General features: G+C 43.9%; 3 protein-coding genes, 1 non-coding gene and 1 pseudogene across 7 annotated transcripts; 3 read left to right on the top strand and 2 right to left on the bottom strand.

Moving 5' to 3' along the window:
• Positions 1–399: 399 nt before the first annotated feature.
• Positions 400–67817, bottom strand: CEP89 (centrosomal protein 89). Of its 3 annotated transcripts, XM_010989106.3 has the most exons (19): positions 67636–67817; positions 64234–64340; positions 58956–59114; positions 55772–55958; positions 47066–47168; positions 44359–44387; positions 41042–41084; positions 38573–38791; positions 37263–37405; positions 30676–30726; positions 30427–30510; positions 27586–27689; positions 26950–27065; positions 24727–24907; positions 17887–18054; positions 17166–17307; positions 14092–14181; positions 7783–7952; positions 400–3179 (listed from the first exon to the last, which is right to left on the bottom strand). In XM_010989106.3, exons 1-19 carry the CDS (start codon positions 67672–67674, stop codon positions 2939–2941), a joined length of 2376 nt encoding a protein of 791 aa, XP_010987408.1. In that variant the 5' UTR covers positions 67675–67817; the 3' UTR covers positions 400–2938. The 3 variants fall into 3 exon arrangements, with proteins under 3 accessions (XP_010987408.1, XP_010987409.1, XP_031314425.1); XM_010989107.3 differs by lacking the exon at positions 58956–59114; XM_031458565.2 differs by lacking the exons at positions 64234–64340; positions 67636–67817 and adding an exon at positions 59205–59393.
• Positions 61122–61500, top strand: LOC105096708 (large ribosomal subunit protein eL31-like; annotated as a pseudogene).
• On the top strand, positions 63421–63492 carry TRNAD-AUC (transfer RNA aspartic acid (anticodon AUC)). Its single transcript has one exon. It is a non-coding gene; the product is annotated as a tRNA-Asp (tRNA).
• A 174-nt stretch (positions 67818–67991) lies between the features above and the next one.
• Positions 67992–72699, top strand: FAAP24 (FA core complex associated protein 24). Of its 2 annotated transcripts, XM_031458568.2 has the most exons (6): positions 67992–68069; positions 68379–68496; positions 68618–68757; positions 68920–69072; positions 70395–70639; positions 72486–72699. In XM_031458568.2, the coding sequence occupies exons 2-6, from the start codon at positions 68391–68393 to the stop codon at positions 72538–72540; spliced, it is 699 nt and encodes a 232-aa protein (XP_031314428.2). In that variant the 5' UTR covers positions 67992–68069; positions 68379–68390; the 3' UTR covers positions 72541–72699. The 2 variants fall into 2 exon arrangements, with proteins under 2 accessions (XP_031314428.2, XP_031314427.2); XM_031458567.2 differs by lacking the exon at positions 72486–72699 and having other exon boundaries at positions 68042–68496; positions 70395–71508.
• RHPN2 (rhophilin Rho GTPase binding protein 2) lies at positions 71516–121618 on the bottom strand. The gene is made up of 15 exons (XM_031458566.2): positions 121521–121618; positions 109462–109577; positions 98058–98186; positions 95514–95589; positions 88412–88489; positions 87913–88037; positions 85867–86033; positions 83579–83766; positions 83015–83171; positions 81364–81483; positions 79713–79907; positions 78657–78733; positions 78170–78316; positions 77707–77862; positions 71516–72801 (listed from the first exon to the last, which is right to left on the bottom strand). Exons 1-15 carry the CDS (start codon positions 121584–121586, stop codon positions 72541–72543), a joined length of 2058 nt encoding a protein of 685 aa, XP_031314426.1. The 5' UTR covers positions 121587–121618; the 3' UTR covers positions 71516–72540.
• Between the last annotated feature and the right edge of the window lie 7477 nt (positions 121619–129095).

Raw genomic sequence — 129095 nt, forward strand, 5'->3', positions numbered from 1 at the left:
TAGACTTCTGGTCTGGAGTATCTGGGAGTGTCTAAAGTCCTTTCAAATGGAGGTAAAGGCCACACACTGAGCCCAGCTGATTAAGTCAAGGAGGTGACAGTCACCCAATCGGAAGGAGACGAGTGGACAGTTCACAAGCCCTGGCTGGCGGGAGCAGGGCTGGGGGCCTGCAAGGCCTGGGGAGCTGGCTGAGGCTCGCCTTGCTCTTCCCTTCTCTCTCCCCCTCTCCCTTCTCCCTCCCTCGTAAAGTCATGAAGTATCTTCTAGAAGCTTAGTTTTGCTTTTCACATTTAGGTCTAGGCAGCACTGTCCAAGAGAAATATAATGGGAGCCACATGTGGGATTTAAAGTTTTCCAGTGCCCACATTTTTAAAAAAGTAATACAAACCCCCGGTGAAATCAATTTTAACAACACTTTATTTAACCCAATGTATAAAAGTGGTATCAATATAAAACCAATATAAAAAGCATTAGTGAGACATTGCATACATCTATTTCTTCATAGTAAGACTTCAAAATCTGGCATACATTTATGGTTATAGCACATCTGAATGTGGGTGCTAGATTTTCATCAGAAGTATCTGACCTATATCTACATTTCATAAAATTTATAGCTGGAAAGGCAGGTTCGCATACCCACGTGCTCCAGCACACACGTCAGCTTTCCCGTGACTGCACTGAGATCTGCCCGTTCTGGAAGCTCGTGGCTCTGAAGTTACATTTGTTTTCGTCACTGCCATTGTTCTCAACAAACAGCACATACATAAGCATTCACAGCATAGCTGCTGAATAAATATATTTACATCATAACTAACAAAATCCAGAATTTCCTCCCTCTCCTTAGCGTTAGATGACCACTGGTCTACGAAGATTTCAACTGTTGGAAAAGGGTGGGGTCTCTCCCATTCTTCTCAGAGGTTGAGGGGCAAAGGGGTCTCTTCTGATCCCACCACCCCTCTGCAAGGGACGACTGGAAGACAGGACAGCCTCTCGCCAGCGGTCAATGCCAAATCCACAGCCACGCCCACACTCGGGCCCCCTCTCTCCACGCAGTCCTGACATCCCCACGGCTGCTTTTAAATAGTGCCAAGGGCAGCAGGGCTCTCTTGACTTCCTGGGTCACGTTATCTAACTGTCTGCCTTGGGTTACTTTCAACCTGACCAGGACCATTCTAGCACCATGTAAAGACTCACCAGGACCAAGAGAGAATGACACCAGTTCCCACTCAGACTGGAAACCTACAGGACGCAGAGGAACAGGGGCCCCCTCCCAGCAGTCAGGCGTCATCGCCCACCCCAACCTCCGGCCCCAGAGCCCCTCCTGCTGTTCACACAGCCCCCTCTGCCTCCTCCATCTCCTGAGACCCTGTCCACACTGCAAGGCCGGGGTGGTCCAGCTCGAGGCTGGGCTCGGTGCCTCGCACTGCATCATTTTTTGCCATCTCGCCTGCTTTGCCCTCCTCTGCATCCTGGACTCTGAGCTTGTCTGCCCATTTCCTGCAGCGCCCAGCGGGAGGCCGGCAGAGCCCAAGCACTGCACAATCCCACCCCTGCTGGGCCATGATGAGGTCCTGAGGTCACTGAACTTGCAAAGTGTATCTGTAACATGTGACGAAGCAGAAATGTACAAACATTCATTTCTCAAGGGAAAGAAATGTTCTCCCTGAAGGCAGGAGAAGGGACAACAGAAGTGGTTCTCTAGGTGATGTGACAACAGCAGTGTCCCACGGGGAAGCCAGCTCCTGAGCATCGGTCTGGAAGCAAGAGACTCACGGGGCTGCTGCCACCTTTCAGCCTGTCTACGGATTATTAGACAGCTGGCACAAATTCCCCTGAAATAGCATCAAAGTTATTCTCTAGGTCATCTCCTAGGAGATGATACATAATATTAAATCCTGGTGAGTCTTTCTGCTTCTGGTAAAACAAAAATAAATTACAATTCTTTAACTGTTGAACAATTTTAATGAAATCTAAAAGAACAATGATTTCCCATCTCGACTTCATACCTAGCAACCAAAGAGCAACTTTTATACATGACCAGGGGCCAACACTGGACCTAAGTGCACACCTAAACTGACACAGGCCTCAGCTATGAGGGGTTCTGTGAAGGATGCGACGGGATCTACCCTCCGTACCACTGTTGAGGGTCCTTCGTAGCAGACGTCCCTGCGTTCTCCCAGCGTGCCGGGGACAAGCAGCCCTAGACGGCTGGCATCACTGCCGGGATGTCCCCGCGACTGGTCCCGAGAGGCAGGGATGGTCTACCTGAGGAGGTGGCGCGGCCCCTGGCATCCTTCTCGGTGGTGGCAGTAGGGCAGGGACCCCACCTGGATGATCAAAGTCAGGGCTCTCAAAGAGGGAGAAAGCTTACGTGGTCGCAGAAAAATGACCTTCCCCAGGAGGACAGAGAAGGGCTTGGGGGGAAGGGAAGACAGGACAGGTTCTGCACAACTTACTGGGGCATGAGGATCAGCACCTGTTTTTTTTTTTTTTTTTTTTTAACCAAACAATGAAATAGCACCCAGAGTTAATGCACAGATATCACTGTGACTGCTTCCACCCGAGACTCATCCAATTCAACTTACTCATCGGACACACAGGCCGAGCGCGCGCTCCCGCCGGCCGTGCCCTCCGGCGCTTTCCCAGCTGCAGACCTAGGAGCCCGGAGACAGGCCAGCCCTCAGGTCAGCTGTCAGCCTGAGCACCGGGTCTCACAGAGCCCGGCTCCCTGGCAACGGGGTCAGAGGACGTGCCCTGGCTGAGTACAGTTCAGCAGCACTTTTTAAAAATAAAGCGAAATGTAAAAAGTGCGTTGAATTTCTGAGACAGTTCATTCCTTCCTTGCCCTGAGGAGAAGAGACACCGCAGCGGTGGGGGGTTCTGCCCCCGCCACCCGCCCCGGGCCTGGGCCAGGCGGGCCCCTCCGGCCGAGGGGGCCCTAGCCCAGGGGCTCCCGCAGACCCTGGCGGGTGGTGGGAGGTGGCTTCACGTCACAGTAGCTGAAGCTGCAGCCATCCAGCACGTCCCCCTGAGAGATGCCATCCAGGCAGGGGTCCTTGAAAGCTCTGGCAGTGTCCCCTGGGCCCGTCCTCTCCAGGGTGGCCTGGAGCAGCTCTCGGATCCTTTGGTTTTCCTTGGAGGTGGACTCCCACACAATGTCAAGCTCGCCTTCTATTTCTCTGAGAGAAAGAAACAAAACAAGGGAAAATTTTTAAATAACACAATTAAAAAAAATATTTATAAAGCCTTTATGAATCCTAAAGTAGCGAGAACCCAACTGGAAGAATGTGTAAGGTCAGAGAACAGAGTCCACTGTGTTTGGGTTCTGAGGCAAAGACTCGCAGTGTGAGCGAAGCACGGGGGTCCCTGGAAATAGAAAAAACACAAAGGCACAGGCTGGAAGCTACTTCTTAGCTTTCCTCTCTGTGTTTTGCCTTTTCCTCTGTTTTGGCACCAGTGCACACACACCCTTGTTCTCTGTAGCATTAACGTGTTCAAAAATAAAATATAATCCCTGTGGTAGCTGACTGACAGCACAGTGGCCTGGCTGTGGGCGCCCACACGGCAGGGCCCTGTGTCCCCTTTGCCTGTCCCCACTGTGACCTGCCAACACTCAGCGACCTTTCACAGCCCCCACCCACAGAGCCACTGATGGGCCCAGACACAGAGTGAGGTAGTGGGGTGAGGAGCAGACCGTGGGGAGTGGGGGTCATAACCCAGGACAGACTGGCCCAGACCACGCGGGGACCAAGAGGAACCAAGCTTGTGAGAAAAGGCAAGTCCCGCGCAAGGACTCTGTGACGGGCCCCACGCTGGGGGTTTGAGGAAACAGGGCAGACAAGGTACACGTGTCCTCACAGGGCTGTGGTCCACTGGGGGAGCAGAGTGGCATACCAGCCACCACCTCCCGGGACAGTGGGCCCCAAGGAGGGTGGAAAAGCTGGCCTGAGCCTGGGAGGAGGAGCAGGCCTTGCGCAGGATGGCAGGGCTGGGGCGGCCAGCTCCTTCACAGACACTGCCAGACGGTCATGGAAAATGTCAGAAACTGGATTACCAGGGGAACTTAGGGCTGCTGTTTAACACAGAGAACACGGAGATTCAGGGAGGCTGGGGACATGGCCACTTGTCCAGTGTCACTTTTCTTGTGAACTGCTGTTTTCTTCCAAGGCCCGTGAGGCCCGCTGTGTGCTGGACACTGTTTAATTACACTGTCTAGAAAGTCCCCAGGCTTCTGTTTTCTGACACAGAATACCCAGATGTTTGATACATATTAATGTATAGCTGAGCTCAAAACAAAGAGAATAGGAAATCTATAAGGGCAGAAAAAAAAAATGAAGACTAAATCGAAACCATGGAGGTAGGCAAATAAAACGTTGGTATTGCTTTGAGGACAAAAGCCCATGCTGGAAACCCAAATTTTTGTAGAATGGAGACTAGTCTTGGGCCCACGCAAACTGGGGTGCCAGAAAACCCCAGGGCTCACTCATATCCATGCTTTTCTTCTTCCTGGAAACACTCTGAACTATGTCTCCCAGAATTAGGCAGGTAAGTGGAGACATGTGAAGACCCCTCAAAGAAAGGATGGTTGGGTGGGTGGAAAATCTGCCAATCATCAAAAGAAATCTCCAAGAGGTTCCTTGGGGACTGTGGACACTGGCCTGTTCTCAAATGAATCTGGGGTTTGAATCTACACTGTTCCCCACTGTGGAGCATCCTCAGGCCTTAACTGGAGTGAACCAAAAGTTAAAAGACATTTTCGAGACAATCAGGGAAAAAAACTCAATGGATGGGTTAGAAGTACACAGACAAAAAGAGAATTAGTAGAGTGAAATATTGTGCAGAGGAAGCCACCCAGAGGGCAGTTCAGAAAAATATATATTAAGAAACTATACATTCATATAAATGTAATAATGGCATTGTGGATATTTGCAAAGTCCTTTTATATTAAAAAAAGAAGAAGAACATTACTGTAGACTATTTTTTAAATTAGTAATAAAATTAAAGTGACTCCAGGTTGGAAATACTTTCTGGCATCAAAGAGAGGCAAACGCAAATCCTCTCTGGAGAAAAACACCCTCAATCCAGGCCCCCAGGACTCCACAGACTAAATTCAACCCACACATGGGTTCAGAGTAAAAAATTACTGTTCATAGAACAAAATAAGCCACATAGGGCAAGAGTCAACAAAACCAGATTTCAGACCCCCAAATTCCAGGTAATGAAACTGCCACACACAGAATACAAAAGAACTATGAATGAAATGTTAAAAGAAATAAAAGATGTATTAAAAATAAGGAAAGACCAAGAATTTATTTTAAAAACGACTAGACAGATTTTCCAAAAGAACCAGACAGTATTTCTGAAATTGAAATACACAGTTGTTGAAATTAAAAACGCAATGGCTGGGTAAAACAGTGCATTGTAGAGCGCATGCCTAGCGTGCAGAAGGTCCTGGGTTCAATCCCCAGTACCTCCTCTAAGAATAAACCTAACTGCCTCCCACTGCAAAAAAACAAAAACAAAAACCCAGTACCTTGAAAACAAACAGAGAATTAGTAAAAACAGAAATATTGAGAATTACCCAAAATGTAGACCAGAAAAACAAGGTGATAGAAAACATGGAAGATTCAATAAGAAGGTCTGACATACGTTTAATCTGAGTTCCAAAAGGAAACAGGAGAAAAGATTTACTTTAAGAGATAGCAAGTGAGAATTTTCTAGAAGTAAGGAAAGATAAAATTATAAATATAAGAGAATAACTTATACCAAGTAGACAAGTAAAAAGAAATCCATAGTTAAACACAGTGAAACTGCAGACTACAAGAGACAGATGAGACCTTAAAAGAGGCAAGAGAAATGATGGAACATCTAGTTTTAAAAATGATAAAAAATTTCTCAACAGCAGTAATGAAACAGAGAAGACAGTGGAATATGCTGAGACCGTCGAGGTAGAATTCTGTACCCAGTAAAAATCAGCTCACACGCATGAGGGCAAAAATCAGCTCACACGCATGAGGGCAAAATGCACACATTTTCAGAAAAACAAAACCTGAGAAAGCTTACTCTCACTAAAGAAGCTTCTAAAGTGTGTAGTTTAGGAAGAAGTAAGGTCTGAGATGCAAAAAAGAATAGTAAGCAAAGAAACTGGCACACTTTATGTAAGTCAAAATAAAAACACTATATGAAAACTAGTAGTATGTGATTTCTGGGGCTAAAAATAATGATATAAAATAGATTTTGCGTTTCACTTTCACAGATCTGTATCGACATGTAATGACACTAGACAACAACATATAAACCGAGTGAGAAATAATTAGATTAGAGCATTAGATCTTGCATTTGGGGGTAGAAATGTAGAGATGCTGATTAATTTTAGATTTTTTTAATGCTAAGTATGATATAATATAGTATAGTATAATGTTAAGTATAGCATAATTTAATGTTAAGTATAGTATAGTATAATTAAGTATAATGATAATTATAGTGAAATTTCAAGGGTAACCATTAGAAGAACAGAAATAGAATGTTTAACTTTCAAATCATTAAAGGGCAAAAGAACCCAACATGGAATAAGAGAGAAAGTAAAAATCAAAGTTCCATTTTATTAATGCAATTCTAAACCTCCTATCTGACAAGAAACTTGGTATCGGCCCAACTTTCACAAAATCACCATTTGTGGTGGTAAGAACTTCTGTGATTACAGAAAACCTGTTGGATAAGACTTCATTTTGCTTGGCAGTAGGAAGCATCTGGCTGAGAGAAAACATAAACCGCTATCTGCATTCTGCTTGGTATCAAATACATGGATCCTACTATAACCTGAAGAAAACCACAGCCCAGTGTCATTATGATTGTTCTGCAAGCATCAGTTTATGTTCCAGTCTGTCAAAGACAACACAGCCACTCTGAAAAGTCCAGCTTAAATGTGAAACACAGACAACGTGACGGGAACACCAGGTATACCTTCAGCAAATGTGCGATGTTCCCGAGTGTCTTCAATACACTAGCAAGGCCTCCTCTAGCACATGTTTAAATGACAAAGTGTAACTGACAGACCCTTACAGCCACAGAGCACACAATATACCCATGATCTAATGACTGTGATCTTCCAGAAAGGGACGAATCCAAAATTTTAAAGTTCTCAAATGAAAAAGAATTATAGCAGAAATAAAACATTCAATCAAAGCCAATAAACTTTCCCAAGAGAATGAAATAAAACAAAAATATCAAAGAGATGGAAAAGAGGAGGAAAAAAGGGAAGGACAATGAGAAGACTGGATTGATTTAGGAAGTCCCATATTCAAATAACAGGAACCTTTAAAGGAGGGATTAAAGAGAAGGAAGACCTGGAATCCAATGTACAGTATGGGGGCTGTAGTGAACAGTATTGTACTGTATACTTGGAAGCTGCTAAGAGAGCAGGTCTCAAATATTCTCACTATAGCAGCAGCAGCAACAAAACAGTAATTATATGAGGTGAAGGATAACGTTAACTAACCTACTGTAATCATTTCATAATACGTAAGTATATCAAATTACCACACTGTACACCTTAAACTTACACAATGTTATATGTCAATTGCTGGGGGGAAATCTTTTAAAAAAATTTAAAAAAATGAGGAACAAATAAAAATCGAGACCAATAGTAAAATCAGATAAAACTAAAATGTAAAAACAAAAACAGGCAATCAAATAAACAAAACAGGTCCAGAGGGTTTCACTGGAAAATGCCACCAAACATTTAAAAAACAAACACATTCCACGGGGCTGGGGCAGCCAGACCTTTTCTGCTGCAGCGCCTTGTCCAGGACATCCTGCTTGTCCTGCAGCATCCGATGGAGGTGCCTCATCTCCTGCCGGTACTGAGCTGTCTTGCTGGCAAAGTCTTCCTCCTGCTCTGTCAGACGGTGACTCATGTCATCCAGTTTCAGTGCCGCCTGCTTCTTGTACCCCTGGGGGAGGAGGACAGACTCTGAGTGAGGGGATGCTGCCCGTGGCCCAAGTGGATGGCTTCCTGAATACATTCCCTGCCCACTCCTTGGGCTGTCACAGCCCACCGAACTGAGGAAGCCCTGCCTAGGTCTGATCTGGGAGGGCAAGTCTGGATCACAAAAGTTATATGGAAAGTAAGAAAAGAATTTCAAGTATGATAAAAGCAAATTGCTAACTTGTTTCATGCCTAGTTTTTTACATGCTACAAATAAATGTAAAACCAAAGGACCTGGCAAGGTCTGTCACACTCTACTGGTAAACAGATGACTGAGATAAAAGCCCGATTTATTTACTTTCCTTCTCACATTTTCACTGGATAGTATTTAAGGCTAGTGAACTTCCCACTAAGCAGTCCCAAAACTGCTGTCACGTGGATTCTGACTTACAGTTCACACAGATTCAGCTCTCTTTAGAAATTATGACATTCAATTTATGTATCCCCTCTGACCCAGGAATTAGTTTACTGTGCATTTTACATTTTCAGGTGAAAGAACATTTTTTGCTTTCTGATTTTGTTTATTAACTTCTGGTATTCATCTTTTTGATCAACAAATGTCTGCCTTATTTCTGCTTTAGGAGTTTATTGAGACTTTTTTTCGTAGCCAGTCTATGATCAATTTTTGAATATTCTATACATATACACACAGAGAATATATATTTCTATATATATAGAAGAGAGATCCCATTATCACTGTTTCCATTTCCCTTTGAATCTCCTGTAGTTATAAAATTTGCTTTGCATCATTTAGTGCATATTCATAACAACCATATATTATTAATTGTAATCTTTGGCATTATTAAGGCCTCTGTCTTTTTTTCCCTCTTTTTTTAGTCTCATTTAGTGCTTTTGGCCTGAATTCTCTCTCACCAAATGTAAAGACTGAAACTTTGCTTTCTTTTCGTTCGCATAAATCTGTATTATCTTCATTCATCCTTTTATTTTTAATCTTTCTGAAATACTGTTTCTGATTATCTCTTGGTTCTGACATGGAATAGTGTTTTGTTTTGTAATCTAAAACTGTCTTCTAATGGGTGAATTAAGCTCATTTACATTTACTTATATGGCAGATTTGTTGCTTTATGTCTTATTATCTACAGACATTTTTAAAGACTGTAATGTAATCCATTTTCTTTGTTTTTATGCTTTTGTTGCTGTTGTAATTTTGCTACTTAGGAATGGATCTCTTTTGCTTCTTGTGGTTACTTTCATTTTTATGCCTTTATATTACATGGCCTTAGTCCCTTCACTTATCAAAAGTAACACAGTGTTAGCTCATGATAACCTTTTCTTCATTCTTCCCCCACTTAAATCTGCTTGAGCTCCTACTTGACTTTCCATCTTTAAACGATATCCTTGGACCTCTTAGTTATTAACAGATGAAGCAATCAGCAAGTTTATGCCACTCTCCACCTCCCTTCCCAACCCTTCACTTATCATTTTTCCCTTAGTTGTAGTATTTCTACATTATCAGAAAACACATTTTATTCCATCAGCCTTATCCCTGCTTTTTTAAAAAAAGTTCTAGTTCACAGTTAAATATATTCTTTGCTCATGAGCGGTACTTTTCTGAAATTTGCTCAGTCATCTCTTAGCTGAACTCAAGTTGACTGATCCTCAGGTTTATGGAAAAAATGTTCCCAGAATTCCTACATAGTCAAAACAGTCAGAAGGGCAGCCTGGCTGGATGGAAACATCCTTGGCTCATACTCTTTCCTTGAATATTTGTAGAGGGGGTTCCACTGTTGGCATTCAGTGCTGCCGCTGAGGAGTGTGATGCCAACATGATTTGCTTTTTCTTATGTCTTCATCTTTGGCCTGTGTGTCCAAGACTTTATCTTAAAGTCAAAGGTCTTGGAGTCAATTTTCTAGGTCCATGCTGGGTCAGTTTTTCATAATGTGCCCTTTCACCATGTAGATTCAACCCTTCACTTATTTCAGAAAAGTTCATCAATACGAAGTTTTAAGAATGCTTGTTTGGAGCAGGATGTTTTGATTTCTTCTTTAGGTATGTTGGATCTCTATCACTTTCTACTAATTCTTTTTATTGATTTCTGCCTCCTTGTCCTTGCCTTCCTCATGTCTACCTTTTATGTCCCTCACCGTGCTTTTTTATATCTTTCTCATTGTGCTCCTTGTAATTTAGTCTATTTCTGAAATGGTTTCCCTTTTCCTTCTATTTCTTCCCTGAGTTGTGTTGGTTCCACTCACATCCTCTTTTGTCTGGCCATCTGTGTTTCTGCTTTTTTTGTATTTCTTCCTAGCTTTTACTGCATTATTGTTTTATTAGCTACTTGGCTACTGGTCTACCTCCTTACTTGTCTGTCTACCTACTAGCCTATCAATTCCCTTTGGAGTATAGGTTTCAATTTTGATCTCCTTGTGGCAACATTATCTCTGATGCATTTTCATCACGTGTAGCAAAACTACACTTCTATTTTTCTCCCCTTTTCTTATATAATTTTTATACGGAGGCCACTCAATTCCTTCGGGATGAGATGAGGTTCTGAGAGGGCGGGAGCAATGACTGGCTGGTCAACTTCCAAGCTTTATACACTACCTCTCTTGCAGTCCCTTCTCTAGCTCTCTGGATCCAGCCTGGTTCTGAAACACTTCTGCCTGCAGCTCTGATCCTCCCAGATTGCATCACAGCCCTGACTTCCAAGTTGACGTGCTCACTTTTTGGAGTCATGTTTTTATGGGGTTTCCTGAGATGTCACTTCAAACCTTTCCCAGGTCCCTCTTCTCCACTCCCCCAGAGGTTCTGCCCTGCCTGACCTGGATCTGGCTCACGGATTTCTTCTCTGGGTGGCTGGGAGGGCCTTTTTAAAAAAACTATTCTTATTCAGATGAACAATAATAAGATAAAGTCCCATGACCCAAGGCCAACCACTCTGAAGATCAGGCCTTCTCTTTTGGAAGTAAAAGCCAACAGGAAAACCAGGAAAGAAAAACAAACAAACCATAACTGTTCATTATTACTCATATATAATACGTCTAGGCAGACTCTCATCGTAACAGTGCAGTGTAATCCTTCTAGCCTTTCCGATGCAGAGCTGAGATATCATTTTATATACTTCTTCTGATACTGTTAAATTTTAAAAACTGTACAATATATTACTGAATTCCTCCAATAGTTATTGAATTAACTGAATACTATGTGTCAGGTGCTATTCTCAGTGCTTGGGATACACCAGTGAACAAAAACAGAAAAAAGTCCCTGCCCTTGTCAATCTGGTCGGAAGAGACAATAACCAATCAACATAATAAATAAATTACATAGTCTGTTAGAAGGTGACATTTTCTATGGAAGAAATAACAAAGCAAGGAAATGAGAATCAGGAATATGGAAAAATGAATGAACAGCAATTTTGAACAGTCAAAGTAAGCCTCACTGATAAAACGATGTGGATATTTGGGGGAGAGCATAGAAAACAAGTATGAGTAATTTAATTAATAATAAAGCAAATGCCATGTAATTATCATCTAAGTCAATAGATAGAACAAAATCAATATCCTGGAAACACCGAAGTCCCAACCCCTTAAGACATAATCATTAATCTCATTTTTGCTATATGTTTTTCCTTACTTTTTTTTTTCTTAGTTTTAAAATCTGTGTGTGCCCCAATTTTGCCTGTTTTAAACTTTATATAAATACAGCCATATTACAGGTACTCATTTATGTTGTGCTCCTTTCACTCAATATTATGTTTGTGAGATGCGCTCGCTAAATATTGTAAATATAGTTTGTTCATTTTCATTGCTATTAGGTATTCCTTTATGACTGTATCACAATTTATTTATCTGTTCCACTGCTGACGGATATGGGGTCATTTCATTTGGGACAATTATGAACAGTGCTGATGGGGTCATTTCTTTACACGATTTCTGGTTGCTCCTGTGTGAGGGCTTCTTTCTCTGGAAAGGCTGAGGGAGGAATGGCTGGGTTGTGAGCTGTGTGAATGTTTTCCTTTACTAAGGGTTAGAACCAATTTCCAGCCCCAGTAGCCACATAGAAAACTTCCCACTGCTTCATGTCATTGCCAAACACCCTGTATCGTCAAACTTCTGAATTTTTGACCTTTTGGTACAAAAGGAGTAAAAAACCCATTTTCACCCTTTGGCCACTTTTAAGATTTCCTCTTTGCCTTTCGTGTTATGCAATTCCACAACAACACGTGTAGATATAGATTTCTTTTTCTTTATCCTTTTGGTGTTCAGATTATGACAGCTAAGGGGGGGGGGTATAGCTCAGTGGTAGAGGGCATGCTTAGCATGCATGAGGTCCTGGGTTCAATCCCTAGTACTACCATAAAAAAAAAACAAAGATTATAATGACAACTAAGTGTACTTTAAGATTAAAGATTAAATTTCCTATAACCTCATTTATTCTAAAACTGTGTCAGTTGGTGAACATTCTGTGATACAGCATTTGTATCACACAAATAAAATTCCTGGAAAACTAAGATATCGGCTAAGAATTTATGATGACATTTTAGAAGTCAATACAACTCCAAGTTGAATTACCCGGTTAAATTAAGTCATCCCTACCACCGGAAGCCACAGGATAGATTCCTCTGAGTTCTGAATGTGGGACTAATACAGACATTTTGAACTTTCCCTCTTAGCAAAAGATTCCTTTCTTCAAGTAGCATCATGCCTAAGAGCCCACAGTTGGGAAGGGTGGAGCTGCTCTGGTCCAAAGAGGGAAGGAGTTCTCTGCACTGGTGGTGAGGGCGTACCTGAGCACACAGGGCCATTATAAATGGGAACAGTGATGCTCTGGTGGGTGTGCTAGTCATCCCTGAACTTAGTTCGAGGGAGGTGACCTTCCCTGGGCAAAGCGCAGAATCCAGGTCAGAGAAGCTTAAGGATGCCGTGTGGTACAGACCCTACTGGAAACCAGAAAGACCTTCAGCTGGCATCTCTGTACTACTTGAAAATCCGAACGTACAAGGCAATGTGGCTCCCCAAAACTTAATATTTGTGTCACTTAAGCAATATTTATGAAACATAGGAAAGATAAAATCTGTTCTTCACATTAGGACATATATTTGAGTCTGAGCAATCTTAAATTTTGCTTCATTTTTTTCTTTTTTAAATTGAATCTTTTTCCTGTAAAAAACTTTGGTCGGGGGGAGGAAATTAGTTTTGTTTGTTTTTAATGGAGGTACTAGGGATTGAACCCAGGACCTCATACATGCTAGGCATGTGCTCTGCCATTGGGCTATAGCCTCCCCTCCTTGCTTAACTTTTTAAAAATAAATAATTTAGGACTAAAATGTACATTCTTTAAAACAAAACAGACAAACTTACAGCCTATGTTTACATACATATATATGCATACTGTTCACCCAATACCACAAGTATTTACATACAGCCAGCCAATGTTTCATTTTTCCTAGTTTGCTAATTTTCCAATATATGAAATGTCACCAATCTATTTCTCTACTTAACAGGCCCTTATAATCACTGTCCTAGACACACACGCACTTGAGCGCAGAGGTCCTAGATCTTACTCCCCATGGTCAGAGCCACGTGCCCTCACAGACGCTCCCCTCACAGGGCCTCTCCCGGCCCCGCCCCTGCCCCTGCCCCAGGGAAACCAGCTTGGCTGGTGAGTCTTTAGATGCATGCCCAGAGGCCGGCAGTCGGAACACAGGTGACAGGGAGGAGAGCGGAGGTCAGGTGAGGGAGGTGGCCAAGGGTAGGAGGGTCGGTACAATGAGAGCGGCCTTCTCAGGCAGAGAAACTGAGGGCGCAGTCAGGATTCGCGGCAGAGGAGCCGGTTTCTAACCGAACCAACAAACGCTGGGCTGGATCACAAAGCCCAACATCAACTTAACAATACAGCCTGGAGATTTTTCCATGTCTTTTCTTTAAAAAGCAGCTGTGCATCACCTTACTGTGCGGGTGAACCAAAGATAATTTAATGAGTGGACAGGTGCTATTTCTGCCCGAGAAACCCACACTGCTCTACTCGGAGGATGAGCAGGGTTACACCCAAGCAAAATGAAGTATTTCCTTAAACATGGAAATCTGACCCCAGGAAGCCTCCATTCCCATTTGACAGTGGAATCTCTGAGGCTTCGACCGCTTACCTTGACTCTTTCCTGCAACCTTCCCAAGCGAATATTGTCTTTGAAGATTTTGTTGAGAACGCCATGCTTCTCACTTTCTAAACATTTAGCCTATGGGGTACAGCGAAAAGAAAAACAACAGGCTCTCAGTTTAACAGAAAAATTAAAATAATAAAAAATTCTTCTGCAAAGAGTATTACCATTCACAAGTAATCTCCATTCTGCCACTTGTCCTGGCCCGATGCCCCTCGCACCCCCCACGTCTGGATTCCCACCCACAGTGTGAGGGCTGCGGGCAGAACTTGGGCAAACAGCTGAGGAGGGCAGGAACTGGGAACAGCAGTCTGGGCGCCCTCCTGGGCATAAATGGAAGATCTGAACCCCTCAAACAAGGGGAATGTGAGCTTCCAGGACACGTCTCTGTTCTTGGGGAAGACGTCATTCCTCAATAAGTTAAATGCCAAGATGCAAATAAGCTTCTAACTTGACTATTTGAATAATTAACAAAATTAGGGATAACTTATGAACGAGCAATGCCATTCTCCAAACCAAACGTGAAAGGCAGCAGATCCAAGAGGGATGTCATGGAAGCTGAATGATTTAGATTAATATATGGGACATGAACTGCTATGCACTATAAATTAACTATTTCAAATCGTGAAATTAAAAAAAAAAGGAAAGGTGAGCATTCCTTCCAAGGTAGAACTAGTAGTGACAAGTGATTTTCAAGAAAGCGAAACTAAGATCCAGAGAGTTAAACTTCCCACAAGTCGCATGGAAACCCACCCAAAAGGTGGGATTAGAAATGAAGAGGCCAATATCAATAAATTAAGATATCAGGGGCCCTCACAAGGCCCAGGAGACCAGGGCAGGGTAAGGTGGGGGTGCATGGCCAACAGTCACAGGAAAGGGCAGAGGCTGCCAGTCCTTCCCCTGAGCCCCAGCTTGAGAGGCTGGCCTTGGGGCTCCCATGGGCAAGGAGCCTGCAGGACCAAGGGGATGGCATGTCTGAGCGTATACCAAGGTCCCTTATGATGGGTGGACCCTGGGTGGGTTGAGAGCAGCTCCCCCCACGTCTGAGGGGTCTGAGGATTCTAAATCTGAGCGTGGCTTTCAGGCCATAATAACAACGATCAAGGCGGGAGGACAGAACATATTTCATTAACAGTCTGTTGGCTTAATCTGCAACTTTTAAGTACTCAGATAAGCAGTATATGGCTCCACTTGTATTTCCATCCTGGGCCACAAGTATGAGAGGTGGGCCTGAGGGAGACCGTTTAAGGGTTGGGGAGGCGCTCACCTTCATCATGGAAACCTAGTCTGCTCTTTGGCCCAGGTAGGAGGTACAGGGCCTGTATCCTGGGGACCCTGCAGGTCTGGCCCTGCTAACAAGATGGCCTTGACACATGGAGGCCAGGTACCCAAGAATGTTTGCTAGATGAATGGGTTGGTTTGGCACTGCCCGTTTTTCAACAAGCTTCTGCTCTGCCCTCTTGATATTCCACTGGGTAATCTCAGGAGGCACAGCAGAAGGGGAAATGGGTGCTCAGTGCTGCTACAGAAAATGCCAGAGAGTTCAGCACTTGGGCTGGGACAGTGACCTCTCAGGAGGGACCACTGATTCAGTAGGTTGGCATGCTTTTAAGGCTCCCGCCGTGCCATGTCAAGGTCAAATTGCTTCTAAAAGACTCGGGGACTTAAAAATCACTAGCAATGTATAACCAGGCTTACCACACTCCTAGAAGGAACTATAATAATAATACAAATATATATAATATTCTAATAGAAGTACAGAATAGACTGGCTTAATTAGTATTTCTTTTTGGGGGGGGGGTTAGGTAATTAGGTATTTATTTATTTATATGGAGGGAACTGGGGATTGAACCCAGGACCTCGTGCATGCTAAGCACACGCTCTACCACTGAGATATACCCTCCCCCCACCATTAGTATTTCTTTTGTTACAAGTAAAGATCAGCATTTTCCCCTAAGAGCCGTGTCCTATTTATATCTCCCCTTACATAAACAAAGGCTAAAAGCCTCTGTCCATTTTTCTATGGAAGAACTTAGTACCTTTCTAACAAATGGGACTAAGCCTGTGACACATCCTGACAGCCTCTCCACCCCTCATCCGCCCTGGAGGAGAGCGGAGTTACTTCCAAGTCGCCTGATTTCTGACTCATGGAAAGTCAGCTGGTCTATTTGGGATGACATCCATTGAATTATTACTTCAGATCCTATACCACCAGAGATTTGAAACATTCCTTACGTAAACATCTTTAAATGTACACAAACAATATGCATTCAAAGTAGAAAAAAATCATAAAATGCAGGTTAAGCAAAAAGATTTTTTTTCTTTTTTTTTAATTTAATTTTTTCTAAGATTTTTTTTTTAATTGCCAGTAATTCTACCATTTGGAGAGACAGTGATCTAACTCACTATTACATTTTGTGGTAAATTCTACGAGACTTTTTTCAATACATATATAGCTTGGTCTGGCACCTGTCTTCTTTCACTGCACAGTCTGCTGAAGACATCTTTTAAAACCAACATGGAGATGCCAGAATCACGGCCACGGCACCCCTCCTGCTGGCTGGGCAGTGCTCCACTGTCTAGGGCCCCCAATAACTGGCTCGGTTCCTTTCCTCGGGACTGGTGCTACTAGAAACCGCAGCTGCCTCTTTGTGCCTTTTAAGCTGTGTCATTAGGATAAACTTTGTTCAACTTGTCTAGGATTCTTATGTTTCATCTTCAAACAGGGACTATGTTAAAACAGCTTTAAAGAGAGAACATGAAGATGCGTGTGTGTATGTAAGAGACGTCTGATGACTACTGTTCTTGTTACATGGACTGATTCTGTTAGTTCACCTTGTAAAATGCCATTTGCCAGTTATTTAAAAGTTCGGGTCATTTGCCTTTCAAAAATTTTTTTTTTCCCCTGGTTGAAAAATAAAAGTTTGCAGAATTTGAAAATTTGCAGTTGAAATTTTAAAAGATGAAGCTTTGGATACCTTTGTTAAAAAAAAAAAAAAGCCTCTTAAAATTATGTTTGCATATTAGCCTGCAGTGTAATTGAAGTAACTGAGGAAACTTACCAAACATATGAGATTGTCACGTTCCTGGGTTACGTTCTCTGCTAGGCCAATAAGATTTGCCAGGTACTGGTGAGCAGACATTTCATTCTCCATGGCTTTTTCCACTTGCTTTTTGAGGATACTAATTTTCTTTTGAGATCTCCTAGAGAGTTCCCCCAAATGATGGAATAAAAATCTCATTAGCCTAAATGGCTAGGGAATAGTGAATATCTGTGTTATAAAAGAGCAGGCATGCTAGCATTTAAGTGTATTCTTCAGCAACCTAAATCTTCTATCAAGTTTCAAGGTGAGAAAAGGTAACTGAATTTAATTTTAAAGGAAGCATAATTATTGACTCCAAACTAAGTAAGTAAATAGGGATCACAAAATGCTTACACAATTAACAGGCTATTACATATTATTCTGTTAATTTTTTGGCACATGTTCTGAAAGAGATATTTTTGAAAAAGGAATTCAGTCATCCCTGGATTAGACTTTTGGGAAATACTTAGTAAAGAAATTCTGGAACTTTCAGTCATCATTATGACTATCAACCATAATTGAACGATAATGTTGGTTCATGTTGGTAATATTTTATATTTAGATATGCAGTAAGCTTGATTATCCCTTTCCATTTTATAACCAACATTAGAAAAAGAAAAGATAAATAAAATGAAATAGAATATTCAATTTTTTAACGACCAAAAACAAAAATTCCAGCTTAAGAGAAAATATAGAACACCTATTTATTTTCTGTGCCTTTTCGAGTTCAGCTTCCAGCGCCTTGTTTTCAGCTGTCAGATTGGTCTTCTCTAACAGCAGACTCTTTTTCTGCACTTGCAGGACCGCCAACTTCTCCATCAGCTCTTCCATCTCAGCATTTTCTTTCTCTTCTTCCTTCTGCAACTGGCTGACAGACAAAAATATCACAAGTCTTGTCAAGTCTGTATCTGGCACACTGAGGTTAAATGAGGCAGCCACTGCTGGGCAGTGACAGATAGCCATGCATATACATACATACGTTCGTTTTCATATTCTTTTCCAGTAAAGGTTATCACAAGGTATTGAACACAGTTCTCTCTTTAATCATCTTGATAGCATCATTACCTATCTGTGCATAGCTACAAGCTTAGTTTAATTTGCCGGTATTGGAACCATATGTAACGGGAACAAAGATGTGTAACAGGTACCCAACGGGACTGTATATACTTTAGTGTCATTATGCCTCCGAGACTCACCCATCTTTCTGTGTGACTACAGAATATTTCATTGTATCAGTAATACCAAATGCTATGCACTCATTTTCCTGCTGACAGTCACCTGGGCTATATTCTGCACATATACTTGCAGGATTCTCTAGGGCAGGGCTACTCAAAGTGTGGTCCTCAGATGGGTGTCAGTCTCCAGCTCTTTGATACTTGTCCACAAGGTAAGTACAGAAGTTGAGAGGATGGCTTCAAAACTTTTGTAGCAATTTAACACTGCTGTGCCATCTGGGCAATCTGAGATGAGTGAACTCGTTCTGTTGAACAGCAGCGGGGTGGTGTCAGATTTGCAGGAAGAGAAGCATGTGGTAGGAGCTGACACTTGTCATGTGCAGCAGCAATACACAACATATGATTTTAAGGTTAATCTGTAACTGAGAAACGTATAAAGACCAGAATACACTTCTTTCACTGAAAAACAATCTATTATTTTTTTGGACACATTAACCTGGATTTATGATAAAAGGTTAAAAAAGAAAGCTGAAAACAGAGATTTTTGTTTGTTTGTTTCCAGCCAATACAGAATAACAGAGGCCAGATTTATTCAGCTAAAAAACCAGGCAAAACGTAAGAAGCAACAGCTTTCAGACTTTGGACAACAGGCAGTGCAGGACTGTGATCCCTGTGAGGAGGAAGGAACAGGGTCAGTTCCACAACTGCTCCAGCTCACTGCCAGGCTGCGGAACAGGGAGGGAAACCCAAACCAAACTCAGCAGATTCGCTGAGTTGAGGAGTCAGAAAGCAGAGATCAGGGAGGCCAAGGCAACTAGAAATTGTGGGCAGAGAGAAGGGAGTTTCATGGAGAGAAAGGGCTCTGGAGATCTTTGGGCAGGGCACCACAAGTCTCTGGTTGACAGCTGATCTGTACGTGTGAGAGGAGAACTACCTGAGGCTGAAGAAAGAAGCATTAGGAACGAGTAGGCAGAACAATTCCTGACGTTCACAAAGACCCGGGAGTACTGCACAAGCCCACCAGCCAGAGTGGAAAGACCTTGTAAAAAAGGACACTGGAGATCATCCTTAGAAGGGTGTTACTGCCTTTGTAGTGGGGCTAAACCATCCCTGACTAAAGGGTGCTTTGGGTCTACCTTGTTTAACAAAAGCAAGCTTTGAAAGAATCCAACTACTGTCTAATGTAAGAACAAAACTCAACACTATTTAAAGCAATGCACTAAATCTAGCAGCCAACAACACAAAATCTGTGATATTCAATATCCAATCAAGAGTGGGAATAAGCAATAAAATAGATCCCATGATCAAGAGAAAAAAAATAACAGGCCCAGAAGTCAAAGAGATGATGTTATATAGTCCATATGTTCAAGGAAGCAGAAGAAAACAGCACGATGAGGAGAGAAATAGAAAATATAAAAAAGACTCAACTGGATCTTCTAGAGATGGAAGAAACAAACGGAAGAGGTAGACAACATGCTGGATGAGAATAAAAACAATTAGATACTATAGAAGAAAAGATCAGTGAACTTGAAGACAAGCAATATAAAATGCCCAACTGAAGAACAGAGAAAAACAAGAGTGGGAAAAAGAAATGAACAGAGCATCTGAGGCCCATGGGACAATATCAAGTGTCCCACAAAGAGTGGTGACAGAAGGAAAAATAGAAAAGGATATTGAAGAAATAACAGCTAAATTATTTCCAAATTTGATGAAAAATATAAACCCACAGCCCCAAGAAGCTCAATCAACCTCAAGCTGAATAAACATAAAGAAACCAAACCAAGGTACATCCTAACTAAATTGCTTAAAATCAGTGACAAAAATTATCAGAAGCCTGAGAGAAAAGACATGTCAATGTTCAGAGGAACAAAGATGTTAAGAGCAGGTTTTCATTAGGCACAATGCAACACAGAAGGCTACAGAGAATACCTTTAAACTGGGGGGAAACCTCAAAAACCAAAAACCTGTCAACTTAGAATTCTTTACCCAGTAAAATTATCAATAAAGTTTTATGATTTTTCCAATATAAGTACTGTGAATCTTCCTACTCCTTTCTATTTGTGGGGCTTTGTAAATAGTTCCCTTCCTCCTTTCTTTCCTTTTTTTTTGGGGGGGGGGTATGTGTGGTGGTGCTTTTCCATAATGTGATTTTCTACATTTGTTCCTACCAAGAAACACAATTAATTTTTATAAATTGCTTTTGTTTCTACCAACTTTGCTAAAAATCCATAATTATTTCTAATGATTTCTACATATGGAATTATATCCTCTATGAATAATGACACTACTATTTCTTTCTTCCCAAACCTTATCACTTTCATTTTTCTTGTCACATGCACTGTTATCAGTTAGTCTAGGAATGGTGTAAGAGGGCATCTTTGTACTGTTTCCAGTCTCAGCAGGAAAGCTTGCAACATTTTAACACTAAGACTAACAGTAAATTTACTGTAGTTTTGTTTTTTAACAGAACCATTAAGGAAGTTCACAACTATTCCTAGTACCTTTTTTTAGAGTTTTTACATCTAGATTCATGAGTGAAAAGGAAACGTAATTTTCCTTTCTTATACTATCACTTTTGGGTTCTGGTATCAAGGTTATATTGACCTCTTAAAAAGAGAGAGCATTAACTCTTCCTCTGTTCTTCAGAAGGGTTTATGTAAGACTGGAATTATTTCCTCCTGAATATTTTCAGAGCTCTGTTGTGAAGATATTTAACTGTAGCTTCCTTCAAGGGAAGATCTTTGGATTCAATTTCTTTAATGATTAAAGGAATATTCAGGTATTCTTTTTCTTTTTGAGTAAGTTTGGACAAGTTATATTTTTCTAGGAATGTGACTATTTCATCTGAATTTCCAAGGATATTCACATGAACTTATTTTTAGGTACATAAGAATTTAAACATCTGCTTGATGGATTGAACCTTTTATCTCTATGAACTGATCTCCTTTGTTAAGTAGAGTTTTTTACCTTAACATTTATCCTGTCAGATACTAGTATAATTTACCACCTTTCTTTTGGTTTGTGTTTGAGAGGTAGAGCTTTTCCTGCCTTTTACTTTTGACTTTCTGTGCCCTTATGCTTCAGATGGATGTCTTAAAGACAGCACAGAGTTGCTGTTGAGAGTTTGTCTAAACTGCTCTGTGATACCACTGCCTTGGTATCCACTTTGTGTGGCCAAGTGGCCTGCAGGGGCCTCGACCTGACACTAGCCCCACTCTGGAGCGCAGGCCCCAGGTAACAGCCAGTGGAGTCACAGGTCCATGTACGTTCCTGATGTGACACCCCCAGTGACCCTTGTGATAGCATCCTCCCTCACCTCCCAGGGCCCTCCCCTCATGCGCCCCTTAGATAAGACCCCCTGAAGCTTATCAAAATCTGGTTCTTTTGGGCTTTAATTGACCAATCTGGCCTCAGCCCGGGAACCCCAAAGCTCCCCCTCAATGAGCTCTATTAAAGGCTCGTGCCCCAGGTCCTGCTGAATTTTAATTCTAGCGTTCATTCCAATACTGTACACATCAAAACAGTGAAGCATGATATTTTGACCCTCAGCCAATGCCTACTGTGAATTCTAGTAGCAGACTTACCAACACTAACTTGAATCGGGGGACAACCAGTTCTCTCTGCCGGCACCCTGCCTTGACTTCCCGCGTGGCCTCCTCCAGGACCAGGGAGTGACGAACTTCTCTATTCACTTTCCCCATTCCTGATAGATTTGCCATCAAATCTAACATTTTATTTTGTGCTTCCTATTTCCCTACTTGTTCTACCTTTTCTTGCCCTCTATTGGATTTTTTATTTGAATCATTCTTTCTTTCCCTATACTGGTTTGGAAGTTAAACACATTCTGTTCCTCAGAAATTTCATCATGCATATTTTCAAACTATAATATTAATCAATGCCTGTATTCTCTTCTGAATGACATGAAGACTTTAGAACACCAATTCCATTTACCCCCTCCCTGATTATATGCTGTTACTGTTGTGCATTTTAATTCCATGCATTTTTAAATTCCTCTATAGAGGACTGAGGGCTGGTTACCTCTGGGTCACCTGACCTGAGGATGCAGCCCTTTGGGGTCCCAGCTTTCTACGCATCTGTGGATGATGGGACTGTCTCGTCATTCTTGGCTGGCTGATAATTCATGAGGATATATCAAAGTGTGGGACTTTTTCATTCACACACTGGGTTCTACGGGTCCTTTCAGTCAAGGTCTTCAGATATCTGGAAATGCCCTTCAACTGTTAATGTCTTCCTTTCCACTTTCTTTAATCTCTCTTTCTGAGATTCCTGATGATCTGAGGCTGGATGTCTTGGATGGGTCTTCCATCTATTACCTTTTCTCTCCATTTCCAGCTGTTTGTCACCTTATGTTCTAGGCGAATCCACAAATTTATCTTTCAGCCTTCCTACTGAGTTTTAAAAAATTCTAGTCATAATTAAAATTTTTTTAATTTAATGATTGTATTTTCTCCCCATGGTGTTTTTTTAAATTGAAATATAGTCAATTTACAATGTTGTGTTAGTTTCTAGTGTACAGCATAGTGATTCAGTTATACACATATATATATATTCTGTTTCATGATAGGTTATTACAAGCTAGTGAATATAGTTCCCTGTGCTATACAGAAGAAACTTGTTTTTGTTTTTTTTGTTTTTTATCTATTTACCACTACACTCCTGAACCAATTTCCACTTAAAAGAGACTTGGTCAAATGTGTGTTTCTTCAATGACCAAATGACCACACCTCCCCCTTGCCTTCACTTCCATTGCCAATTAGTGGCTTCCTCTGGAAATTTTTCATACCTTTTGTACTTACGTGGAGGGGGCTGTTAGGATATGTGGTTATGAAACATCCACAAAAAAACATCAGCCACAGGAGGGGGTGTTTGAGGAAAATAAAATCATAAGGATGAACATGACTTCGAAAACATTTTTTCTTCTACTGGAATAGGAAAGTAAAGTACAGCTCTAGCCCAGATAGCATGTAACAGGATAGTCAAAACACTGGCCTCCAGTCACTGTAATCGTCAACATTTACTGAAGCAACAGGCTAAGCCCTTCATACGCACTAACTCATTTATTCTCCCGTGTCAGCCATCTTGCGCTGAAAGCCTCACCATTTTAAAAACTACTTCCTCCCTATTACAAAAGTAATGTGCATTTTACACTTGGAACATTTGGAAAGTAGGGAAAAAAAACAAAGAAAATTTAAATTACTCATGAGGATGGTTAGTTTTATGGGTCAATTCGGCTAGTCTGTGTGCCCAGTTGTTGTCAAATACTAGTTAGATGTTACTGTGAAGGTACTTTGTAGATGTGACTGACATCTACAATCAGGTGGCTTTAAGTAAGAGAGATGACCCTTGATAGAGTGGGTGGGCCTCATCCAAGCAGTTGAAGGCCTTGTGAGCAAAAACTGAGGTTTCCCAAAGAAGGAATTTGGCCTTAAGACTATAACATAGTTTCAGTTTCCAGCCAGTTGGCCTGAACTACAGATTCTGGATTTGCTAGCCGCCACAACTGCGTGAGCCAATTCCTTAAAATAAATCTCTCTCTGTCTCCAAATATACACACACACACATCTTACATATATCCTATTGGTTGTTTCTCTGGAGAACACTGATACTCATAATATCACCCACCAAAGATAATTTCTATTAATATTTTTCCATTCTTCTAATTTTATACTGGAAGTCATTCTATACACATATACATATAATTATACACATACAGACACAGACAGACATACACACAAGAGAGAGCATCTCATCCCAGTAATCTCAGTTGACACTAAAAGTCCTATATCCTTAGAAACCCCTCAGTCCCACGCAAACTGGGATGGTTGGTCAACCTAATACACACACACACACACACACACACACACACACACACACACACAACCTTTTTTCTTTTTAAATAAAACTGCAATCATTCGGTACATACTGTTTTGTAACCCAATCTCTTCACTTACAAATCTATTGTAGCAATTTTCCACTGTCAAAAACAGCCTTGTGTGACATCATGTTTAATGGCTGCATTGTATTTCACTTTACGGTTCTATCCTTTCATTTAATCAGGTCTCTATGACTGGATATCCAGATTTCCAGTTCTATTACTTTGGTTCTAAAAACAAGAAAGGGTGGAACAGTAGGGAAAAAAAATCCCATACATACATGCAAAGTGCAGACCACAGCCCTTGAGGACAGCCATGCTCTACTTGGATAAAATATTTACCATTCTCAGCTGTGGACACCTGTGCTGGTGAGGCTCAGTGACTCAGAAAAGATGGAGCAACCTCTCTCTACCTGCCTTCAACAACATGCATGGTGATGCATTAACACTTGGAAAGATAGTACACCCGCACCTTTTTAATTCATTTACAATTGAAGTGTGAACGTCCATTGCAACTTTGCCGTCCAAGCGCGTTTTCAGTTCCTGGCATTCGGTATGTAAGAGCTCCAGCTGCTCCTTATTTGCAGCGAGCTCATTTTCTTGGCTCTGTGTTTTACTCTCCAGGAGCATTAGTTGTTTAGTCAGTTTAGAAACTGAAAAACAAAAGAGATGGACAAAGACTTGGTACAGAAGACTTAATAATGCATGATTACTGATTACTAATACTAATGAGAGCCAGTTTATAAAAAATGACCTTTAAAAAATCTATTGGAGATTTGGAAATTAATACCAAAGAATTTTTACTTAGAAATTACAGGGACTATATTAAGTATTCATTAAATGTATACTTTCTTACTGGGGTTCAACATGTTGATATTATTGTTAAATATATGATATTTAACAAGACATGATTCCAGTCTTCATGGAACTGACTTTCCAAAGACTGAAGCCATGTCACACACAGGTGTGCAAGTACATATCATGATGCTGCCCCTAACAATGCAAGATTTTCTAGGTTCTTAAGGACATCAAATATAGCCCAACTAAGGACAGAATTTATTTTTCTCCCCTTTCTTCATTAAGTTTTTCTTTGATGTTCTGTAGTGAAAGAAAATCATAAACATTTTCATCCTACGTGACACAGAAGTATGTAATATTAAGATAATTCTCAGGTATTGGCTGAAATGAGCACTTAAAAGTATTATTGCGTAGAACTCTAAATCCTCCTACTCTGTAAAAACATGTAGTTGATCAAAATGAATAGCTGTTTCTGGGAAATGGGAAAACAGCACGGACAGCTGTCTGAATCATCCAGACCGAAAGGATGGCCCTGCCCCACATGACCAGAAGAATCATCCTACCTGTTTAGATCTGCTGGGTTTGAGAAGATTAAATGCTCAGTAAATATGAAGCTAATTACCCTGTCATCTCTAATCTTGAAAGCAAAGGAGATGCAACAACTTTCTCCCCCACTTCCACCCTAAACAGTGCCAGGGGAAAGGCGACAACTCTGGTGCCCGCACGGTCTGCAGGGGAGTCCCACGGAGGACACTCCCGCTGGACTGAGAGGTGCTCTCACTGCAGACACGACCTGGCTCAGAAACAAGCCAAGCACGAGCGCTGCTTCAGCAACAGCGGAGGCTGGTAGTGAGCTCCTCCGCCACGCGGAAAGGGGGGCCGCTAAATAACAGGGGCGGTGGGGGAGACAGAAAGAAGGGGGTCACGCCGGCTCACATGGGACAGCTGGTGTTTTGGCCTCCTGTCCAATACTGTTCTTCATCGGAAAAGAAAAATCACGGAAGCCAAAGGAAAAAAATGCCACTGTCTTTTGCAAGTTTTGGTTTTAATCAAAGTGGAAGAAATGACTCAATCTGGCGACTTCGAAGTCCACTGTCATATGCCAGGAGGCTGCTAGGGACAGGGAGGAACACGTGGAGAGAAGGGGGCACTCACAGAAAGTAACTGATGGAGATTTAACCTAGGACAGTGCCCGCAGCGCTGAAGGAAGGGCACAGAGAGACTGTGTAGAGAGCAAATGGTCCCTACTTACTCATTCAACATGCTTTCAGGAACATGTCCTTGTGTTGTTTCAACCCTTCATCTCACATGATTTTTCCCACTTTTGGGGGGGGGGGCGTGCTATAACTGGGTATTTATGTATTTATTTATTTTAATAGAGCTACTGGGGATTGAGCCCAGGACCTCGTGCATGCTAAGCACACGTTCTACCACTGAGCTATATCCTCTCCCCAACCCTGATTTTTCCCACTTATATGGCACACTGGTTCCTCCAAACCCCGTTCTGTTGACTCTAAAGCTGTCACCTACAATTGATAGAATAATTAGAGCGGTACTCTGGAGTCTAAGAGAAAGCACTCAGTGCATCACAGGCATTGGCTGGGGTATGCTGTAACGTAAACAGCTGCATTTTAGTTAACAAGCATACATTTTTTTTTGAGGGGGAGGTAATTAGGTTTATTTATTTACTTACTTAATAGAGGTACGGGGGATTGAACCCCCAACCTCGTGCATGCTAAGCATGTGCTCTACCAATTGAGCTACACCCTCCCCTACTAGAAGGATCCATTTTAAAAAACATGACTTCCCCCCTTTTCAATGTGAGTGGGGTGCTGGTGTAAAACGACACACAAACGACATCACAGCCTCCCCATCACTCACAAGGAAGACCGCTCACCTTCCTGGAGACGCTCCCGGTGGGTGTCCTTGGCTTTCTTTTGCTGAATCTCCAACTGCTCTAACAACAACTTGTTTTCCTCTAAAACCAGTCCTGCTTGAGTCTGAAGCTGATGCCTACAAGTGATTTACAAAATTAAATACTGCCATTCGGGTGCTGAATGATTACAGAGACGCTCCCGAGTCTAAAAGAAAGCACTTGATGTGTTGCAGGTAATAAGTATCTGGACATGTTTTAATATTAAACATGTTATTAACACAGTAAATCTGGCCATTTCCATTAAACTGGGGGAAAGGACAGTAATGAAGTTTGAATCGTCAACTGTCTCAGTAAATTCTTAAAATGTAAAATTTCAAATGGAGGGACCGGGGATTGAACCCAGGACCTCATGCATGCTAGGCATGTGCTCTACCACTGAGCTATAACCACCCCCCCTAGAATTTTTAAAGTAATCTTTCAAATACAAGTTTAGAATAATTTAGTAGGTTTTTTTTCACTGCACCGTAGTAATTTCTTAGAAACTCTCTCTTAAAATTTTTTAGTTAAAATACAGATATAGTTGATAATTTAACAAAGTTTATTCTAGTATCTTTTTTTTTTTAATTAGCAAAATATCAGAAGCAAAACACCACTTGCCATTCCTCACTGGTGACAGGGCTACTCTTATTTAACTCTTGGTGCAATTCTTCATTTTCTTTCACCACTTCCTGGACTCGCATCCTAAACGTTCTCATTTCCTCCTGAAATAAAATTTATATAAATTGTAATACACACATTATACTCATACTTGTATTTCTTTGTTCTTTTTTTGAGGAGGGGTAATTAGGTTTATTTATTTTTAGAGGAGGTACTGGGGATTGAACCCAGGACCTCATGAAGGAGAAATAATAAAATGACTGCACATAGGCTAACAAATTCTCAGCTTTATGCTTACCTCCTGCTTTTAGCACAGTCAGCAAACCCGACTGGTCGGACACTGCTCCCAGCCCCAGGCCCATTGTTAAAGCTAAAGTTATTGATTTCACTGTTTTTACTTTACTCTGGCAATTAAAATTTATAACCATGTTTGGCTTCTGAGTCGTTCTCCAGGAAGAAGGTCACGGAGCTGTAACCCTGCAAAACAGGCTAATTTGTCAAAAAGGAGAAACACACCACAGGTGTTTACGAGATGAAAAGACTGGAAAAGTTACAACTACCAGTCTCTATGGAACTGCTGCCTGAGGACGTCCTGACGCCAAGAAATCTTGTGACAAGATAAATGATTCTGTTGACTGCCTAAGCTATGACTGTGTAACCACCCCACCCCATCCCCACGGGGGGTTCACAGTTTTGAAGGCATCAGCCTGCTGTGGGTTCCCTTTGCCCGGCAAAGCAATAAAGCTGCCTCTTTTCCTCTAAGCTCCAAGACCCGGTCTTTGAGTTATTTGGCTCGTCAGGGACGGGGGCTGACATTTCGGCAACACTCATGCATGCTAAGCACGCGCTCTACCCTTGAGCTCTACCCGCCCCCCTGCTGTTGCTGTGACTAAAATCAAACGTTAATAGCTTTTTAGCAAAATCTCATGATGCCAGCAGACTTAAACTCAGTACCAGCACCAAGTGCCTGCCCTTGAGGGGCTCACAGTCTAGAGAGAAAAAAATAGGAGACAGACGATGGCAAGGACATGGGACAAAGCACCTCAGGTCTTAAATATTCAATTCCTAATTTGATGACATTTTTCTGTTAATTGTTGAATATTTGAAATGATAAAAGGGAATTTAAAAAGGCAGAGATGCCTATGAACACTACAGTTTTTCCTTTGTTTAAAGACTTTGGGGGATAAATTGGAGCTTTTTTAGATAAAAATAAGAATTTTTCATCCTCACTAAAGCCCATTTTGGTGGGAAGGGGCTTAGTGTGGGGGCTGGAGGCACATAATTTTGCCCCGTTACCATCACGAGAAACCCCCCTTACTTAAAGCCATCGGTCAGGACGGCTTCATCGCTCACGAGCCCCACGTGAGGACCGTTCTCGGTCTGTTTCCAACTCCCAATAGCCTGTGCTGGGTCTCCTCCATTACGGCTTCCCTCAGTTAGCCCCTGGCCAGTTCCAGTGCCCCGTGCTGCCTTTCGGCGAGGATCTCAGGCGCCAGGATTTATTCTGGGGTGCTTCTAAGTATTCTCCTCCCAGCTATCGGACACTTAGGCTCACACCTGCCTCACTGAAAGCAACAATGCCAGGCAACTGCTCTTTCTCTTGCCCTTCTGCCTGGGCACACTCCCCAGTCACTGGCAGTCCACTGGCTTTCTCAGAACAGGGGTCAGGCAAACGAACACCTGGGGGCCAGTGGCCTGTTTTCTGTATGAAGTTTTACTGAAATAGGCCAGGCTTATTAGTTTACCCCTGGTCTACGGCCACTTTCATGCTGCAGAGGCAAAGCTGAGTACCTGCAAACAGAGCCTGCATGGCTCCCAGAGCCTAAGACAGTCACTAAGTAAATATTTACAGAAAATGATTCCTGAACTCTATTTTAGAAGGAACGCTAAATAAGTATTTTTATTATTTGGTTTGATATTTAACAGATTAGTATAAGATTAATTCACCCTCTTTAAAAAATTGTGTCCAATAGGAAGTCTGCAAGAGGAGGCTCAAGTCTGCATTATGTGGGCCGTATACGTGGGACAGCATTACAGGAACAGGCTGGGTGACTCTTAACACATCCTTCCAGCCAGGGATCCTAGAAAAACCAACACTTCTCCCCTGAGATCTCTTTGGCTGCCTAAATAAGGAACGTAGGCAGAGGTGGGTAGCACAGAAAGCCATGGGATGTCTCTACAACACCTGCACAGCCTTGGGTTCCTGTATGATCAGAAGGAGCTCTGCTCCAGAGGCCACTGCCATGAAAGAGTAGTGAACAAGGCAGAAACGAATGAAACCCTCGCTTTCTCGCCATACCAACAGCTCAGTAACTGGACTCCCTGGGACCAGCTCTTCATAGAATAAAGAAGCATTTAAGTCGGCCTAAAACACCTGCTCCTCTTCCTCCCCTGTCTGCCCAAACATCCCTTTTACCGGCGCTATTTGCAGCTGCACAGTACCAGGAGAGGAGTTCCCCCACTGCTGCCTTCTCTGCACCCCAAGATCCTAGTCCACGTGGGGCTGCCTGTCTGGGAGACCACAGCCTCCAATGCAGCCCTGCCCAGTTCCTCCCTCCAAACCTCTCCCATCTACCCCCACCCAGCCCTCCTGCACTGCCCATCACTCCCGCCTGCCTCCTGTCTCCCTTCCTTTCCTCTTTCCTTCCCTCCCTCTTTCCTTCTCCCCACCCCCACCCCGCTACACGCCTTCCTTTCTTCCTCCTTGCCTTTCTTTAACAAACACTTGGGCACCTGCTAGATGCTGGGTATACCTATCTTTCCAAGCAAAATGTTGCTTCCGAGTTAGAATCTGTCTTCTTTTTGATAAACCTTGTCCTTCTGAGACCTTTGCCAACCTACCTGAAGGCTGGCATTGAGCTCATCCTTCTCCTTCATCCTGTCTTCATAGGCCAGCAACAAGGGGCACAGGTACTTTATATCCAACTGAACAGAATGGAATAGACAACATTACTATCTTTCTATGTCTAAATACAATCAGCACGTCTTCTAAAAGGAAAGAAAATATACTTAATTTGGAATGGACTTTAATATAGCTATTCAATTATAGCCCAGAAAATATGGGCCTGAACTTAAATAACTTTCACTTACCAACCAGGGTGGTGTAGGGCCCTTGGATGGGAGGCCTTCAATATTTAAACTCTAAGAACAAAACACAACAGTGAAGACAAATTAAACTACACTTCCTCTGAAATCTCCAGCCTAAGATATTCTTCATCTAGACCAGACATCAGCTATCTATGCATTGATATGTATGTATATTTACATATGAAAAAAATTTTTTCTGAAATGTTTGAGTAATTTGCAGATATAACGCTCCTTTTCCTCTAAATACGTCACTGTACATTTCTTAAAAAGAAAAACATTCCTTAACTTAACCACCGAACCATCATAAAATCAGGAGTTCAAGACTGATGCAATGCTATATTCTAATCTACAGACTGTATGTGAATTTTGCCTATTTTCCCACTGATGTCCTTTTCTGATCAAGAATCCAATTAAGGGGAGCAGGGTTTAGCTCAGTGATAGAGTGCCTGCCAAGCATGTACGAGGTCCTGGGTTCAATCCCCAGTACCTCCATTAAAAATAAATAAATAAACCTAATTATCTCCCCCCAAAAATTAAAAAAAAAAAAAAAAAAGAATCCAATCCAGGATTACACTTTGCATTGAGTTGTCAAAACTTTCAGTATTTTAAATCTGGGACGTATCTAGTAATTTTTTATTGGATGCCAATAAAACTTTTCCAATGTTATGCTGTCTGGATTTTGTTGTCTTCTTTTAAAGTCTTTTGTTTTCTTCTTTTGCTACTCACGGATCAGCTTGATGCTTTTGAGGCTTATCTTTTTACCCTGGTGAAGGTGGGTCTTTACTGAAAGGCTGGTTTGGCCATACCGCTAAGGCCTGGTCCTTCTGGGCTGTTTACTCAAGGCCTCAGGGTTCAGCAAGGTCTCTGCACTGTGGCTGGTCAGAACCCAAAGGTCTCCCTGGTGCTGACTATTTAGTTCACAGCTCTCTGAACTCGTTTTCTGCCTGACCTCTGAGTTTCATCCTTCACGTGTGCAGATTAGCATTCAACAAAAAACTGCAAGGAACCCCTTGGAGACTCAGGTAGCTCTTTCTCTCCATAGCTCCTTCCTCTCTGGTATTCCTGCCCTGCCAATCTTGTCTCTGTTTCTGAAACTGAAAGTCTCCTCAACTCAGTGAGACAGCTCTCCTGCTGGGACTGCTCCAGCCAGCACTGCGAGACGATGTACCCCCAAGCAGAAAGCAAGGTGAGCAGGAGGCTTGTTTCCTTCCTCCTCTCCAACATCACCGAGCTGCCTGCTGCCTGACGTCTGTAAACAGCTGTATTACATATTCCGTCCAGTTTTCTAGTTGCTTACAGTAAGAGCACAAATCTCACAACAGTAATTTCTTAGCTTCTGGCCCTGAGGGAATAATTTCCTATTCCACAAAAATGTTCTAATGCATTCCCCACCCCATGATTCACTGAGCAAACACCGAACGCTTACTACGTCACTGTGGACGTCACAGCGCAATCGTTGTTGTTCATGGTCCAACACAGAGATTAAATCCTCTCACAGAAGTCAACATAACACACACACACACAGTACAAGGTACAAGGTGCCTTAAGAGGGGTACAAACAAGTCTGCCACAGATGCAGAGAGACAGCACCTCTGGCTGGAGGGACCAGGGAAGACTGTCACAGAGATGTGCAGCTGCACAGGGAGAAGGGTGTGCGCACTCTGTGGGGCGGGGGGGCAGTGGCCTGTCACTGGGCCTGTCATGTAGCCTTTTTAAAGAGAACTGTTCCGATTTTTTTAAATTTTATTTTTCTATTTAGAGTAGACCTTTCAATATTTCTTTTAGCATAGGTTTAGCATTGCTGAATTCTTTTAGTTTTTGCTTGTCTGTGAAATTCTTTATCTCTCCTTCTATTCTAAATAAATTGACATATAGTAATTGACTGTACTTCAAAAAAAGAAGAGAGGTTAAATTAATTAATTAATTAAAGAGAGCTGGTTTGTCCACAGCCCTGCAGAAGGCCCTGGCCTAGGAAGCCTGTTTCGGCTCATAGGACCCCAAGAACTTTAATGTTTTTGTTAAAAAGTTAACATCATGTTAAGTAAAAGAAGTCAGTCACAAAAGACCACATATTGTGTGATTCCATTTATATGAAATATTCAGAACAGGCAAATCCACAGAGACATAAAGGAGATTAGTGGTCTGCCAGGGCCAATGTGGGTGGTGGAGAGTGACTGCTAACAGGTATGAGATTTCTTGTTGTGATGAAAATGCTCTTAAACGGATTGTGGTGATACTTGTACAATTCTGTGAATACACTAAAAGTCGCTGAATTGCACACTTTACATGGGTGAATTGGATGGTATGTGAATTATATCTCAAAGCTACTGTGAAAAACTTTTAAATGAAGTCCTACTTCAAGAAGAAAGACAGAAGCCCACAGAGCTGCTCTGAACTCCCAGGAGCCCCGTGAGAACACTGTATGCACCTGGCTTCTCCCCTTGATCCCAGGAGGGACCAGTCAGCTGCACATCCTGACAACCCCACCCCCGCCACCAGCCCGCACACACCCATCACACACGTGACTCTCTAGGGCACAGACCTGAGCTGCTGGCTCCTCACAACACCTGACTCAGTGATTTTCTCAGTGCGTTTGTCAAACTGAATTCTGCAATCCTTCTTCTCGAGTAAAACCTAGCCTGCTTTCTCCTCTCTTTATGTACACATACATTGTGAAAGGAGTCACACCACCAAGTCAATGACACAGCCCTCACCTCACATATTTACTGTTTCAATGGACAGAACACTGAAGTTCTACTCTTTTAGCAAGTTTCAATTATACAATACAGTATTATTAACCATAGTCACCAAGTTATACATTAGGTCATCAGATCTTATTCATCTTATAACTGAAAGTTTGTACCCTCTGACCTGCTTCCCCCTGTTGCCCACAGACCCTAGCCCATGGCAATCATCATTCTACTCTCTGCTTCTATGAGTTCAACTTCTTTTTTGTAGATTCCACATAGAAGTGATACTGAGCAGTATTGTCCATCTTTGTCTGGCTTACTTCACTTAGAATGATGCCCTCCATGTTCATCCATGCTGCTGCAAATGGCTGAGTTGCCTTCTTTAAGGCTGAGTAGTATTCCACTGCATGCTTATATGTCACATTTTATTATATTATTTATATATATACATATATAATATGACATAATCACATTTTCATTATCCATTCATCTACTGACAGACACACACTTCGTTTTCATTGGCTATTGTAAATAATGCTGCAATGAACATGGGAATACAGACATCTCTTCAAGATACTGATTTTGTTTCCTTTAGATATATATCCAGAAGTGGGACTGCTGAATGGTGTGGTAGTTTTCCTTTTAATTTCTTGAGGAATCTCCATACTGTTTTCCATAGTGGCTGCAGCAACTTACAGTCCATCAACAGTGAACAAGGGTTCCCTTTTTCCTGCACCCTTTCCAGAATCTGTTATCTCTATCTTTCGATAAAAGACATGCTAACAGGTATGAGGTGATATTTCATTGTGGTTTTAATTTGCATTTTCCTGATGACTAGTGATGCTGAGCAACTTTTCATATACCTGTTGGCCATCAGTGTATCTTCACTGGAAAAATACTGAATAAAAGTGGTGAGAGTGGCATCATTGTGTTGCCCCTGAAGCTTTCAGCTTTTCATCTTTGAGTACGGTGTTGGGTGACGGGCTTGTCATATCTGGCCTTCATCATGTTAAGGTATGTTCCTTCTACACCTAGTCCGTTGAGAGCTTTTATCATAACAGTATGTTGAATTTTTGTCAAATGCTTTTTCTGAATCTATGGAGACAATCATACCATTTTTACTCTTCATTTTCTTAATGTGGTGCATCATATTGACTAATTTGTGGATTTGAACCATTCCTGCATCCCAGGAATAAACAGCACTTGATCATGGTGCTGAACCCTTTTCATGTACAGTTGTCCCTCAATATCTGTAGGGGACTGGTTCTAGGACCCGCCATGGATACTAAAATCTGCAGATGCTCAAGTCCCGTAGCCAGCTCTCCACAACCACGGTTCTTCTCTGCAGATTGTGTAGTATTGTACACATTTATTGGAAAAAAAATCCACATATAAGTGGACCCAGGCAGTTCAAACCCATGCTGTTTGAGGGCCATCTGTACTGCTTTATTTGGTTTACTAATATTTTGTTGAGGACTTCTGTATCTCTGTTCCTCAGGGATACTGGCCTGCAATTTTCTTTTCTTGGAGCATTCCTGTCTGGTTTTGGCATCAGGGTAATGCTGGTCTTGTAAAATGAGTTTAGAAGTGTCTTCCTCTTGTAAGCAGCACATGAATGGGCCTTGCTTTTTAATCCATTCAGCCATTCTATGTCTTTTGATTGAAGAATATTAGTCCATTTATACTTAAAGTACTTAAAGTAGGTATGGACTTGTTACCGTTTTGCTCGTTGTTTTCTGGCTTTCTGTAATTCCTCTGCTTCCTTTCTTCTCCTGCTCTCTTCAGTTGTGATTTGATGATTGTTCTTTGGAGGTATGTTTGGATTCCTTTATTTTTACTGCATCTACCAGAGGTTTTTGCTTTGTGGTACCATAAGGCTCACATAAAACAACTTATAACAATCTATTTTAACTTGATAACTTAAAGTTCAAATGAATTCCAAAACTACATTTTTTCTCTCCCCCCGTGTTTTATGTTTGTGATGGAGCAATTTACATCTTTTCATTTTGTGTATTAACTAACAAATTATTATAGTTATATTTTTACTATTTTTGTCTTTTAACCTTCATACTAGAAGGTTTATAAGTGATTAACCTACCAACTTTACAAAACTAGATTATCTTGAATTTTACTATATATTTTACCCTTGCCAGTAAAATTTATAATTTCACGTTTTCCTGTTACTAATTAGTGCCCTTTTGTTTTAGCTTAAAGAAAACCCTTTAATATTCCTTGTAAGGCTGGTCTGGTGGTAATTAACTTCTGCTTTTGCATGTCCTGCAGACTCCCTATCTCTGCTTCAATTTTGAAGGACAACTTTGCGAGGTAGTATATTCTTAGTTGGCAGTTTGTTTTATGTTTTTTGGTCTTTTTCCTTTTAGCACTTTGAATATATTTGCCACTCCCTTCTGGTCTACGAAGTTTCTGCTGAAAAATCTGCTGGTGATCTTATGAGGGTTTCCCTGTATGTAACAAGTTGTTTTTCTCTTGCTGCTTTTAAAATTCTCTTGTTTTAACTTTTGACAATTTAATTATAATGTGTTTTGATATAGGTGTCTTTGGATTCATCTTATTTAGAACCCTCTGGGCTTTCTGGATCTAAATGTCTGTTTCTTTCCCCAGGTTAGAGAAGTTTTCAGCATTATTTCTTTAAATGAGTTTTCTGCCCCTCTCTCTCTCTTTCTTCTGGGACTCCCGTTAACACTTGATGGTAGTCCTTAAGCTAGCTTTACTCTTTCTCATTCTTTTTTTTTTTTCTTACTCTTCTGTTTGGATGAATTCCACTGCCCTGTCTTCAAGTTCACTGATCCTTCCTTCTGCTTGCTCTCGTCTGCTGTTGAACCCCTTGAATTTTTCAGTTCAATTATTGTATTCTTCTGCTCTATGATTTCTGTTTGGCACTGTTCAATAGTTTCTGTCTCTTTGTTGAAATTCTCATTTTGTTCATGCTCTTCTGACCTTGCTGATCACACTTATGACCATTATTTTAAACTCTCTATTGAGTAAATCATTTATTTGCATTTCACTAAGATTGATTTCTGGAAATTTATCTTGTTCTCTTCTTTAGAACATACTCCCTTTTTTTCATTTTCCTTGACTCTCTGTGTTGGAGAAAACAGCCACTTCTCCCAGTCTTGACAGAGTGGTCTTGTATAGGAGATGACCCTCATCAGTCTGCCTGGCCCAAGCTCCTGGTTGCCTCTCAAACTTCTGTGATTGTCCAAGCTGCTGTCTTCATTCTTAGTGGCTTCCAGTAGTTGGGGGTGTACCCAAAACCACCAGTGTCCCAAAGGACAGGCTCACAGTCAGCATTTAGATGCAGGCTGACTAGAAGCCAGACTTGCAGGCAGCATCTAGGAAAGTATGCAGTCAAATCCCTTCCAGGAACAAAGTAGGAGACAGGCGTTTTTGCCTGCTCCCTCTGCACTGAGCCCAGGTGGATAGCCACAAAGGGTGCGCCTATGCCCGATTAAAAACTGCTTCTTTCTTTGCTACAGTCCTGTGGAATTCATGAATACAAGCTCCACTGTCTGTAAGAGCTAGGTGATCTGGGGGCCTATAAAAATTAGTCTGCTGTCATGTCAAGGTTTGTGCACTGATAAATAATAGCTATAACCTTGAGGGAAAAGACTAAGAATGAAGCAGCCAACGTGGACTTTTACTCCTTTACTTTATATACGTCTGTCCTGATTTTTTTTTACAAAGAGTTTTTATTGCTTTCGTTTTGAGGGAGGGAGGGAGGGAGGGAGAACATAGAAAGGTCCACAGAAAGATTGTACTTTGGATGTATCTTTTGTTATACCAAATTATAATAAATACGAACCCTTCAGAATTGGAAACCAATTCAACGGTAAAGGATAAAATATCAGAAAATTGATTTTTCTTAATAAGAAACATTACCTCTTCCTTGGATAAATGTCTGAATTTTGTTTGATATCTACTCAGCTCTACATTCAAACGATGCACAGTCATTTTCAATGCATCATTTTCATCCACTAGTTCTTGAGCTTGTTTTCTCAGATAATGTAATTCAGGTGTAGCACCTATTGAAAAAAAGTTAGTATTATACTATACGAACTTTTATCAAATTTATAATGATTTTTATATAAATTGCTGATTGTCTGTCCTTCTTTCCCTTTTAAGCCCATAGAGGCAGTGAATGACAGATATATAGATATAAATGAGTAAAAGTTATGAATATTTTAACCCCACATAGTCAACAGCGTTTTGGAAGTTTGTGGAAGTTATTGCATGTACAATTAAGGTAAGATAAAAGTTTTAGATTGAAAAGAAAAGTCACTGTTTCAGATTATATAGAAGTATGTGCTTGAAGTACATAAAATAAATGAAGAATTTATTAGAACTAATAACTTTCCTACACAATAGTAACGTCCTATTAAAAAACATGACAGAAAATAGATACCACAAAGTAACAGCACAAATTAAGTATCTAGAAATGTGCCTAAGACAAGAAATATTCAGGGTCTGTATAAAGAAAACACAACATCTTTCAACGTACAGAGAAGTAACATTAGTGAATATTTATATAAACTTAGCATTAAAAAGAATTTGACACAAAGGGCATAGCTCATAACAAAAAATGTCTTATATATTTAGCTGAATTATCAACAAACTGAGAAAATATTACGTACATGACAAAGGGCTAAAATCCTTAATATTGAAAGAGCTCCTGCAAATCAAGAGAAAAGATCAAAGCATCTCAATTTGAAGCAAGAAAGAGAAAGAATATGATCTGCGAAGATAATGAAAAAAATTCAATCTAATCAATAATAAACTAAATACAAATTAAATTAAAATAGGATTCTTCTCTCTCTCTTTTTTTTTTTTGCCTATCAAATTAGCAAGGAAAATACAATCCTCATGATTGGTAAATATGTGGTGAAAGAGGCACTTTTATATGCTGCTTATGGAGATAAAAGCTGATATGAAATATGTGTAAAATACTATGCTAAGCATCAAGAAACAAAAGAAGTATTGGAATTCCTTTACTAGAATAATAATGATATAGGAGATGAAATCAAATTTCAACAAGAATATGGATATTAATAAAAGACTTTAAATATCAACAAAATCTCAATAATATTAATATCAACAAATATTATAACATAAGATATTAACTTTCAAAATAAATAAGAAAATTTGAATTCCTATTTGTTCCTTTAATAAAAGAACTGTGTAGTTGTCCCCACCTTCCTGAGAGGATGCTTTCTCAATCTCTTTCAGCTTTCCATTTTCTTTTTCCATCCGTTTAAGTTTTAACTGTAGTTCTTTCATTGATCGTTTTAGTATGTGAAGTTCGAGAGTAAGGGTCTGATTTGCATTGTTTAGATGCAAAGTTTCTTCTTTTAATTCCTCGAACTTTTCTTTGGTTATTTCCATACATCTTTGACGTGTTCTACCAGTTATATCTAAAAAGTCACAGGAAAAAAAAAAGATTTTAAAATAGTAATTGATATTTACAATTTTCCATGAAAATTACAGGAGACTTTATTTCAAAAACCATGTGAGCAACTTCTTTATGTCAGGCCTCATGCTATGTTCTTCGGGTCCCGCAAAGAACATGGCCTGTACAGCAAAGAGTCTGCGGTCTGTTAAGATGACAGTGGGCAACCAGACGAGGGTGACAGAGCGGGGCAGGAGCCGACGGAGGCCCTTGCATACCGTAATATGCAGAGTGCAGGTTCTGTCCTGCAGGCCAGCAGGAGCCAGAAAGACTTTTAGACAGAAGTACAGAAAGGAAGAGGCTCTACTCTCAGATGAATCCCTCAGGCCAGCAGTGAGGAAAGTGATAGGAAGGAGGCCTAGCCTAGAGGCAGGGAGACCAGTCCTGACGCTCCCAGAGTGAGTGAGAGGATGGCGAGGAAGAGACACGAGAGAAGGATTCAGGGGCAAAAACTCAGCAGGGCTCAACAGCCAACTGGGTGTGGACAGTGAGGGAGGGGCAGATCAAGGATAAGCGCCAAGATCTGTGGTTTGGAAGACATCTAGCCAGACCAGGAGCACAAGGGCAGCAGGGGAAGGGGTGCTCAGGGCCCCAAGCTCCGAAGGCAGCCTCAGCCGGAGGGACTGAGGAGCCACCAGCCCGTGGGTGAAGCTGAAGGCACCAGGGTGAGAAGAAAACCAGAGGCCACAAGGGATCGTTGGAAGGAGTAGTAAGACAGACTGGAGGACAGCAGAGAGCGATGTTCCACAGGGAGGTACGCTCGGAGAGCAAAGGGGGTGAGGACCACAGTGGGCCTCCGGCCGGAGCGCCTCTGAGTGGAGGTGGGGACAGAAGCAGAGCTTGTGGCAGACAGGGAGGGAGCACTGGTGGCTCCAGACAGCCTCCCCTGACCGCTGATGCACATATAGCCAACCCCTGGAACATGAAAGTCTAAGAAATGAGTAATTCCACAGCTACACTGAAAACAAGAGGCGAGCCACAAGGAATCCCGGAAAGAAAACATTTGCGATTAGACTGAAGATGGAAGCTGCAGCCTCAAATATGCCGGGAGAGGTCAGCTATACGAGGCAGGAGTGCTTTCAGGGGTGTGCCTCGCCCTGGCAGGCAGTGGGGACACAAAGTGGCCCAGAAAGGACTGATGAGGTGTCCAGTTAGAGCGCCAGATGGGAGTGGCAGGGGCGCCCATTGCCGGGCGGTTCCTACAAACCCTGAGGTCAGAGAGGCAGGGCAGGCCCAGGAGTCTGGAGGAACCCAGGAGGAAGAGGGGCCCCCAGACCCCATATGCCCTGTCCGTCCCCGTCAGTCACTGGGGACAGGTGGGACGCCGATCAGCACCCTGGATCCCCCTGAGCAGCCCGCAGTACGCAGTACGCGGATACAGCATCCCCAGGCAGACAACAGGGGACGTCTCCCAAGGACCAGGGTGAACACATCACCAAGAACCATGTGAGCCAATAGAAGCACCAAAACCAACTAACAGGGGACAGAGTGGCTGTGGCACAAACTACAAGAGTTTAGAACGAGTGTGGTTAAGACTCTCAGAGAGCTGCTTGTCAGTGCTTAACAGAAATCATGGAAATAAGCAGTTTCACTAATAACACAAATTCAAAGGATGGGCTGAGCAGCAGAATACATACAACGAAGAATGAACCTGTCGGTGAGACGTTAGAGCCCCACCAGTATCCCAGAATACAGCACCGAAAACACGGAGGGAGAAAGAATGAAAACAAAGTCAGTCCAACATAGAGGACAGACCAAAGTCTTGATACCTGAAAGGATCTTCAGACGAGCGATGTGAGATGTAACAGGGAAAAATTACAACAGCCACTTTGGAAGCTTAATAAGGCTCCCCAAACTGTAAAGGGGAGAGCACCCTAGAAAGTATCTCCAGCCCCTGAGCAGAGCCCCCATTGCATCCACCCCCTCCCAGTGTCTGCTCACATCCTACAGGTAGATCCCCTCCCCTCCCCCCAGGATCTGAGCACATCCCATGGGGACATACATCCGCCATCCAACATACGAATGCTTGGACTCCCTTTCAAGGCAAAGGCAGAAGTTCAACAAACTGCTACCTCTTACCAATTCTGATAACGGGACAGAAGCAATAGCCTTTGCAGGGGGAGAAAACGGTGACCTTTATTTTATGTGAGATTATTCTGGATATCCTCTAAAACAATAAGCTTTTCAATCACAATGAGATTCAAAAGACAAGTACCTGGAGAGGGTGGAGGTTTTTCACATAATGGTGGCTTCCCGTCCTAGGGAAGAAAAACCATGAGTGTGATGAATTAAGAGTCTTAGCATCTTCTGAAAGCAGAGTGGCACAAGCAGCTAGGTCCTCACGTACCACTTATTTAAGCACTTTTCTCTCCTCCCTTCATGTTGGCTCTTGTAGTTGCCAGTTTGTTTTAGCTTTAGAAACTTTCACATTCATTGTTTCTTTCACCTGAGTCTAAACCTTTAGGGTCTTCCCCTCTCGGCAGGTTCTCTGAGGCAGGGAGGGAAGTCCTACTTTCTTTCTGTGTTTTTGTCCGTAAGTTCAGTCACTGTGTCTTTTTTTTTTTAATTGAACTATAGTTGATTTACAATATTGTGTTAGCTCCCTCACACCATACACAAAAATAAACTCGAAATGGCTTAAAGACTTAAACATAAGATAAGACACTATAAACCTCCTAGAAGAAAACACAGGCAAAACATTCTGACACAAATCTTAGCAATGTTCTCCTAGGTCAGTCTACCCAGGCAATAGAAATAAGAGCAAAAATAAACAAATGGGACCTAATTAAATTTATAAGCTTTTGCACAGCAATGGAAACCACAAGCAAAAAAAAAAAAAAAAAAAAAAAACAACAAAATGACAACCCACGGAATGGGAGAAAATATCTGCAAATGAAGCGACTGACAAAGGTTTAATTTCCAGAATACTTCCAGCTCATACAACTTAATAACAAAAAAACAAGCAACCCAATCCAAAAATGGGCAGAAGACCTAAACAAACATTTCTCCAGTGAAGATATACAAATGGCCAATGGGCACATGAAAAAATGCTCAATATCACTAATTATCAGAGAAATTCAAATCAAAACTACAATGAGGTATCACCTCACACCAGTTAGAATGGCCATCATTCAAAAGTCCACAAACGATAAATGCTGGAGAAGGTGTGGAGAAAAGGGAACCCTCCTACACTGCTGGTAGGAATGTAGTTTGGTGCAGCCATTATGGAAAACAGTATGGAGATTCTTCAAAAAACTAAAAATAGACTTACCATATGATCTAGCAATCCCACTCCTGGGCATACATCCAGAGGGAACTTTAATTAGAAAAGATACATGCACCCCAATGTTCATAGCAACACTATATACAATAGCCAAGACATGGAAATAACCTAGATGTTCATCAATAGATGACTGGATAAAGAAGTTGTGGCAGATTTATATAATGGAATACTACTCAGCCATAAATAATAACAAAATAATGCCATTTGCAGCAGCACAGATGGACCTGGAGATCATCATTCTAAGTGAAGTAAGCCAGAAAGAGAAAGAAAAATACTATATAAGGGGGAGGGTATAGCATAAGTGGTAGAGGGTATGTTTAGCATGCATCAGGTTCTGGATTCAATCCCGAGTACCTCCTCTAAAAATAAATAAACCTACTTACCTCCTCCCACCAAAAAAAAAAAATTACAAAAAAAAGAAAAATACCATATGATATTACTCATATGTGGAATCTAAAAAAAAAAAAAAAAAGGAAAGAAAAAAGAAAAAAGAGAACACTAATGAACTCATCTATAAAACAGAAACAAACTCACAGACATAGTAAACAATCTTAATAGTTTCCAGGGGAAAGGGAGTGGGAAGGGATAAACTTGGGAGTTTGAGATTTGCAAATATTAACTATTATATATAAAACAGATTAAAAAACCAAATTTCTTCTGTATAGCACAGGAAACTATATTCAACATCTTGTATAACCTTTAATGAAAAAGAATATGAAAACAAACATATGTACATATGTATGAGTGAGATGTCACGCTGTACACCAGAAACTGACACACTGTAACTGACTATACTTCAATAAATTAAAGGAAAAAACCCCCAATATTGTGTTAGTTTTAGGTGTACAGCAAAGTGATTCAGTTATACATATATATTTATTTTCCAATTCTTTTCCATTATAGGTTACTACAAGATATTGAATATAATTCCTTGTGCTATGTAGTAAATCTTTGTTGTTTATTTATATTATATGTAGTAGTATGTATCTGTTGATCCCATACTCCTAATTTATCCCTCTCTTCACTTTCCCTTTGGTAACCATAAGTTTGTTTTCTGTGTCTGTCAGTTTATTTCTGTTTTGTACGTAAGTTCATTTGTATTGTTTAGATTTCTACATATAAGTGGTATCATATATTATTTGTCTTTCTCTGTCTAGCTTACTTTACTCAGTATGATAATCTCTAGGTCCATCCACGTTGCTGCAAATTTCATTCCTTTTTGCTGGCAATATTTCATTCCTTTTTATGACTGAGTAATATTCCATTGTATATATACCACAACTTCTTTATCCATTCATCTGTTGAGGGACACTTTATGTCGTGGCTATTCTAAATAGTGATGTTATGAACACTAAGGTGCGTGTTATCTTTTTGAATTGCAATTTTCATTTTTTTCTGGATATATGCCCAGGAGTAGGATTGCTGGAACATATGATAACTCTATGTTAGTTTTTTAAGGAACCTCCATACTGTTCTCCATAGTGGCTGCACCAATTCACATTCCCACCAGCAGTGCAGGAGGGCTCCTTTTTCTCCACACCCTCTGCAGCATTTATTATCTGTAGTCGGTCACTGTGTCTTCACATGCAGGTCCCATGAGTGACAGGCCATCAGTTCACATTCTAAAGCATGTGATATGACTGTAAGTGCAGAGCAGAGATGTACAAAGCAAACTCCCACCAGTCTTTTCTCTTTTTCCTTTCCACCGGGGGGAATATGCAGAAAGACCCCATAAGCTGCAGAGAAGCATGTTTTCAAAGTGCTGAGCAAAGAATACAAGATCTTCCTTTTCAACCCAAATTTTAAGAGGAAAGAGAAGGCTTTGAACTTTTGTTCATTTTTCCATTACACATAGTCTGATATTAAGATTCTAATCTCTGCTGAAAAGTAGATAAAGTTATAAATTAACTCTACTGAGAAGTCTTTAATTTTTAAACTGCTTTGACATCACAGAATTTAAAACTTAAGTATAATTATTTTCATGTCTGCAAAGTGATTATTGTCTATTCTTTCCACAAAGTAGAATGCATATTAGTAATTTCTAATCTCTCAATACATTACATTCATTTTAAACTATGGAAAACATGAGTTTCTTCATATTTTAACAGTATCTTAAAAAGAAAAAAACATTCAGTGGAAAAGAACTCTTAAGGGGAGTTTTTAGCCCTACAAATCACTGAAGTTCTTTTGAAATTATGGTGGAAATTCTGTTTATTGAGAAAACCAGTATTTTAAAAAACTAATCTTACCTTTAAATTCAGAACCGAATGTTTACCATCTGGTTAAAAAAGAGAGAGAGAAAACTTTGTAAAGCAGATAGACATTTGACAACTCAGAAGAGTACCACCTTAGGAACTCACCTTCTGCCAGATGACCTAAACAAGGCCTGGGCCTGGCATGGGGGGGTGGGAGGACAGCCTTCACAAGGTCCCATGACAAGCTGGTCCCAAGCCAGGCAAGAGCCGGAACTGTCTGCTCTGTCTCTCCCTCCTGCTGTTTCTGAGCACCTTCAGTGGCTCACATGACCACAGAACCAAGGCCAAACTCCTCAATGTGACTTTGAGCCTTCCCTGTGGGGGGTGAGGGGGTGTCCATCCTACGGTCCCAATACCTCTCCTCCGGGTGCTCCCTATACGGTCCACCCGCCACTCCCCAGATGGGCTAAGGCTCCAACCTTCTCTGCCTTTCCTGCCTGGTAGGAGCCATTCGACTTGGTCAGATGCTGGTACCTTGACCAAAGGATGTCAGTGTCCGATCTAGGCCGGGCACTGCTAAGGTGCAGAGTGGCCCCTTGGGCCAGCAGGGCTCGAGGCTTTAGTGTCTAGATAATAATTATCAGCTGGCATTTATGCAGGGCACTGTGCTTCACACACATGACTAAATATAATCCTTACGATAATCTGATGAGAGGAGCACTCAAACTGATTAGAAGTGGGGTTAAGTAACTCAGCCAAGCCTCTCACCACCTGGAAATGACAGAGCCAAAGCACTAAAATCCAGGGTTTCTGATTTGCTGTCCAAAGATCACTCATAGCAGACTCTCCAAAGAGCTTGTTAAAAAATACAGACCCCCACCCCCCCATCCAGGGCCCCAGCCCAGAGTCACTGACTTAGAATTTGGAGTTGGCGTGGGGCCTTTTTCACAGGTGTCCAGAGGCTTTTAATGACCACCACAAACCAAAAACCACTGCAGGAGCTTCACTCCCTCCCAACCACCACCTGTGCTCCAAGTTCACCTCCCCAAGAGCACCAGTCATCACTGCCTCTCACCTCTAAACCCATCTTTATTGCCTGCTTGGTTACGGCAGTATACAGTTCCACCCGGCCAGGTGGCGCAATAATACACTTCATCAGTAGAGGGCGCTGAAGAGACACTGGAGAGGGAAGGCGCCTGGGTTCCCGGTTCCAGACAGCTGTCTCATCTCTCTCTCTTTCCCTGGGGCTCTCTTTCTTCCTCCTCTCCTCCCTCCGTTCCTCCTTCTAGGTGGCCAGCAGCACTTCCCATGGGTGGCTTCTCCTGGAACTCCCCTGGAGAGGGCAGCTACCCAGCGAGTTCTGTTAGTGCAACACCTCGGCTAACTTCACCAGCCAGCGCGGCCACAGACGCACCCTCTCCAACGCCTTCATCTCAGCCTTCAGTGATTTTCCAGATGTTTCTTCCCTTGGGGGCTCTACGTTAACTAGAAACTGTTCCCTCTATCGGGCTACTCCTGCATTCTTTAGATTTCTTTATACCCCTTAGTGGGCAATCCTGTTATAGTTAATAATTAATCCTTTATATTGAACTTTCCCTGTTCAAATCACTGTGAGCCTTTTCTCTCCTGATTGGACTCAGACTGATAGTCAATGCATCAGGGCCACAGACAGCACAGACATTAGAAAATGGACACACGTGTGTGAACACAGGGAGATATTCAGAATATGCCATGAGACTTTTAAAAAAGGGCACGTAACAAAATAACCTGGATTTTACATACACATTCTAAGTTGTTAAAATTAATTATCTATGGGAGTGCAATTGTGTGTGTTTAACTTTATACATGTCTGCATTTCAGGGTTTTTTTGTTTGTTTGTTTGTTTTTTACAGTGAGAAAGTATTAGTTCTGTAATTCAAAAAGAGATATACCTTTTGCCTGAATTTAATATTCACATGGATTTTGCCCCAGGGGTAAAATATACCTCCTAACCAACTGGCATTTTCTGGCACAGGTGTTACTAGCAGACTGGCATCCAGTTTTCCCATCAGTCCCCTTGTGAAATGACTTATATGGGAGCCTCCTGGAGCCCAAGCAACTCTCAGGGGTCCTGACGAAGCAGTTACTGGTGCCCACTGTAAGCCAGGCTCTCCTTTGCACTTCTCAAACATAAGCCACTTCTTAGGAAACTGAAAACAACCTTTGTGATGATGTGCTGAATTCTCTCACTGTGCCAAATGAAACACACAAAAGTGTGCAGTTATAAAGTTGTATTCTAAACATGTCCACGCACTCATTCATCTAAAACACCTGTGGTGACAGCCCGCTGTGGGCCAGGCCCTGCTCCAGGCGATGGAGACAGCACGGTGACCAGGACAGACAAGCTCACTTGGCCAGGCTATTCCGTGGAGACCACTGTGCACTGGCCCCGCATAGCACTGGACACCAGGGCGCAGAGAGGAAGGCGCGTGGAAAGCTTCAGAGCTTCAGCTGTGACCTCCACCCCAGGTGTCCTCTTGTGACTGACAGAACTGACCAGGTGGACTCCTACGTGAGCACTTTGTACTTTAAAGACACCCTAACACACAGGCAATCAACTGTGGAGTAACTTCTCCCAGTGAAAACAAAACTTGGGATGTTCCTCCTATAATCATGGAACCACAGAACCACAGTATGGAGATGCAATGGCTAGATGTTCCTGCAAAGTAATCAATATTTACTGCCACAAAATGCTTTTATATTAAAAAAAATTTTTTTTTACCTTTTACCTGTGTACACTCTGGGGTAAGAGGTGAGCCTGGAAACCCATCTTGTTCAGAAATATTTTCCTCATCTTCACTGTCCACCCCACGTGACAAGGGAACCTTATTGTTACAAAAGACAAAGAAAGAAACCCGTGATGAGTGCTCTGTGTATCAAATTTCCTCCCAACCCACTCCAATGTCTTATTCCATGCCTTCTCCACTGCTCCCTCCTCCCTGCATAGCACCCAGCACCACCCTGCCCTGGTACTGATGCTGTGGCATGCATCTCTACATGGGACAAGAGCTGCCAACCCGCCCTGTGAGAACCCTTGTCCAGGCAACTGTTTGGGATTGAGGTTCATCACGTTTGCTGGCGCTGAGTCCACTGAAAATGCTTCCTGATGGTGGGGGACCCTCCCCTCCACTGTCTGTGAACATCTCCTACAGAGGTAGCATGAATGGTGGCAGGGCTGCAGAGCTGTCCCTCACAGACCCCTGGGCCAGGACCTGGACCAGCCCTGGTGAACAGGAGACTACTCCGCTGGCAGGGTTCTGGGAGGTGAGGACAGTGGCTGCCCAAGGAGAAGAGCAGTGAATCCCCTAGATTATACATTTACCATGCATTGGTATATATGAGTGGTATATACCCACCAGAAATATACATATATAGAGACGTGAATGTTCACAGCAGCACTATCACTAAAAGCCCCAAACTGGAAACCACCAAACAGTCATCATCAGTAAAATGAATAAGCAGTTGTCACAGCTGTACAATGAGATATCATACAGCAGTAAGAATGAACCAACAAGCGCTACACACAGTAACGGAAGACTCGCAAAAACTCCAAAGAGCACGTACTGGATGATCAAACTCACAGAATGTTCAGAACAAGCAAAGCTAATCTAAAGCCTGTTTTCTAAGATCTAATCTACTCTTGGGAGTCAAGGTGGTGGTTAACTGTAGGGGGACTAGTAACCTCTTCTCAGTCACAAAGGGGCACTTCTGGGCTCCTAGTAATGTTCTTTTTCTTTTAACCTGAGTGGGGGCTACTTTGTAAAAATTCATTTATGGCTTATGTGCCTTTTGTATATATTTAATACATTGATAAATAAGCTTGAAGAATTCTGTGACAATACACTAACAACACTCCAATTTAAAAGTTTTAGTTTAAAACATTTTTTAAACTACCAAATACTTCTGATTGTGAAAATCATCTTGGTAACCAAAACAAAAATTGTCTGGGTACTGAAGGAAGGGGAGGAAGAGGAGGCCAACCCAGTCCCAGCAGTGCCACCATGGATGCCACCACTGGCCTTCCCCTCAGTGTCTGCAGTCCTGGCCTAAGCCCCTCCATCCTCCCTGTGGGTAGGACACTAACTCAGATTTTACAGGGTAAAATGTACATGCTAGAATTTATAGGGTAATCAGTAGAAAGAAACAAACCAGTATAATTTGCAAACTAGGAGAGGGAAAGAAATAGAACTAAAAAAAATAATCAATTCAAAAGGACAGAAGAGGAAAAAAGACCTAGAATAATGGGACAGATGGGACATACACAATAAGATGGCAAATTTAAACTCAAGTATAACCATATCACATTACATATAAAAGGACTAAACAGTCCAGTAAAAAGACAAAGGAAAGTTTTGTCACACTTGGTTAACAAAAACTATATGCTGCATTGAACTGTATACTTTAAACGGATGAATAGTATGGTATGTGAACTGTATCACAGTAAACTTAAAAAACCAGATGCTGTTTACAAGACACAGCTAAATATAAGGATACAGAAAGGTTAAAATTAAAGGATGGAAAAAAAATAGGCCATGCAAATATCAAACAAAAGAAAGACGGAGAATGTCAGGTGGAACAGACATGAAGGCAAAACACATTTTTAGTGACAAACTGTTCGATTTACCAGGAAGATATAATTTTATTATGTGTACACACCTGAAAACATAGTCAGATGCAACATAATACATGTCCTATGATTTCATGCGTGTAAAGTTCAAAAACACGCAGAACTGATCTGTGATATCTTCTATTACTTGGAGGTAACAGCAAGACGTTGGAAAACCTGACAACTTAGCAAGGAAGCTGCAGTGTCTAGACTCTTGTGACTGTGGGGCAGGATGACTGTAAGATCCGGCAGTGATTAACTCTCATGACGCACAGGGTCCAGCCCCCAATGGCACTGTCACCTCCCCAGATGCCTCTCCTCAGATCAATGATGCCAACTTAGAAGGAGGGGAATTTTCCTCCATTTTTAAAGCCTTTTTTTTAAAAAAAGACATCGCTTTATTAGATTTCTAGTGGACACAGCTGATTCATACATTAAAAAAAATTTTTTTTTAAATGAAGTACTGGGGATTGAACCCGGGACCTCGTGCATGCTAAGCGTGCACTCTACCACTGAGCTATGCTCTATCCCCCTCAATGATGCTAACTTAAGAACCCCACCCAAAAGGCATTATACGGTCACTAGAGGTCGAGCAATGGAAGTGTCCAGTTAGCTCCACCTCAGGGTGAAGTCCAGGCAAGAAAGAGTGTGGCCAGAATGTGCAGTGAACCAAGGGCCAACTCTGGAAGGGGCAGTTTTAATTTACAAGGCAGAGGGCCTGCACGGGCCTGCACTGGGACCTTTATAAGTCCAACAACATGCTGGACTTGCCCTGATGTGGTAAATCATGGTCAATAAAATAGGCGTTAGTAAATCCATGCTTCCCCGCTGCCACATGGAGACCCCACCGCGGGAAGATGGCAGGGCTCACTCTGGGTGGCTTCTGCAAACTGGCGGGAGTGAGAGTTGGTGCCTTACTTACTATCCGGGCCTCTTACCGCCACCAGTGAGGGTCGAATTCATGCAGAGGGGTTTGCATTGGTAGAGCAGAGTCAATAACTGACACGCTCACCAGACACTGACCATGGACATTTCTACATGCATACCTGCAAATGCAGACAGGGAGACGGCAGGAGTCGCGCCACAGCGGCACTGCGACACTGCCCATGCAGCTGTCACTGGCCCCCTTTCGACCTGGCTGAGAGCGTCCTGATTTTGTTTGGTGCAGGTGGGCTCAGCCCATCGTAATCCTCTTCCCCTCAGCCAGTAATCGGTAAGGGATGGGCATGTGACCAGTGAGCCTGATGCTGGGAAACTTCTAGGAAAAAATGTTCTCTGTAATGAACACAGAGCAGCCCGACTAGAAGGACCTCGCCCCACTTCTTTCTGCAGGAAGAACCAGCTGCATCTGGTGACCAGGAGGAGGAGGCCAAGGGAATCTCAGGCGCCAGCCCTCGACAGGCAGCCGAAACAATTTTGGAATCTCCTGCCTCTTGATTTTGCTATGTAAGGGAGTTAAATGTCTATTGTTGAAGCTTTATGTTTTGTCTATTTGATTATCTGTAGCCAAGAAAGTGATACAGACATCAAAGTGACCACAGCGGCTTCTCCCGGACGGAAGGGGAGGACTGGAATGTCAGGGTTTCAGGGCGGGCTTTGGCTTTATATGCAAATATCATATAAAAAATCAAAAGTTTTTATAAGACATATATATATATATATTCATGTATACCTGTGTAACAGAAAGAAATTAAAATTTTAAAGCTGTGGGGAGAAACAGGGAACATCCCTAATCCTCAAAAGCAGAGCAGAAGATTCTCCACTACTCCTTGGTCTCCAGAAGTTTCTAGAAATAACTGGTTTACCCACATGAATGACTCCTCCCTGGATCTCCATCCAAGTACATGGCGAACACTCAAATATCTGTTTGTTGGCAGTTGGTTGGGTGAATAAATGACCAAATGAATGAATATGGTATCTGATGACAAGGTGCTCTGCAAATCCACAAATGTGACAATAGCAAGAGTGTGTGTGTGTGTGTGTGTGTGTGTGTGTGTGTGGCAGGAGGAGCTTCAGTAACATCCTACCAGTGATTTCTATTTGAAAATGGTAGCAAGACATTTAGACTACACTCTCTTCTGTAAAACCTATTGAAATCAATCAAAAGAATGAAAAGCAAGCAAGCAAGCAACCCTAGTCAGTGGCCAGAAAGCAAAATCTATTAAACCAAATCTATGAAATCTGAAACAGAGGGAGAATGCCAAAAGCTGCCAAACCTCCTCAGGCTTCAGGTAGGCAGGTGCTCCGAAAATCCCAGCGTGTCACGGTTACAAAGGTCCACAGTGATCCTCTGATGGGTGCGCCGAGAGCAAGGGCGTGACAGTGCCAGGAGACATAAGTCACATCCACAGAGAAGGGAAGGCGGAGAAGCTAAAGGGAGATGCCTGGGAGAGCCCACCTTTACAGAATCCAGCTCTATACTCTCCAGGAAGCTAAAGACAGCACAGAGTGACCTAAGGAACCCAAAGAAGAGATCCAGGAGATCAAGAAAAGTGACAAGGCAACAAAAGGGTGTGAGAAGTAAACTGGCAGAACTAAAAAAAAAGGAAAAATTAAATCAACACAGAGGCAAAAGCTCTAACAAAAGTGATAAAACATAGTGACAAAGTGCGGAGAGAGAGATGAGGTGGGTACACAGAAGAAATCACATAAAGTGGCACTGAAAAGAAAGAGGAGGGACAAGGAACTATAGAAAACATAACAGACATGAAGACAAATAAAGCACAGTTAACAGGTGCATAACTAGTGTTCCCAAAGGAGAATGGAACAACTAGATGATAAATTTAGTCCAAGATAAAATAAAATAGGGGAGGAAATATTGCCTGAAAGTAAGAAAGGGAGATAAAAATCTATATCTGCAGAATTAAATTATATAAATCAAATTTCAGGGGAAAAAAACAGGAAATAATAAACATCATGATTAATCCTAGTGAAATTACTGAACTTCAAAAGAGAAAGAATGAACCTACAAAGGCATCGGGCAGAAAAATCAAGTGACCTCAAAGGGGAGAAGAAAGCAGGCTGTGACCCCTTCTCACCCCATTGCTGTCGCCCTCAGCAGGCGTCTCAGAAAAGGCTACATGGTCTCCCACCACCCTGTGCCCTTCCTTTGTGACATGGGTCATAATTGTGATTGATTAACTATTAATTGTGTGACTATGTCTGTCTTATACTGATTCTCCAGCCCCGAGCACAATGCCTGGCATGCACCAGACACTCAACAAATAACGCTGACTCATTTACCTACCCAAAGACAGCTTCCTCCCTAACACAGTCCTTTACAGGACAAAGAAGCTGAGGCACAGAGAGGTTATCTGACTTCCCAAGTCATACAGCTGGGCAGCAGAGCAGCTGGGACTTGAACTCAGGTCTCTGAATGCCCCTGGCATCGCTCTGCCCACCAGACCTGGTATCGCGCGAACCGACCACAAATTCACTGCCCCTCCAGCCTTACTTTTGGGTGGTACCAACAGGAAGACTGCTAAAAACAAGACTTGCTTTCCATTTGTTAGCCCATTTCTGAGTGGGTGCACACTTCACATGAAGATGTTTGCCCAAACTACCCTGAAACACAGAAAGAGCCATGAAATAGACTTATACCCAAATTGCCTGATTTGGGTTGGTCTGTTCCCTTATCTTACTAATTCTGAAAAAAGGAATAAAATGATAATTTATCTCAGATTATAGAACATCTATAGTAAAAGATAAGGAAGGCAAATTTACTTTTTTTAAATTGAAATGTACCCCATTGGCAGTATCTCCTTCAGAACTAGTGCCATCTAGTGGTTAAATAAAAGTTTTACATGTTCCACACACCCATTCTTTCCGAAGGTATATCATATGATAACTTTAAGAATACTGGGTCAATTAAAAAAAAAAAAGCTTTATGTCTAAGCAATATTCTTGACAAGCACAAGGATTAAAACAGAGTTTAATTCTAAACAGGGAAAATTGCTTATACTGGTCAGAATCCTGCCTCTGCCAATGGGTGTGTTGTTGGTTGGGTGACCTTGGGCAAATCATTTATCCTGTCTTCACGCACTTACCCTCAAGGGTGTGAAGTATATGAGACGGTATGCATGAGCTGCCTAGCATACATTAAATGCTCAGAAAAGGGCACTGTGTGTTCTTCCCCTTACTGTCTACCCTCCACTCCACCCAAAATATAAAAAACCTAATCGCGAGGCTGTGGGAAATGAAAATTCCTCTCCAGCTTTTTAGGGCTCTTTCATTCATGCTATCTGCAGCTGGCCAGGATAATGTTCCGGTGATGATGAGACCTTTCAACTGCAATCAGTTACTACTAACGCTCCACCCCTGGCTCCTGGGCCGCATAGGGAAAGGCTTCCCTGTGGGCTGGGATGTACAGAAAGGTGGAGACTGGCACATGCATAGCGCTGGTGGGAAGGCAAATGGGAACCGTTGCTTTGGAGGACAACTTGGCAATACCTAGCGTGATCCGGCACATATGAGGCACACTTACCAAACGTGCAAGGAAATAACCTAAATGTTCATAAGTGGATGAATAAATAAATTAACATGTATCCATCTCAAAATTGCAGTGCCTAGTGAAAAAGCCAAGAGGTGGAAAGACTGGTTCAATATGGTGGTTTCTGTACAATTAAAAATATATATACAGTAATATATTTGTTTACTGACACTTATCTGTAATAAAAGGGTCAAAACAGACACATCCCAAACCCAAGAGAAGATGGCTTTCCAGGGATGGAGAAGATGGAAGACGAAGATTTCAACCCTAAATGTAATTTTACGTCTTTTGTTAAAAAATCTGAAGCCAAAATAAGTAAGTAAGTAAATAAATAAACAAATAAGCAAGCTGTCAATACTTGCTCATTCTGGAGAATGAGAACACTAATGTGTTATTTTCTACTTCTCAGTTTTTGGGGGGCTGGGTTACAGAAGACGCATATGTCCAGCTTTCACGGATAGTGCCAAACAGTTCTCCGTCATGGTAGCACCGACTCCCACTCCCACCGCATTAGAGAGCTCCTTCACGTCCTCTCCAAGCCCTGACATGGTTAGTTGCCTCGCTCCACTTTTCAAATTTTATAATTAAAAAAAATTTCCATACTGCACATGGGTTCTAGAGCCACCACGACAAACTTGCCTAAAAAAATAAACTATTTGTCCTGTTAATGACAAAGGAGGAGGTTACATAGGTCACTATAATCTCTCTCCTCTAAGGGAAATGTGGTAGCAAGCTTCACTTCCGAAACAGTTGAGTGATACAACTCTACCTGTAACCTCAGTCTACAATACCAGCCAGGAAGTGTGCGCACTGAGGGGCAGGGGGAGCTCATGCAGGCCTTTCAGAGCCCCGCAGCAGAACCTCCTCGGGGCTCTTGGCAGCTGTCTGCCCCGTGCTCCTTGCTGTAGAGAAGCCTAACTCTGCATCTTAAACAGCAGAACTATTCACAACAGCCAAGTCGTGGAAGCAACCTACGTGTCCACCAACAGACAAATGGATAAAGAGGATGTGGAGTATTACTCAGCCATAAAAAAGAATGAAATAATGCCTTTTGTAGCAACATGGATGGACCTGGAGATGACAACATTAAGTGAAGTAAGTCAGACAGAGAAAGACAAATATTACAGGGTATCACTTATATGTGGAATCTAAAAAATAGTACAAATGAACTTAGAACAAATAGTACAAACGAACTACAAAATAGAAACAGACTCATAGACATAGAAAACAAACTTATAGTTACCAAAGGGGAAGGCGGGAGGGATAAACTGGGAGTAAGGGATTACCAGATGCACATACCATATACAAAACAGATAAACAACAAGGATTTACTGTATAGCACAGGGAACTATGTTCAATATCTTATAATAGACTATAATGGAAAAGAATTGAAAAAAAAAGAATACAGATATATACATGTATATGTATAACCGAATCACTCTGCTGTACACCTAAAACTAACACAATATTGTAAATCAACTATACTTCAATACTTACAAGTAATGGTTAGTTCCTGAAATAGTCACATAAGGATTCCTCAAAATAAGTTCCCTAAGGCCACTTAAAATGTGATTCAATATAGTGGAGGATAACCAACGTGAAAATAGTTTGATGTTGCAAGTCTGTAAGCATGGTCACTATGAATAACATGTGACAGTGGTGATGAAAAGGAGAGAAAGGAAAAAGAAACTGTGGTGCTGTCTTCTGCCATTAAAGAAATGGCGCTACCCAGTTTCCAAAACCCTGGGACCAAAGAGTTTAAACCAGGGCAGCTGGCAATGGTGGAGAAACAGGCTCCTTCAGTCTCTCTGTACCTCGGTTCCCCCACATGTGACAGGGCCATAAATGGAACCTACCTCACCGAGACAGTGGGAGGTAAATGAGTGTCAGAGCTTGAAACAGAGACTCATGTGTGGTAAGCTCTCAAAGAACGTCAGCTACTATGGAGAGACCAATGTCGACACTCCCCTTGTCAGGAATGAACTTGAAGAAACGCTGTGATGTGTACATTGATACTAGAAAGCGGTAGGAAAATTAGCTTTGTGGGTCAAAGGAGAGAGCAGGATGACTAGCACTGGGTGGAAATCTATGTTAAGAACGTGAAGATGTTGGTCTTTAAAGGATGTGTCTTGAAAGATAAGGGAGAGAATTTTAAATTTTAGCCTAAGATAGAAAGTGAGACTTGATGTGTTAAAAAAAAATAAATAATAAGCCCCCAAATGAAAGCCATTAAAGGCAGAGGAGAAAAACGAAAACCCTTACTAACGCACTTGATGCAATCCACTATAAGTTAGTGTCAAGGTGCAGGAGAAATCCTGGCACGTGACAGGCACCTGATTTCTGTGCGGCACGGCGTACAGAGCCTTGCTGAGGCTTCCCTCCTCCTTGCGAGCGCTGGCGTCCCCCGACTCCCTGGGGCTGGATGACAGGTGTGTGTCAGTGTCCTCTTCATCCTCGTAGCCCAGCATTTCAAAGGACGGCAAAGAAGATCTCCTTCCCACCTTATTCTGCCAATGTGATCTGTATTGGAACAGTCAAGGGCAAAGCAAACAAGCGCCTTAACACTTCACACTGGTATTCACACAGGGATGCAGTGCGCTGCCTCCAAGCCCCGCCGCGAAGTACTATAACCAGGTTACAAAATACATAGACGCTAAAGGATGAAATCACCCACTATGCCATCCCCTTGTACACTCTTAGCATTTCCTTCTAGCTTTTCACCTAGGTTTTTACAGCTATTATCTCTGACTACATGTATGATCTGCCTCCTTGGTAACAAGTTTCTAAGGTTCAAAATGGTAAAAGACTCAAGATAGACACATCAGTTTAGTCAGCCATTCCCCTTACTTAGATCCCCCCCTCGCCCCCGATTTTCACTGTCATGAATAACCCTGTAATAAACATCAGTGTACAATCTCTTCTGTATTTAGGATTAGTCCCATAAAACAACCAACCATAAGGTGCACTGCTGAGTCAGACGGTAGGAACATTTTGTGGGTCCACGTGCATCCGCACAAAATCATTTCCCCAACCTGTGACTACATTGGTAATAATTTTCTAAAACTTGCCAAGAGAATGCAAACCTCACTGCAAAAATGTGCATTTCTTACTGAGACTGGATATTTTTCTGTATCTTTGTGTGAGCCCTGGTTCCTCTAATGTGAAGTGTCTGCTCATGTTTGGTCCACTTAGCTACTCTGCTTCTAGTACGTCCATTCTGATTTAAAATGAACTTTTCTACCTACTAAAATGAAAACCCTGACTTTCTATTTACTGTACATATTTTTCCTATTCTACTGATTTTATTTTGAATTCCAAAAAGGATAAAACGGATGTTCAAAAGGCCATAGTGATATAACCCAAAGGAATTTCTACAGAAAATTCCCTGTCTCTATTCAGATCCCAAAACACAGAAGGTTGTATATAGAGTCAAGGTCAGGCTCAAAAGATGAATTAAGAGACACACGACAAACCAATTGAAAGTTACTGTGTGAGTCCTACTGGTATTACGCTCATTTATAGATTTGCTCTTTTATAAATGTTGTTAAATAGTTTTCCACTGTCCTCCCTTCTAAAATGCCTAGAGTGTCTTTTTTTCTTTTTTTTCTTTTGGTATTTTTCTTTATATTTTGTTTCTGTGTATGACTTTGTGTTTTTTTAAATTTTATTTTACTTTTTTGTAGGGAGAGGTAATTTGGTTTATTTTATTTTTATTTGTTTATTTTTGTTTTACTTATTTTTAGTGTTTTTTTTTTTTAACGGGGGGAGGTAGTTAGGTTTATTCATTTATTTATTTTTAAATGGAGGTACTGGAGACTGAACCCGGGACCTCGTGCATCCTAAGCATGCGCTCTACCACTGAGCTATCCCCTCCCCCACTGTGTTTTTTTGAATCCACATCTCTCCTCTGTAGTATTGTTAAATGAACATTAAAAAAAGATGATTTTATTAATTCATTGATTGTATTGTGAATTTTGGCTATGTAAATTTTTTTAACATACAGATGATTAAAAAAATTTTTTTTTTCACTTTTCAAATTCTTAGCTTAGTAAATAGCAGGCATTTCCCTGAGAGGCTGATGAACCTGGATATAGGGTTTCACGGTCTTCTTTATACGTATATACAAATTAATCCATTCATTCAAAAGGAATTTGTTTGGCCACATGAATTAGACAAGGCTCAAAGCTGATTTTTTTCTATTACTGCTAATCAATAGACTGTTGAATCCTTTCCTTTCCCTTTGGATCTGTGCTCTTCTCTTATTAAAGATTCAACATACCTGCAAACGCAGGGCACTCACGTGCACCTCCCCATCACCGACCCAGCGCGCCTCTATTTTAACTACTTCAACTATATGTTTTAAAATATGATGGGGCTAAGGCTGCCCTCCCCGTAGGTCAGTATCCTTCCTTTCCAAATATCCTCTTATGGTCTTATCTGCTTATTCTCTCCAGTGAATTTCAGAATCATTTCTTCATCATCAGTTCTTATTCAGCCAAAGTACGAATTCTTACCAGCAGGAAAACAGGCTACGTTCAAACATCTCAAAATGGAGCTGAGATTAAAATATAAAAAACCCCAAATGCAAACACATCCTAGGAGGAAATAGGCGAGCATTTGTATGATGCTGTAATAGGGGAATCTTTCTAAATTTGACAATAATGTCAGAAACTACAAAGAAAAGACTGACAGATCTTACTACATAAAACATATAGAACATTTGGTGTGTTAAAGGAAAAAACCCTAAAAGCAAAATTGAATAAACATGGCAGATAAAAGGCAAATCTGGTCATGTATCCCCCACCGCCACCCCACAAGCCCTTAGAGTCCTCAGTGACTTCCCGCTGTTCCCAGGGGAGATACCAAACTTCTAAACCTGACACCAAAGACATCCCCAGCCCAGCCCCCGCCCACTCCTCCAGCCCCATCTTGAATGACTCCCCACCTCACCTGACTCCTCCTGGCCACAGACATCTTCCTTCAGTTGCTCATGTGTGTCATGCCCCCTCTTCTCTGTCTAGAAAGCTCATCCCAGCTCCACCCTGACCACCCGTCAACCCTCAAGCAATTGCCAGTTGGTTCCTGTGCATCCCTCAGCTCTCCCCCAGTGCCCTCTTCCTCAAGAGGAAACCTTCCTGACCCCTGGCCCCATGTCAGCTCTAATCCAGCTCAAGCGACAGAGAAAATGACGTTAAATAAGAAGGAAGGGTACAGTATAGGTGACAAGGAAATTACCTTCTCAGAGAGGAGACAGGCGAGAAGCTGTGAATGACAACCCTCGTCATCCAGATTGTGGCTACGAGCAGCATTGAATTCACAGGCTCTAATTTAACAAGATCCACACCAGAGAAAATTCGGATACAACTTAAGAGTGCTTAATGTCCCGGGGCAGTGCCCCTTTGACACTGGTGAGGAAAGCTCTGATCACAACCACATGCACATGCACATGCACACGCATACACGGAGCTACTCCTCCCCGGCCCTGCGAGCAAGCTGAGCCTGTGACACAGTCCTTACTGATGCCTCAGCTCCGAGATGGTGGCATAGGGCTCGATGAAACTGTCCTTTTCAATGCAGGTCATGTCACTCTCAGAGTGGAACCTCCGGCGAGGTTGGGGAATGGCAACGGTCCGACCAGTCAACGTTGTTGCTAGAATGGCTGCGGCAAGAGCAGATCTACGGACGAAAACAACCCAGTGAGCCGGTGAGACATAACCCGTCCCGCTGAAGGCTGAACACCAGGACACACGAACCATCAAGGTTTACCTTCAGTTCTACAGTGTCCGGGGCGCACCTCCTGACTACGGGCCTGTTATGCGCCACCTGATAATCTCACTTCATCCTCATATCAACGGTCTGAATAGATATTATTGTCATCTCCATTTTTCAAAGAAATGAAATGACTTGTCTAAGATTTCCTAGTGAATAGGGGATGAAACCAGGTCTGTAATCCAGACAGTCTATATTCAAGTAGTTTTCCTATTAAAATAAAAGATCAGAATGGAAAAAAAGAGAGAAGGGAAAAGGCAGTTTAAAATCTTGCAAATTATTCAAAATTATGATATAGGAAAAGACAGAGTAATGGGTTTACCCTCCCGCCTGAAAAGGCAAAACAAACAACAGACCTACCGTTGTCCCCGCTTACTGCCAGAGAGAATTTCCAGGTCACAGCACAGGGAGGAGGAAATGAGGTGGAGCTGGGCAGACTCCCTGAGTTGTAGAGATGGAGCGGAGAGTCCGGGACCACCAAGGCAGAGTGAATTTGTAGGACAGGGTACCAGAAAAGAGAGCTGAACAGAGAGAACTCCAGAAATCAGCAGAAGGCCCCTCAGTGCACCGAGGACACTACCCAACACTGGGGACTGAAGGAACAGTGCCAGGTGCTTACACATGGCTGGGGACCGTGCCAGTTCCCACCAGACGATGGGAAAACATTATAATTCACGGGACACTGGGTACAGTTCTCCGAAAGCAGTGGAGAATAAACCGCCCTAGATTGAACACTGCTCCAGACTCCGCCTCACAAATCATAAAAGCAAGATCCAAAAGGTCAAATTGGTTCCCAGTCATTTTAACTGCATCCCAGAACAAAATTCACGAAGACTTAGAGGAATACGAAAATGTCTGGCCCTTGACAAGGTAAAACTAACAACAGTGTCTCGTATGCCATCAAAGATAACCAGGCATGCAAAGAGACAGAAAAACATGGCCCATAATGAAGAGAATAATCAATTAAAACCCATTCAGAACTGAACACATGCTGGAATGAGCAGAAAAGGACATTAAGACAGTTATTATAATTGTGTTCCATACATTCAAAAAGTTAGGTGGAAACATGGAAGATTATAAAGAAGACTTGAATCTGGGGAGATAAAAATTATAATGAATGGGATTAACAGTAGGTTACACATGGCAGAAGAAAAGGTTAGTGAAACTGAAGGCAAAACAATAGAAAATAACCAAAATGAAATAGGAAAAAAATAACTAAAAAAAAAGAGCATAGTAAGATATGAGATAAAAAATGCTACTGTTTTATGTTTTAAGCCACTAAGTTTTGGTGTAATTAGTTACATGGGAATAGATAACTGTCATCAAATGGTGCTGGAACAATTGGAGACCCATAAGAAAAAAAAATGAACTTCAATCCATACTTCCCACATCCTACACAAAATTAACTCAAAATGCATCATAGACCTACATGTAAAGGCTACAACTATCAACCTTCTAGAAGCAAATACAGGAGAAAATGCTTTATGACCTTGGATGAGGCAAAGATTTCCTAGGTATGATACTGAAATCATGATCAGGTAAAAAAAAAAGTTGACAAGTTGAACTTAATAAAAATTACGATTTTCTGCTAAAAGATATCATTAAGAAAATGAAAAGCCACAGATGGGGAAAAAATATTTGCAAATCACATATTTGATAAAGAACTTGTATCTAGAATATAGAAAGAACTCTCTGAATACAGTAACCTGGGAACACAACCCAATTTTTTAAAGTGGGCCAAAGATCTGGACAGATTATTTTACCAAAAAAAGATATACAGTGGCAAACAAGCACATGAAAAGATGTTCAACACCATTAGTCAGTTACTAGAGAAGTGCAAAATAAAACCATAAAGATACCACTACATGCCTATTAGAACGTCCGAAATTTAAAAGACTGGCCAAGCCAATCCCTTTTCAACCTGGGCCCAGCAGAATGGCTCCCAGAAAGAAGAGTAATGAGAAGGGGCCATTCTGTCATCACTGAGGTGGTGACCAGAGAGGACCCCAAGAATCTAGGGAGTGAGCTTCGAGAAAGGTGCCCCCTGGGCGCTGGAAGAGATCCAGAAATATGCCAGGAGATTGAGATGACCTACAGATGTGCACATGGACTCCAGGCTCAACACAGCTGTCTGGGCCAAAGGAATAAGGAACGTCCCACACTTTATCAGTATAAGGTTGTCCTGAAAGTGTAGTGAGGATGAAAATTCACCAGACAAGCTCTATACATTGTTACTTATACACCTGTCACCACTTTCAAAAACCTATGGACAGTCAATGTGAATGAGAATTAAGGGCTAACTGTCAAATAAAGTTATAAAACTGCACATGTGCATGCATGCACACACGCATGTGGGCGCGCACACACACGCACACACACACACACACACACACAGACTGACCAAACCAAGTGTTGGTGAGGATGTGAAGAAACTGGAACTTGTACACTGCAGGTGGGAACATAAATGGAATTACAACTCTGGAAAACAGTTCGGTAGCTTCTTAATAGGTTAAATATATCCCTGTTATGACCCACTATTCCACGCCTAGATATTTACCCACAAGAAATGAAAGCACAGGTCCACAGATTTGTGCACAAGTGTTCCTAGCAGCCTTATTTCTAGTAGCCAAAAAACTAGAAACAGCCCAAATATCCATCAAAGGTGAATGGATAGACAAACACTGGCATGTTCATAAAATGGAACACTACTCAGGAACTGTGAGGATGAATTACTGATTTTCACAACAATATGGATGAACCTCAAAACAATTATGCTGAGTGAAGAAAGCCAGCATAATTATTTTGTGTAATTCCATTTATTTAAAAGTCTAGAAATGTAGACTAATTTACAGGGATAGAAAGCAGACCGATGGTTGTGTGGGAGAGGGTGAGGGTGGGCTGGGCTGAGGTGGGAAGTGACAGAGGGGGGCAGGGGAGAGGAATGACAAAGGGCCATGAGGAAACTTGAGGGGATGACAGATACATATGTTATCTTGATTGTGGAGATGGCTTCACGGGTATAAACATATATCAAAATGTACCAAATTATTCACTTTAAATATGTACAGTTTATTATATGTACATTACACCTCAATAAAACTGCTTTGAAAAAGATAAAAGACTGAAGAAAGCAAAAATAATAACCATATATCGTGGGGTTTATAACATACAGAATTCAAGTGTCTGACAACAGTAGCAAAGGATGAGAAGGAGGACACAAGTAATTGCTGGGAGATTGCTTTTTTTTCCTCAAATTTTAATGGAATTTATTTCTGGAATACATGCCGTGGGATAGACTGTCATAATAGTTTATATCTTCAAAAATACATTAAGGGGTTTATATCTTTGATCCAGATCTAGAGATCAGTTAAACCAAAGAAATGACTAGCCATAAGCTATGAAAAAAATATATATATTTTAATAATGTTTATATATTTATATTATTTATTTTTATTGAGGTATAGTCAATTACAATGTGTCAATTTCTGGTGCACAGCACAATGTCCCACTCTTGCGTATATATACATATATTCGTTTTCATATTTTTTCCATTAAAGGTTATTACAAGATGCTGTGAGATACTTACACTCACACTAGATATGAAGTAGAATAATATAAGAGATTAATTTGAATGTTAGTTTTTAGAATAAAATAACCTAGAAATACGCCAAATTTGCCAAAGCCATGTTGATTATTTGGGGCTTATAAAGATAGCAATCCAGGACACATTGTAAAATGATTATAAATCAATAAAAAATGTTAAAAAAAAAGATAGCAATCCAGGAAAATATTTTTGTAAAACACAGGAGACTATAGAGATTTTCCAATGAGTCTACAGCACACTTGCTGTGGGATGATGTGGGTTTTTGTCTGTTTTCTGCTTTATAATGGGATGTAAAGCAAACTCTCTCACCACTGCTGCTACATAGAATATTTAAGTTCTAGTGACACAATATAAGAACTGTTCACACAAACGCTGAAGGGCTGGACAGACCTACAGGTGCATTGCAGCGATGCCACTACCCACCAGCTGTGAGACTCTGGGCCAATGACTAACACTTGAGTTCAAAACAGAGATGCCAACGGGACCTGTCTCACAGGATCACTGAGAGGATGAAATGAAATAAAGCTTCTTAAGCACTTACCAGAGTCCTTGGCACAGAGTAATCACTAGTAAATTGCTATTCTTGTTTTCAAGATCATACTTGGGGGAGGCGGGATAGCTCAGTGGTAGAGCACGTGCTTATCATGCACGAGGTCCTGGGTTCAATCCCCAGTACTTCCATTTAAAAAATAATAATAATAAAATAAATAAATAAACCTAATTGTCCTCCCCACCCCTCAAAAAAAGATGATACTGACGGAAAAAAAAACAACACTAAAAATATTTCGAAGTGTTTATTATTAGGAAGCATACAATATTCTAGCTTCAAAGAACACTAAAAAGAAGGTGCCATCTTTGAATGAAACTATTTCTCATTGTTAATAGTTAAGCCATGTATCCATGTACTTTATGGATAAACAATAGTCTAAAATTCTCTGGCTTCTAAAATCTTGGAGGACAGAGGCAGGGGTCTCATGTATAAAAGAAAGTCAGGTCTCTGTGTGTCAGGAGCACTGGAGGATGGGGGAATCCCAGGCCCTGGCAAGTGAACACATTTCTTCCTTCCTTCCTGGAAAACAGTTCTTCTAAAAGGCAGTCTTGTGTTTAAAAAGAAAACTATGTGCACAATTCAAATTCCTTTTAATGTACTATCAACCTAAACATTTGGGTTGTAATGCTTTATATTTTGAAAAAGTGCATTCAATTATGAAATGTGAGAACTCCATAGACCTGAAAGGAACACACCATTATCCCACAGAGAAACTGTAGTAAGTGCTTCATTGTGGAACCATGACACATTTCAAAGGACATGATTCTAATCAGCCTACTTGTGATTTTCTTACCCATTTGAACAATTCCGGGACCCAGCACCTGGTGGTTGAGCACAGGGGTGACCTCAGTGCCTGTTCACCTGAGACTCACCTTGGTCTCTCTGGAGAGGGGTTGGGGCTGCGCGGAGGAGGTGTGCGGGGCACAGCTGGCTTCGGTGCGATGCTGGCTGCAGGGAGAAGGCCATGGATGATGTGTTTCTGCACAAATGAAACCCAGCAGAGGTCAGTGGTATATGGCATCATTGCTGGGTCCTGTCACCACCCCTCTCCAGGCTGGGGAGGGGACACTGGCCACCTGGGGATCTAGTCCCACCAGAAGACCCATTCTTGCCCCTGCCATCCTCAATCCACATCTGGCCACGCAAGCTCTCCACCCAAGGAGCACCATACAGCTGCCCACAGTAGGGAAACCGCTTCCCTGACCATCCCTCAGAGCACTCTAGCACCTTACTTGTCTCAGAGTACTGCCCTCGATGATCCTACTCACTCATTTGCTGCCCCCCTGCAGAATGGAAATTTTCTCCATTTTTAGTTGAAGTACAGTGAGTTACAATGTGTCAATTTCTGGTGTACAGCACAATGTTTCAGTCATATGTATATATATACATATATTTATTTTCATTCTCTTTTCATCAGATTTCTGAGAGCAAACTACCTTCTTGTCTTTATCAGCCCTGGAACTCTGGCACTTAGCACAGGGCCCAACACCTGGTAGGGGCTTAATCAGGATTTTAGGTAGTTTATCTCAAAGATGCAGAGTAACAAAAACTAGTTTCTACACACAATGAAAGTCGGAGAACCCTGCTTTGGCCCTCAGAAGTTTCTGAGTCCAGCCCAATCTTCACTTTCTGTGCACCAACCATTCCTTTGCACCTACTAGAGGCAAAAGGCTACAGCAGCAGTGAAGAGACCTTGTCCTCACCCTCAAGAAGGAAGGATAGAGAGGGAAAACACCCAGATATTTATCATACAACACAGAATTATGGAAAGTGCCAAGGGAGAGTAAAGACAAAATGCCAAGGTGGCCCAGGGAGGGAAGGGCTCCTTCAGGTCTAGGGGCCAGCAAGGGGACCTCTCATGTCCCATTGGAGAAAATCTCAGAGCATTTAGATCAGGTCATCAAAGATGGCCAGTGCTGTCACATTTGGGAAATGTGATGGAAAAGCATTCCAGGAGGAAGGAACAACATGAACAAAGGAATGAAGCAAGACATTAGTGGCAGTGTTCTGGAAACAAGTACTCTGGTTTGCTGGAATACAGGGGCATCTGAGATAGAAGGGCTAGAACAAGGGGCGGGGGTCAAATGGCGACTGTTTCCATTTAAGAGTTCTAATACCAAACTAAGGACATCTTGTGACCTAGTGAGAAGCACCCACTGAAACTGGCCTGAAAAAGACTAATCAGGCGGGGGTAGGCACAGGGTACAGGGGGAAAGGGAGGCGCAGCCAAGGGGAAGTCAGCCAGGGGTCTGGACCTCCTTCAGGAGTGAAGGATGAGTAGATCTTCCAAATGTCTCCTGCAGCCCTCCCATGCCCTACTCCAGTTCCACATGCATGGCCAACCCCAAGAGCAGATATTCCAGAGCAGTCACTGCTGTATCCCACCATTCTCCAGCTGTCTGCCAACTCCCCTCCCCTGCCAGATGCTCAAGGACAAGAAAGGCTTTTCTTCACCTTTGAATCCCCAGGGGCTGGCATCCAGGAGGTCCTCTAAAAAGGCCTCATGAATTTTGTTTTGTTTTGTTTTGCTTTGCTTTTTGATAGTATGCTGAACTTTTCTCACCTGTACCATGATAACCATATCCTAACTATGGTTCTTCTGCCTCTGTCTCTAAAACACAGGATGATCCTATCTCAACCCAGCATGAAAACTCTCTGGTTGGCAGATATATGTTTTCTGGTGACACAGAAGGCTGCTAAGGCTGCTATCAGTTGGTTTCTACCAATGGCCCCAGATTCATTTCCCGCTGACCCTCCTCATCCCTACTCATATCTCCACGTAGGACACTCAGAATTGCCTTCCCGTTCCCACGCCACAAAAGATTCCTTCTTTGTCAGGCCTTTGGATACGCTGTTTTCTCCACCAGAATTCTCTTTCCTTACTCCTCCCAAGGCCCAGGTCCACTCTCTGAGCTGACTTTGCTGCCCTCCCCTGGGCACTTCTTGACTTAGCACTTTGTGCTGACTGACTTATAGGTTTGTCTACCCTTTAGCCAGCGTGGCCATAGGCCATCCATCAATTGTGGATATCTGGCACACCCACCGTAGGAACACAATAATGCAATAAAAACCTCAATAAACATGCTGACTGAACTAGCATAATCGCAATGGAAAAATATGCTTCAGCTATGCCTTCATTGTTTCTCAACATCCACCTACCTATCTAAAAGGATTTCAGCAGGTCAGAGAGGCTGAGAACAGGAAGCCAAGTCAAGCAAGCTTTCTGATCCCGATTTGAAACAGAGTTCAGGAGCACCCTTATCAAAATGCTTTCTCTGCATTTAACGTATTAAATGTATGGAGAACTGGACGTAAGTAGGTTTGGGGTTTTACCAGGCAAATACGGAAAAGGGAGACAGGAGCAAAGGCTCTGGGGAGTGGTTATAACAACAGATCCTGGAATTAGAAGTTAGGGCTGGGAAAGAGAGCAATGAGGACATTGGTAGGACCACCTGACTGGGGAGAGGGGAAGGTGTCAACAAATTGTAGGTGTCAGGATAGTAGAGGAAATGAGTAGCTCACTAGTAGGAGGAGGGGTCAGAATGAGACCAGGAGTATGTATACGCCTGCTGTGACTGAGTGGCCATGGGAAGGTTTGGAAGGAAGCATTCCAGGCAGAAGGAATGGCAAAGGTAAAGGCCTGACGGAACAGAATAAAGATGGGAAAAGCTGGAGAGTCTGTGCACGTGAGTTGGGGGCACTGGCCATAATCAGATTTGCGTTTTAAAAGAATCCCTTTGGCTGCTTTGTGGAGAGCGGACCTAGCGGAAGGACAGGAGTGGAGACTGAGAAAAAGGGAGAAACAGCTGCAGCAGTCCAGGTAGATGCTGGAGGCCGGGGTAAGGGCGAAGACAGTTGCCAATTGCCTTTGATGCATAGCATCTATGGAACTTGCTGGTGGGGTGTACGCGGTGGGTGGCAGAGGGAGGAATCAAGAATGACTTTCCACTGGGGGATATCACTCAGTGGAGCAGGTTTACGCCGCCAGGGGTGAGCTCCCCGACACCAGAGATAATATTACTGGGGAGACAGTCCTATCCAATTAGGATTCTTTAGAAGACGAAAACTAAGGGCTTCTCTATCTCTGGGATAGAGGATTCTTTAGAACACGAAGCTGACCCTGGGATAGAGGATTCTTTAGAACACGGAAACTAAGGGCTACTCTAACGGAAAACCACTTCCTCTTGAGCCGCTACCTTGTTTCTATCCCAAATCCCGACCCCTCCCCACTTAACTCCCGACCGCACGGGCCAGAGAGCAGTCAGTCTACTTACAAACTGCCTCTTGCGGCCTCTCTGGAATCCCAGGAGCATCCTTGCTGCGGAAGGCGGCCAGACCCCGACTGGACTGCCAAGCAGATCTCAGAGCCAAGGACCACTCTCTAAAGTCTGGCTCCTCCAGCTGGCCTTGCCCCAGACGCCTATTCTACTCAAGAGACTTAGCAACAACCACGTCTACCGTTAGCTCGGCTTTCCGCCTGACCAATCAGAGCCAAGGTTACTTCACACCCGTCGCTCTTGGCAACCAGCAGGTCTCATTCAAGCACTCTCCGGGGCGGAAACTGTGCGCGCTGTCCATCCTTTTATTGGCCAGATCAGGTGTCGATCTCCAAGGCCATAGCCTATCCGGCGCCGGGAGAGGCGGAGGGCGGGCAGGATGAAGGACCCGGCGAGAGCGCAGTAAGGAACCCGGAAGTGGCGCGCCGAAGGTAATGTCGCCGGAACCCCTGGGCTGGGGCCGAAGTGGGGCCCCGGCCGGCTCGGCCTCCACCCTGGATTGGACTGAGCCAACACGGCGCGGACCGAGCAGGGGGGTGTCAGGGGCCAGGCAGGTGACGGAAATGAGGGACGCGGCTACCAGGACAGGAATCTCCTTGTTCTTAGCCTTTGGCCGATAATCCAGTCTTTTCAAGAACACTCTTCAGACGGGCTCCTGCCAGAGGCCCGAGCTCGGAGGGGAGTGTGGGGCCTTGTGCCGGAGAGCCTACTCAAGCGCCGTCTTGCATTCCTCTCATTAGATCGAGGCCGCCATGGAAGGGAACGCCGCTGATGGCGCAGGCCCCATGTACGTGCCATTTGGGCACATTGTGGCCAATGAGAAATGGCGCGGATCGCATCTGGCACAAGAAATGCAAGGTCGGTGGGCTTCCTCAACACCAGCCCTCTGTCACCCCACCCCACTTTTAAAAAACGTTTCACCTATTGCCGTCTTTTCACCCAAAGCTCAGGGAACTTATTTTCTTGTCTGTATTTTAAGGGAAAATTAAACTCGTTTTTGAGGATGGCCTGGCACCGGTAGATTTTTACTTGTCTAGCAGATCCTGCATTCTTTATATCACCGAAGCGGATTTGATAGCAGGAAATGGCTACCGAAAGAGACTTGTTCGGGTTAGAAATGTAAGTGCTTAGTTAAAGAAACTGAAAATGAAAATTGACTTCTATCTCTTGGAATAATTTATGTAAAACCATTGGCCATTCCAAGCACTCTTGGATAGCTTCTTCATCTTAAATGGAATTTTGTTACAAAATAGTTTCTTGCCTTTTTTTTTTTTTTTGAAGTCCGGTAAACTTCAAGGGATTGTAGTGGTTGAAAAAACGCAGATGAGTGAACAGTACTTTCCAGCCATGCAGAAATTTACTGTGCTGGATCTTGGGATGGTGTTGCTTCCAGTGGCCAGCCAGATGGAAGCGTCCTGCCTCCTCATCCAGTTAGTAAGTACTGATTCCTACTCCCCAGTAGCTCTGTTTTCTGACTCTTGACTGACCCTCCTGGATCCTTCTCTGGCAGCTACTCTACTGTAGGTGCATTGTGTCAGATTGATCTATATCAGTCTCTGGGTTGGTTTATAAAAACCTTTTTGAGAAATTTAAGTTCAGAAGTGGCTTCTGCAGCCGGCTGAGCTTGCCCCCCACCCTAGACAAGTATATAATAAAGTGAACAAGTTAGACACCTGATTTTGGCCTCCCAGGCTGTGATGACTCCATCATGCATTATTCCGCACTTACACTAGTGACAATGTTAACTCATAGCTGCCCAGCCTCCTCCCCGCATATCTTTTGTTAAGCATCAGTACTTCTGTCTTCAAGTTTATGTGTTGTGTTATTTTTAACACTTGGTGGTTCTCTGGGGAGGGTGTAGTTCAAGTGGTAGAGCGCATGGTTAGCATACACAAAGTCCTGGGTTCAATCCCCAGCACTTCCTCTAAAAACAAATAAATAGATCTAATTACCCACCCCAAATAAATAAAATTAAAAAAAAAACTTGGTGGTTCTCCACTGTTCTCACTGATTATTCAGTGTACTTTTAAAAATACTAATACATGAGCCTTACCTCAGACCAGTTAGAAATCAGAATCTACACAACACTGTAAATCTACTATACTTAAGTTTAAAAAAAAAAAATCAGAATGTGGGGGCAGGGCCTAGTCATCAGTTATTGTTGTTGTGTTGTTCTAAAATCTCCCCCTCTAATGTGCAGCTAGGGTTGAGAGGCAATTTGAAAAATGCAAGCAGCCCTGCATGGTTCACAGATCCCTCCATCCCCACGGCTGTCCACCACATCCCTTGCCTTACTCTTCCTAACTCCCCTTGCTATGATGCTATTATCTGCCTTCCTGTATCCACCACTAACTGAAGACTGGGTTTTTCCTCCGATAGGCAAGCTTCTTCCAGGTCCTGTATCAAGCTGGTATAGCTGTCATCTAATCCTATACCACTGAAACATTTCTTAGTGGACCACAGGAACATACTTGAATTCCTCAGTTATGTGTTCATTGATTTTATCCTAAGCTTTCTGAAATCTCAAGTTTTTGTAAATCAATTTTTATCTCTTCCTCCCTGGTGTAGTCACATGGTTCACCTTTCAATAACTCTGCTGATGTCTGAAAAATTATATTCATGGTATATGAAAACATTTGTAGTGATACGTCAAGCTGAACCATCTGGAAAAACTGTATTTCCATAAAACAAATGTTTATGAAAACTGCCAGTCCTCTAGAGGGCACTCATGTGCTTTTCCTTTCATCTTGGTTCAGGTTCAAGAGCAAGCCAAAGAGCCCAGTAAGAACCCTTTGCTCAGAAAGAAACGGGCTCTGATCTCTGAGTCGGCCCTCCTTCGAACTGTGCAGCAGATCCCAGGAGTCGGAAAAGTTAAAGCCCCGCTGCTGCTTCAGAGGTTTCCAAGTCTCCAGCAGCTGAGTAATGCTTCCATCCAAGAACTGGAGCCAGTGGTCGGACAAGCAGTGGCCCAGCACATTCATGCGTTCTTCACCCAGTCCAGGTGAAGTCTCCTTTACACCACGGACTACAGGATCTTCTCTTGTTTTCACATTAAGAAAAAGATTTTCTAGTGAAAGATAGTAAGGCCTGAGTGGAACCTGCCAGCTGTCCCGCCCTGCCCCCTGGGCTCAGGCATTTCAGTTAGTGGGCCCCAGGTGGCACTGCCCCCATCCTGCTGGCATGAAGAGGGCTGGTGGGCATCTTTCTAAGGGAGTCGATTTAAATAGGGACTCTCAGATTCAGCAGAAAGCCGGCTTGGGCAGACTTTAATGTATGACCATGACCTATATCACGGAAGGTGGCAGATGTGACCGTCTAAAGGAAACAAACCTACAATGAAGCACTGTGCACCATAAGCCCGTTGTTCCTGCTGGCGGAGCCACTGGTTTTCAGGTCTGGTCTTAATACACCTGTGCTTTGAGGGCTGTTGCCAGTGTAAACAAATAATTGTACTGCCTTTCTTCCTTCCTGATAGCTGCAGTGTGTTTATAGTCAGTGGGCACAGTCTTCTGAACATGGAAAGCTTGGAGTCTAGAGTTCCCATTTTAAGATAAAAAGCCAGTGTCTGTGAGGGAGGGAAGGCATGTGTTTGTAAATGTACAGCCCAACAATGGGCAGGGACACAGGAAAATGGGAGGGGCAGCCGCATCCAGAGAGGAAAGCCAAGGGCTGGGGTCAGAAGGTATAGTAGCCTATTCCAAAAATAAAGATCTTATGTTTTCAAGGATACTGAGATAACTTGAAAGCCCTTTAAGTTCTGTTTTGTGAAATGTTAGCCATATCAAAAAATGAAACACAATGAAAAACATTTTGTGCATGAGGGCAAAAATGACTTAAAAGAGGGAATTAAAATGAAATAAAAGTAGAAAACATTAGCTCAGGCAAATGAATGAGTTTATTTAAATATTTATATAAAAGTGGCCCTAAGAGCAGTGGATACACTTTCCGAAATATAGTGGTTTCCCTTTTGATATTACACACTAGAAAACATTTAAGTTCATGCATTCTCAAAATTAGGTATCAATGCTGTTATTTTTTTAAGCTATATAATTTGTACTATGTCAACCGTGAATCTTACCAGAATCACAGTATCATCCAACTTACAGCAAATCAAAAGTCAAATAGAGCTCTAAACTTGAATCATTTACATCTTGACCTTTTAAAATGTTTTTAACCCTTCTTAAAGACTCTTAAAATACAGTTACGTACTTTCTACTTTAAACAAAATGAATGTTTTGAGTATCAAACAGTATATTATCTACCTTGTAGACAGCATCTTCATCTAACACTGCCACTGTGTTAGCGACTTTTTAATGACATAAAGTAGGGGAAATGGTTTTTTATCTAATTAGCCACGACAAATTTGGCACTAGGCTTTATCTGGAAATAGCATTATATTATCTAGAAGTAATAGTAAAATCTTGTTGTTTTAGGTTAACGAATTTCCCCTGGGGAAACATCCCTTTGGAACAGTTTTTAGTAACACTAATCTGTCATTATAGTCCCTTGGCTTGCCTTAATTTGGGGTCATCTGAATTCTGAGTCAAGAAATTATCTATTATCCAAGCCTGGAAAGTTACAAACAGGACCAATACAGGTAGTCCAAATTTAACTCTGATAGTAAGTGACTAAAAGTCATTAAAAACAGCCATACTTTCAAAGTTATTCTATTTACAGTACCTTATGTAATAAATAACTTGTAGCAATGTGGTGAGACTCGCCAAATAAGTTTGTTTTCCGCAAATATCTAGAGGTTTCTTGTTACTTTCACTCATAAAGACATATCAGTTGTAGGTCTACACTGTGAGAAAATGGGATTTGAGACTATTTAGAAATTTCCCTTTAAGGCACAGATGCGGAGGCCCAGTCTGCACTGGAAACGTCCTAGTTTCCTCACATTAATTAGTACAAGGAGCTGTCGCTGTTGAGAAGGCTGAACGGAGACGGGAGCTTCTTCTTGACCGGAGGCCCTGGGACCCCGACCGACGGGAGGCACAGGGTGCTCACCGACTTCTGTCTGTTCTTGTTGATACTCCAGCTCAAAAATGAACGCTTTTTTGAGACTTTCTTGTTTTTATCCGTTTTATCATCGTCATCTATGGCTAAGCAGATCATGGAGTAGGTTTTCTGCATTCCCACTGAGAATGTGGCACACTTACTGTGCTGCACATGGAAAAGGAAGGAGAAGGGTGTTAGAAATCCTCGAAGATGTCCGAGAAATGACTGCCAAGTTTTCAGATTCCCATTCCACGCTTACAGCATCCTTTTTAAAACTCAGTTGGTATAATTCCGAAACTCGGTGACTAACGCTTGTAGGATTAGGTTCTTAAAAACAAGGACAGTTTTTAAGAAATGTGCTCAGTAGTCGTGATTTAGGCTGATGACCACTGTCGACTTTTTAAGGTTATATTTATTATTTATATTTGAAAAAGTAATACATACTTATGGTCAGTAATACGAAAATGCATAAGGTGAACAGGAGGTGTCCCTCCCAGCCCAGCTTTCAGGTCATTCCCCTGAGGTCACCACTGTCTGTTACACTTTAGAGATAACGTCCATACACAGGTATTGATGTGGTGCAGAAGCATGCTGCACCATTTGTCTTTCCTTAAGAATCACATACACACTGGTCTGCACCCTGCTTTCTCCGCTTAACATATCCTGGATTTCAGCCCCTACCGATAGGTAGAGGTCAACTTCACTCTCTTTAAAGACAGTACAGAATCTATGGTGTCGATGCGATTAACTTTTCCCCATTTTAAAAATTGGTGAAATATACATAAAATTGACCATTAACCATTATTTAACTGTAGTTCAGTGGTATTAAGTACATTCACATTGTTGTGAAACCATCACCGTCATCCACCTGCAGAACTTTTCTGTCTTCCCCAAATGAACTCCATACCCACCAACCACTACCATGAACTTTTAAAGGATCGTGTCGGAGTTAAATAGGAAATGTGAAGGAGGCTGCTTTCTAAACACTTCCACATAAGTTATCACCTGCTTCTAAGGTGTGCCTAACATTGAGATTACTTTGCTCACCAAATGTTTACTGACCATCTACCATGTGCCAGGCACTGAAATCAGGCCATATATATAAGTATGCATGCACTATATCGAAAGTGGTTGGGCACATTGTTCACAATATAAATCCAGGAGGGGAATTTGGGTGATGCAGCAATAAAGGAGGGGTATTCACTGTAAAATGTCCCTCTTGAGTTTGGCCCCTCTGGATGAAGTTGCCTCTCCTTTTTCTATAAAACTGCCCATTAATCCCACCATGCTCTACCTGACACACATGCTATTATTAAAAACAATAATAAAACAAACAGTCCTGGAGGTAGATTTGATGCCTGCAAACATTTTTCGACTTTAACCTGCTTAGTGTCCATTATGCATCATTATAACCACTCCCTTATAAATACCCTCGATTCTCTTCCACCAGCAACTGTAAACCAGGAAATGTCAACTCTATCCTCTGTCTCCCCCAGACCTGCATCCAAATAGCCGCACATTCCTGGAGGATATCTACCAAGCCGACTGGCTTCCCTTGAAATTCTAATGCCGACCCCAAACCTCTACAAGGCACCTCATTACCTGGGGCTCCTACGTTTCCTTAGTAACTTTATTCCTTTTCTCCTACATTCCTTCTCTCAAGCCCCTCACGTGCCCTCCTGATACCCTTGCTTTATACAGTCGTCCCCTGATGTCCACGCGGAAGGGTTCCAACATGCCCGGCAGATGCCAAAAGCCATGGATGCTCAAATGCATCATATAAAATGATCCACAGTTCATTGAACCCAAGAATGCAGAACCCGTGTGCACGGAGGGCCAACTGTACTTACGTACATCTGTCTCCAAAGACATGCCCTCCCATGTGCCTGGATCTCATGCCCTCTCTCCTCCAGGTATCCCCTCCTTTCTATGCTCCTGTCTCCCAAACCTTTCCCATCAGCACACAAGCTCACGGTGCTATCGACACACACCTTTGAAAAGCGTTCTTTTCCTCTATGTCCCCCCTCCCAGCTACCAGGGCAATGTCTCTGCTCCTTTCCTCCCATTCACTTTTTTTCCTGTCCTCATCCAGCATGCTCCCCACTGTCCACTCCCCAAATCTTCCTGGGGCGCCTCTTGAACTCTCAGAGCTCTGTGGGAGCACAGCTGGAAACCACTGCACTAGTCTGGGTCTCAGATAATACAGATGAGAACAATGAGGACTAAGGAGGGTATTAACCTGCTAAAGGTCACACAGCTTGTTAAAAGCAGACAGGGCCTGATTCCAGGTCTTTGATTCCAAGCCTGGGATTCTTGCCACTACACCAGGAGTCATCAAAATGGGCTCCATGGGAAAAAAAAAAAGGGGAGCTCCAGGGAGGAGTAAGCACTAGGGTTCCCCACCATCATCCAGAGAGAGCTGGGTAGAAGGCAACCGATTTCAGCCACAGCACTGGACTTTATCGTTCCCATTGTTTACAGAAAAGGCTCGGCAGTTAAAAACAGCGCTCGTCTGTCATTATCTGAAGTCCACGCTGGGTGAAAAGGATAACCACATCATGGCGATGACTATTACAACACCTGTTATGAACTGAAATGTGTCCCCGGCTCCGCACAGTTTCCTCCATTTTCCTGAGCAGTTCCCTGACGCCCAAGGTCACAGAACTGGTGAAAGCTAGGATTCAAACGCAGGCAGTCTGAGTACAGAATCCTGGCTCTAACCTCTACATCAGATTCTTGGTTGGCCTGGTTCAAAGGTGTGACGGGGCTAACAGAGAAGCCTTTCAGTCTCTTTTCAGGGGCAGGGCTGCTCTCTCAGCCGCACGTCCTCTGGCTGCGCCTCTACTCCAGCGCCTCAGGCCAGACAGAGCCCAGCACTTTTATTTACCCTCCTTTGAGACAAACTTCTTTTGTTTCTGGTGGGGGCCTTGATCACTAGCCCAGTAAATCTATGGATCGCACCCCTAAAAGTGGGCATTCCTCACGATCCCTTCCCCCAGGATGCTCTGTGCATTCCCTGACTTCTTTATCTTCTTTTTTAAATTGAGATGTAATTCACGAACCTAAAATTCACTATTTTAATACAATCCAGTGATTTTTAGTATAGTCAGAGCTGTGTGTCTGCCACCACTATGAATGTCAGAACATTCCCACCCACCCCCTTCTCCTCAAAGAGAAACCTTGTACCCACCAGCAGTTCCTCCCCGTTCCCCAACAAACACTAATCTACATTCTGTTTCTATGGAGTTGCCCATTCTGGACATTTCTTACCAAGGCAATCACACAATCACTCACTTTCCAACCCTCTCTAGTCTGACTTCTGTTGCCATTTCTCCAGGAAAAGTGTCTTTTTGTCCTGCTGCCAAATATATGAGACACGGCTCTGCTTCCCTCATTCTCCACCTCTCAGCTGTGTTCATTGCAACCACTGCTCCCTCCAGGCAGGATTCTCTCTTGTTCTCAGCAGCTCCTTTTTATCCTACCTGTCTGAACTCTCCTTCGCACCAACTGCTCTTCTAACTGAACTCCAGATGCTTGCAGCATCTCAGGGTTCAGTCCTCGGCCCTCAGCCCCTTGAGGGTCATTTCATTTAGTATCTTACAGCTTTAAATGCCATCTCTATGCTGATGATCCTCAAATATTTATTTCTAGCTCTGACTTCTCCCTTGAACTGAAGATTTGAACACCCAGCTGCCTGCTTTACACTAACATCTGGATGTCTGACGGCACATGAAACATTCAGAGCACAACACGTGTTTTCTCTCTCCTCTGCCTCCCTCACCCCCGCCCCGTTTCCCTTCATTATGAAAAGTGATGCAGTTGTTCAAGCCCCAAACTGAGGAGTCCTCTCTCTTTCCACCATCTTTTTTACACAAATCATCTACAAATCCCTGTTGGCTGTCTACCTCGAAAATATGTCTCAGGTGCCCCCCCCACCTCCACTGTCACCCCCTAGTGTTAAGCTGCTAACATCACGGGCCTGGATGACAGCCACAGCCAGTTCACTCTGCAACCACCCAGCCAGCCTCCAGGCAGCTAGACATCCTTCCAAATAAACCATCACACCATATCACTCCCCTTCTTAAAAGGTTCAGTGGCTTTCAAACTCCCCCCACGGCCAGTGAGGCCCTGCCTCCCTCCCACCTCACTTCTGGCCACCCTTGCCCTTGTCATGATGCTACAGCTCAAAGCCCTTCTTTTTGTTCCTCCAGCAGGTGAGGCTCACTCCTGCCACAGGGTCTCGGCACCTGTTGGTGCCCTCTGCCCACAAGCTGTTCTTGTACCTCTTTCAAATGGCTGGTTCCTCCTCATCGCTCAAGTCTCAGTACAAGCCCTGCCCAGGCCTCTCCCACCCCCAGTCATTCCAGCCTGTTACACGTCTTACTTCCTTTACAGCACTTATCAAAACCACAATCCCTTATTTGCTTATTTAGTGCCAGCTTTGTGGGGGCAGGGACCTTAGCTGTTGAGTTCCAGCAGTAGCTCCAACACCTAAGGAGGGCCTGGCACACAGTTGATAGTCAATCAATATTTGTTGAATGAATACATGAACTGTTGCAGAGGGAAGCGTCCAAGGTCCATAATTAAATGCGGCAAGGGCGGAAGAGTGTGTATGGGACGATTCCTCCCACTTGGGGAAACGGGGATGTGACACTGCACTGCACAGGGACTTGCCCCGGCTCAGACACTCCCCAAGATCTCACAGGAAACCGCTAACACCGTCTCTGATGTGCAGAGAGGGTCTTCCCACATCATCTTCAGCCCTTCTGTACCATCTGTGTATGTATTTTTTTAACCATGAGTATGTACTACTTTTGTAACTAAAAAGAATTAAATCAGAAAAAATAAATCAATGGATTCTTTTATCTACAGGATTTTGAAAAAGTTTTCCAAATGATCTCTCTGACCCAAGGTGAGAACATCCCAGTGATGTTAAGAGTTCAGTCACTTGTGACCTGTCACAGATGCAGACAGGAGGCAGCGGTCCCCATAAGGACCACTAGGGCTGGACTCACCCTGATGCCACTCCACGCCCCTATTTACTGCCAGGGGAGGGGCATGGGCACTCACCATGGACGACATGGAGTCCAGGAGGCTCACGACCTTCATCTCAATGCCATTCTCGCCAAAGCTCTTCAGCAATTTCATCACTTCACTCAGTGTCAGCCACTTACAATCCACGTTTTGAATGGAAATAATATAATCCCCTTCCCTGGCACCTGCCTCCTATAAAAGTATGGTTTAAACAAAGGTCAATGTTCTATTCATTCAAATCCCCGAGGCAGTTCCCAAGTTCATTAACAAAATACTAATCTGCATGAGTTTACTTCAAGAAGGCAAAAATTAATCTTTTTCTCTTTTGGAAAGAAAAGGCATGAGAGGCTTTTTACATAAAGCCAGGCCTTTCACAGAGAGGAACCCTAAATTCATTCACCCAGATCTGTTTGGGCAGCTTTCTGTGTACTCTACCATTTCAGCTGCCTGCAAAGATGCCAGTGAGTTTTGCTCCCAGGCTAGAAGGGTCCACACTTACCGCAGCAGAGCTGGATGGATCCAGGAAGTGGACTTGAACTGGGGAGTTCCCTCTCAGGGTGAACCCCAAGTCCCCTCCCTCTGCAGTGAAGTGAATGTTTCGAGGAGGCGTCCATCTCTTGTTAGCCGAGAACACAGATAAAGGGCCCTGTGGAACACAGTGTCATTAGGTGTAGGATCTGAAGGCTGAATCGAGCACTTGAAAACTAAAGGAAATGTGGCCTCGTTGTGCTTACAGATTTCATTTGGCCCTGCTCAGAGACCAATGACACTGTCTGGGACAACACATGCACAGCAAGTCATACAAGAACATTTTCTCTAAAAGATGCAATATACTTAAAGTTCTTTATAAAATTATATTAATTAAAGTCATATCACATCTCTAATTTAAAAAATTTAGAACACCTAAAAATAGCCTTTTACCACCTTGCAACTTATTAAAAAAAAATTGTCCCCTCATGTCATTATGAAATAAATGTTCGACATACCAGCTTTTGGAAGAAGTCCGTCACTGTCACTTTGGAGAACTGGGGCAGTATAATTTCAACCTCTTTCTCAGCTTTAGCTGGAAAAGATTAAAAGTGAAGGCGCAAATGTTTCTGTCACTGAAAGTTGTCCTTGAAAACTCAGGTCTAAGTCCATTTGGGTACCTACCATAAACCATACCCTGCCCTGGGGCTGGGACACAGCAGTGACAATGAGACAAACTGCCTGCCTTTAAGGAGCATATTTATATTCTAGTGGACGTCCTCTGGCACTCATGAAATCCTACCGAGAAGTGACCTACGTTTCAGGTGTGGCTGTTAGGGAAGTAGCATGCTTTCAGCACAAAGTTCTGGGTTGGAGGGGAGGGTATAGCTCAGTGGTAGAATGCGTGCCTAGCGTGCACGAGGTCCTGGGTTCAGTCCCCAGGACCCCCATCAAAAATAAATAAATAAACCGAATCCCCACCCCACCCCACCAAGGGAAAAAGAAATGTTGGTGCCGATGAAAGATGGAGCAGGATGAAGGATGCAGTTGGCTTTCAAACCATGGAGCCAGAGGTGAAAGACAGAGAGCCAAGCACAGTTTCCCAGAAGGCAGGTGATCTGGGGGAGGGGTGGGTAGTGCAGGAAAAGCCTCAAGGCGAAAGGCAGTTCCAGGGGTCTCCTGACAAGCGGTGATGGCTGGAACCCCAAAGGAGGTTGTGAGACTTTCAGGAAAGGGAATTAGAGGAAGCAAACCAGGGAGAGGAGACCCTCAAGAATGCCAGGAAGGGTGGGGGGACCCTGGGCAAGACAGCAAAAAGGGTGGAGGGAAGTGGGAGTAGAACTGGGGCGGCAGGGCCCCAACCCCACAGGAGGGTGTTACGGGGCAGGAGGCGGTCAGCTGCCACCAAGGGGTTGACGAGGACAAAGATCATAATGAAGGTCCTGGATCTGGCAATGAGGAGGTGACAAGTCCAGGCAAGAGCAGCACGTGGCCCCGTCCCAGGGCCTGGCACACAGTGAGCAAATGAGAGCCAAGGGCACTCTGCACCTGGCCCCGGCACCCAGGCCACTCACAGATGATGCTGGGGGCGTCCATCAAGTCCAGCAGGTCATCATCCTCGCGAAGCTGAGTGTACTTGAGCTGGGACCGCTGGTGCGCCGCGGACAGCACCTCTGGCAGCACCTCGATGTTCCGGAGTTTCTTGCACAGGCTTGCCTCTCTCATGGACTCCTCGTGGTGGGTGATGGCTCTGCACAGGTGTGCCTTGCCTGCCCACAGAAAATCAACACCATGGGACACCCGTCATGAACTGCAACGGGAGTACCTCAAGGAGAGCCCGAGTGCCCAAGGGTTAGCCCAGAAAGTGGACGTTCTCTTTCCTGAAGAATCTGCCTGGATGGCTCCAGTCCCTCTTAAATGCATGTGCAATGTGCTCACCTGTGTCTATAATACATTCATTCAGCAAACATTTACCGAATGTTCAAGGCACTACAGATAAAGCAGTGAAGAAAAACCAGCCTCTGCATTCATGGAGTTTACATGCTAGTAGTTGAAGACAGATAATTAACAAGCAAAGAAACAGGTGATGGCTCATGTGGCAATAAAGTTCTGGAGAAAAATGAAGCAGGGTAGGCAGACATGGCATGAGAGGATGGGGAAAGGGGAGTTGCCTTGCTATGGTGGGTGATCAGAAAAAGCTCTTTTGAAAGGTAATTTTTAAGCAGAGCCCTGAAGTAAAGGAGCAGTCATGAGGATATCAGACAGAGAGCATTCCTAGAAGAACAGCAGCAAGTGCAAAGGCCCTGGGGCAGGAACCTGCCCGAGTGGACAACAAAGAGTTGGGAGTTCAGCTACAGGGAGTGAGGGCTGGAGAGAAGGGTAGGCAATGAGGCCAGAGAGGAGCAAGGGCCAGACCATGTTCAACCACAGAAGTGCAGGTGAGGACTTCTGCTCCTTCTGGGTGAGATGGGAGTCCACAAGGGCTTCCGGCAAAAAGCTGGGCAAGCCATGCAGCCTCTCTGGGCCTCCGTTTCCTTAAATGAAAAACGGGGATCATACCGTATGTATCTCTTAGGGTTGTGTGAGGTTTAAGTGAGTCAAGGTTTGTTAAGAAAGCACTACATAAGCATAGCTTGGATCAGGTGGTAGGTAAGAAGTGGTCAGATTTGGGATGTGTTTTCCCAAATCTGCTGATCAAATAGCGGGTGAGAAAGAAAGATGTGGGCAGAGAGTGAGTCCAAAGTTGCTGGCCTGCACACCTAGAGCAATGGATTTACCACCACTGAGATGGGGAAACTGTGTGGGGTCGGGGGCAGGTTTGGGTGGTGGAAGAATTCAGGTTTTCACATGGAAAGAGATACTCACTCTGAGACTTGTTAGAGACCAAGCCAGGACAATTTATGACCAGGTATGGCATAAGAAATGTGTCCTTCCAGATTAGGATGACCAAGGACCGTCCCCTGGACCACTAGGGTGCTGGAAGACTGCCAAAGCTCTGGCTTGACCATGGGAGGCCTGGTCCTCATGGGACCTGTGAGGACACAGCCTTGGAAGCCAGCTGAGGCTAGAGGACTACGCCTCAGGGTATCTGAATCCAGAGTGGCCACAATGACTCAGGAAGCCCTACTCTCAGGGCCCTACCCTGGGGACCTGTCTGGGGGTGTTCATGAGCAGGCGCTGCTGGGCATCAGATGGGGCACAGGGAGCAGGAGAGCCGACACGCACCCAGCTGTTGGCGCTGGTGAATGTTTTTCAGCGTGGCCAAGGGTGTCAGTCCCTCTGGCATGTGGTCATAGAGCTCGGACAGGCACTTCTCCTGGTGGTCCTCATCTGTGCCAGGCTTCACTGCAATGAGAACCACAGGATACAGCCCTTCTGGGCTCTGGAGACAGCACCACAGACCCACTCAGAGATCCCTCTTTCAATCACATCCGGTTCCCTTCTCCAGCTCTGCAAGGCACGTGGGATAACGGGTCTCCTGTCCATCCCTAGGCACCCCAAGGCAATCCAGCCCACAGGTCTCTGTGCACGGGGCCTGCCACACGCTAGGGGCTCACAATTTGGCTCTGAGTCCTCACTCTCGACCTCCTCCAAGTCACCCATCCCATGAACCTCCAGGCACAGACCTGCTTCAAGCCTCTGGTGGCCTCTGTGCCTGCACCCTCCCTGGCATGTGTGCCCTTAACCTCACCAAACCACCCAACACTTCCAGTCTCCATCCCAGGGCTCACTCAGATCGTGTTCTCATTCTAGCCGTCCTTTCCCTCCCTGTTCAGCTGGAACAGTCCTCCTCAGAGTTCCAAGTCCAACTCAAGTGGCACCACCTCTGAGGAACCATCTATGACTACACCAAGGACTCCAACTGCTGCCTTATTAGTGTTCCTGTCACAATGACTGAAGCGCTATGTTTCCACTGGTTTTCATGACTCGTCCCGCCTAATAGATTATATGACACTACCAGCAGCAGCTAACACCCTCAGAGAGTCCATTACATACAAGGCACTGTCTTGCTTCACATACAGGCACTTAGTTTTCACAACAGCCTATGAGATTGGCTCTATTCACACCCCCATTTTACAGATGAGAAAACGGAGGCACAGAACAGCTATGTAACTTACCCAAGATCCGATCCCACAGCCAGTAAATGGCAGGGCTGACATATGACCCCAGGCTGTCTGGCCCCAGAGGTTATCCTTTTTGTTACTCTAAGGGCTGCCTTGATTAGCACTAATTGCCAACAAAAGTGCCACCCAACCTCAGATTAGAACCAAGATGAAGGTGAGGAGAGTGAGGCACTCACTTCAGGCTGAAAGTTTAAGGGGTGCCCCAAACTCAGCAATATTTTAATGCAATCTTCTAAATATCAAAACTAATGCAAAAATATTCATGATGAACAAATCATCAAAATTTCTTTTTGTTTCAGGCTCCGGTGTGACTCAGGACAGCACTGTTATGAATCTGTGTCTTCATTTAAAATTTCAATCACTGTGGATTTTTTTTTTTGCATTAGTTTTTATTCATTGACAATTATTATGTTAAAGTATTGTCTCGGCTGCTAAGTTTATGGGCATTCCCTTAGGTTTGGTGCCTGAGTCGAATGCCTCACTGGTCCTAGATTCCAAGTGAAACGTCTTCCTCGTCAAGCTGTCTGCTCCAACCCAGGCACAATTAACACTACCGCTCTTCCTCCAACAGCAGTAATGCATAACCCCTAATCCCACTCTGTGTGACAGTCACTAGGCCAACGTGTAACTCCCACCCTAAGCCCCCATGCTGTGAGCATCTCGAGGACAGGCAGACAGCTCTCAGAATCGCCCAGAGGCAGCAAAACTGCAATCCTGACCAGAGCCCGGCGCCCTGAGCAGCCAAGCCTTACGCTGGTGGTCGACGAGGAGGGTGGCTGCAAAGTAGTGGGCGAGGGCTTCATAGTGGTGGGCCTTCACGCAGGCCAGGCTGGCCCAGGAGTAGGGGATGTTCTCCTTCACTGGCTCCTGGTTCATGGCTGTGTGCAGCTGCTGATAGACCTCTCCCACCTAAAACAGAAGGAACACTGGCAAGGGGGAGCCTGGCACAGGGCCCTTCACATCCCCAGGCTGCAGAAAAAGAGCCCTTTCTTCTATGCAGCAGCCCCTGCCAGAGGCCACTCTGCAATCTGGGAGCCACTCCAAGGGCTCCTAGTGCTGTCTGTGTCAGAGTGAACAGGGAGATCAGGCCACCGTCATTATGCTGGTTTTTAGGCTAAGCTGCAGATGGAAGCAGTGATCCGTATCTGAAACGCCATTATTTGCCAAGAAAATGCAAGCCGGCACTCTGGCCAGCCGGGGCGGGCACGCTGCCCAGGTCACGGGCAAGCTGCCGTGGGAAGTCCCCACTGCTTCCAGTGGGCCCACACCAGTGCACCTCGCCCACCCCGCGAGTCACAGGAACCAGCGGGGCTTACCTTGGCAGCCTCCTGAGCCACCTTCACCAGCATGAAGAACTCGTTCTGGATCCCGGGAAGGCAGACTTTCTCAAACGTGCATTCGTGGGCTTGTGCGAGCATCATTTTGACCAGCACACTGAGCATGGCGGGACTCATGTCGTAACTCGGAGTGTGAGTGAACGTCTCTTTCAGGTAGTTTAAGACTCCTACAAGTGGGAAGGTTTTGCACGTTAGTTGGGGATCAGATTTATTCCACCATGCTGCTAAGGAGTATCGAAAACAACAGAAGCAAAAATATAAAACTGGTGTCATGAAGCATCTCTAAATAAAAAAAATCTGAATATCAATTACCATAAGATCCAGCAATTCCTCTCCCAGGTATAACCCGGCAGAGTTGAAATGCAGAGACTTAAAGGGATACTTGTACAGGAATGCTCATGGCGGCATTATTCCCCAAAGCCAAAAAAACAATTCAAATGTCCATCAACAGATATGCGGATAAACAAAATGTGGTACATACGTACAATGGAATATTTTCAGCCTTGAAAAGGCAGTTCTGACACATGCTACAACATGAATGAAGACACTACGCTAAGTGAAATAAGCCAAATACTGTATGATTCTACTGAGATGAAGTGTCTGGAATAGTAAAAATTCATAGAGTCAGGAAGCAGCATGGTGTTTCCCAGGCACTGGAGGGAGGAGGGAATGGAGAGTTAGTGTTCAATAGGCACAGAGTTCCAGTGCGGGATGATGAGAAAGTTCTGGAGACGGATAGTTGCACAACAATGTGAATATACTTATGCCAATGAGCGGTGCTCTAAAAAAGGGTTTAAATGGCAATTTTGTTCTGCGTGTTTTACCATGGTTAGAAAACAAAAACCCAATTCTCCTCCAAAACATTTATATCTGTATCAGGCAGGGAAACCAGCCTGCTACCCGTCCATTCCTGTCTCACCTGGGACACTTGTGAGAAATTCCACACGTGACTAGGCATTTGACGGAGGTGAAAGCAGAGGGCAGGCAGACAGGAGGACTGAAGGGCTCTCAGTGGGGACACACTCACATTTAACCCCTGGGTCATTGAGAAATCCAGAGCTTCTCCCCCAGGACCTCAAGAAGGATCAACTCAGCCACTCCAGCAGAAATTTTCATGCTGTAGACCTCGGCTGACTTTTTTAGATGTTAGAAAACTGTCACAGCATTAACCAACAATGAACCTGGAGCTGAAATAAAATCTCCAGCACGAATCCCATCTAACTGGTTCCTCTGGTTCGGCTGCAAACCATAAACTGCCCTGCAGAAGGATGGCAGTGGCTGCGGGCAGGTTCCTCCCCTCTGGGATCCACTCCTAGTCTCTTCTCAAGCTTCATTTTTGCCCATATCTCTGTCATCTTGGAGACGGGTCACCAAGATTACCTGCTTAAGATTCCTCAAGAGAGAAAGATGAGCCCAGAACAGGATTTACATGAAAGAGATCGGCTCCCACGTGGAATTTCGGTATGTCGTTTCATCCCAAGGGATCAAGCATTTTTAACCAAGCAATTCCATGATTAGCCAAAATGGCAAAGCTGTGGTTCTTCATGGGGCTCGTAGAGCAAAGTGAGATACCCCAAAAGGTTTTCTGTGGAGGGGAGAGGTGGGGGTGGGGGAAACACCCGGAAGCAGAGTGACGAAGACCGGCACAGAGGGAAACTCTGAGGAACCAGCTCAGGCATCACGCGGTGGTGTGCACTGTGCCGCTGCGTGTGCCCACATTCCCCGTGCAGAGACTGCTGGACACATGCCCTACTAGAGGGGAGTAGGACCCACGAGCCAGGCCTGCCCACTGCACCCAGCCTGGCAGCTCCCAGTCCTCCATAGGCTGGCACCAAGTGTCACTGGACGGGGCTGAGACAAGCAACCTTGGATGAGCAAGCTTTGCAGAAGGAGCACAACAGAAAGGCACAGAGAGTCATATGTACGCCCGATGGAAGGAAAAAAGAAAAAGCCTACATTCTTGCTGTTAGAGAAAACTTATTCTCATCTTCAAAATAAGGTTCAAAGCAATAGTTCATTCACTGCCATCTGTGGGGCCACTCATTTGGAAAAGATTAATCATTAACCACTGTGTACACAAGTCACACTCAGATGGAGACAACAGAGTCTGAGCCCACAAGCAATTTTCTGGGTGAGAAGATGACCCTTTCATGCTCGTGAGACCAAGGGTGGGCCTGGGAAGGACCCGAAGACATTCTTCAGCTGGGGTACCAGTCCCACCTGGCTGGGCCAGGTCTCTATCACCTGCAGCCCCCGCAGAGACACACCTGCAGCTCTCTGAAAGGCATCCACTGCACTCTCCAGCCCAGCTTCTGTCTGTCGGTTGCACCGGGTCCCGATCTGTGTGTAGAGGGCTCCAATATTAAACAGAACGCTGGCCTTCTCCAGCAGCAAGTTCTGTTGGCTAACCGGAACCCCAGTGAGAGAGTCATACCTATTGAAAAGAAACATGTTTTGAGAATATGGAATCCTTGGGCAGTTAATGCCACATAGGGGTGAAAATGGACAAAATTTATTTCTTGAATAAAATCAAAGATGCACATGCAATAAGGCTTTCATTTCCAAGCAAGATGATGGGTCTATCTGAATAAAGACATCCCCAATCACACACAAAAATAAGGCTTCAAGGCCAAGATGTCCTTCCATAGGTGAATGGGTAAACAAACTGTGGTATATCCATACAGTGGAAAATTATGCAGCACTAAAAAGCTATGAGTTATCATGTGCAATATACTGTATATATGTATTTACATGCAATATAGTGTGTATGTGCAGTCAGACTGTAATAATTCTACCTAATAAAACTGAAAAAAGAAAAAAAAAAAAAAGAAAGGGGAAAAAAAAAAGCTATGAGCTATCAAGCCATGAAAAGACATGGAGGAACCTTAAATGCATTCCTACTAAGTGAAAGAAGCCAATCTGGAAAGACTGCATACTGTATGATTCCAACTACATGACATTCTGGAAAAGACAAAAACAATGGAAACACAGAATCAGTGGTTTCCAGGGTTAGGGGAGAGTGAAAGGGATGACTAGGTGGAGCACAGAGGATTGTAGGACAGTGCAAAAAACTACTCTTTATGATACTATAATATGAATACATGTCATTATACGTTTGTCCAAGCCCATGAAATGTACACCACCAAGGGTGAACCCTAATGTAAAAGATGGACTTTGGGTGATGGTGTGCCAATGTAGGCTCATCGGTTGTAACATATGTGCTACTCTGGTGGGGGATGTCAAAGTGGGGGAGGTTCTGAGTGTGCAGGGGGGCAGGGGGAATATGGGAAATCCTGTGTAACCTTTCCTTCAATTTTGCTGTGAACTCAAAACTGCTCTAAAAAATGAAGTGTATCTTAAAAATATAAGGCTTCTCCTATGTGAAATACAGCTATCACTAACCTCTCCGAATTCTTCCTGAAGTCTAAAACACTCGGGACATGTTTTAAAGTTCCCACACCAAGCAGGGGGCAGACATGGGGCTTCTTTCTAACCAACACGAAGGAGGAATCACGTCTGGCCCTTTCACCCATGTGCAGGCAGCGAATGCATCTTTAGGAAAAGATATGTGCCCTTCCTTTCAAAAGGAAAGCCTCAGTAGCCACCCGCCATGGTGAACTTTAATTCTGAATATGCCTCTTAGCTCTTGGGATTTATTCTTTTACTCTTTTATGTTTGATATTTTTTGGTGGGGAGAGGGGGAGGTAATTAGGTTTATTTATTTATTTGTATAATGGAGGCACTAGGGATTGAACCCAGGACCTCGTGCATGCTAGGCATGTGTTCAACCACTAAGCTATACCCCCACCCTCCTAACCCCCTACCCTTTTACTCTTTTTTTTGCCACACTGCTAAGCAAACTCAGAGAGGAGGTACACCATCTCCAAGTGTTTAATCAACATTAATCGTTGGAAAATACCAACTCTGGGGAAAACTCAAAGGAGCTTCTTCAGTTTTTAAAATCTGATCTATTTGCTTGCTGCCCTCATCACTGGGACAAACCCTGATTCCCACCCCCCAGCCCATCTGGGACGAGAATCTTGCTTCTCGTTAGTTCCACCTCAGAGCCCTGGTGTTTCCCCCACGATAACATGAGCATGAAAAAAAAAAAAAAAAAGACTGTTCTCCTCGGCTCGCTGGCTCTGAGAAGTCAGAAACCACGGTCTGTGGGCACCTCCCCTCTGTGGACCTCCGTTATAAATAAACACGGGTTTCTCCACACGTCTCTGGGCTCCCCTGCATTCATGGGACAATTAGAAGGAGGGGCGGCAGTGCAGAGGAGGGGTGGAAAAGCAGCAGCCCCCCGCACCTACCACGTAAACAGGATCCCCATCTGTCGGGTGGGCGGGAAGAATCGGCTCTCGACAAAACCCAGCTGGATGAAGTAACTCATCAGCAGCTCGACCCCGGCCTCACTGCGACTGGGCGTCCGACAGGCCTGAGAGGAAAGGAACCACCCAGAGGGTGAGCGGGGAGCCACAGCAGACCGGCCCGCCCCCAGGAAGATGCTCACACACGCTATTTCTCTGGAGCCTGGGCCCCGCTACTGGTATCATAAACTCCGGGGGAGGTGGAAAAGGCTGGGATGAACTCAGAAGTCCTGGAACCCAGCTCCAGACGTGCATGTCTGTCTCGTCTTATTACATGGCAAGTTGACTGGATGGTTCCGACAGCCCCTCCCTATCAACTCCGACCCCGACCATCAGCGACTCCTTAAGACTTCAAGGGATCCTGTCTTGAATGATGGGATCCTCTGAAGACTCAGTGAGCTCCGGCAGCCATCCTCCTGCCCTGCCCCGCACAGAAACGTACTTGTCTCAGATCCATGAGGTCTGCTATTTCGTCTTCATAGAGGTAGCTGTCTTCACTGTAATGCTCCAGAATAAAATCCTGTAAGAAAAATGAGATGCTGTAAGGTGTGATTCAAAATCGTAAACAGGCAAAAGAGTAAGGTACCCCTCTTCCCTTAAAAATACACGTAGAATTCATAAAAACTTATGGGAGATTGTAGGCTACAGTGATTTTTCTGAGTGGTGGGATTTATTTTCTTAACTTCATTTATGTGTATTTTAAAACGTTGCTTTTGTCGCTTCAGTTAAGAGGGAAGTTGAAGTTATTTCTTATTTTAAAATGTCTTGGTATATAGCACAGCTAACTATATTCAATATCCTGTAGTAAACTGTAACGAAAAAGAGTATGAAAACGAATATATGTGTGTATGTGTATAACTGAAACATTGTGCTGTATGCCAGAAATTGACACAACATTGTAAACTGACTATACTTCAACTAAAAAAAAATTTTTTTTTAAAGTTGGGGGTGGGTATAGCTGAGTAGTAGACAGCATGCTTAGCATGCACGAGATCCTGGATTCAATCCCAGTACCTCTATCAAAAATAAATACATACATACATACATACATGCCTTGGCAGCCCAGTTAAGTGACTTGTGTAAGTGACTATAAGTTAAATAATTCTGGCAAACATCATGGATACCTGGGGGCTCAGAACTTCATCCTTTGGGCTGCCCTCAGTACCAGGAAGACCATGGGGTCTTTCAAGCAAAGGAAACTCATGCCAGGGTCTGTGATGGGAACCTTTTTGAGAGCAGCTCTGGGCATGTCCACAAAGCACCCCTGAAAGGACCCCCCGCCTCCTCAACTAGGTGTTTGAGGACCACTCCATGAGTTCACTCAGTCACAGGATACATTGATGAGCGCCAGGCACTGGTCACAGTGCTGGGGCTACTAAGTGAACAAAACAAGTATCTTTCCCCTTGGAGCTTATCATCCTGCAAGAGAGCATGGGCAATATGTAACAGGCACAACGAAGAAGTAAATTATATCGTATATAGGAAGATGGCAAGTATTACAGGAAGAAAATAAGAGGAGCAGAAAGAGTCTGGAGAATGGATTCTTGCATAACGTTCTCCTTAGTGCTGGCCCTCCCTGGCTGCAAGAGAGTTGAGAGGAGAGAGATTGTGCAGTTACGTTTTCTTAAGTGTCTGTGAGTATTCCCTTTACATACTTTCTACATTAAAGTCCTTTCTGCATTTTATATGTTCAGTGAAGATCCTCACATACAACCATATACCCCTCCACTTACAAACATGGGATTGTATTGAATGAACTTTGCTTTGATTTTTTTTTCTTGAATTGGCAACATATCAAATGTTTTCATATGTCACAAGATACTCTACAACACAACTTTTAATAGTTATATAATCCTCCAGAGGAATGTACAGTTCATTTATCCAACTGCTGGAGCACCCACTACGTGTGTGCTAGCCAATATGTACCATGATATTCTTAACCCTTTCCTTAGCATTTAAGTCATTTGTAAGTTTTTGTGATTAAAGATTCATCCTTGTCCACGCCTCTGATTAGTTCCCCAGAATACATCTACAGAAGACGTTTTGCTGAGTCCAAGGATATGCAGAAAGCTCCTTCTGTTTTTTAATCTAGTCATTTTTATCCAACTTTTCCCCTCATTCTATGATGCCGTTACAGATTTTCTTTACGACTTTAAGTGCTGATGTTCGAAATCAGCTCTTCTACTACTATAATGACATAGTGTAGAATCTGAAATGGTTTTTGAATATAATTATGTTATTAGTGACATTAATTACAGTAAGGATGATCTGGGGACAAAGTTTCGCTAGAGCTTCTCTGACAACATCCCTCAGAGCAGCTCTGAGGGATGGTGGTTAAGGACCACCATCAGGAGATGCCCAAGGATGAGAACAGTATCCTTTCTAGAGTAGCCTCCTGCTCTGTCAAGTTCTACTGTGGACACTGGCAAAAATGTTTTTAAAACTAAGGGAGAAATTACTTAAAATAAGAAGTTAAAAGAGGGGTGAGGGTATCGCTCAGCGGTAGAGAACATGCTTAGCATGCACGAGGCCCTGGGTTCAATCCCCAGTACCGCCATTAAAAAATCAATCAATCAATCTAATGACCCCCCCCCCACCAAAAAAGGAATATGTTCATGGATGAAAATGTATAATATTGTAAAGATGCAATTTTGTCCAAATTAAGCTATAAATCTAATGAAATTTCAGCCAAAACCCAAAAGTGCTATTTTGGAGAAACTTAACAAAACATGGAGGTCAAAACATGGAAGAAGAACCAAGAACATTTGGAAAAGCACAGAAATAAAGGAGGCTTGCTCTACTTGGTGTTAAACCACATAGGGATTAAACAGTGAGAAACGGACTGACAAGGAAACCAGCCATGGAACAGAAACAGACTGAAGCAAATTCGAGAATCAGGTATGTAACATAAACAGAAGTGGGAGAGGCTGGAGCATCCATTGGGTCCAGGAGGAAGGAGGGGCACACAAAGGTGTGCCTGATGAGCACTGAAGGAAAACTCTTACAGTCCTGTGGTCAGGGTTATGGGAAACCACAGGGCTGGGGCGGAACCTCCAGAGCCATTAAAGCCCCAGAGCTCTGATCAATTCAAGGGGAAGGAGGAGCAACGGAACCCGGAGAGGCACGTGGCTATCTGAGATAGGCATCCAATAGCCACCACGACTTTTCCTGGTGGAGGGGAAGGCAAAAGGTAGCCAGCTGAGGGAGCCGAAGAATTAAAAGCCCCAACTTTCCTCTCCTCCCATCCTCTCATCTGCTGCTAGTGCTCCTCCCCCTTGGCCACACCCAACAGAAAGCCACAGGCCAGGAGCCTGTAGCTGCCTCCTTGGCATAGAGCAGGATGGGTGGGTGGAGTTGTGGGTGCTGACGGGGAGGGAGGGGCACAGGACGAAAGGGACAGCATCCAGCATCGCAGATGGAACTGGCTACCCGTTCAGTGAAAATAAAAAGTTAAGAGCCCTGATCCTTTTTTTTTTTTTTTTTAACCACAAAACAAACTCCAGATTCAATGTTAAAAATTTCTAAACAAAGCCTTGGAAGAAACTAAAGCAAAATATTTATGTCATCTTGGTGTGGGGAATGCCTTTTGGAACATGTCATCAAGGCAGAATTGTAAAGGGAAGAACTTATAAGCTTAACAACATAAAATTTGTATGGCAGAGGAAGATATATTACACTTTTGAAACTGTTATGGCTTGTAAAACAAAAGTTACAGGAGAGAACATACCGGGAGAAGTATCTGTTATGTATATAACCAAGGATTAATATCCTTCATGTGGAAAAGAACTCTTGTAAAAAATCAGAAGAGCGATACTATGGAAAAGCAAAGGACAGAAAAAGGTATTTCCAAAAGGAAAAATGTCAGGGGCAAATAAACACACACGAGATTGTATTCAACTCTAGTATTGATCAAAGAAATGCAAACTGTAATGACATCATTTTTGCCTGACTGCACAAAATCAAAATGATACCCAGCATACTCCTGGGTGATACCCACACATGATGGGATAAGGCAGGACCACTTCTGGTGGGTAATTAGGTAATGTGTATCTTTGACCTACCAAATCCACATCTAGAAATTTATCCAAAGGTAATATTCAGTGAAGTGTGCAACGATGCTCAGAGCAGAGGCACTGACAATAGCAAATATTTGGAAGCTGCCTTAAGAATGAAATTAACAGCAGCCACCATACTAAGCTTGAATGGACCAGACGAGTCACCTACCCGCCTGATCAGAGGACGAGACTGGGTGTCCACACATTAAGTGCTGAGCAAGTTACTTACAGAGCTGGGTGGAAGTGCTGTGACAAACCTTTACCATGCCTTGGTATTTTCTGAACGTTTTGTAATACTGTTCTCAATGGGAAAAATAAATTAATAAAGCCATATTGAAAAGAAAAAAATTACCTTTAATTTCCTGGAAAGTGAATTTATTTTGGTGCTTTTTCTTGAAGCCGTTGTAAAGCCCATTTATTTGAAATAGAACAAAATCAGACCGTGAAGTTTCACTGATCGTGAAATATCACATGGATACATACAGATCTGAAAGACAACTTGAACTGCCCTAATTCAGTGAGCCAAACTACTTCTATGTGGCACGTGCCTGTGTTACTTTCAAGCACAAACATAGAATGAAAACCAGAAGGTCCCCCAAACATTCTCATTTTTGTATGACTGACATTTGCAGAGTCCTTTTTTGGTTAAAATGACATGGTTGGAAGCCTCAGCTGAATAGCAGTTGGCCGTGCCCACAACATGGGATCCCCGCCCCCACTGGCTTTAAAGTGGAATTCAGCACATGACATGTTGAGATCCTTACAGATGCCCATCGAATTCCCAAGTTTCTCCAAGAGTCTCCCTTTAAAACACCTGCACTCTTTTTTAATTTTTAATTTTTGGTGACCTTCACAATTCCTTCCAAACTCAGACATTTTGTGGTTCTAGGTATGTTTTTTTTTTAAATTGAAATACAGCTGACTATAATATTATGTTAGTTTCAGATGTAGAACATAATGATTTCACATATGTATATGTGTATGAAGTGATTGCCATGATGTCTAGTAACCATCTGTCCCAACAGAAAGTTATAACAGTATTACTGACCCCATTCCTTATGCTGTATATTATATGCCCTGGCTTATTTATCATATAACTGGAGGTTTGTATTCCTATTCTCCCCACCCCCCAATGCCTGCACTCTTGCAGCTCTGACACCGGGCAATAAACTAAATTTTAAAGAAACTATTCTACAAAAGCAGCTGAAGACATTTCCACAGACATAGGCATTGTCTTGAATCTCACAGACCTGTGGCAACCGTCATACCTAAAAGTTCAGGTACCTTGTGAAAGGCTGGCATATAGCTGTAGATTGTTTTCTACCCAGAAAATCAAATCTTTGGTAATCCTGGGTCCAACAAGACTGCCAACGCCCCCCCACCACCCAAACTCAAAATAACCCTCAAACTAACAGGGACTAGGACCTGCTTTTTTTTTGGGGGGGGGGGGTGCAGTGTGGAGGCAATAATTAGGTTTATTTAGTTATTTATTTTAATGAAGGTACTGGGGATTGAACCCAGGGCCTCGTGCATGCTAAGCACACACTCTACCACTGAGCTCTACCTTCCCCCCAGGACCTGGATTTAAATAAGGCAGCAATCCACAAGGCCCTGAGTGAAAGGGCTTATGTCAAGGGACTAGACTCATATCACAGCCTCTGCTTGAAATTAGAGGTCAAATGCAAAAGCTTTCGAAGCATTAACCAATTGCTTTTTAAAAGGACATATTCTGTAGTGCCCAAAATGCCCTATGATCATTCTTCATTTCTAAACTAAGAGCCGTCCAAGATGAGCCTACTAACAGGATTACTATGAAAAAAAAAATCTTTGAAGCATTCTTCACAATGCTGGGATTTATTCCTGAACATCATGCCTGTTGCTGGAAAGCTCAGAGACAGGCACCATCTTCCACCTTACTGCCACCTTCTCCTCCTAAATGGAAGTTTGAGGTGATTCATTAAAACTCAGAGTGATGGATCTGGGGAAAGGGGGAAGAGAAAAGCATTCTAGGCATGGAGAGGCCACTCCTGGCCCTGGCCTGGGGGCAAGGCATCGCTAGGTGTCTCCATCAAATCAACTTTCCCACTTCCCACCTGAATCTCCCACTGAAACACAGGCCTCAAAGGCACAGGCCTTGGGAACATCACCAGCACCCCGCACAGGGACAGACGCAGGTGGGCCTACAGGTATGGACGGCTACTTGCCAGAGACACACACGCCGAAGAGGAGGCCAGATGCTTTTCACTTTAGAGAGGTGAAGTGTATGGTATATAAATTACACCTCTAAAGTTGTTATTTAAAAAAAAAGATGGAAGGTGAGGTGGGTATAGATCAGTGGTAGAGCACATGCTTAGTATGCACAAGGTCCTGGGTTCAATCCCCAGTACCTCTGTTTAAAAAGAAAAAAAAAGTATTAAAAAAGAAAAAGGTGTAAGGAAAGAAGGGAGAGCGGGAAAAGGAGTGAAAGAGAGAGGTCGGGGAGAGACAGAAAGACAGAGAAGAGAAGGCAGACATCCAGGAATTAGGGGGGAAGGGGCCCATAAACTCTAGCCATTCAATTATTTAAGAGCAGTGAACCAACATCTTTTTTAAAATTTTGTGGGGTTTTTTGTGTTTTTTGTTTGTTTTAGGGCAGGGAAGTAATTAGGTTTATTTACTTATTTTAATGGTGTTCCTGGGGATTGAACCCAGGACCTTGGGCATGCTAGGCACAAACTCTACCACTGAGCTATACCCTCCCTGCCCCAACATCTTTGATTTACTTTTTTTCTCTCTTTCTTTCTTTTAATTGAAGTATAGTCAGTTTACAATGTTCTGTCAATTTTTGGTATACAGCATAACGTTTCAGTCATACATATACATATATCCTTTTCATATTCTTTTTCATTATCCATTATTACAAGATATTAAATATCGTTCCCTGTGTGATTTACTTTAAAATGTATCAAAAAATAAGATGGATTGATGTATAGATACAGGGATGCACAGACAAATAGGCAAAAATGTGGTAAAGTGACTACAGTAAAATGTTCATGGGAGAATCTACGTAGTGAGTATACAGGCGTTCACTGTAAAATTCCTGCAATTTTTCCAGGAGTTTGGAAATTTTCACAATAAAATGTTGAGGAAAAAACCTTTGGCTATTCTTCCAAAAACATTTGTAAATTGGATACAAAATGTGAGAAAAAAGATACTAAAACAGGATATAATTTTAAAACTCAAAACGCATTCACCACAGACCCTCTTTGCCTTGGTCTCCCGGTTTCCAACCCCCTCCCCAGGCAGGCGAGGAGCCCCAGCGACCAGATGAAAAGGAGCACGTAACAGGACGACACAGGTCCCCTGGGTGGCCACCGAGAGGGCGCAAGGCCACCCTGCAAAGTCAACTGACACTGGGCCCACTGAGCCTAAGGCCACTCGCAAGGGACACATAATTTCTACATTTTCCTATCAAACAGTGAGCCCAGTGCCCACTGCTTTCGGATTTACCTTGAGAACAACGGAAAAGTCAACATCCTTGGTCTCCTTCAAGCCGAGTGGAATCAGGGGAATTATAAACGCCTTCCTGGAAGGAACACAACAAGGGATACGATCATCCCTATTCTGCCACTTTGTACCCCACAGCCTGCCCCCCGCACCCCAGCTCAGGTTCCTGCCCTCCGTCCTCCCGCCAAGCTAGCACACAGCAGCTCATTTTCCGTAAAGACCACTCTGGTCACATCCCTGTCTCTATTCCAAAACAGGTCCTGGGCCCCCTGTGACTTCTGGACAACCCAGCCTAACACAGGAGCCCCCTACCATCTCCACCCTGATTTATCCCTCTAGTCTCAACTCTCCTTCCAGTAGCTGTGCTGGGAAGTTACCTGGCTTGCTCACTGCTCCACAATCTCCACTCTGCTGCCCCCAATTCCTAGCCCCTCCTCGTCCTCTCCTCACTGCAGTGGATCGCAACTCTCCTGCAGACCTCCAACCCTGGGCTCTGGTGGTGGGTGGGCTCCTCCCAAGGGGCGTGTCCCTCTAGGTGTCCCACCCCCAGCACGGGGAAGGCTTGGAGGGCGGGAACCCCATCTGACACTTACTGTGCAAGTGGGTCCCCTTCCCCTCCACCTCCTCTCCCATTTGGTTACCACACAGGTCACCCTGGGAGTGGTCTTAGGGGCAGAGCATGAACAACAGGAAGTGAACCGGGCTCAGCTGTGTTTTGCAAACAGGGATTTAGCTCCCTGACCTGTAACAGGAGACCCGGGGCTGCTCGGCCCAGCTAGGGGAGGAGGCCAGGAATGCAGGCAGGGTGAGCGGACAATGGGCTGTAAACTGACACTGCCTCCGTGGGGGACAGAAAACAACAGGGCCACTACGATGAAAGCAGGCGAGCCCCAGCGGGGTGTGTGGCTTCCCCAAAGGCTGCAGGGAAAGCTGGATCCGGCTAGCAGACAAGGATGGACCAGCCGCTCTCCTCAGGGCCCCAGCATGCTCCAGGCGTCACTGAGCACACGGCTGGAGGCGAGGTCTACTCTTCCTGTGACCATCCAGGCACAGCCAGTGTCCCAAGGCCTCCTTGCCAGGGCACCCCACCCTCAATCTTGGGCTAATAGAACTTTTTCCGTGACCTCCGGCCTCCCTGTGTTTTCTCATCTGCACAATGAGACTGTTTCTTCCCTGCCTCACAGAAGTGTTTAAAGATCAACTGTGCCAAGAAACAGCCTGCTTTGAAAACAGGAAGGGGGCCGGTGGAAATGCAAAGTGTCATTATGCATCTGCACATCTCTATCCTCTTCCCAAAGGCACAAGGGACCGACTGGCCACTTCAGAGCCATGCCGTGGTCACACGGGGGCCTTAACTGCATGTCCCTGGGGAACACCCTCATGATGGACATCCCAGTGTCGGATGAGGGGGAATAGGAAACATCCTACGTTTATCACCAGAGCCTGGCCCTGCCTCACCGTCTCAAGGAACTTTGACCTTTTGGGCAAAACACTGGAATTTAATACCAGAGCTCAAGCTTGGGGAAGCCTTCCTTGGCTGTTTTGATTAGATGTCAGAACCACACTGGGAGCTCCCAGGTAAGTGAGACAGGACACGCGGACCGACTCATGGACAGTCACCAAAGGAGAAGCAGAGGTTTTACACGTAGCTCTGAAAAATGCCCCGGAGGGGCAGGGCAGAGGACTGGGGAGGATCAGAAAAAGCACATTCCAAGCTGACTCAAGGCTCCCCAATGGCTTCCTTCTGTTAATCCAGGGAACTATTTTCGGACTGAGTTTCCCTTGGGGCTCCCTTACCTTTTGTGAAGTGCCTCTTCCCTACACGAAAAGTATGTAAACCCTTCTTCAGAGCTTCTCAAAGTTATTTCTTCTTAGAGATGGGCTTTTCTTTCAAAGGCAGCTCACCCTGGGGCCGGAGGCTTTCTTAGCTTTGCCGAAGGCCAAATCTGAGCATCTGGCCCCCTACAAACACTCCCCAAGGGATGCTTCTGAATTAGAACATTTGTTTCTCAAATACTTAATGGGGTACATTTCCAAAGTGTCTTAGTTACACTGTGTCTTTAGGAACTCATCTCAAAATCTTTGATATAAAAGGCAGCTTATATGTTTTTGCCCTCTATTAACAGGATGACCCGGAGTCAGGCCCTGTGCGTGGTGCTGAAGCTGAGAGGCAAGAAGGCAGGGCACCCTGGGCCCCACCCGACAGGCTGGCTCTCCAAGCTCACAGCCGCCCTTCCAAGGCATCTTTATGGCAGACCCACCACTCAAGCCACACAACAGACGCCATTCCCCAGCTGGACCCAGTCACGCAGCTCTCCTGTAACACTATGTCCCAAGGGGTCCCTGTCCAACTGGCCAGGTATTTCCAAACTCCACAGGTTCATCCCTTTTAAGTCTTGCACCTTGCTAGACCCCTAACCTAATTATTCCCTCACTTCTCAAAGTGGGATCTGCCACACCCTCAGGTCTACCTGTGCAGCATCTCTGATACAGGAGGCATGTTCCAAGGCTCAGAAAGTATCTGGAAGAAGCGTTGCCACCACTTACTCTGTGCTCTGATAGACTCCCACCGAGATGTTGAGCCCCTCCAGCTCTTCCTTGAGCATTTGCAGATCTGAGTTCAAGAAGCTCAGTTCCAGGCGCACCTGCTCCCGCACCTTTTGGTTTGTGGCTGCTCTGTTAAAAGAGAGAGAGTGGAGAAGCATCCTCAGCCAAGCATCCCAGCTGTGGTGTGAGCTGACACACACCACCCTCCCCCCCACCCTGGCTCTGAGGGTCTGCTGCAGATGTAGATACCAGACGCGATTGGGTAAGTTGTCTTAGGGATGCTGGGCACCTGCCCCGTTTTGAGCCATACCTGCCAGTCAGCGGACCTAGGATATAGCCAATGCCACTGAGCTGCCAGACATGAATCCTAAGACATCTCTGCAAAGAATTAGCCTTGAGAAGAGAAAAAAGAATTGCTCCCAATCACCCAGAAGAGAGCATAAATTATTCCCTTAAAAGGAAATGGAAGAGAAAACAGAGGAGGAGGTAACACTCCCCAGCTCATCCTATGAGCTGATCCAAAACCAGAGGTAGGCCACAAGAAAATAAAATAGATCAGTATCCTTCATGAATCTTTATGCAAAAATCCTCAACAGTGTACTAGCAACCCAAACCTAGCAATGTATACAAAGGATTATACATTGGGACAAAGTGGGCTTTATCCGAGGACACCTGAAAATCAATTAATGTAACATACTTTATCAACAGAATGAAGGACAAAAAGTAAACTGTTAAATCAATAGCTGCAGGAAAAAAGCATGTCTGACACAGATTTATGATTAAAAAAATCCTCAACAAAAATCCCCTTTTTTTTTGTAAAAGAGAATTTACAAAACTTGATAAAGGGCATCTACAAAACCCCACAGCGCACATTATACTTAATGGTGAAAGACTGATTCCTCCCCTCTTATGATCAGGAACAAGGCAAAGCTGTCCACCTACGCCACTTCTAGTCAGAACTGTACTGGAGGTTCAAGCCAGTGGCAATGAGGTAAATAAAGAAATTAAAGGAAAAAAAAAAAAAAAAAGAAATTAAAGGCATCTGGATTGAAAGGAAGAAGTAAAACTGTCTTCATTCACAGAGGACATAATCTTGCATATATAAAATCCCCAGGCATTCACAAAACAAATACTGGAAATAATAAATTTAGCAAGATCACAGGATACAATTCAATACACAAAAATCCATTTTTATTTCTGTATACTAGGAATGAGCAATTTTAAAATGAAAATGAAGGGGAGGGTACAGGTCAGTGGTAGAGCGCATGCTCAGCATGCGTGAGGTCCTGGGTTCAATCCCCACTACCTCCGTCATAAAAAAAATAAGTAAATAAACCTAATTACATTCTCCACCCCACCCCCAAAAGAAACTGAAAAACAACTTCACTCAAAATAGTATCTGAAAGAATAAAATATTTAGGAATAAATTTAAGAAAAGAAGCACAAGACTTGTATACCGAAAACTTCGAAACATTGCTGAGATATTAAATGGAGAGACATTCCATTTAATGCATCGGAAGACTCACTATTGTCAAGATGTCAATTCTCTCTAACTGATCTATCAATTCAATGTGATTCCAATCAAAACCCTAGTAAGCTTTTTAGTAGAAACTGACACGCTGACTCTAAAATGTATATGGAAATGCAAAGGACCTAGACTAGCCAAACAATTTTGAAGAAGAATCAAGTTGGAGGATTTATGTTATTTGATTTTAAAACTTACTTTAAAGCCTCAGGAATCAAGACAACGTGGCATAGGCAATGGAACAGAACAGAAGCCAGAAATAAATCCTTACATTTACGGTCAATTGATTTTGACAAAGGTGACAAGACAATTCAAGGGGGAAAGACAGTCTTCCTGACAAATGATGCTGAAGTAATTGTGCTCCGAGACGACCTTCAGGTTCAGTGAGGAGGACCTGCAGGACTCAGAATACAGTTGTATTCATGATTTTGATTTATTACAGCAACAAGCAAAATCAGCTAAGGGAAAGGTGTATAGGATGAGGTCTAGAAGAAGCCACACACACGCTGCTAAGAGCTCTCTGTCTCACAGTGAGTCACACGGGACACACTTAATTCCTCCAGCAAACAGTTGTGACAACACGTGAGAAAAATACTATCTCCCAAGGAAGCTCATTTAGGGTTTTTACTGGGGGCTGATCAGGTAGACACCTCTGCCTAGCATGTCCCCAAATTCCAGACCCCTAGAAGGAAAGCAGTTTGTTCAATATAAACCATATTGTTTGTGCAAATAGTTTAAATTAAGCACATTGGGCCTCTCTTATCTGTTCTGGGAATGGTGGAAACTCTCGTGAAATCTAAGTTTCCAGATACCAGCCAAGCGCCAACTTTGCAAGCAGGGCTTTCTAAGGATATCCATCTCAGGTCTGCTATGATAACTCCTTTCTGCACAACAGGCGAAAAATAAATCTCAATCTAAATCTCATACCAAAGACAAATATTAAGTCAAAATGAATCAGAGAGCTTTGTATAAAAGCAAAAACTCCAAAACCTTTATGACCTTGAACTGGAAAAAGTATTCTTAGCTACACACCAAAAGCACAATTCATAAAACAAGAAATTGATAAACTAAACTCTATCAAATTTAAAAACTTCTGTGTTTCAAAACACATCATTTTTTTAAAAAGAAAAAGACAAGCCATAGACTGGAAGAAAATATTTGCAAATTGTATATTTGATAAGGAATTTGTAGACAGAATATATAAAGAGTTCTGTTAATTAAATAATAAAAAATAATCAAATAAATAATAAATAACTAAATAACTAAAATTAAATAAATAAATAAAATAAAAAATTTTAATAGGCAGAAGATTTTTTAAAATTGAATTATAACCGACATACAACATTATGCTAGTTGCAGGTACAAAACAATGATTCTATAGTTGTATATATTGCAAAGTGATCACCACAATAAGTCTGTTTGACATCTGTCACCATACACAGTCACAGAATTTTTTTTCTTGTGATGAGAACTTCTAAGATTTACTCTCTTAGTGGGGAGGGTATAGCACAAGTGGTAGACCATATGCTTAGCATACAGAAAGTCCTGGGTTCAATCCCCAGTACCTCCTCTAAAAATAAACAAATAAACCTACTACCTCCCTCCAATCAAAAACAAAACAAAATAGACAGACAAACAGATTTACTCTCTTAGCAACTTCCAAATATACAACACAGTATTATTTACTATAGTCACCATGCTATACATTATATCCCCAAGACTTACATATTTTATAACTGTAAGTTTGTACCTTTTGACCACCTTTACCCATTTCATCTAACCTCCAAACCGCCATCTCTGGCAACCACCAATCTGTTCTCTATTCATGAGCTTGTTTTTGTTGTTTGTTTGGTTTTGTTTTAGATTTCACATATAAGTAAGATCAGACTGTATCTGTCTTTCTCTGACTTGTTTCACTTAGCATAATGCCCTCAAGGTCCAACCACGCTGTTGCAAAGGGCAAGATTTCATTCTTTTTTGAGGCTAAGTAATATTCCATTATATATATGTGTGTGTGTGTATCTTTTTTTCTTTATCCATTTATCTATCAATGTACACTTAGGATGTTTCCATATCTTTGCTTTTGTAAATAATGCTTCAGTGAACATAGGGGTGCGTATATCTCTTTGAATTGGTATTTTTAAGTTCTTCAGATAAATTCCCAGAAGTAGAATAGCTGGGTCATATGGCAGTTCTATTCTAAATTTTCTGAGGAATCTCCATCCTATTTTCCATAGCGGCCACACCGATTTACAGTCCCACCAACAGAGCCCAAGTGTTGGGACTGTTTTCTTAATTTATCTTTCTGATAGTTCATTATTAGTGTATAGATGTGCAACTGATTTCTTTATATTGATTTATATATCCTGCAACTTCACTGAATTCATAAAAATGGGCAAAAGATTTGCATAGACAAGTAAAGAAGATAGATGAATGGCTAATAAGCACATGAAAGGATGCTCAATGTCACCAGTCAATTGGAAAATGCATATTAGAACCATGAGATACCAATACACAACCACTAGATTGGCTATAATGAAAAAGACATACAATAACAAGTGCTAGTGAGGGTGGAGAGAAACTGGACCCCTCATTCACTGCTGAATGTAAATGATACAGCCTCTTCGGGAAATAGCTGGGTAGTTTTGAAAAATGTTAGAACAGAAACTTGCTGGGTAGTTTTGAAAAATGCTAAAACATAAACTTACCATACAACCGAGTCATTGCTCTCCTAGGAATCCATATGAGAGAAATGAAAGCATATGTCCAAACCAAGACAGGATTGTGAATGTTCACAGTAGCATTATTCATAGCAGCCCCCGAAGCAGAAACAAAACAGAACAGTGTTAAGCAGGATGGAGGAAGAAACTTTGCCCAAGTTCTCAAAGCAGAGGTCTGGACACGTACGTGAAGACCCTCAGGTGCTCCCTCATTTTTCAGATTGGGAATCACTGCAAAACGAACAGTGGCAGTGACAACCAAGTACTAAGACAGGCCTTGCTAATAAGCACATTTCCTTGAACCACCCCAGCAAGTCCTCCGACTTGGCTCAGACCAGGTTCTAGAACTACCCTCATTTCATGAGTGAGGACACCTGAGGGTCATCAGCCAAAAGCTCCAGCCAGTCAGAGACAGCACCTGACCACCTCCCCCCATCAGCTGATGAAATCCATCTGCTGCTCTGCTCACCAACTGTCCACCTTTCCTCCAGAGAGCAAAGTCCACCACGGGCCCTGCAGTGCGTCCTCTCCCCTGGGGCTCTCCCCGCCTTGCCACATGTTTGACATATTTGGGCCCATCAGTTTCTTTCCATGATGGATTCATATCTCCTCTCTCCCTTTCATCTCCCTCCCTCCCTTGCCTGAGCTCATTCTCCATGATCAACAACAAGCCTATGACCCCTCAGAAGAAGCCGAGCTTGACCTGCCCGCAGTTACAATGCGACTTGCCTTCACTGCCCAGTAAGTTTTCACAGGCGCCTGTCTGGGTTCCCCAGCCAGGCGATGAGATATTGGAAGCTCAGTTTGGTGAAGATTATTCGTTTGAGAATTTTTTTTTGGAGGACATGATCCCCAGTAAGAAATGCATTTTGTATCACAGTACATGCATAAACATCTGCCCCCCAAAACAAAAGTCTCACAAAACCACACTGCCACACATGAGACACACTCCACTATATCCTGTTCTAATCTAATACCTTCTTTAATAAGACAAAAAACAAAAAAAACAGTAATATTTGAAACTCTCCAACTCTGATTCTCCAACACCAACTGGGTGCCCAACAATTCCATTCAGTTCTGACACCAGCTCCCAGAGTTAGCAGAGAGCCCACAGGTTAAGGGCTCAGTGCCACAAGGCTGCCCTGACTTCAGGAGCCAGTTACAAGTTGGTGGGGGTTGTGGGGGGCGGGGCACCTGTACTTCTGACAGACCAGCTACAAATCAGAGGTTTCCACAACCCTCTCTCAGGTTCGATAATTCACTGGAATGACTCAAAAAGCTCAGGAGAACATTTTACTTACATTCTCTGTGGTTTATTTTAAAGGACACAGCTAAGGAACAGCCAGATGGAAAAGAGACATAGGCCAAGGAAGGTATGGAGCTACCACGCCTTCCCCAGGCAGGCCACCCTCCCAGCGCCTCGACCTGTTCTCCAACCTCGAATTTCCTCACAGTTTAGAGATTTAAGGAGGTGTTATTGCTTCATTACGTGGACATAACTGATTGAATCATTGGGGATGCTGGGGATTGAACCCAGGACTTCATGCATACTAAGCACACACTCTACCACTGAGCTATACCCTACCCTCTGCTATTGGTGACCGAACTCAATCTCCAGCCCTGCCTTCTCCAGAAGTCCAGGGGTAGGGCTTGGTCTTTCTGGCAAATAGCGCTCCCTCCTGAAGGCCCCTCCCCTATCAGGCGTCACCATTAGCATACAAAAGACACTCAAGAGATGCCAAGGGTTTTAGGAGCTCTGTGCCAGGAACCAGGCACAAGGACCAAATATTTATTTATTATACCACAGCAACCCACTGAATTGATTTCATTACACACCATACGTCACAACCTGCCACTTGTAAAACCTGAGCTACAGAGATGTTACTGAGAACAGGACTGATTCACTAGCCGATAAAGTCCACAAGCGTGCAAGGAAGTCCTCCCAGCTCTCCGTACTGGGGCAGCTTCTTCTTAGAAGCAACTGGGTGGCTTTTGGCTAATGGGTATGAAATGTGTTCCAGATCACACTCCCTTCTCACTGCCTGCCAGAAAACTCAGAGACAAACTGTGGCCGATGTCTAAGACAGGATATAAGACTTTCTAGTGTGTACTAGCCTTATTTCCAGCTAAGTTTCTCTTTTCTTCTTCTTCCTCCTGCCCCCATATGCTTGCTTGTTCCTCCTTTAATCTTACATGCTGTGTATGAGTAGTTAAGTTCCCTCACGTACATTTTAGAATGAGGCAAGACAAACAGCTGTAACCCCTGGAGGGACAAGAACCTCTGCCTGTTGTGGGGAGGATATAGCTCAAGCGCTAGAGCACATGCTTAGCATGCACAAGGTCCCGAGTTCAATTCCCAGTACCTCCTCTAAAAATAAATAAATAAACAAACCTAATTACCTCCCCCCTCAAAAAAAAAAAAAGAAAATAGTAAGAACCTCTGCCTATTAACCCTCTACGTCACTGGTGTGTAAGTGTGTGTGGTGGGGGTGGGGTGGGGTGGGGGGGATTGACTGGTTCCCAGCAAAAGAATGGGTCCAACTCAAATATGACAATTTAGGCCCTAAGAGTCCCACCCAAATACCTGGAGAACCTCCAAAAATGCCACCTCCTGATATTCCCAACTCTATGTATTGATCGGCCACTCCTCCTTCCGCTCAACATGGCAACAACTTGAGATTTAGGGTTCGCAACATGCTCTTTGGATGTGGACCTCCTTGGGTGGGTCATGGGTCACAGGTCACTGTGGAAAAGGTCAGTGGCCACATGGGGCCCTCAGGGTTGGTGTCCACGATGCTGACCTTAGGGTTACAATGATGATTCAGAAATCAACCCTAGAGTGGGAGCTATTTCTAGTACAAGTCATGATTTTGTTCACTGATTCACTAGTCAAGAGGGCACTTCTCGAATAAGGTGCACCCGTTCAATGTGGTGTGTGTGCCCGTGCGGGGGAACAGTCTGGGGCAATGGCTAAGGATAGCATCGGTGGGCCCGAATTAGCAATGAAGACCAGAACCTTGGTCTCCTCAATACAGGTGCTTGCACCTGGGCTGCCTTTCCAGATGAATATGAATCCTTTCTAGGGGCCTTCTTGGAAGAACAGGGGCTTTTCTCAGCTTTCATTTGGGTGCACACTTCCTCTGAGACCCCGTGGTCTGGTAACTGATGTTACGACCAAAAGAGGCCAACCCGGATGAGGTGGAAGGGCATTTCAGCTGTTTCCTGCCCAGAGTCTCCCTGCCACGGCCTCCCTCTGGCCTGGACACCAAGAAAAGGCCTACTCCCTTGGGTTTTTCATGAAGCCCATACACGTGCTGCAAAAGCCAAGAATTAAAAGGTGTCCCACTTGCCCTTTATGAGTGATCAAGCCACCATGTGTGAACAGGAAAAGGAGGGCCACATTGAATGATATCCTGAAGCTACCACCCACATCCATACATGTCCTTCAAGCTGGAGCTTCTGAGAACTTTTCCACACAAGATGCTCCTATGGGATGATGGTCAAAATTTCTTTAACGTCTCCATGTTTAGTCTTAAAGAAGCATGTGAATTTTGCATTCTGACCTATATATCTCCATTTGTTTTAGTGAAATGTTTTTTTCTCTCAAGTCTTTTAGTAAAATTGTCCCTCCAGGAACAGGCTTGTTGACAGGCAAGACAAGCTTGTACCAGCTTCAGAGACCTTACTGGAGCAGTTTGTCCTTAATCCATCTGACCCCAAATCCTGCTCTACCAGGGATTCAGGAAGGCTGGAGCAAGAACTGCTTGGTGCCCTCATGTGGCCATTGGGCTAAGGCAGCAGATCAGCCCATCTGGCAGGACATCTGCTCCCAGCCCATCTCTCATTGTAGGAAGGCAGGCCTCGGAGTCGGTGCAGGCCCCCAAGGCCTTGGCTTGTGCACCCCACTGCACAGACGTCAGCCCCTCTCAGTACTGATGGTGTGAGTAGTCATTAACCTCAAGTCACTCATATAGCCGAAGCCACCCCAGGTCACCCTTGCCCCAGAACATCATGAGCCTCTGGTCCAGAAGTCACAAACTGGAGGTCCATGGGATTTGCTCACTTGGCTCTCAGAATGTTATTTTTCCCCCCTTGAACTAGTTGCCTGTATTTTAAAATTCAACTATCAGAAGATAAAAAAAGAAAGAAAAAGAGGCATATCTCTTAGCTTCTCCTGAGAAAACAAAACAAAACAAAACTGAAGATCTGGCAACTGTGGCCCTGCCCTCTGTATGGGCCGAATTGTAGTTGCCCCTCCAGAGAACATATTCTCTGCACTTCGCCACAGTCCCCACCCCTCCCTACTGCTCACAGTCCCAGTCCCAGCCCTCTTCACTCTCTTCCATGCCCACCTGGCCCCCTGAAGAGAGCCCGAAGCCCAAAGAGGTGAAATGACCCGCCCTCGTTCAAAGAACCAGTTAGTTAAAACTGAATTGTGTGGCAACTGGCTTTAAATTTCACAAAGGCCATCTGTTTTCTGAGAAACATCATCCCATTTCTACCCCAGCTTTTCTCCAGGGAGGGAAGGGAGCTAGGAAAAGAGAGAAAATTATTGTCCTTCCTTGGCCTGAAAAAGTACATTTAAAATATCTGATATCTTCCTAATCAGACTCCAGGAAGCTCACAGACTCTTGGCTGCTATGCATCAGAGAAGGCCTTGATGGGGTACAAAACGCAGCTCCTCACAGTGTCTGCCCAGGCTTAAGGCCCCCTTACCACTGCGGGTAAGGACCGGGACCCTCACATTCCTGCATTTGGGGGGACATTTTCCCAAATGTCCACCCCCCAAACTTTCCAACTGTTCTAACTTTATCAGGGGGCTGTGGTGGGACATTTGGGAACCAGAAAACAGACAGATGGACAGAAAGGACAGCAGGGTCCAGTTTATGAGTGAAACTACCCTTCGCTGGCAGAGACAGCTCTCTAACTGGCCGCCCAGGGACACCTACGGGTCAGAGCTGGGCTTGGCTAAATGCTCTGTTTGTTTTTGGGAAACCGTTGGTGCCGGTTAAGTCAGATTAATAAATACCTTTAGGGTTTCCTCTGACAACAGTCTCCAGAGAGGGGCACTTTGAACTTTTAGGTCATTGCAAGAATCATTAACAACTCCACCCCACCCCCACCCAGCCAGCTCAACAACCACCGACTTGACAATGAGCTTGAGCCACTGGGCCGCGGAGAGGCTATTTGCTGGTGTCGTTAACAGAGCAAGACAGACAAAACTGCCCTAGTCCCCGCCTTAGCAACGCCAAGTCTCCGTCAGAGAGGGCCTCCCTGACCACCCTCCGTCTCCAAGGCCGGGCTGCACTGCGTCAACCTCTATCATATTTCCTTTTCATCAGCGCCCTAGAAAACATCACCTCCTGACGTGACTGGATTTGTTTGCTTGTGTATTAAGGCTCCCCTGCAAGAGATTACGCATCAGGAAAGCAGGGAACGGCGCCTGCAGCCTCCTTGGCACCACAAGCTCAGCGCACGGCAGGCCCTCCTGAAATCGGAGGCCTCTCCCAAAATTGGGGGCCTCTCCTGAGCTGCAGTGGCCGCTGAGACCCGCTGTGCAGCAGACCTGACAACTCCCGGGTCCAGACTGCTCTGGGGACAGGAACACTGTCAGACATTTTAAAAGGGGAAATGGTACAATATCTTCCCAGTCTCCTCAGGAACAACGTCCCTTCTACCCTGGTACAGAAGTAACTGGAGAAAGAGGTTCCCAGACATGTGCCCCTCCCCAGGACTTGTGTCCACGAGCAGCAAAACCAACACAGGCACAGCACTGTTGTTTCTGACCCGGGGGCAGCATCAGGGGGCTGCTTATATTATCTTTCTGGGCTTTTGCAGTATTTTACAATAAAAGTGAATGAAAGTAATCCATTCAAACATTGAAAGGATAAAATGACAAGTAGGAGTCACCTCTAACCAACCCCCACCCCCCAACCCAGGTCTTGCTCCCAAGAGCCCACTCTACTGACAGCTTCTTTCTTCATCCTTTTTAGAAAAAGTCTGCACAGACACAAAAGCATACGTACGAACTTTTTAAACACATGCGGGCATGTTGTTCTGCATGTTTCTTTTCCCCCACTTCATACCTCAGAGATCTTTCCTAAAGAGCAAATACAGACTGATTCAGAAATAAATCTACCCCAAGTTCATAGTCAGAAACGCTCCTTCTGTCTTTACTGAGCACTCAGGTGAGTGACGCCCATGGAAGAGCAGATCACACCATCCGTACATATCTGTGACCACCAGAGCCTTGGGGCTCTTTGATAAACAGCCTGTTTGGTGTCTTTGTTTTTCCCAACAGCCACCGAGCAGCTGCAGGGCTCCCTAAGTCCTCCAGCAGTGAAGCTGACCCATTGGGAACACCCATTATCCATATCCTGCCAGGTTTCCGGGTTCCCGGCCAGGCTTCCGGGTTCCAGGTCCCAGCAAACACTCTGCGTCTCTTTCTGAAGCTCCAGGAGGCATCTGCCTACTTGGCTGGGCAGCAGGCTTAGTGGCTACCTCCACACCCAGTGCAGAAGGCAGCGCAGGGCTGACAGTGACTCTGAAGAAGAAAGTCTACATTCTTTGTAAACAAGAGGAAGCTGCCACATTGTCTTGGTCGCACTGAAGGGTGTGGGGAGGGCTTATAGCTGCCTACAGGTAAGGCTTCAGTGAGTTCAACGCTTGATAAGTAACTATTTTACCACCAGAGCTTAATAATGAGTGACCTAAGAGTGCAGGGCTGCACAGGGCCCCTCTCATTAGAGATATGGACACTGGCAAGAGAAATGCCCCCATTCCCTCCTTTCTGAGTGCCTTTTCTTTACACGTTCATCAGAGATTTAGCAAGCAGTGCTCAGACATAGTGCTAGGCAATAGAGAAAATAGGCGGGTCCCAAGAAAGCAGGGACAATAAATAAGAATAGGGCAACTGTGCTTCCTCCATTGCCCTCCTGTCCCCAAACACACAGAGGCTGTGTAAAATACTTGTCGTTAGCATGTCTAAGCTCGAGGTGACAAAGGGTCTGCTCCAGGTGCCAGGAATGAGGAGGAAACTCAAAGCCAAAACCGAAAGCTGAGAAGAAGCCAGGCAGGCCTGGCAGTTTAGGGAGCAGATGGATCGGTCTCAGGAGATTCCAGGCTCCCAGATGAGGCAGTGGAGCTGGCAGACACTTACTTCAGAAGGTTCTCTGCTCCTGTTCTCATCCGCATGGCTTTCAGGATCTGCTGGTTCAAGGCAGCTCTCTGATTCTGCAGTCTGCTCCGGCCAGTTTGGGCAAGGGGATTGCAACCCTAAGGGAAAACAAGAGATGCCCCTTCAGAGGCCAGCCACTCTAAAAATGATAACAACACATCATACAACAGAAAATGTGTTAAAAACTCACCCTTTCTGAAAATAAATATAATAACATCAACATGGAAAAAATATAAAATACTGAAAAGTATAAAAAAGTCATTCATCATAACATCACTCCAAAAACAGCCACTGTGAATTGGTTTCTTTCCCGCCCACCTACTTTATATATGCATATTGTTACTTTCTACATTAGAGGCTGTGTCGGGAGTTCCCCAGACCAGCCCCATGTTCGGAGTTTCACAGGACACAGCATATAGGCTGCACTCATGGCTCAGATTTATGATAGCGGTTTAGTAAGGACACATAGCTGGATCATAGGGGGAAATATAGAGGCAGAGTCTGGAGGAATCCACGTTCAGACTTCCTTACGCTTTCTCCCTCCGAGGAAGGGTCACACAAACACACTCTTCCCCCAGCAACAAAAATGCAACAACATGTATGTCACTGCCCAGGTTGGCCCATTAGAAAATAAAATTCAGAATTTTCATGAGGGACTGATCACCAAGGTACCCTCTGCCTAGTACGTTCCAAAATTCTAGGCTCCCAGAAGGAAAGCAGGTGTTTGCTGTAAACGACATGGTGTTCACTGTCAGTCCAGGACCAGCAAGCCAACTTTATCACTTAGGGGATGGAGGGAACACTCCAAGAGCCAGGTTCCCAGATGCCAGGCAGAGGCCTAACTTGCAAGCAGGTCTTCCTAAGGAAAGCAGCCTTAGAACCGCTATGGGACCCTTTATCTACACAGTGGCACATAGACTATCATGTTTTCTCACTTGACACTCTAGCATGAAAATTTCCTTTATTAGGAAATGTTTCTCAAAACCATGATTTTAATAATCACATCATATTGCCCATCTCCTTGTTGTTGGACAGTTAGATTGTTTCCAAGTATCTGCTCTTATCTATAATTATTTGATGCATATTTGTAAACATGAATCTTTATAAACCTCAAATTTTTCCTTTAAGATAAAAGGGCCAAATTCCAGGGAGTCTCACCTCTTTAAGCGCCCCCACATACCATTCCAATTATCCTCTAGGAAAGAAAGCCACTCTCTATTCCCTGTCCCCTCTCCCCACTAGCCTTAGGCAACCACAAATCCACTTTCTGTCTGTATAGACTTGCTTATTCTGGACATGTCATATAAAAGGAATTGTAGAAAAATGCAGTCTTTTGTGATTGGCTTCCTTTACCTAGCGTAATGTTTTCAAGGTTCATCCATGGGCTAGCACAAATCAGTACTTCACCCCTTTTTGTTCCTAATATTCCATCACACATTTATTTATCCAGTTGAAGGACATTTGGGGGTTTGTTTTTTTTTTTCCATCACATTTTGGCTTTTATGAAAAGGGCTGCTAATTTGTACGTGGAAGTTTTTATGTGGATGTATTTTCTCCTTTCTCTTGGGTACCCATCTAGGAGTGGAACTACTGTATCATATGGTTCATTCTATGTTTAGCCATTTGAGGAAGTGTTCAACTATTTTCCAAAGCAGCTCTCCTAGTTTACATTCCCACCAACAATATACAAGGGTTCCAATTTACCTCTATCCTCACCACTACTTGTAATGGTCTGTCTTTCTTATTATAGCCAACCTATGGTGTGTGGCATCTCACTGTGGGGTTTTTTTTTTTTTTTCGTTATTCATCCCACTGTGGTTTTGATTTGTATTTCCCTGATGGTTAATGAAGTGGAACCTCTTTTCACGTGCTTATTTTGTATATTTTTTGAATAGGAAGAAAGATCAATTCAGAGTCCTTGCCCATTTTAAAACTGGGCTGTCCTTTTATTATTCAGCTTAAAAGTTTTTATTTATTTATTTATTTTTATTTTGGGGGGGGGTAACTGGGTATATTTATTTATTTTTTTTTTTTAATGGAGATACTGGGGATTAAACCCCGGACCTTGTGAGTGCTAAGCAGATGCTCTACCACTGAGCTACACCCTCCTCCCACAAACTATTACTTTAAAATCTCTGCCAAGTTGATATGCAAAAAACAGATATCCCATTCTTCCAATTTGCATTTATTATTAGTGAAGGTAATATATTTTCATATATTATTGATCACTTGAATTTCTTTTTCAGTGAATACTGTGTTTTCTGTCCATTATTTCCTGGTGCATTTAGATTATAATACTTCATTTTGAAAAGTTCAAGATCAGAATAAGAGTTTCCTTTTATTTTTCAATTGAAGTATATTGATTTACAATACTGTGTTAGTTTCAGGTGTACAACAAAGTAATTCAAAAAGTTCCCTTTTAACCTGATAGCGTTCTTCCTACCCCAGCAGGTAGGAGCCCAGGAATCTAAGTGAAGGTTCCATTCCTTCTTGAAGCTTATCTTGAGGTACTGCCCACGACAGGGCTTGTATTCACATCCTGGGTGTGGCTGGTGGGCAGTATTTGGTGAGGGGACTGCCCTTTCTCTCCAGCTGCGTCACTGCCTTCATCCCTACCATCACAGCTATATACACACCTGGCCTCCCACACCTCTGCCCAAGCCACGCCCATGACCTCAACCCCGACCCCAAGAAGAAAGAAATGGGTTATTTACAGACCCAGGTTTCTCTGAAATTTTCCCATATCAGTGCCCTTCGGACTAGAAATCTGGTCAGAAATGAGTCACATTTCTTCTAGAGATCTCTCATTCTCATATCCCAGCAGGCTGCCTCAGAAAACCAATTCTCTTTTTTCATACAATGGAATAGTACTCAGCCATAAAAAAAGAATAAAATTAAAATGGACTACTACTCAGCCATAAAAAATGGATGGACCTGGAGATCGCCATTCTAAGTGAAGTGGGCAGGAGAAAGAAAAATGCCATATGATATCACTTATATGTGGAATCTAAAAAAGGGGGACACAAATGAACAACTTATAACTTAGATGACTGATTTCTTAAATATGTGTAAGCACATTTGACTGTTCTTTAAGACTGGATTACTGCATTCTATTGATTCTTATTTTGTGATTGGCTTTATTCCTTTGATAACTATGTAAGTGCAAAAAGCTAAATCTCTAAACTGTTAGAAACAATGAACAGTACATATACGTAAATTAAAAAAAATATGCAGTATATTGTATATTTGTATTTACATGCAATATGTTGCATATGTGCAGTCAAATTGTAACAATTCTACCTAATAAAACTGAAAAATTAAAAAACAAAACCAATTCTCTTTTTTTCAGATATAAGATTAAAATGTCTTTAATATTAAGGTAACTTAAACTTAAAGGGCTAAAATAATTGCCAGCCTCTCTCCTTCCCACTTCCTGAAATTACCATGAAGGGATGGCTCAATCTGACTTAAAATTACATGGTTCACCAAAGCTGTGTTCTATTTCACAGAGAAGCCTTAATAACTAATTCCTTTACGTACATTCCCAGAGCTGAGATAAAGCAGCCATTCCAGCTCACGGATGATAACTTTTTCCTGCTCCCATACTTCACCCAACTTCTGGCTGGTCTGCAGTTGCAACACCCTAACTAGCCCACAGATGTGGGGTCAAGTTTCTAGATAAGACATAGGAATGCTCAGGATTAGATCTGACTGAGTAATTGGACCCCAAACTACATTACTTCTTACTGACAGGTAGGAATGCTGGGCCTGCTGGAAACACCCAGAACGCCCACAGGGCTGTTTGGAAACTTCCCAGAGCCCTGAGAGATGAATCTGGGTGAGACTACCAGAAAGGAGCCCTGGTATCATCTGAGGCTGCTAGCTGTCCACTGGCACCTGCCAGGGGTTCTGTGCTGGTGAGGCCCTGCAGCCCATAGCCATGCCTCAGCTCTTAAACGGTTCACATTTAAGATGTAGAGCTGCTCCAAAACTGGACTGAGGGTTTGTGCACAGGACCTAGGCAGCACTCATCATGCCTGCCTGGCCTCGGAACTGGGAAGGGATGGTGTAGGGGTGGTAGGAACAAATGAGCTGTCCTGGCCTCTAGGGTCACTGTCCACAAGCCCTACAGTGAAGTTGAGTCTGTCCACTACTCGGAATCTGCCGGTTCCTTGATCAGACTAAGGTCTGGGCATGGGGACCCATCTCCATACGTGGAAGGATGGTCCAGCTGCCAACACCTGAGAAAAGCAGGCACAGAGTGAAAGCTCAGTTTGCTCCCTAGCTTAGTGGGGTCTCCCATGTGTCAGACTGCCCACGTGGACTCTGGTATGCATCTCGGATCCCACAGTTCTGAAGCTTGGAGATTAAGTGAGCGACTCAGGACACTAGAGGCAGTAAGGGTGGGAATGGGACTTAAGCCCATGTCCTTCCTGCCACTCTGAGATGAGCCTGAGCAGCAGGAATGTGTGGGAATGCTGGGACAGCTCACCTGTCAACCCCTACACGCCCTTTACATGCTTCCTGGCTGAGGGCTGTCCAGCATCACTGCACATCTTTTGACCACCGTGACCCACGTCCCACTCCCCCACCTCGCAGCCATAATGTTCAGGGGTGGTAAATCCATACTCCCACACCTCCTTTCCAAGGGGAAGAACATCTGACCCATGCCTGGCTGGTAAGAAAATCAAAGGCCTCAGCCCTGAGATCAGTTGGGGTGAGCACCTGCCATAGAACAACCAGAGCCCACCAAGAAGGGGCTTTCATTTTTCCCCATCGGTCTTGAACCTAGGAGGATGTGAGACTGGGCAGCTACAGCCACATGACCACAGCAGGGAAGTGTCTCCCCCAAAATGAAGCCAATCCAGTGGGGAGCAGAACTAAGGAACTGAGTCTTGATGGGTGGTAGTATATGAGCCCTGGATCAAGCCAGGCCTGAAGCCATTCCTCAGGATTTCTCAGTTACAGGAGCCAAATGCATTCCCTTCCTTGCTTAAGCCATTTTTAAGAATTGGTATCATATGGTATTTGTTCTACTGTGTCTGGCTTGTTTTGCTCAATAATATGCTTTGAGATTCACCCATATTGTACTTATCAGCGGTTTGCTCCTTTTTGTCGCTGCGAATTCCATTGTTGGGATGTACCATAGTATGTTTATTTGCCTAAGCATCTGGGATTAGATTTTTTGGTAACTGCAACTAAAAAAATTCCTAACTAGAATAAGTTCACCCAGAGTGAAAACTCTATTTGTCAACAGACACCCACAGGCCCTTAGTGTATAGTCAAATTGTTTGGTAGGGAAACAAGGATTTAAGAGCATCTCCCAGGCAATACCAGAGGTACTTGATTTGGAAGAAAGGAAAGGATAATCAGCCGGTACTTGCAGAGTCCGACAGTGGGAAGGCAGACACAGAGGGAATGGAGCAGTTTTCCCTCCCCAGCTGGGGCCCGGCTCTAGGCAGTGCCTGGTACCTGGCTCCCCTCCACCCAGAGAACCAGTGAGGGCCTTTCTTTCACGCAGAAAAGATAAAGCCCACCCATGTAGACGTGCTTCCAGCAAAGTGAGGGCACAGTGTGAACTTGGGGTCTCCAGGTCAGGAGTAAGACTGATAAGTGACCGTGCAGGGTCTCCTGACTAGAGACCCTCACACAGGGCATGGAAGAGTGGGTGTTTTTCGCTGCTTTTCTAGTGCAAAGATATTTTTCTCTGCCTTTCTCACTCCTTCCTAGTTATGCAATCCCTCACTCAACCATCGAGCTCTGGAAAACAGAATTGTTTGTTTATGAGTTAGCCAGAAGTTGTCAACCAGAAGGCACAAAAATAGCAAACAATACCCTGCAATACACACATACATCTAATTTAACTTTTCACCATGCTGGAGATTGAGGGCAGTTTAGATTGACAGAATCTAGCTTTTCCACTTCCATAAAAATTAAAACAAGAATCTGGCACTTGTAAAGAGGACTTCTGCCCTTTCAGGATCTCTGCCAGATGCCTCCCTCGGATGTCTCCATCCATCCCCATGGGGGTAGGGAGGCCACAATACAAATCAACACTTGGCCATAATCTTTAACTAGAGGCTCCCTTCAGTCATTTCTACAAACCTTTATAAACACCTACTGTGTGTGCACAAAGTGTGTGCCACTCACAGTTATTTTCCAACATGCTGAATGAATGACAAAGATTTACAATCACCAAAATTTCCAGGAGTCAAATGTATTTCCAGACTCAGCTAATGACATGTTTATTTCAACTGGTAGGATGTATTCACCAATAGTTTACTGTCTTTACCTAGAACGTGGGTGGTTGGGTGTGTAGGGGCGGAGGGGGGGACTGGTATATGTGCATGATTTTATTCGCCTCTGTAATTACCCTTTTTACTATTTATGTTACTGTCCTAATACAATAATATTGGAGAAAAAGAGACACTTTCTGAAGTTGCTTTTGATCATTTGCTGTTTTCTCCTCTTAGAATCCAATCGAAACTTGGGATTTTCTGAGGCACACAGCCATGGTGAGCTCTGCAGGTCTGACTAGGACGGCCAGATGGCCCTGCATCTCTCCCTGTCTCTGGCAGGAGACCTGGCCCCGGCCAGCACCTCTTGCTGCCCGCTCTGCCAGGCACTCAGTCTGACACCCAGTTTGGCTTAGCTGCACCTGCAGTTCCACTGTCCTCTGTGGCCACCTCCAATGTAGCCTTTGTGTCACGAGACTCCAGTACCTGAGCCAAAGGAGGAAGTGGTGATCACTCTAAAGCCAATGCCCAGGATCATCAGGTGGTGTCTTGGAATCTGTCCAAATTGCCCCAGGAAGCAAGGGACATTTACAGAGTTACAGCTCATCACACTGACTCTCCTCTGAGTCACCTGAAAATTCTGCTTCTGCCAGGGGACCCCCTCCTGGCCAGGATCCAGCAACGCGCACCGGTGTTTGTGCGACACGCCCTCTGGGTCGCTGGTGTGTACCAGTGCAGCTGGGCAGACCCTCATCAAGGCCACGATCAGCCTGGATCCAGCCTGGGCTTCAGGACCTGCCTCAGACCATGGTGGGGTAGGGGGTGGGTAGGAAGCAGCATCACAAACCTTCACCCCTCTGCCTCCCTCCCCACTCTCCTACCTGGGAAAGGATTAAAGGCTCCAAGGGGATATGTCCAAACACCTGAAGAGACATCATCACGGCCCAGTAAAGTTGGAGCTGATGCACCCCCATGACCCACACTGTGTTCCTCGGACTCAGCCCAGCAGAACGCTTCCCCCTACACAAGTGTGCTTATGTATGATGCTACCATGAAAGTACACCCCACTAAGATGAACGGTGCAGAGAAGAACCTAAGATGAGCCTTTGGATTAAAAAAAAAAAAGAATTCTTCTCCTTCCTTCTCTGCTGGAGCCTTGAGGAAATCCAGAGTAAACAGGGGCCATAAACCAGGACACGGTGAACCTTGGGGCCCTGTCTAGCCTGGAAGCTTCTGTGAACAAGAAACAACTTCTCCTCCAGCTCTTGAGTAAAAACAATAGAGCTAAATTCATTTTGGGTCATTAGCGTTCCCAGAGGATGAAGAGGCAGATAAGGTCCCACAATGCTGCACTTTGTAACCACTCTCTTCTTCCACATACTGCTAAGACTTTTCAACAGCCCCGGGAACATCTTTCTCGAGCTTTTCTCTGGCTGGTTTTCTTTTGGCCAAGAACAAGTTTTCCTGTGGGTTTTAGGACTACAGACCCCGGAGAGCCCCGGAGACGGGACCAGCTCTCAGGATGCAGTGTCTTGGAAACTTCTATTACTCTGTGTTAACAATAGGCCAGAACACACATTCTTCCAAGACTTTCATTTAGGAGGACTGTAAAAATCTGTTTGGGAAAAAGAAGCTCCACTTCCACTGGTCATTCTTTTAAGAAAGTAATTTATTATTTAATTATTCTTATATAGCTGTACCTCTATTTAAACATATTAATGTAAAGAAAGAAAAGTGAGAAGCCAGAGAAGAGAGAAACTTATTGCGACAGACCAGAAAGTATTCTGCACTTTTTGTTTGTTTTTAATTCAGAGATCCCCTCAGGCTGCTAGCTCAGGAGGCCGGGATCTGAGCTGAGGGTGTCTGTGCCTGACCTGGGGTCAAATTGAGTCTGTGTCCTTGGACTCAGTAAAGCCATGTCATATCCCACACATCCCCCAAAAGACCCTAATTTGCCAGGGGGCTTCCCTCTCTGCCAATGATTGTCTTACACATTCAGGGTCCAGGACCAGCAGGTAGAGTGGACTTTTGGGAAATTAGTCTTCATTTTGTGTGCAAGTCTCACAAAACAGACTTGAAGCTCTGAATATGGACCATGGAACCCTCTACTTTCTGCTCTCTGGACTAAATCTAAGAAGCTGATTCTTATTCAAGCATGGCCTGAGCTATCCAACTCCCAGCACTGCTTGGCACCCCAACAAATGAGGCCTGCCATGAACTGCCACAGAAGCCAGGGTCAAGTGTGCCCAGAACGTGACAGCAGTCAGGCTCAGAGCTGTCATTCAGTAAATGCTTTCTGAATGAATGGAGCAGAATGGCACATTCAAGAGAAGAGGAAGCCAGGGGATATATAGCTCGTGGTAGAGCGCATGCTTAGCATGCATGAGGTCCCAATACCTCCTCTAAAAATAAATAAACAAAACTAATCATCGCCCTCCCCTGCTCAAAAGAAAAAAGAAAAAAGAGAGAGGAGGAAGGGGAGGCAAGGTAGGATAAAGAGAACAAGATGAAGGAGAAACTTGACTTTAGTGGAAATTAATTTGGTCCTGTAAATGTGTGTAAAATCCTCAAGATAGGATGGAGTGGGGGGGAAGGAGGGGAGAACCGCCTTAGGAGCAGTTGTCTGATGACCCGATTACATCTCCAGTCTGGGGTCCTCACTCACTGCCCCTGGTTGGCTCATCCAGCTAATATGTGCCCCAGCTGTTTCCAATCCTGGCCTCCAGGGACCTCTCCACACAGCTTGCTCTCTCTCCCTGAATCTTCAAACCCTGCCCCCCACAACTTCTTCACTTTCAGCTTTAAAAAGGCTCTAGACCTCCCTTATCATTCGAAACAAACCTGCCTTCTCTCCTCTACCCGCATCCCCCTTCTAGTAACTATCTGCTCTGCCCTTCTCCCCACCCCCCACCTCATCACAAAGACTTTTGTCTCCAATTCTCCACCTCCTAAAGGACTAAATCCAGTATTTTCCAGGGCTCTTTTGACTTATCAGCCTCTCCTCTCCACTAAAATGGCTTTCTTGCCTCAGCTGCCTTGACACTGTCACTCTCCTGGTTTCCCTCCCATCTCTGCCTGTCCCTTCAGTGGAGGTATTATTTCCCTCTGTTTTGGGTCCTTTTTCACAACATCCCACTGCCTCCCACACTGATGTCCCCACTAAAGCTGCATCTCCAGCCAGGGAACTCTCGTGGCTGCCAGGTCTACGGAGTGGACTCTCTCCACCGGGACCACTACTCATATGTCTCTTGGGGGCCTCAAATCCACTGCCCCCGACACCAGTCTCCTGGTTCCTCAACCCCTGTGAGGCGCTGACCCTCCACCCAGACCCCTAAGGCAGACGTTTTGGGCTCCTGTCCCGCAGCATCTTCCCCCACCATATCTTGTCCGTTAGTACTTTCCACCCCCACTTAGCTCAGGCTCTCATCATTCCACTTTCCCCACTGGAATCCCTGCCTCCATCTAGTCTGGACCCCTGGTTTGAGTTAGGGGCTGCAAGCTGGTGGAAAGGATGAGTGATGAGGCTGTACTTTACATAACCAACTGAAAAGTCATCAGTGGTCGGTATCAGAGTAGGGCGGAGACAATGAGGATTAGAGGGGGATAAACCCTCCCCATTCCTCCCTGCCTGGCTCCACCACTGCCTCTTCCCCATCCTCCACCCGCTGACCACTCAGTTGTCAAAGTCGTCTTTCTGTGACATAAATCTCACATGTCTGGTCCTGCATTAAACATTTTTATGGATCTCTGGGTTCCCTTCCCATGCACCCAGAATGCATGACCCCTGAACAGCCTAGTTCCCATTTACACCTCCACACCCCAGAGAGTTCACTCACAGGTGCTCACAATCCCATGCCTTCACCTATGCTGTTCTCTCTACCCAAAGTGTTCTTCCTCCCCTTTTTCACCTGTGTAACGTCTACCTTTCTTTCATTCAAGAAGCACTTGTTTTAGGACAAACTGGCTTAGATCACAGATCAGGGAGGGTTCCACATCAACACCTTCTACTAACCTTGCACAAAGAACATTCTTTGGACTAGTATGACATAGCACAATGATCATTACCAGGTCTCGTTTTCAAAAGAGGTATTATTTCTAATTGCAAACCAGTGATTCATCTTATTTTGCACCCATTATTCTCTTATCTACCACCAGAGAACCTGCACCTTAAAAACACTTAGCTTTGAATCCTTTCACAGCTTCCTTGCCATCCACTTTCCTTCCTATGCAGATCCTGCCCTGGAAAACCTGTTTCAGAAGACTAGGGAACATAACCCTTGCAGGTGTTCACTATGTCTTCTGCCCCTCCCTCTGTCATTTCCCCCAGATGTTGCTGGAGGTCCAGATCTCCACTCTTCAGAGGACAAACAATTCAGGGAGGAAATGAAATCCCAGAGAGAGGGAGCAACTTGCTGGAGGCTACAAAGCAATTTTGTGGGAGTGGCAATCAGGCTCTGAGGCCCTAGGGCTGAGATCAGGGATTCCCAGGCCTGGCCTCCTTCTGCAATTCTATGGCCTGTGATCCTCTGTCCCAAATGCCACATATAATTAGAAGTAATCCTGTAATTCCATGATGACATGTTTTAACTTAACTATACCTTAAAACTACTCTTTTTTTTTTTTAATGCTGAAAGCAATTTAACCGAAAAGATTTTTTCCAACTCTGTCCTCACCTGTTTCCAGCGTCCCCGCTTGCCTGTCCCCTGGGGCCACTGCCCCACACCAGAGAGCAAAAGTCCAAAGGCAGCGTCAAGGGAGAAGGAGGAAGATGTCAAGGGAGAAGGAGGAAGATGCCAAGTGCATTCACCAACCGGATCTTTAGGCATGGAACAATTAAGAATTGATTGTTCTGTGGGAAAGAGTTTCACTTCCCTGTTTATAATTACGCACTCTGCCGACCGTCATATATAAAAAAACAATTTCTCAACCCACCCAGTCAAGCCTGGCCAAGTTCCAAAGGCTATTTTTAGACTCACAGGGACCCATAAGGAGAAAGGATAGAAGGTGTCACGGTGACCCCAGGCTCAAAAGCATCTTTGTAGCCCAGGCCTTACCACCTGTGGGCATCCTAGCAACCCCGCTCCATGGATTGGGGTCGCTTTTGAGGGACAGAGCTGAAGACTTGTTACCCCTTGGGAGGGAGCCCACGCTATGTGCCAAGCTCCCGCGGAGCCCGCACTCCCCGTAGATCTCCAACAATCGGATAAATCCGCTTTAGCTTGAAGTGGAGAAGCGGCGAGACCGCGGCCCTTGCGTCTGTGGCGCGCACGCCCTCCTGGGTGACTTGGGGCAGAGAAGGAGGCGACGCCTGAGGTGGCCTCCTACCCTCTAAAAAGTAAAAGAGGCGAACACTAGAAGTATTCTAGAGTCAAAGTGGGAACGCCAACCCTCCTGGGGTGTTCCTTTTATTTCCACGCGCCCCAGCCAAGCGCTCGGGTGGAAGATGGGCTCAGGTCCCCCACACGCCGCGAGGCCGAGGGCTCCAGAGCGCTAGAAACGGATCCCTTCCCCAGGGGCGCGGGACAGCCGGCGGGGGCGACCCCGAGCACCCCCTCCTGGCCCCATCCTCCGCCGACACCTGCGCGGGGCAGCTCCAGGCGCCCTCCTCCCCGCCCCGGAAGTCACCTGCTCTCGGGCGCCGGGTGCACTGCGGGCGCGCCCCTCACCCCGAGCCTCCGCCCCGCGCGCCCCTGGCCAGTACGCCCCCTCCCCCTCCAGGCCTGGTCGACCCCAGCCACGCGTTCCACAGCCCGGGGGGAAAAGGTCTGGAGCCCGCAGACTTCCAGCCCGCCCAAAGCTGCCCACCTTCCGAAAGTAGCCGTCGCTCTCCTCCAGCGGCTGGGGAGCCGCGGGCAGCAGTGTATCGGTCATGCTAGTTGCGCGGGCGCGGGGCACTGACTGAAGCTCAGTGGCGCGCCAGCCCTTGAGGGAGCCCGGCCCCGCCCCCGTCCCGCCCCGTCCGCGCGACCGCCCCTCCAGCCACGCCTGAGGACAGGCTCCAAGCCCTGGAGACCCGGAGGGGCCCACCGAGACCATGCCTCCGGCCCCGCCCCGGCCCCGGATTGGTTTCCCGCAGCCGGCGCCCCAGGCGAGTTTGGCCCAGCGGAGTGCGGGAGACCCCGGGTTCGTCGCCCGCTCTCCCCGCGCCTCAGGCTCTTAATCTGGGTGTCGTTGCAATCTCAGTCTGCTGGCGCCGGAGCGGGCCGGGGGTCTCTGCGGCTGCAGCGAGGCCCGGATTGGGGACCGGGCCCTCGTCTGGACCCTTGACGGTAAATGCGTGCGCGGGTGAAGTCGCGGCTCCTCAACAGAGGAACGCGGACGCCGAGGGGACAGTGACCAGACCTGACGCCACATTGGGATGCGGCGGGAGCGCTGGGCCCTAGGCGGAGCGGTCAGGAACAGCTTCTCGCCGAAAAGGACCCCGGGGCCGGGTCGGGGACGCTGAGGGAGAGTTGGCTGCGCTACCTATGGCCTCGGCGGATGTCTCAGTCCGGTTGGCGCGGCGATCTACCCCCTGTCCCCCAACTCGCCCGCTGCAGAGACTAAGCGGGTCCGCTGGGGGTCACCGATGGCGAGGGAAGAGAAGCCCACCCAAGGAGGGATCCCCGGAAGGCGTTTCGTGCCCAACAGACGCGGCGAATGTCCTTGAGCACGTTTCTTAACCACTTGAAATCTTAGTTTTCTCTACTGCAGAATCGGGCCGGATCGCCCTCTCTCGAGGTGGTGGAAGGTATTGCAACAAAGTGGGTTATAAACCCTTAGCTGCGTTTTAGGGACGCAGATAGCTTAGGAGCGAAGGAGGACTCCTAGAAACAGGGATCGCACCGCCCTCTCTCCTACTCCCAGCTGATCAGTGGACTTCGAGGGCAGAAGTCTGGCAGACAGGAGGCTGAGACTGTGCTGCTGGAGCGGGAAGCCCCCCAGCTCTCGGGCCCACGCCCCTCCTGGCCGCTGTCCTGCAGTTCCTACCCCCTCCCCAACCAAGGGACGCCTTTGAGCTGCAACGGCTGAGTACGGCAGTGGCGGTAGATGCCACAGGTAGATAGATAACACAACACTGCTTTCAAAACAAGCCAAGCGTTTCCTTCTCTTATTTAAAAAAAATGTAATATATTAATGAGTTTTTGGCAAATTCCAACAGGCTTTTACCATTAGCATAATTTTGTGTTTTACAATTAAGTTACAATTACATCTGTAATTTTGTATAGCATTCATTGGTTAACAATAAAGTGACAAAAGCTCATGCAAAAAAAAAATTACCTTTGGAGTGTTGGAGAGTTTAAAATAAACGGTGACAACAACCAAGCAAATGTCAAACAAACAAACACGAAAAACTAGTCATCTCTATGTGCCAGCTCTGAGATGCTGCACAAGAAAAGGCGTTTTCTGGGAAGCCTGTTTTAATGCTGAGAAATCTGAACTGTCTTAACCAGCCCGGTGCTGGAACAGGTGTTTGGGGAACTCTGTGGTAGCTGCAGAAACTTCCCTTGTCTCTTAGGGTGGGAAGTGAGTATCAAGTTAATTTCAGCATTGTCTGTCAAGCTATAATTAATCTGCTCCCCTCCCCACTCTGGGATTTAAAAACAACTGCTTCTGTTTCAGGGATCTTGGGGTGTTGGGTCACTCTATTACATTTATAAAACAACAACAACGACTACTACTACTACTAAAGTTATCACTAATAGAACCTCTACTCTAGCCAAAAAGTTTACAGATATTCTGTTTCATTCTCACGACCCTTCTGCAAGTAAAAGGATTAAATAATCTCCGTTTGACAAGTGAGAAGACTAGTGAAGTAACGTGAAGTGGTTAAGGGCACACTCCCCATTAATGGCTGAGATAGGTTTTTAGTTCAGGGTTGCTGACTCCGATCACTCCCTACCGCCTTCAGATTTGTGTCATCTCCTTCTACTACCTTGAAGCTCCAATCGTCTTTATAATTTATCATATAAACTTGTCACTTGTACTATTATTGTCTTACTGGCCTCCTTTAAAATTACTCATTTTATTTAAACAAACTTTATTTTAAAAGATAACTGTCATAACCACAAGGGGAAAACCAGCAGTATTTTGCCTTATAGGGAGAGACACATTTAAGTAAATATAATGAGAACCAAAATCTGCTAATTAATCTAGCCCAACCCTTTTGCCTTCTGAGGGCTGCTTCTTTTATTAAAAAGGAATAAGAGCAAGAAAAGAACATATGGTGGTAAAAACACACCAGTCCACCCTGAGACTATCTCCTGGGTGTCTTCCAAGAAAAAGAAGTGCTTCTCTATGCATCCCAGCAGGCATCTCCTGGCCACGTAAGCATTCTGCGTGTCACTCCTTGGGGCTGGGTAGGACCAGACATCTCAAGACATTCTCATGGCTCCTAGGCCTGACCCCATATCTCTGATCCTGCTGTGATCAGGAAATGAGAGCTGCTGCTGCTGACCCAGCAGGAGAGTAACATCTAACCTCCTATTTGTTAACCAGTTGGTGGTATGTGTCACAAGAACTGCCAATGAGTCCTTGTGTTCCTAACAAAAGAGTTGAGTTGGATGGGAATTTCTGAGATAGGCAAAGGTTAAAATCTCAACTGCAAACAACTATTTTGTCAAGTCCTTGTTTTACCATCTGGCAGAGGCCAATAGTTGACTGTTCAGGGACTCAGTTTCTCCAAGTAAAATGCAAATTTCTCCTCCTAAGACCTGCTTGGTGACAAAAGGAGCACTGGGCTTTTCTTGGGGGGCAGTCTGACCTACATCCTCTCTTGGAGAATCTGATGAAATCTGCCAAGTTAGAAGTAGAAATCACACGGTAATAAAATTCATTGTGAATAAAATTCATAATGTGTGAATACAAGTGAATAAAATTCATTGTAAATGTAGATCCAGTTTTACAATTTTTATGAAAAAATTCTTAGAAATTTTTAAGACTGACTTGAGAAAACCACACCAGGTTTTACTACTGAGTCACCTTGGCCAGATCCTTTTAATCCCTGTGGCCTCAGTTTCCCTAGCTCTGAAATATGGTCTTATGCAGGGCAGTAGTTTATTGCATACTCACTCTATACCAGTCACTATACTATGTACTTTGCATGCATGATCTCAGTCAGTCCACCACCCTGTGAAGTGGGTACTTTATCATCCCCATTTTACAGAGGAAGACACTGTGGCTCAGAGGTCACCAGTCTGGTAAGTTAGGCTGCCTGGTGCTACACCACGCACTATGCTACACTACACTGTTCTCCGTGATTTAAGAGGATTTAAATCCTTTGTGATTTATTTTGGCATATTAGGAAGTGATTATGGATTAAAAAGAAATGAGTGACAGAATGGCAAAAAATACCAAAAGAATGTGGGACAACCAGAAGCTCATACATTACATGTGGGAGTGTAAACTTGTACCACCACTTTGGAAAACTGTTCGGCATTTTCTACTAAAGAGGAATATGTGCATAACTTATGATCTAGCAAGTCCAAGTCTAGGTAGATACCCAACAGAAACGCGTACATCTGTCCTCCATAAAACATGTACAAGAATATTCATAGCTACACTTTTCAAAATAGCCCTTAGGGAGAAACTACTCAAATGCCCATCAGCTTTAGAATGGATAAGTAACTCACAAAAATATTGTTGAGCTGAAGAAGCCAGACAAAATACAGTATGATTCCATTTTATTATAAAGGACAAAATAGATAAATTTAATCTGTTCTGGGATTATTGCTTCTGGGAGTCTGGAAAATTTCTATTTCTTGATCTACCTGTTGTTATATGGGTGTGTTCACTTTGTGAAAATGCACAGAACTGTGTGCTTATGATTTGTGCACTTGTCTGTACATATGCTGTATTTCAATAAGAATATTCAGTGGGGAAAAAAATGAGTGACTGATTCACAAGCATACAGAGCAGTTTTTTTTCATTTTCATATTTTTTTCATTAAAGGTTATTATAAGATATTGAGCATAGTTACCTGTGCTATACAGATGGAACTTTCTTAAAATCTATTTTTATACATAGTGGCTAACATTTGTAAATCTCAAACTCCCAAATTTATCCCTTCCCACCCCTTTTCCCCAGTAACCATGATTGTTTACTAAGTCTGTGAGTCTGTTTCTGTTCCCAGTAATCATAAGATTGTTTACTAAGTCTGCAAGTCTGTTTCTGTTTTGTAGATGAGTTCATAGTGTCCTTTTTCTTTTTTTCAGATTCCACATATGAGTGATATCATACGGTATTTTTCATTCTCTTTCTGGCTTACTTCATTTAGAATTATGATCTCTAGGTCCATCCATGTTGTTTCAAATGGCATTATTTTATTCTTTTTTATGACAGAGTAGTATTCCATTATATAAATATGCCACAACTTCTTTATCCAATCATCTGTCGATGAACATTTAGGTTGCTTCCATGTCTTGGCTATTGTGTAATCAAAACTACAATGAGGTATCACCTCACACCTGTCAGACTTTTATTCAAAAGTCCATGAATGATAAATTCTGGAGAGGGAGTGGAGAAAAGGGAACCCTCCTACACTGCTAGTAGGACTGTAGTTTGGTGCAGCCATCATGGAAAACAGTATGGAGATTCCTCAACAAACTAAAAATAGACTTACCATATGATCCAGCAATCACACTTCTGGGTATATATCCGGAGGGAACTCTAATATGAAAAGACACACAATGTTGATAGCAGCACTATATACAATAGCCAAGATATAGAGCAGTTTTCTTTGTATGTCATGAATAACCATCCCACTGCCAACACTCATGTGTGGACCATGAGGAAGAAATTACTCCCTGCCCAGGTTATTCAGCTCATTTTCCTATGTGCAGTTTCCTGATAAGATCCTGACATTTGTGCTTTCTTACTTGTCTGAGTAAGGAAGGAAGGGTATATGGTATTAATGCTTCTACAGCTTTGCATAAAAACGCATTGTTTGTAGGTTCCTGATGCCAAGAATCGGGAGCATTGGGTACGTAAGTGACAAGGGTTGCAGATGAAGCACCCAGTCGCTCCTTCTGAAGACCAGAAAGATTGGTTATTACTGTTTCACCAAATGCTTGTGGTTGTCAGAAATCCAGTTAAATAAACTTTCAGTAATAAATTTATTGTTTTTTTGCTTGCCTCTTTAGTAGCAATAAGCTGTAAGAAAATTAGTTGGAGGTAGTTTATAAATAAAATCATGGAGCTTCATGATTTGTCTATGTGTATGGACTAGCCCCCAACCTTCTTTACTTTCAATATCTACATTTATTCCCACTGACAGTTGATAGTCAAAGGATGATGCTGGGTCCCTGCAGGGCTTCAAGAAACAAAGATGGATGCTTTCCCTTTTGTACTTAAAATTTCTCAAGGAAGGAAAGGGGCTAATACATACAAAAACCTTTAAAATGAAAACTAAGACACAGACAAAAAGTGTTTTGGAAACAATACCAGGGAGGTAGCTAAAAATAAAAATTCAAATGGTACAATGCTGTATACATGTATCTCTCTTACCCTGATTTCCTTTGATCAGTGGCAACAACTGTTATCACTTTCTTTGGGGAGTTCAATTCAGATATATTATAGCATATTTGTGGATGTACTGTATCCCTATGTTGTAGACATAATGGCCACAATATATTTGGCAATTTATGTTTTCTTTTAATATAAATGGCAACACCCTGTGTACTCTGTCTCCTCTGATTTTGCTCATTTAACAGCATATGTTGGCGATCATTCTCCATCAGCATTTTTAAATGCTTTATAGTTTTCTATCATCTATGTCATTCCAGTTACCTATTGATGTTAACAAACTACCCCAAATCTTAATGGGTCCAAACAAGAACAATCATTTTATTATTATCGCTCATGGTTCCAGAGGTGACTGAACTCAGCTAGGGGGTTCTTGCTTGTGGTCTATACAGTCATAGTCAGATGGTTGTTAGAAAAGGAGTCATTTTGGGTGTGTGTGTGTGTGTGTGTTTAACTTAATTTAATTTATTTATTTAAAATTTTTGTTGAGGGGGCAGGTGATTTATTTATTTATTTTTCCAGGAGATACTGGGGATTGAACCCAGGACCTTGTGCATGCTAATTAAGCACTCTACCACTTGAGCTATACCCTCCCAAGAATGGAGTTATTTTGAGTCTTCCTTGCTTACGTGTCTGGTGATTGATACTGATTGTTAACCGGAACCTTGGCTGGGTCATGGGCTGGAATGCCCACACATAGCCTCTCCTCATGGCCTAGGCTTCCGCACAGAATGGAGGCTGGGTCCATCAAGGGCCAGCATCCCAAGAAACAGAAAGTTGAAGCTACCAGTTTCTTAAAGGTTGGGTGTGGGCAATGTTATATTATCCTTTCACTGTATTCTTTTGGTCAAGCAGTCATGGAGCCTAGGTTCAAGGGGAGGAGACATGGACTCCACTTTTCAATGGGAGACCTGCCAAAAGCTTCTAGGCTGTGTTTTTAAAATAACTTTTTTTTTTTTTAAAGTCATGGACAATGACTTACTCAATCAGTTATTCATTCTTTTCTTCAAAATTATTTGAGTGCTTACTACATTCCAAGCACTGTTCTAAGCTCTGATACAGCAAAGAAAAAAACTGGCCCAAATCTGTCTACTTGGAGCTTACATTCCAATGGAAAGACAATAGACCTAATAAGTAAACCAAATTATGGAAGGTGTTCAGTGTTGCAGAAAATGTATCTTAGGGTAATATGAAATACATAAAACAAAAATTTAAAATACACATTTTAACATATAAAATATATAGTAGAGTAAGGGTTGGTTTTTTTCTTTTTTTTCTTTTTCCCTTCTTTTCACAAGCAAAATGGTAAATACCTTTATGAGTGTTTATTAATGCACTCTGTGGGTGTGGGCCTGGCAGAGCTAAGGCCTCCTAAGAAGGCCTCGGGCTACAAAGGCCCCATGTCGGTCACAGGCAGAGCGAAAACAGCCTAGCCTGGAGGAGGGAGCAGGGACGTGGTCCAGACAGCTCCGCGGTTTTACAGAGAGAAGGTGGGCCCGGAGAGCCAAGGGCACTTGGCTGAGTCACATCGCTGGAGGAGCCGCTCAGGGTCAGCGGGCACCCGAGGCCTCGCCAGTGATGCGGCGCTGCGTCGCAGCCCAGAGCCCCCGGCCGGCGAAGCCCCGGGGAGCTGGGCGCTCCGGACCCTCTCGTCTGGAAGCGGAGCCCAGGCGGGTCAGGGATCCCTCCTTCCGGGGACTGGGGTCTCCAGCGCTTGGGCCTGGACCCCCGCCCGGTCCCCGCCCATCCCTCCCACCCTCTGGCCCCACCCCTCCCCCGCCGGGTCCCGCTCCAGGGCCCAGCGCACGGATCTTAAGGGTTGTTTTAAAAATAGAGAAGTCTTCACTAAGAAAGTAACCTTTGAACAGAGACATGAAA

The sequence above is a fragment of the Camelus dromedarius genome, chromosome 9, assembly GCF_036321535.1.
Source record: "Camelus dromedarius isolate mCamDro1 chromosome 9, mCamDro1.pat, whole genome shotgun sequence".
In the NCBI taxonomy this organism is placed as follows: domain Eukaryota; kingdom Metazoa; phylum Chordata; class Mammalia; order Artiodactyla; family Camelidae; genus Camelus; species Camelus dromedarius.

Excerpts from the sequence above, each read along its gene's own strand:
- CEP89 (XM_010989106.3), bottom strand. The coding sequence starts at position 67,674 with ATGCTCCTGGGATTCCAGAGAGGCCGCAAGAGGCAGTTT. Across the intron at positions 30,511-30,675 it reads GCCCTACACCACCCTGGTTG|TTGGATATAAAGTACCTGTG; the intron begins GTAAGTGAAAGT and ends CATTCTGTTCAG. Across the intron at positions 27,690-30,426 it reads AGCTCAATGCCAGCCTTCAG|GAGGAAATGAGAACGTTTAG; the intron begins GTAGGTTGGCAA and ends ATTTTATTTCAG.
- FAAP24 (XM_031458568.2), top strand. The coding sequence starts at position 68,391 with ATGGAAGGGAACGCCGCTGATGGCGCAGGCCCCATGTACGTGCCATTT. Across the intron at positions 68,497-68,617 it reads TCTGGCACAAGAAATGCAAG|GGAAAATTAAACTCGTTTTT; the intron begins GTCGGTGGGCTT and ends CTGTATTTTAAG. Across the intron at positions 68,758-68,919 it reads GACTTGTTCGGGTTAGAAAT|TCCGGTAAACTTCAAGGGAT; the intron begins GTAAGTGCTTAG and ends TTTTTTTTGAAG.
- RHPN2 (XM_031458566.2), bottom strand. The coding sequence starts at position 121,586 with ATGACCGATACACTGCTGCCCGCGGCTCCCCAGCCGCTGGAGGAGAGC. Across the intron at positions 95,590-98,057 it reads GGAGTCTATCAGAGCACAGA|GAAGGCGTTTATAATTCCCC; the intron begins GTAAGTGGTGGC and ends TGTTCCTTCCAG. Across the intron at positions 77,863-78,169 it reads ATCCATCCAGCTCTGCTGCG|GAGGCAGGTGCCAGGGAAGG; the intron begins GTAAGTGTGGAC and ends ATACTTTTATAG.